We start from the raw sequence: 144,179 nt of genomic DNA, 5'->3' as shown, positions 1-144,179 counted from the left end.
GCTATTGTGTGGCTCCATATTTTAGCAAGTTTAAATATTTTTTGACCTTTTTGCTTTTCCTAACGTTTACCAAAAAAGCACAGATTTAAATTGGCCCCATCTATACTGTGGACTGTGCTAGTTACAGCCCCCCCCAAAAACATGCCTTAAATTGAGCTGCTAACCCACTTGTAAACTTCTTTTGGATTCTAACAGGGAATAAGATTTTTGGAAAAGTGAGAGCGGCCAAAGTTTGTGCCAAAGGGTAACAGCTATGATGACAACATGAAATGATGTTTAACATCAAGGTTGAGTAAAATGAGCCGGGTTATAATTTTCCTCTTAATTTGATTCCAACATCCCTATGTAACTGCTCAGGGAGGACAAAAGGCAATTTGATGTAACTTAAGATAACAGCTTTAATTTCTTTCTGATTATTTCTCTTTAATCATCTGCTTTGTCACTTGATTTTTATATGTTGTAGAGGCATAGTTGAGCAGTCAGCTAATGCCTGGGGTAGCTGTGTGCACCCTCTGCCTGTAATAGGATATTCTGGGACCGTTTACTAAAAGCAGCAAATCGGATGAGAACCTGATGTCCTCCCTCAAGACCCCTCTGTGATCTGGCGGCCACAGTTCAAGATCAAGGCGTTTCCTTGATAGTGCTCTGTCCAACCCACACATTATTTTACCCATCAGTTTGTCATGCTCCTGGGAACCTCTAGTTCTGGGTTGGTTTTCTTAATGGGATGTTTCAAGTTCATTAAGTCAGTGGGTCATAGTTGCAGGCTGAGGTTTTGAATCCTGATTGTGTTATAATCCAAGGGCGTGGGTAACTCCCGATTTCAGTTTGCGTTGATTTCAGACAGTGTAACTTCAACACAATCACACAATGCTCAAAAAAGAAATGCAAGAGTAAACGCAAATACCTCAATTTCACACTTAATTAAAATGACTAGGAAGTACTTAACAAGGAGCACTACAGCTAACTTTAGTTTGATTTTTCTCACTGATCTGCAGCCAGGGCAGCACCGTACAGAGTCCGCGTGATTTGGGGCTCACCCTGCTAGCGGGGCTCTGTGAAGGCGATGTTGGCTCAGAGAAGCAAAGCGACCGAGGGTGAGTCGATACCATCTTCATCAGAACCGCCTACGCAGCCCCAGGGGAGGGCAGCCTCTCTGCTGGGGTGGTCTGAAGAGCCCTGCTCGTTTTTAAAAAAAGAAAAACACACACAAAAAAAACCCAACCGAGCAAACAAACAAACAAAAAAAAGCACAAAAAAGTGAGGACTGGCCTTTCTGAAACTGCTACCTGGTTTTGTAGCAGTGGTGAGAGCGTAGCGGCTCATGGTGTTATGAGCCGCATCTATGGTGCAGTTTTGGACATTTCAAATAAGGGAAGATTCCTGGAGGATGATGCTGCTGTCTTCAAAACAGACAATCCCTCTAGCCAGGTGATATTTAAACACAGGGCCGTTGGTGTATTGCACGATCAGATGTGCATTCCTCTCTGTTTAATCTTTGAGCTTGCAAGACCTTTCTCCAAAGGTCACAAAGCATTAATCTAAATGTGACTAAGCAGCTCACAAAGGTTTGAGCAACAGGGAATCTTGTCTTGGTCAGTATTTGTATGATGCCTGAAATAGCTGGGTCTCTTCCACTCCGTATTACCACCAAAAAAAAAAATATCAAATTAGTGAATAAGTTTAAAAGCCTGTATGGTTACAAATGTTTTTTCACTGCTCAGATCTTTGCTGTCTTGGTATGACAGACTTTGGAAGAAAAACAAGCTGTGCTGTAAATTGCACGATGTACGTGCATTCTGGTTTTAGCCAGAAATCTGTGCTGAAGTCCCAGATTCTCTATCTCGATATTGAGATGGTGAAAAGTGGGTGGGACAAAAGGCCCTGCAGGTCTGAACCCCTCCTGGCCAAGATCAGGACTTAAAAAATATATCTATCTCGTTATTGTTTGGTTCGTTCCATCTTCACTGAGTACAGAAACCATAACTGTAATCTTCTGGCAAGAACCACAATCTAATCTACAGTTTATGCTCTGGTCTGAAAATAAGGAAAAGGAACAGCAAGATTTAGGATTGCTGCAGCTTGGCGCTTACGGGGTTTGCCCACCTCCTTTCTACTGCAGTTTGTCATGGCCAATACTGAATGGCAGATCTTAAGAGCGGATTCCAGCTGAGATTTCTAAGTATAATTTAGTAACATATCACTACCTGCTGGGCAGCCCTTTGAAAGTCATTGAGACCTTACTGCCTTTGCAGGTATCTTCAGATGTCTTCAGCAAGCCCTAACAGACCTTCTCAGCTCACAGGTCTCTCCTAGAAGCCTTGAAACTTAATTACGTCTTAATTTCAAAAATCACTAGTGAAAAGATATTCTCTCATCCAAGTAAAGCTGTATAAGGCTGTATAGTGAGTGTAGTACATCTGCATAACTGGTTGGCATTGGAAGTTTCTTTCGGAGAAAGGCACTCGTGTTCTGGCTGGGTACGTGTGTCCTGAATTTCTCTTTCATCAGGTTATTGTTGGTAGGTACAAATGGTAGACCGGTTTATTCTAAATGTCCGTGTTCAAAAGCGGTCAAGAAGAGCGTGAAGGGATTGGGTGTTGAGCGCGTCTCTCTCTTCCTCTCCTCTCCTCTCCTCTCCATTTGTCATCTCAAGCACAAGTGCCGTTGGGCAAAGGCTTCTCCGTATGGAGGGAGCATGAACCGTTGGCTGCGATGGTGACAAAGAGTTTGTCAGGAAACTACAAACCAGGGTTTCCAAAACTGCTTTCTGTTTCTGATGAAATGAAAGCTTCACTGGGTACGGGCTGTCGCTCTGTCTTAAAGCCTCGTGCTCCATCATAGCGTTACAAATTGTACTCGACTCTACCCGTATTTAAATACGTGCTTGCATGCTGCTCATCTTGGTGATGTTCTGGAGAGATTCTATAAAGATACGGAGTTATTCATGGCACGGGATATTTGGTAACTGCTTTGTTCTTTTGCGTTTTAAGGTTTGTGCTGGTTTGTCGTTCTTCATTGTTGCCTTGCTTTATTGTGTTCATTTATTCCAAAGGTAAAACAGCCTTTCCTGGGGACAGAGTTAATATTAGGTGAAACGCTATTAAGCAGCGATTAATGGAAGCTTAGGTGCAGTTAGCAATTACTGAAAATGGGCTGGATTTCCTAATGATTACGTTGTTCTGGACAAATTTATTTTGCAGACAACTTAGTGTACTGAATTCTGCTTGGATAATGAATTTGTGAAACGTTTTCAGCATCACCCTGAGGCACTAGCGGAAATTGCCTCCTCACTGACCGCATATGACAAATAACTAAAATGGATAAGATGTTGCACATATCCTGCACACTTGAAAGGCCTGAACAACTCATAGGGGTTTTTTTTTGGGCAGGGGGAGAAGTGACCGTGTAACTGAGAACTGCACTGGGGAATTTAAGTATTATTGTCATGGTGCACTGTTAAAGTCATGGAATACATCTTTAGGTAAGAGGCATGAACAAATGATATGTGAAAACCAAATTGGAGTAGCTGTAAGCTCTCTTAATGTTTCCCTTTCTGCTTTATTAGTGCTTGTGAACCTCCTGCTACCCGGGTTATAACCTTGGGATTATTCTTTATACGATGAGAACAGAGTGAAATTTTGTGTCCCATAACTTTAACTGTAGCATACGTTATTAAAAATTAATTTAATGGTCCTCTAGGATCCGACTCTGGAGGTAGCAAACAAGTGTCTCAGTTATATATTGTCTTCAATTATTCATTAAGAACTATGGGGATTTTCTAGAACATATCTCTAGCGGAGCTCAAAGCTGTTCTCCTAATGCCAGCAACAAAGCTCTGCTACTTAGTTTAACAGAAACAGACATGATTTCCCTGTTGGGTTTCTCTGTTTGAACTGTGTAATATTTTATCGCATTTAATAAAGTTTATTACAAACATGACTTGGTGTAAGAAAAACCCTAGCGGTGAGGCTGAAGCATAATTTAATTTTGAATGGACATTTTGCCAACGTGAATTTTAATATATCACCATGTGTCTGAGCATAATAAATAGTTTAACACACAAATTACACAGCATCATTCTGGATAATTTTCTTGTACACTAGAGCCGTTTTGTCAGCTCTTTGCACTCCCGGTTACATTTCTTCCATCTTTGGTGTTATTCTGGTTTGGACCTTGCAGTTGTTGCCAGTTATTTTTATAAAGCGAACCTGTTTTCTTCAAAGAAACTGTTTAATATGGAGCTGCCAGGGCTACGTCCTCACCCTGGGAAAGCGTCTCGTTCCACCTGGTGCATCAGAGGCACAGTTGCACAAATGCATACAGGCCTGGGAAAAGTGCATCTGGGGAAAGGTCACCAGTTTGAGAGCCAGAGTTGAATTCAGGATAGTTAAAACAGTGTAACTTCTTGCGTGGATACTTGTTCCAGTATTTCATTTTCCTTTTGGTTGTTGAATTTCCTTAAACATATACTCTTAGCCATAAGTAAACTTTAAAAAGTATATTAACTGTTCCAGAAGTGAGTTCCCAGTGGAGAACTACACCAGAGTTACGGTAAGTTAAATGTATGCTTATAATCCTATCGCTTTTGTGATGACAAGCCTTTGCGTGGCTTCAGTGAAGCTGTTTCTGATTTACACCATCGCTTATGTTTTTTAAAATATTTTCCCATTCCTAAAGGATTGCCTTGGAGTTCAGTGTTTCTGTAATCCCTGGTGGATGCTTTGCATCCAGCAATCACTGTTCAAACAATAGCGCACCAAGTGTCCTGGATTTCTTTTTGTGGATTTTTAATTCCTGCTATGAACAGGTCAAATGCATAGATTTTGTGAAGGATATTTTTCCCTCTCCCCCCCTTTTCCTTTTTAACCTCGTATTTTGAAGGGTAGAGCTTGCGCTCTCCTGCGATTTTACTGCCCTAACAGGAGGGCAGAGCACAGGGAGAGGTATGTAGGAAGAAGACAGGTTGGTACCATTTCCAACAAAATTATAACTGAACTTGTAACAAAAGCAATGTGACTTTTCCCTCCCACTGTAAGAAGGTTCAGAAGAGAATACCGTACCACAAACTTCTCACTGGCGAGCTCCCTCTGCGAAGGCAGGCGCTGGTGTTGGAAACCGTGGCAGTCACTTGACTCGGCTTTTTCGTCGTGCAGAGATGTGGCTTTCCCGCAGGATTCCTCTTGGAGAAAGGTCCTGGTCACTCGCCTTCCCAGTGATGTGCTGCTTCCGTGGCAGAAGAGCTCGCAATGGCCCAACACTGAACTGGGCCCTTTCCCTTTGTGTCTGCTCTGGGTATTTGCTCGCCGGTACCTCCAAAACCAGCTCAGCTGCAGCCCTGCTGGTATGTGCCAGCACCTACTCCTTTCCCAGTGGCATGTGTGTGACCTGGAGGGTGAGTGATCGGTGACACTGTGTTGCAGGCTCAAGGGGAGATGATCAACCGCTGTTTCCATCGATGCAAAGGTAGGAGGGCTGGGTCGATGGCAGGGTGCAGCCTCCCCCAGCAGCAGGGGGGGGGGGGGAACCTGAGCTGCTAGAGGTAATGTTGGTGCCGTTCCCGGTTAATTTGCTGGGAGAAGCTTTGGATTTCTGGAGCCATATTTTCTTTGATAACCCAGATTTGTATTTGACATTGGTATGATGCAAAACAACCCCCTGCCACCGCCCATGTGCATCTTTTTAAGTTGGGAAGGAGTTCTTAATCTTCCTGGGCAGATTCTGTCCCTTCCAGCTTTGGAAACACTCCAGCCTTTAAGATACTATCACCTGTCGGGATGGCAAATGTCCTGCGAATGATAGTTCCTGTGCTTGCCTCTCTTGTGACTAATTCATTAACCCATTTTGAGACAAACCCATCATTTTTAGACCAACTGGAGCACCCAAAGCACTGCTTTTACGCACGCACATTTTCCAGGTATGCCTTTATATTCCAGGCAGGCACGAGTATGTGTGTATTTATTTGCTGCTGGCACCTTACAAAGCCGCGCAAGTGGGGCAATGCATGCACGCAGTGTGTCATGATCACTTGAGGTGAGGAGAGCTGCTAGGTTAAGTGAAGGCCTCAGCAGGTCCCCGGGCGTACCCTGCTGATGATTCGTTTCCAGACCTTCTGGTTTTTAAATAACTGAATCCTCTGCTAAACTTCCAGCGAGCTGAAGATGAGTGATGGCATTATGTGATACGACAGCTCACAACAGTTCAGGAGGCTCCAGCCCCGAGCTGGAGGGAAGGCTGTGAGTGCACAGGCCACATTGGGGACCCCCAGTCCTCATTCCCTGGTATCACCTCCGTTCTTGCTACAAGGAGAAGGTTTTGATGATCCTTCAGTCTGGTCCTTTCAGGAGGAGCTTCATGCGTATTATTGGGTTTCCCAGTCTCCATCATTTCTGTGACCCCTGAGAACAGCATGCACTACCATCTGGAGGACCTGTTGATCTACACAAAAAGATCATGAAATCAAGGGCATTGCTGAGGGTTTCTGACCATCATTCAGGTCGTGAGCTCTAGGGAGAAACAGTGCTTGGTCCTGTGATGTACATATGGTGGAGACCAGGTGAGGATCAGAGTCTGTCTGCAGGATTTGTGGAGCCCTCAGCAAGAGGAGAGTGTTTCAGCCATCCCTGCAGCGGTTTGTTTGCAGGTCCCCTTCAGACAGCCTGGCTCAGAGGGACAGTGCTCCTTGCTGGTCACGTTGGTTGCCTGCAATGAGGATGCTACATCTGATGGTACATCTGCTGCTGAGGTTCACGGGGACCCATGGGGAGCAGGTATGTCTCACTGGGGCGAGGAGCTGGCTGGTGCAAAACATCACCCAGAGGTGGGGCTTGCCCATGGGGGAAAACACTTGTCCTCTGTGGGGAGCCCAGCCAGGAGAGCTGGAGGCTGCCTGGAGATGGAGCAAGGGCCACCGTGGGCAGGGAGCGCAGCAGGGCTGCCGGTAGCTGCTGGCAGGAGGGCTGGAGATGGCTGCTTTGCACCGTGCTGTGTGGCCAGGAGAGCTGCAGCCCCAGTGAAGCTGAGGGCTGTGGACCAGCACCAGGGATGCCAGTGCCTGGCTAGGGTGATCCAGGGCACACGGGGTGGCCAGGCTCCTCCTGCTCACCTCTTGTAAAAGCCATATGTCGGTCTCCTGGAAATACTTTTTACAACGGAGATGCTTAGGTTTGATATGGGATAATTATACAAAATGTAGTCATCCCGGTATGGAGGGGTCACACCGGAAAATACCACACAATCCCCTTCATCCTGAGGCTGCCCCAAGTTCTGGGGACGGGGCTGCTTGTTGGGCAGAAGGGGGTGAGCAGCCTCCCCCTGTTTGCTCACACTTTATCTCCACAGGTTTGCCTTATCTCCAGGCCTTACAGGTTGCTTTTCCTTCCTTCCTGAAGGCAGTGATAGTCAGCAAGCAGCATCCCTCAGGGGTTACCAGACAAAAAGGTTTCAGAGAAAGCGTGCTGCAGCAGCAAAGCTGGCCGGGGAGACCCCGCCACGTTTCGCCGCTCATCAGGCACCTCTCAGGGTGGGCTGAATCCCCCACCTCTCCATCATTGCCACGCGCTGACCTCATCGAACACTCGCCTGGGCACAGCACCATTCTTCCAGCACCTTCCTGCACTGCCACCACTGCATGTCCCCCAGGAGCACAGTCGGGACCCTCAGCGCCAGCCCCCTCAGTGGCAGTGTAGGATGCACTGTTTAGGGCTCCATTAGCTGGTAAAATGAACTATATTCTGTCTTTTTTTTTTTTTTATAGCACATTCAAAGACAGAAATATCTAGGTTATTTGTATATCTTGAGGATTGCACTCAGTCTGCCTGTCCAGGTGAACTCTTTGGGTCTTCTTTTTAATACAAAACAGAAAATATCTATTTTAAACTTATGCATTTTAAAGCTAAATGTACTGCGAGGTGTGGTCTAATGCAGAATGAATCTCTTAAAATGTTTTAACAAAGGGGAGGAGGGCGCATGAGACCTGGAGCTCTGTCCTGCCGGAGGAGCAGCCCTGCCAGCGCGATGAAAGATATTCCACCGGGGGATTTCTGACACACGCTGCCCCTACATTTCTGGTTTTTATTATAGAGGGAAGGGAAGACAAAAGCTCAAGGGAAAACAAAAATCTAGGTCTGCCTCAGGTTATTATAAACTGAGAATTGATAGGCAGTCTCAATTGCCTGTTGCTAAGCAGCCAAGAGAATTGGTTGACCATACTCTGGGCCTTTTCAAAAAAAAAAAAAGGCAGAAAGCTCTGTGTGTGTGTTTTAGGGGTATATGAAATAATGTGTAAATATTGTATTAGCATACAGACCCTTAATATTTTGTTGTTGAATGTGTTTGTGAGGCTCTGCTGCATGGGTGGTGCGAAACAAGCCGGGCTTTGGGTGGACAGGGTAACCTTTGCTTTAAAATAAAAAGAGAGAGAGGGGAAAAAGAGGGTGATTCTGCCGTGTCAGCAAGGCCCAGCAGCACTTTCTTGGGTTTTGGATGGTCCCTTTAGGGCATGATCTTGTGTCCCCCCTGAAAAGCTGCGTGCTGATGGTTACAGGGACCGATTCCTGGGGATCCAAGCCCCTCCTCTCCCAGCCACTGTCACCGAGGTGGCCTTCAGCGTTTTTTCAACACGCCAACAGAAAGCACTGGAGAGCCCCCACACCTAATTCCCACCGCTGCTGGTCCCGGCTTGCTTTTAGCCAGAGCTGCAGGAAAGTCAGGATGCAAAACTCATACTGGGTCGAAGTAACACCCACTCACCAGGTCCCAGCAGCACCCAGGGAGCAAAGGGAGAGCTCAGCCCTGCCTGGGGACATCCCCATGGTGACCGGTCCTGCTCAGCTCCTGGCTTTTCCCCTTTGCACTCCCAGCAGTCGGGTAGCTGGACTGGGAGAACACTAGTGTATGCCTGGCAAAATATTCTACCAGAAGGTTATGGTTTGGGGTTTTTTTTTGTTATTTTCCTATTGCTCAGTTGAGCTAAAATGGTAAAATTAAATAGACATTATGCTTGGTGAAGTGGGTGTTGTTTTGGGAGCCAGCTTTGCTATCATGACCAGTGACAATTTCACCCCCTTTTCCTTGTTTCTGATTTTTCCCGTCTTAAATGGAAAAAGCCCAGAGCCTATGTTGGTTTGCAATAATCAGTCTCTAAATTGATGATTTCTGTGTTCTGCCCCTGACATCCCCAAGTCCCTCCTCCGCTCTGGTACCTTCCCAGCAGCCCCTCGCTCCCCAGCAGTGCACACAGGGTTATCTCACTGTGGAGCAAACATCTGGCAGCGGCTGCGCTCCTTTGCATCAAACCTCGTCTTTCCTCTCGCCACCCAGAGCACATCCCCTTGGAAGCTGCTTGCGGCTGAGTGCCACTCCCTATCCAAACCAGTCTGCAGGGGATTTGGGATGGTGAAAGCATCCCGGTACCAAACCCGTCTCGCTTGGCGACTGGGAGCGCGCACAGGCACATGGGGAGTGAAAGCAGTGGAGCTATCGGGCAGGGTCAGGCCACCCCGGCCTCCCTCCTTCCCCAAGCACCAGCCTAAAAATAGAGGTAATCAGGTTTCAAAGAGGAAAAGAAATGAAAAGGTCGAGTGTCACGACCTTAGACATGCTCTGAGGCTGCTTTTCTCCCCACGTGGCTTGCCTTCGCTGGGCCTCCCCCCGGTGTTTCCGGACCAGAAGCGGCTGGGGTGCGCGCCCTGGGCATGGCCATCAGCCGTGGCCTCTGGTCGGGGGGGGGGTTCTTCCTTTTTATCCCTCCCCGTTTGCCTTCCTGCTGCCTGCGACCGGCTCCTTCCTCACCTAAGGAAAAGCACGGGTGGGTGCCTGGGGCTCCGTCCCTGGCTCCTCGCCACAATCTCCTTGTGGGGCTGACCTGCTCTGAAATCCCTCTGTCCTCCTCATCTTTTCCCCTTCCTAAATAACTTCTGAAAATTTTGGATAATTATTTTTAATACGTATGCATTCTGTGCAGACATGAGTCAGGACTTTGCCTTCTCTTCGCTTTTGAAGCGGTGCAGCGAGGAGCACGCAGTCCACCATCCGGGTCCAACCACAGAGCCACGCAGACCATCCTCTGCCTGCGCCAGCAGCGAGTCTGCCCCGGCAGTCTGCCTTTATGAAAGTAGCAGCAGAAGACACCATATTTCATGGTTCATCAGCGGGTACCGAGCCGGCATGGTAACAAAAACCCACTCTGTGTTCTTCATTTGCAGATCTCCGTGTTTCCTATTGGGAGCATTTTACTCAATGACTTGATTTTCTTGCAGCAGGAGAATGTAATAGGGTAGCAAACCCAATTCTTGGGTGCTTTCAGCTCAGTGCATCCTGTGGGCTGAGAAAATCTGCAACGAGTCCTGGCCGGTGCCTGCATACGCAGGAGCTGGCGAAGCGCGATGGCCGCAGGCAAAGCTCTGATAACATGTTTCTTCTGTGGAGGGGAGAGGGGGGTCTGGGTTTCTGGGGATGCCACACAGCACCGGCATGGGAGGAGAGCCCCTTGCAAACCGCCCCTGCTCCCTCCCCTCCGGGGCTGTGGGCAAGAGGGGAAAAAAATGACATATTTAGTAAACCTCGACATTTCTGAGGTGTAAATGGTTATTCGAACCACTCGAAATGTTCAGCACTATAGCACTCCGTCTTCGGTGCTTTCCTGTCCCCTCGCTTTGTCCTTGCCCCCTGCTTTTATCCTAAAAAGCTCCAGCCGCCACATTCCCAGCGCTTCCCTCTTGCTTGCCTGCGCCTCCTGCATACCTGGGATCCTTCCTCACAAAGCCCAGCGGAGGATTTCAAAGCCGGTCGTCTCCATATCAGTCCACCCATCCTTGCCCAAAATAACCGCAGCACACGGGGAGGTGGTGGCTGTCAAACAGAAAATATAACTCTTTTCCAGGCGCAGCGCGTAGCCACGTGCACACTTTGCATGAGCCATCCTGCCGGCAGCTAGTGTCCCTGATGGACACACGGAGGTCTCACTGAATTTCCCCTTTTGCTTGCTCCTGCCAGGGCTCAGCGCCCTGCGGAGACCCCTTTCCCCTCACCGAGGCCTCAGCTCCATTTTTACATCTGCAGGTGGCCAACGCCGTCCTACACAGCTGCCCCCGTCCTCTCCCGCTGTTGTGCTAAAGCTGAATGAAGTTCTGCATGAGTTTATCAAGAAAATTAGTAAATAAACCAGTAACCTCGTATACGAAAAGGCAGCAGAAAAAAAAATTAAAACGGTGAAGAAGCTGGTCAGTTAGAACTGAATTTGTGGCTGGTGAACACAGAATCGATTTGTTCTACTTTGCAACTAAATATTTTTATCATATTGATACACTAGATCAATATATCAATATACTGATATACAGATCATATACTATATATCAGCAATATAGTTGATACTTGTTTAAAACCCAAAATGTTAGTTCTAGAAAATCACTTTGAAAGGGTATATTCAGAATAATACAGCTTTTTCTTTACACAGGAAGAAATATCTACTGACCAGGCATATTCTCTGCTTTAAAATGCTCATTACTTCTGCATTTTTTCTGCTTCTGTACATTTTAAATCTATTCTGGGCACACCCCTTCCTTGGTAATGATGTGTGGAAAACCTGGTACATGTTATTTTACTGGTTATTTGCTTCATCTGCAGAACCAGGATCTGCCATCCAAGGCGGGATTTGCCTCAGGATCCTTAAAAAACTTCAGGTCAGCAAATAAATCGAAGAGCTGCTTTAAAAAAAAATAAAACCAACCCCTTAGAGTAGGAAGTTTCCCTGTCCCAGATGGGATCTGCCATGCAAATTGATGAAAAAGTTTCAGTAGAAGACTGTCTCAGCCCAGCTGGTGGTGCCAAGTGTTACCTGGAGGCATCAGGTGTTGCACGAGCTCTTGGCAATCCCAGCACAAGGAAGTTCATGGCCGTGGACATCCTCAGACCTGTAAGGTGTCTCCAGGCAGCAGGTGGCCCTGTTCAGGGTCCAGAAGGATGTGTGTCTGCCATCATTTCCGAAACTTCCTACGTGACGCGGTGGAGGAAAGGCAAGGCAGTGTTATGAGACCGCAGGTTTAATGCACGTGCACCCTCTTGACCTGAGGTTTGTAAAATGGGATCCATTGATTATTTTTTTTATTCTTCATACCAATCAATCCTTGCTAGAACTATAGATGCCAATGTTCTTTTCCCTCGCTCCCCCACATCCACTTCTGGGACATCGGAAATAAAACCGCTCAGTGCCTGCACGTGTAGCCCCAGGGAAGGACGCGGGAGCTTGGGAGGAGCCATTCCCATGAGGCTCATGCAGACTGTGCCTCAGCCGATGGGGACATCACCAGCAAGACCCCTGAGGGCTTCTGGGGCACCCCAAAGACAACAGTACCCCAAAGACTTTGACGACTGGTTTTATGGTCTTGAGCACCATGTGTACTGGCTTAGCACACCCTGGCACAGCAGCCCTACACCCCTGATGAGTGCGGAATGCTATTTTGGTGACCAAATCTTGCTCTTACCAAGCTGGGGAGGCTGTCACAGGCTCGTTCTTCCCACCGGAGTCAGCAGAGGAGTCATCCACCAAACTGTGTCTTGTCAACCACATGACTGCCAAGGTGTGTGGGGCCATGTCAGCGCTGGGAGTCACAGCATTACCTTGTGTCTAGTCCCAAAAAGATCTATGGATTTTTATGAGCATAGATTGCAACTTCTCCTGAAAGTTGATGAAAACGTTTCCCAAAAATTGGCTTGCTCACACAAGGAAAACTTCCCTCTACATCCATCTTACCTAAACATCTTGAGCAGCTTGAACACGGGCACTGAGCCTGCCTAAGGAGGTTGGAACCAAACCTCGTGACGCATGGCGTGACCTCTCCAGGCAGATGAAGAGCTGTGCTTGTGAGCTGAGCTCTGGATGTTTTTCTGAAGGTTTTTTTTCCACAGCGTTGCCTGACTGTGGCCAGATCCTCAGGCATTTACCTGCAAGCAGCAGCAGCAGCACTGCAGAGCACGTGGCAGGGGAACAAGAACATGGCAGCATGCGGTGCAGTGGGTTCTGATAGGTGGAGCACGTGCTCATGGTGTGCACTGGTGTAAATCCTGTGTTGGGGCTTCTGGCACGTTCAACAGAAGCCCAACATGCTTGTGTCCCATCTGCTTCAAATTTCTGCTCCAAGTGGCCAATTACATGCAGACAGAGTCTGTGGCCTGAGCTACGAAGTGACTCTGTGGGGCCCATACCATGAGATTGTCCAGCCTCCTCTTATTCATCCTATGAAGCAAAATGTGTACTGGAAATGAAAACTTCCTGACAGAAGCCTGGTTTAGACAAGACTGAAAATACTGAGGGATAAATCGCACTGGCTAAAGGAGAATCGGGCTCACTTCAAAATACTTCTTGTGAAAAACCCTGATTACTCATGCCTTTTTGGCAAGAACTCCTTAAGCTCCACCGGCTTCCCAAGCTTTGAGTTTTGCATCAGCTGTCCCTGAGAAACTTCATATCCCAGCAGCCGAGTGGTGCTGCACAGAGTACAGCCATTGCTGAATTCAATTAGTTGACGCGTTGCAACCAGGATTTGCAAGCTCCTGCTGCCTCTTTTGGTGTACTTAGTTCCTCATGTTGGACCACTGGTCAGAGGCTGGAAAGGATCTGGTAGTGAACTGTGCTTAAAAGAGGAACCAGGGAGAAATAATCTGGTTTGCATGGGTGACTCTTCCTAAGGCTTGATAGGAGGAGTGTGATACCTCTGAAACATGGAGCTCATGTTTCTTTCTGCCGCTTTGCCGTTTGGCTTACAACAAGGGGGCTTTCTTCCAGTCTGCAGAAGTGGGACTCTCTCTGCTAATGTCAGGCACCCAGAGAACAGTGCTGGTTACCTGAGACTGTATAATCAGTGGAGGGATCTGCTCTTTTGAGGTATGATGCCTCAGGACCTGACACCTTTGTTAAAATTGAGACCTGAAGCAGGGTCATCATGCTCTGGCTTTTTCACGCAGACACACTTGTAATCCACAATGCAGCAAACTGATGCCTCCAAGGTGTGTTCATTGCAGCGAGACAGACCCGTCATATTTTAACAGAAGCTTTTTAATTACCCATTGGGGAATGCTGATGAATTATCAGAAGGAAAACTTCTCAGCTGGGTGTTCTCAGAAGGTGGAGAGCAGCACCCAAGGAGGGTGACAGACAAGACTTGCTGAGCCGTTCAAAGTGAACTGGGGTTAAAAAATGAACACTGCATAGCTGAAAGTAAAAGAATGGCAACAGTGGGTCAGATCTGGTGTGTCTCCTCACCCCAGACCTCCCTCTAGCAACAACGAGTAGCAGATGTTCAAGGAAAGATGAGAAACAGGGTAAATGCAAAGTGATCTTCTCCTTATACGTCCTCCCGACTTTCAGCACACAGTGGTTTTGACAAATCTGTAAGTCCCAGGGAAAAATCATACATGAGATCTTTTTTAGTTATTGTTTCTGTGATGCATGACTATGGGATTTTTGTCTTGAAGCCACATTAGCTCACTCAGCCACTGAACAGGCAATAGCCAGATCTTCAGCACGGCTTTCCATGTGACCGCTGTGGAAGGGCAGCCTGCCAGGCTATCTAAATCCAGCCAGGAAGTCTACCAAATACCACTCAACAAGTCGTGTCAATGCCAGTTTCCTAGTGGTTACACTGCTGGTTGCAACTCTGACCACAGGGGGAATGGTGCACGCTTCTCTGCAGCATGAAAGCAAGGCCACAACCTTGTGTTGCTCTGTTCTCCGGGGCTAAAGGGCCATTAAGGTCTGCCAGAATGGCTGCAGATTTCTCTGCAGCTTGGTGGAACATCCCAAAGGTTTTGTGGAGATGGGAAATGCCTAAAAACACATGGGAGAATATTTTGTCTGCACAGGGGGCTCTACCCATGGTCTGGTGGGCAGGTTTTGAATGAGATGGGCTCCTGGGAGTCAGTTAATGTTCACCCTGCACATGGAGCAGGGAGGACCCCTTTGCAAAATGCTCCGTTTCAGCCCCAGGCTTTTCACAGCAGAGGACAGGGCAGGTTGTGAGTGGTAACCCCAAGGAGGTCCCGTCCCCATGCCCTCAGGGCGTCCTGGGGTGCGCAGCCCCATGCATCAGCCACCTTGGGCTGCTTGGAGAGGCAGCAGGGCTGCAGGTCAAGGAGAGGACATGGCCACCCTGAGGGACAGTCCCAGGCTGTAACCCACACCGGAGACCGCCTGCTCACTTCCACGGGCTGAGCTGGTGGTAGGAGAGACAGGGAAAACTTGGAGCACCCTAATCCAGCATTAAAGTCCTCACTAATTCTCTCCTTCCTGAGGACACCTGAGCCATGGGGCTGGTGCGTGGGTGCTGGTGGCTGCCATCCCAGCTGCCTTGAGCAGCTGCGGCCATCTGCAGTACTTGTCTCCAGCAAGGTACGATTTCTGCGGGATGGATGGCCCAGGGTTGGATTTCTGCTCCTCAGGAGCCACCACAAACCCAGGGAGGGAGGGATGTGGCTTTCTGGACAAAAGGAGAGGGGATATGTCACATCAACACCTCTGGTGCCAGGTGGAAGATGCTAAACCGCTGTGTCCCTCCAATAGCGTTGTTTGGGAGGAGGGAGAAGTGGTTGCATGGAGCAGAGCTCTCCCCTTACCCCAGTAGTTTCACCTGCTGGGAGCCAGGAGTAACATGGATGCTGTAATGAAAACTCTGCAAAGGGCAGGTAGAAAGAAGGCAGGGAAGTCCTATCCCACGGGGGGAACAAGGCAGGTTGTGTTGTAAGCAGTTCATCTAGAGGTTTTATCCCCAGCTGCTGCCAACAACAAGGGAAAGTGTGGAGGTTGTGAAAAGGTGGGATGAAAAAAACTCAGTCGTTCTTAAAGGTATGCTTATAAAGTAGCAGTGATTTGTGAAGCAAAGCTTTCCGGCTTTGGATCTTTATAGTGGAGTGATGCACACACCCAGGTCCAAACTAACAGTAATATAAACTGACCTGAAAAAAATTCAGACTGATGCAAAACCTAAAAAGGAAAAAAAGATACAAGACCAATGTGCTTTGCGTTTCCCTGTCCTCTTGGGTTGTTAGACCCACTGAGGCTGAAGCAACTTTCAAAGTGCATAAACAAATCAAAGAACCAAAAATAACACCAAATGATTAACTCGTACAGCTGTATATTCACAAGTCATGCTTACTTTTAAAATAAAAGGATCAAGACCGGATTTTTAAAATCCTTGCTATGTTGTTCAAGTACACCATAGACTGTGGTGAGTATGCATACCTATATCCTTCATTGGATTTGCTTTCTACCCTTCGCACTGATTTTTATTTTTTCTCCTTATCATAGAATCACTGAATGGTTTAGGTTGGAAGGGACTACAAAGGTCATCTAGTTCCAACCCCTCTGCCATGGGCAGGGACACCTTCCAGTAGAGCAGGTTGCTCAAAGCCTCATCTTTATTTTCTGCTGCTTGGAGAATGAAATCAGCCTGGCCAGAGAAGTTTTCTGGTGGTTCTGTCTTTGCACAAAGCTGCTGGGCCAATCTTCACCAGGGGATGAATGTCCATCTAGGGGCTTTCATCAGCCCAAGGGGTAGGGAGTGAGGTCCAGCCTGGAGGACGCTGGTGTAGGGCAAGGAAGGTGAGCAGGGCATGGGAGTGACTCCCATGAGTTTTAGTACTGGCTCAACTGCAGGATTGCTGAGTGCCCTCAGGGAGGTCCTGGGCCGAGTCCTGGGCCACAGTCCCACATCTGTAAAATGGGGATAATGTTTTCAAAGCTTACATGGCTTTCAGGAGGGTCGTGACTATTAATGGTCATGAGAATCTCCACCACGGCAGAGATGTGGACCTTATAAGGGCTGCTATCTCTCTCTTGAGAGAAAAGGCTTAACTCAAATCAGCTGTCTCCTCCGGTATTAAAATTGTTATCACCGTTCGTCTTTTGGCTGCCTTGGTGCAATCTTTCTCCTTTTAGAACTAAAACTGCATTTTAAAGCTTTAAACTGCAATTTGACCTCCACAGCTTGGCCAGATTCCTTGAAAACAGGGGTTGGAGCTTGCTTTTGATTTTCTTCTCACACTCCTGGCCACAACTAGGCTTGAAAACATAAATACCAGCCATCAGCATTCAAATAAAAATGGCTCTGGAGTCCAAGAAAAAATGGTGCCATTATTTGGACGCTGTACTGCAAACTGCCAGATACCCTCCTTCAGAGCGATAAAACACGGATAGTTTTAGTGAAGGAGTAAAATCAGTTCCTGAGTTTCTGGCCCAAGTTTCCTACCCCTGACTGCTATTCCAGACTGCAGTTTAATTCAGCTGTTTATGTGAAGATGCCCTATTGGGATGAGGCAGTGAATCTAGCCAATGCTGCGGAGATGAATGCCTTTATTCTTCTTGAAATAAAAACAGTGTCATGGGATCTTTCATGCCTCCCCACAGACAGAACCTTGATTTAAAACGTCATCTGAGAGATCACATCACTAGAAGCACATATTACTTCCTATCTTGGTGCTAGAGTGTTGACAGAAAACAATAAAGTGCCCTCAGCCATGAAGTGCAGTTAGGTGTTGTGCACCAAAGCGCGGCTCAGCACCCGGGCACCTGCACTGCGGTGAGGGACAACCGGGCTCTTCGATCGCTGGACCACGATGGCAGGATTGCGCCCATTCACCTGGAGATGTTTTTCTGTTTGATTCGGCATAAATATGGCTTTGTAAAGAGCTAATGAACTTGAAACATCCCCACTGCAGCATTTACTCAGTTCGGCTTTTGACAGCGTAATTTACTTTTCCCAATCCACACTGCTATTTTCAGACATCGTTAGTACTAATATTTCAAGTGTAAAGATCCTTGCTGAGCAGAAACTTCCCCTTAGTTGATCTATTATTTAAGCCATACCTTGAAGTGTTTTTGCTTCATGGTGTCTGCAACCTCCAGCTGACATCACTGGACATCATGGACCCCCATCACACCCCCGAGGAGGACTGGAGCCTGGGGTACCATGAAACTCCTGCCATCAACTGGGAAAGGTGGAGAGCAGGCACCACCACACCTTCATCCACCCACCGCTGCAGGACCATCTCTCAGTCCAAGCCTCCTGACCCAGCAAAGAGCTACAAAATCTCTAGGGGGCATTTGTTTTTCCCATGGTCCCCACAGAGTTTCTTGATGGGGGAAAGAACGGAAGCATTTCGTAGTTAGGAAAAAGGTAAAGGGGGGAGCGTGTGGAGGAGCGAGTCTTCGCTGGCTGGAGTGGCATTGCCCTGCAGAGAGCAGGTCTGCAACAGGTGTCCCGACTGTGCCCAGAGGTGGAGGGCATCCGAGATGTGGCCTGCTTGGAGAAGCACTTTGAGATGAAAAGTGCTGCTGTTAGCAGTTTGTGACTCCCCAGGCTTTGGAAAAGAGCCAGCTTGGGGGAATGGAGTTCATTGTGTGGCCAGAAGGAGTGAAATTTTCACTGAAGTTGCTAAAACACGATTTTTGAGCCTGGCTTGACATCCTGCCCCTCCCGTCGCCTGGTGTGTTTAGGAGAGGCAGGCAACAGGCAGCCAGGGCAGTGCTTAACAAACATGTGGCCATGAGGAAAAAAAAAAGACTTTGGCCACAACATGGAAATCATGACTGTACTGAAGTTACTCCCAGGAGTAGAGCTGTCTCACCACCACGCAGCATGCTTGGCTTTCTGCCCCAGGAGTCCGTGTCCTCTGGAGCAAGCCCATTCTCTGCTCCTGCATCAATCTGCAATTTCCTCATGGGAATTTGCTGTGCTGAACACCCATCTGAGACTAATTTTTTGGACCAGGGCCTCAGGATCAGCTCTGGTCTGTGATGGCTTCCTCAGGTGTCCTCCAGAGATGTTTTCAAAAGAGTAAGTGAGCTGAATAGGTAAATTGTCCTGGGGGAAAAAAAAAAGTATTCTTTGGTGATTTGCTGTCTTTACAACAAAGGCAAGAAGTAAATAAAATAAGCGAATAGGCATATTTCTGAGGCCGTTAATCTGAGAGGGAAGAAGTTGAGCTGAGGGGGGAATGACGATGCCACAAGCGTTTATCATGTGGAAGGGTTTAATGGCACGGCACTAGCTCCTCAGTACATGAAATCTGTTCAGTTCTTGCACTGCGCAAATCACCGTGTTGGTAGGCACGGGCCTGCATCACTGCTGACCATTTCTGCCAGCAGGGAAAACTGCTGGGCAACAAACTCACATGTTCGTCTGCAGCCAGGCTAAGGGACACCTTTCGCGCCTCTGCACAGCATCGCTCGCTCCTCAGGAGTGAAAGGGCAGCTTTTCCTTTGGGTCTAGTCCCAGAAACAGCTTCTGAGTCCAGTCCCAGAAACAACTCTGTGCGAAGCGTGCCGACAGAGGCCAAGGAGACAAGCTCCCCTCTTACACTCCTACAGCCGCTGCTGCTGAAACACAACCCTCGTTTTAAATCAGCGGCAGTGAAACGGAAGGCTTTGAGAAAACAAACTCCTTCCAAACATATCCTTAACTTCATTTCCTCTGGTGGCCCTCCTTCTTTCTGGGCTAGGTTTCATGGGTCACTTTGTATTTTTTTTTTTCTTCTTCTAATTTTAATTCTTGTCCCACCAGGGGTTGTTCTTTCATAGGATCCCAACCACAAATTCTCAGATGGCAATGAGAGCCGAGACAGGGACTCGCCTGTGTTCTCCCTGGTTTTTTTCTTTTCTCTTTTTTTCTAGGTTTTAAGCTGAGCTCTAACATATCCCATATTTTATTCATTTAGGAGGATTGTTTTACACCACAAGAAAAGTAGATTGTCTGCCCCGACTGTAATCACGCTAAAAAGATTAAAAACAATAAGTACAGTTTTTTTCTTAAAATATTTTTTCCACCAAACTCCACTTCTATTGAAATGCAGCCATTTGAGCACCATTTATTTATCACATTTCCAAAACCATGGCTGGATCATCCTTATCAACAGTCTCTTCTTACAAAGACAGCAACGTTCAACCCCCCAAACAGGGGTAGGGTTAAGATCCGCTCACCCTAGGAGTTCAGCCGGAGTAAACCAGTTTCTGTTGGAGCTGTCTTCTGGATCAGACCTGGAGGAGGAAAGATGAGTGACAGTCTGGCTCCCGCTCTCCAGTTTGCTCTCTCCTGGATGGGCTTGGTGGCCTGCGGGCTCCCACAGCTACATTGCTCTGACTGCTTTCCCCACCTCCAGCTCTCACCCAGCAGACACCAGCTGTGCTTGCTGTGGGCTTTGGGGCTGGTTCACTCGCTAGGCATGATTCATGTTACTCTAAGGCAATGAATTAAATGATTTTTTGCCCCAAATCTGTTCTTAAGTGCAGTACTCCCAACCCAGGCACTCTGGCAGCCTCAGCAGCTCCACCAAAATGCCACTGGTTGGGGTTGGGGTTAAGTCGGACAGATTTTCATCTCCTCTTCCGTTTCTCTTGTTGGCACAGAAAATTGAGGTTTGCCTCATGCAATCCAGCCCCAGACCACCGCTGTCTCCATCCTGGGAGGATTCCCTCAGGGCAAAACTGAGGGGTGGAGAAGCCTTGCTCTCTGATACTTGGAATAATAGCAGGAGAAAGGTCCCAAAGTGTGTAGCTCCCTTTCTCCCCTCTCAGCACAGCAGCAGCAAGCCCAGACCTCCTCTCCACCTTCCTCAGGCCTTTGCCACTCCTTCGTGTGTGGGGTTTTTTTTGTTTGTTTTTTATTAAAAAAAAAAAAAAGGCAGTTTCCAAGTCTTTCCCAAGGCTGGGAGCCCTGGGATGGCGACCCACCCGCAGCCCGGTGGTGTCCCCGGCGGCGTCCCGCTCCCCGCCGCGCCGAGCCCGGGCAGCGCTGGCCGCCGGTCCCTCTCCGCAGCCGGGGCACCGGGACGAGGGGAGCATCCTTGTGATGGAGTCACCAGCCGCTGGGTGCCACTCTTGTCCTGCCAAACCCGCCGCCGAAGCCGCCGCCGAGGAGGGAGCCGCCAGCAGCCGCCGCTGCCGGGGCCGCCCGGACTGCGGGAGCCGATCTCGCCCGGCCGCCATCCGGCCGCCCGCCTGCCTCCGCCCCAGCAAGCAAACCCGTGAAAAATGGGCAAAACAAAGCAGCCTTTCCTCTCCCGAGAGGCGGCTTGCCATGCGGGTTGGTCTTGCCGCTCGCCGTCCAGCGAAGCGGCGAGCATCGGCACGCTGCCCGAGAGCATCACTCCGTTCACACCTTGGGTTTTCTCTGTGCGACAGCACTGGTTTGTACGTCTGATTTCTACCTCCTAAACAAGCCCAAGCGTTCTGCAGCCACTGACCTGCACCGCTGTGGGGAGCGGGATCTGGACCAGGCTGCCCAGGGAAGTTGTGGATGCTCCGTCCCTGGAAGTGTTCAAGGTCAGGTTGGATGGAGCTTTGAGCAACCTGGTCTAGTGGGAGGTGTCCCTACCCATGGCAGGGAAGTTGGAACTAGATGGTCCCTAAGGTCCCTTCCAAATCTAACCATTCTATGATATTCCAGCCCCACCACCAGGGAACGGTACAAGTGGCGCTGACCAAAGACCTGCAGCAGTGGTTCCCGTTTCCCCATTTATTCCCCACCAAAAATGCAGACTATGGCACCAGGTGATGCTGACCAGGCCTTAGAGTCAAACCACGTGCTGAAGCCCTGTCAGGGTTATGCAGAATGAAAAGCTGGAGACCCTTAGACCAAGCTTTTATAATAGTATTTAGGTGCGTTACTCCCATTGGATTCAATGGCAGTTTGACCCTCAAGTATCTTTGTGGATCCGACTGTTAGATTATGCTACAAAAAGGTAAAAGAGCAGGACGAGTAGGCTCACACAGGTTTTGAAGCTCTTGATTTGGCAGCATCACTTTACAGCATATTTTCATGAAGTTTGTTTTGTCCCTCTGGTAACACTAGCTACTGCGGTTTTTCATGGTTTTTATTGAATGGAATGAACTTTTAGATGGAAAACACTGAATTCTGTAGCATCAGGATAATACTCTCAAATATCATCTTTTCATATTACTTGTGGTTTATTTTTAAGCTGGCAAAGAGCAGATGGGCAAATATTGACAAACACAGGATAGCGGCAAGAGCAGCAGGACAATACATTAGCTCGTCTCTATTAAAAATATGTAATTGGGACTTCAATATCAGAATTCACCTAAAAATGGGAAGCAAGTTCTTACTACAGACATCAAACAAATTTTCCTGTGTTCATTATTGGTGAGGTTCAGCAACCAGCTGTACTCATGGACATTTCAGTCTATTTAGATTACTTACACTGACAGTTTCCAAAGAGAAGAAGAAACAGGACATGGGAGCGACTCAGTAAGTACAGATTTTAGATGTAATATCTACTGAATAATTCATTAAGTACCTACCTATCTGTTTGACCCCAGGCCCATTAATTCCAGAGTGAAAGCTCTGAAAACCACCTCTTGGTGTAGGCTTTCAGGGAGATCTTTCTTCTTGGTCCACATGGTCCCCCCACAAAGGAAGCCCCCCATCCCTCATGTGCGCAGCAGCAATGTCCCTGTGTGACTTTTATATCAACTGGAGATTGACAGCCCTAGATCTCCACTGACTCCTGGCTGTTAAGCTCTGAGATACCTTTCTGTGTGGCTGCCAACTATGCTCAGTCAGAAGAATTCCTCCTGGAAATGTGCATATTGAGGGAGTGTGGATGATATAGAATTTTATACGCTGTAGGATTAACCTTTACTCAGCCCCTATACTGGGGAGGAGGATTTAAGTGATGTGCTAGAAAATGTCCCCTTAAGATATTAATCTTATTCCCTTCTTTCTTATTTCACTTTAAGCCTTCTTCAGGAAATTGCTTGTGGTTTAAAGGTGCGATCTCTGATCTACCAGCAAATACATTTCCCAGGGTCCCAAATCTGCATTTCACACACAAAAACCGCTTTAGCCAGATCAGGTGTCTGTCAAAGCACCCATGCGTAAACCAAGGTAAAGAAGAAGTGCAGAGAATGGAGAGTGCTCCTGGAGCCACAGCAGAGGAAAGAGCCCACCTCCAGGACTCAGCAGGGAACTCTGAAAACCGGGATACGGCACTAGAAAAACAGTTTGAAAGGCCAAAGAAGCAATGTTTTACCTGAATGAAAAATTGTTGAATGTTAGGTGCGTCTCTTCTTGAGCAAAACTGTATGTTACTGTTTGGGTGGTTTGGATTTCTGAAGGTTGGATTTCCCATGTAGTCCAAATATAGCGTGAGTGGGAGTTTGGCCATTTATCACCCTGGGAATATAAATCAGAGCACAGACGACCCCCAAACTGCTCATTCTTGTAGCGTAACCATGAACGTGAAACAGGTTTATGTGCTTCAGAACTGAGCAGCCGGTACTTAGCACGGCAGACCAAAGAGCATTTATTATCCCAAATCCTGCAATGAGCTGTAAAGATTTCATTTGTATCCAAAACATATCATTAGGTCTTTTCTTGATTTTTGGTAATTAGAATCTTCCCAAATATCTCTGAGCGTTTTCATTACTTCGTAAATTTTCCCCAAATAGTTTAGACAAATTATTTTCAGCAGATGGCTTGTTATGAATAGCTTGTGAATTTTTCACTTTGACATCTGTACTGTGTTTACTGGGTGGTTTAATCAGTTCCTGGGCTGAATGACTGAAATGTTTGCAAGGGAGGAAAAATGAACACAGGATACTAAATAAGAAACAGTGCATTTCAAGGACAAACATATTCAGCTGACTGTATTCACAAACACTTGCAGAGATATCCAGTGATCGCTGACTACCCCGCGGATGCTGGATGCCATGATGTTCGTATGCCCGCAAATCGCACTCGTCTCGCTCAGTCAAAAGCGCAATTGTGAACCTCTTCTCAATTTTTAGCAGCCATGTTATGTAGTCAGAACTCATTAGCAGAATTTTTGCTCCAACGAGTTGTATTTTAACCACATGCCCAATCCTGACTATCACGACACTGACGTGGAAGTATTGTTAAGCAGAGCTGCATGTCTAAACGGGCTGCTTTTATCTCCTTGCTTTGTCTTTCTCAAAATAACATTGGAAGATAAGGTACACTCTTTCTTTGATCACTAATCTCCGACTCTTGAATGGTGACCACAAAGGATAAGCATGCATTGAACAGGAGTCCTAATGATCAGCACATGATTACAGTTTCAAGGAACTGGAAAATTAAAACAGAAAGCAAAAACTCCAAACATGGGGGAGGCTGGAAAGGAGGGAGAAAGGGCCGGTATGAAAAACTTCAAATATCTTCAGCAGAGCAAAACCATAAAAGAAACATATGCATCTGCTCATGAGAATTGGCATATTCTTGCTTTAGTAGCATCTTCTCCTACCTAAAGAAAGTTTCATTAATAACAAAATCACATTAATAGGGAGCAAACCATTAGGATCAAGGACTGTCTTTGTGGTATGTTCATACGGTGCATGATACAAAGGGGTCCTGGCTCCTAGCACTGCCATCATGCGAATATTAAATAAAAATAGCGTTGGGGGGAGTGGCAGGAGGTTGTGAGACTGCAGCACCAGTGGCAAAGCCATCTGCAGCAGCGCAGGCTGCAACACGCTCCAGGCTCCAGCCGTGCCTTTTCTCACGCCAGATGCTGCTGCGCCCCATCACCGCGGCTCACCCCCGAGTCCCCAGCAACGTCTGGCGAGCCACGGCCGGCCTCGGGTTTCTCGAAGGCTTCTGATTTTCTGTGCTGAGTCGCCATCCAAATGGTAAGTAATAAACACTTTAATAATTCATAACCAGTCGGTAATATCTTAAATAATTCAACAAACAATTTGTCATCTTTCCTCCTGGTAGAAGATGCTGGCCGAAAAGCGGCTGAGAAAGGTTTCGTGGCCACCTCACCCCTTCCCAGGAGCAGGTTTTGCCCCAGCCCGAGCTCAGCCAGGTGGATGCAGCCTGCAGGGGAGCAACGGGAGCCCACCCCAACCTCGGGGGGTGCAAGCGCAGACCCGCCAGTCAGGGGAACACAGGGACACACGTTCAGCAGTCTTCTGTAAATGTTGGGTATGCTCAGAGATGTATTTCTGGAGCTGTTCTACCCACTGGCCTCGGTGATGAGGCACTGAATTCCTTTCTCCCTTGTCCCTGTTTTCTCTCTGTGGAGCAGCGCAGACCCTGGAAGCCACCGTTCCTGCTTTGTCACCCAAGCTGCTAAAGGATGGCAGCAGCTCTGAGGCAAGCTGGTGAGACAAACGACCCTTCATTCCCATGCAGCTTAAGCAGCAAGTCCCAACAAGATGGATGTTATCTTCCAAAGGCATGGAGAAGACCTTGGAGCAACACTTAGTTCAGAGAACCACCTCAGAAGATAAAACCCCAAGAGAAATAACAGACCAAACACGCTTGAGTCAAAAACAGTAGTTTTACCTGATTAGAGTGTAGCATATACCTGCAGCATAACCCCGGCACCACATTAAACACAACCAGCATCCAGTGAAGCCAGCCAAGCTCTCCAAGTGCCTAAAATCATACAAGTGCTTCAGATTGGATATTAGGATATCAATACAAGTGCTTCAGATCAGACATTAGGAAATTTTTTTTCACTGAAAGGGTTACTAAACATTGGAACAGGCTGACCAGAAAGGCGGCAGATTCGCCACCCCTGGAGGTGTTTTAAAAAAGGGTAGACTGTACCTGGGGACATGGTTGAGAAGTGGTTTTGTCAGGTTAGGTTAATGGTTGGACTTGGTGATCTTGAAGGTCCCTTCCAACCTTAACAATACTATGATTCTATGATTGTAATTCAGCAAAACACGTAAGGAGCACAAGTGCTGTCATCTTGGGCATAAGGAATACGTAGTAAGTCATAGAGAAGCACTCTTTTTATTATGTTTTAAAAGAAGTCTCTGCTCTTATTTCCAAGTAGTTTCAAAGCTGCTGATGGATATGATCCCCTAAACACAAGCTTTTTTAGGAGAAAATGTTGCATTGGCCGCAGTGAAGCTTTGCTGGCAGAAAACATGGTTCCGTGCAGCTCGGCTGTTCCCCAAAAGTACCTTTAACTAAGCATTTGCCATATCTAAGTATGTATTTTCACTTAAGAAGTGTATTCTCATTTAATAGTGGCCACCGCACTATTACAAGTGTTTTAAGATGACCCAAACCTGGCTGCAAGGACCGGGCTGGAGCAAACAGGCAGACAGCCCACTGGAGGGCTGGCAAGGACCGAGAAGGATGACAAGGGGAGCAGGACAGAGTATTAAAGAGCTGCACTGCCCAAAAACCTCACCAGAAGGAAGTGTGGCCCATTCCTGCCACCACAACATCCATGCGAGAGCCCAGGCGTTTTGCAGAGCTTGCTCCCAAGAAAATGGCGTAGCCCAGAAAAGCAGGGGAAACTCGATCAGCGTCATTCTTACCCTGCAAACACGTCTGTAGCTAATTGGCATGGCACGGCATTTTCAAAAGCACCAAAGCAAGGCTTAGGAGCTTTACCCTCCCCAAACAGGTGTAAACTTCTAAGCATTACATCACTCTTAAAATTCTCTCTGGGCTTAAAAGTCACTTTGGTGACTCATGACAGGAGGCTGCTTTCCCTGGACCTTTTTAATGGTAACCCCAGGAGAAAGGAGAGCAGATGGAGAAAAGCCTGTCCTTGCACGGGAGGGTGCTGGTCCACAACCTGCGGGGGAGTTCCCTCACACGGAGATGCTTTTGCCAAGACCCAGCTGGTCCTGGGGACCCCTGGGCTCCTGGGGACAGCCAAGGCCCAGCAAGAAACAGCTGGAGATGGCAAACATCTAGGCTGAAGTGGTCCTGGAGATTTCTTTGAACCAAAGGGCTTTGATTTTGTTTGGTAATGCTTTTTCTGTAACAAGTGACATCTAAATTAGCTCTCAGAGCAGCTAGTATGTGTGTCAGTGCTGGCTTAATGCTGCTATTTGCCCGTGAAAAGAGCTTCTTTGGAAGTTTCTAAATGATCTCATAAATATATGCCCTTGCTTACAGGTCTTCTCACCCACAAACAACAACGCAACACTAATTAACTCCTTGGAAGTGCCCTCATAGCCTTCAGTTCCTGCTGTCTCTCTGCAGCCCTGCTGATGTTTCTTCTTCGATGGATTTTATTGTGCTCAGGAGAATCCCTACATTGCGGGCACTGTGTGACGGCAGGGCTGTCCCAAGGTTCCCTCCTGTTTGATGGTTACAATAGTTTTTGACTTCTTTTTGAAGCGGTCATTCCTCCTCCTTACAGGTTTTTTCCCTCAATAACCCCAGAACATTTTTTAAAAAGATACAAGCTGACACAGTTGGTTGATGTCAGGAAAACTGTCAGTTACTGTATGGGCAGAAATCGGCCTTCTGGGAGCTGCAATGCATTATTCATCCTCTTCCGAAGATCATCTAAAGGTCAGGCTATTTTGGCCTCAAGGTGGATAAGATATGCATTCAGCCTTATGGGCTGGCTGCGGTTCCTGTACCTGGAAGCCTGAGGTATTACGCAAGGCGCTTGCATCAGAAACCTGAAAAGCAGAGACGGCTTCATAGCTTTGCAGATCTCTGTTGCCGGGATCAGATAGCTATTTACTGGTTTTTGGAGACACCCTTGGTCTACCACAGCGGGAGAGAATCACCACTTCAGGCTTCGCGAAAAGGTAGAGCTTTTCTGTTTCGCTGCCGAGGAACTACAGTTTTTACCAGTTTTTCTCCTAACTTTTGGATCCCTGCAGTCAGAGAATAAAAGCCCAACAATACTTCATCTTAAAAGACAAAAATATGAATTCAATTCAGAGCAGCTACGGTCCAGGGCCAATGTGGCAAGGTGCCCAAGGATAGTCAGGGCAGGGCAGATGCTGCCCCAACTCTCAGCTCCTGCTGTCGGGGTTTGGTATTTTAATTTTCCTGAGATTTCCAGGGGTGCTCAGTGCTCTGGGTTTTTTGTTTTGACAGTCATGTAGTCAATCTTTCCCCAGCTATGCTCTTGGCCAATATTCAAAGTATCTTTGTAAGGTGTTCAACATTACAGGAAATTTAAAACATTCCCATCTCAAAAAAAAAAAAAAAAAAAGATAATTCCCCAGTTAGGTGGTAGTTTTTAGGGTGCTGTGTCAAGAAATATCAAGACAAAATACAAAGCCAATTTAAAAAATGTAAATTTCCCATATCTGGGATTTAAAAAGACAATGACTGAAAGAAGATCTGTTCCGGTATAGCTGTTACTGAGTAGAAATACAGTTTGCATTCAGGAAATACAACGCATTTCCTGGTACCTCCAAGAAATATCACTGAATGCCTCTGCATTCAGTCTGCAATATACATGCAATTAAAAGGACTAGCAAGGAGAAGCAGAAACAGAAACACATAAGGCTGCCAACTGTAGCAAAGGTGTAGGACAACGTGTCTTCTTCCACTTGAGGAATATCTGTAAATGAAATACGATGATTTTCTCAAATTCTTGAGAAATAGACTCTAACACTGTGGATTGGTCATTGGTCAAACCACAAAAGTTCTGCAATTTTAATTGCGGTCATTAACTGTCACTGTCCTGTGTTGTCCCCCATAAGCTGTATTTGGGGCTTTGCAGGGTTGCTGTTTTCCAGGCTGCGCAATGCTCACTGCGACGCCGTGAGTGGTGGCTTCTGCAGTCACAGCTATCGCACCGCACAGGGATCTTCATTTGCTCCTTTTATCTTACTTGGAGACCGCTTTGTACATCTGCCAGCTTCAAACAGGCCTGTGTTTGATCTGTCGATCGATGCTCCATTTGAGGTCTGCCATTAGCATCAGCCCATGCACTGTCCTGTGTGGGTTTGGTTGGTGAGACATAGAACATGATATTGTTTGGCTCTCTGATTGGGTAAGGGCAAAGCACACCTGGACATGATAGAAAATGCAATACATATGTACAAACACCACTGCTGGTGAAGGACATTATGTCCCAAATCCAGACTTAGAAACATGTTGAATAGCTTGGGGTTATGCCGGGGACCACTCTGCTGTCCCCCATCATCAAGTGCAGACAGTAAGAGGGGGCTGGGTGCCAGGGGGCAACCCAAGTAATGAATTACCTGGTGCAGAGTTCATCTGGTCAGGCAAGAACTGTAAAGACCTGCTCTGTATTTTAAATGATGCCTAATTTTCTGGCTTGCATGTGGGGCAGGCACCAACCCCACCAAGCTGTGATGCGTCCTGGCATGCAGCGTCCTGCCTAGCTGACACTTGGCAATGGACTTGGAAAAGCCTCTTTCAGTGCCTTCTTTGCCTCACTTTTACTGGCAAGGTCTCAGCCCAGTTCCACAACCTGGTGGAGAGAGGCACTCCCCACACTACAGGAGGGTCAAGCTAGGGACCACAGAGACAAGCTGCATACACGCAAGTCCGTGGGACCAGAGGGGATGCACCTGAGGGTTCTGGGGTGACAGCCAATGTCACTGTGAGGTCACAATCTCTCATCTCTGGAAGGTCATAGCAACCAGGAGTGGTCCCTGACAACTGAAGAAAGGTTCTTGCCTTCAAAAAAAGAAGGGAGAATCTGGGAAAGGACCAGCTGGTCAGACTCAACCCAGTGCCTGGCAAAATTATGAAGCAAATCCTGAGGGACTCTTTGTTCATGCCATGAAGGACGAGAGAGTGACTGAGAATAGCCAGCATGGCTTCTCCAAGGGCAAAGCATGCCTGACCAGCCTGCCTTCCCTCATGATGGAATAAGTGACCCACTCTGCAGGGGCAAGGAAAGCAGTGGATATTGCTTTCCTCAGCTTTAGCAAGGCTTGTGCCATGGTCTTCCATAATAACATCCTTGTAGCTAAACCGAGGTGGTAAGGGCTGCATGGGTGGACTAAAAGGTGGGTGAAAAACTGTCTGGATGCTTAGGCTCCAGAGGGAGCAGTCATGGATTCAGTTATGAGTAGCGAGCTTTGGGGTCAATACTGGGGCCAGAATTTGTTTACACCAATATCACCCGCAACCTGTACAATGGGAGATGCCATCCTCAGCAAGTTCACACCCAGTATCCAACCAGGAGGAGGTCATTACCCTGGTGGGCAGGGCTGCTGTTCAGGGGGACCTGGACAAGCTAGAGAAATGGGGCAACAGGGACCTCGTGAAGTTCAACAAGGACAAATGTAAAGTCCTGCACCTCCTGGAATAAGTCCCTGCAACAGTGGGGACCTACTAGCCAAGCAGCTGCTCTGCAGAAAAGGACCTGAGGGTCTCAGCAAGCAATGGGTTGAACACGAGCCAGCAGTGTGCTCCCACAGAGATAAAGGCTAACCCCAGTCTGGGTTGGATCAGCAAGTGCGTAACCAGCAGGTCAAGGGAAGTGGTCCTCCTCCTGTTTTCAGCACTAGTGAGGCCACCTGAGGTATTGTGTCCAGTTTGGGCTTCCCAGTGCAAGACAGGTATGGACATATTGAAGCAAGTGCAGCAGAGAGTCACTAAGGTGGTCAGAGGACTGGAGCGCAATGTGTGAAGAAAAGCTAAGGCAACCAGGTTTATTTAGCCTGAGAAGACTTGGAGGACAAGAGGAAGCAGTCATGAGTTGCAGGAAGGGAAATCCTACCTGGACGTAAGGAAAAACCTCTTTGCTGTAGGTCAGACACGGGAGCAGGGGGCACAGAGAGGCCGGGGAACCTTCACCTCTGAAGATTTTCAAAACCACCTGCCTGCTACCAATGCAACAGCTGCTCTTGCAGGGACTACAAGAAACAAACATTTTTTACTTGGCTTTTTCTTAAATGCCTAGCAGGAGCCAGAGCAACAAAGAGTACCATTTACTGAGTAAAGACCTGAACACCTCTTAGGAACAGAGACGCTGTGACTGGCCCAAGGGAATCGTAAGGGCAAGAAAGTGAGTGCCTGGGGCTGCGGCAACACTGGGTCTCATCACCTTGGTATGGGACTTCATGAAATGATTGAGAAAGCTGCTGGTGGCTACAGTTTAGTTGGAATTTGGCCTGGAGTGCAGTCAACAAGGAAGAAAAAAGCCTCTAACATCAAAGCTTTCTTTTCAGGGTCAATTTACACCCTCAAATTGTGCATTCTCTGAGTCAATCTAACAGCTCCTGCTGAACAGGGAGGGTTTGCTTACCTCCAAGGACCCCAACCCTCTCCTGCTCCTCCAGCTCCCTGGCCCCATCACCTCCTCTGCTCGAGCACTCATCAACCCCTGCTGTCAGCTGCTCGGGGCGTCCAAAGACAGGCAGCAAAGAGCAGGAGCTTGAGGGAAGGAGCAGGACTTGCCCCTTTCTGAAGTGTTGAGCTGTTAGATTGGCTCAGCCACCTCCTGCCGAAGGGCTGGGTGGGAGGGAGAAGGCACTAACAGAGCTGCCTTGCTGTAAAAGAAAATCCTGCCGCTGGAAATGCACAAGACCAAATTTCCCTAACCTAGCGCTGGCAAGATCACTTGAACAGGTTCAGCATGGAAGAGATTCCCTGGTGTGTGGTGGGCACAGATGCAGCAGTGGTCCTCTCCAAACCCTCACCCTGTCACGCCACTGGCAGTGCCAAGACAGGCACTGGCTGCTCTGCTTGGTCTCTGCAGAGCTGATTGCGGGGTCCGTTTACCACCCACAGAGGGGAAGTCACTTACGCTGTCCCCTCAAATGCCCAGAAGGGCAAAACTACAATTCTCAGATGGATGTTTTTCCTCCATCTACCAAAGGCCAAGCAAGCAGAATCTGCAGCTGTTTAACATTGCCATGTATAGAGACCGGAGATTACTGACTAAACATTTATTTTTATGTAAAAGAAGCTAGCAACGTGCACGGGTCAAATTGTCTTCATCACAACCTAGAAGGCTGCTTTCCTACCACTGCTGCAAATCAATCTTTCAAAAGTTTCCTGGCTTGGTCTCCAAATCACTTATCTTTGATTATTTCTAGTTCCACTGTATAGTCCATCGTGTCTCAAGGCCACGGGACAAAAGCCAGGAGTCCTACAGTGCAACTGCTCCCTTAATTCCTTGGGTGTCTTCCCTGCTGATACATAGCAGAGATTGGCAACTAATCTATATATAGTACAGCACCGCAGCCGAGACACAATGGCTGCATTCAGCATGCATACATGATGATGTCAGCAATGGCTGTTTAATTGCATCATGGGAAGTGAGGGGAGAAAAGAATTGGAAGGGGAAAAAAAAAAAAAAAAAGAAAGGGGGCCCCTTGCCCCTCCACTTTACATAATTTCCTTCACCACCAGATGGGAACGCATGGGAATGCTGGCCCCGCATCTCGGGAGCTCCCTCCCCGAAGCCTGGCACGGCCACATCTGTTTCCCTGATTTCCTACACTTCTGATCTTCTTCACCTGCCCTGCACCCCACCACCTTGGGCGAGCTTCCTGAGATGCTGCTACCGCCATTTGATTTGGCTTCCTGAGGCTCGCTCCCTCCTTCCTTATTTTTCCTTCTCCTGCTTGCAGTAGCATCCAAAGGCCGGGAGCTGTGAAACACTGAGGAAGGGTAGGGTCTGCACTGCGGAGACCACACAAGCCCCTTGGCTGCTTTTATTTAAACAAATGAGCATCTGTACTGCCAGGCAGTGCTTCACAAAAGGGGCTGTCAGGCTCGACGCAACTCCACCGCTCTGCGGCTAGCAAACAGAAGATACACAAACTTCTCTTCCCAGCAGCCATCCATCATCGTAAATGTACGTGGGTTTTATTTGAAAGGAGAGGCAACACCCTGCTTTAGTAAAGCGGAAAAGGGGAAAAAGATCCTCAGAGCGACAGCGTTCCCCTCTTTGAGACCTACAGCATCAGCCAGGCTCGACAGCTTTAAAATTTCCCCCAATCCCTGCCTTCCTTTTAAACTTCCCACTCCTGCAAACAGGACCCGTGGTATCCTCCATTTTAAGAAAGCTTCCCTTTGTCTTATCCCCCAGCCTATTTATAGCTCCCGTGGCGGAGGTATACTGGGGAGGATTTACACCAGCAGGCGCAGAGCCCTTCTGCACACAGAGAGGACTCACGCCGCAAAGGGACGTTGAATGGCCTCCAAGGCACACACGGCTCCTTGGGGCGCGTTTTCTGGGAGGAGGCTCTCGCCCAAAGGGTTTCAGCCATGTGTTTTCCCAGCGACACATGAGAGGGGCTTTGGACTGTGATGTGAGTGATGGGCTGCTTTTGTAAGTCCACTTTTAGGAAGGACTGCAGGGATGCCAGCAGGGTCCCATGTAGGAGAGGAGACAGCCGCCCACTCCCACTGCCAGGGAAAGTTGCCCAGGCAAGAGCTTCTCCCTCCTTGGCTCCTCCATGGACCAGTGAGGAGTGGAAAGGCCTCTTCATGGGTCACTTCATGTTCCCAGAGACTTTGTAGAGAAGCTGGGATCTGAGACTCCAACCTCTTGCACATCCCACAAGCGCGCAACAGCCTCGTCCTGTAACCTGAGTCTGAAGGAACCGCATGATACAAGGTAGCAAAAGCTTCCTCTGAGTCCATCTTACAGCTTTCCCTGCAGGAAATGCCAATTATAACCACAATAAATACTCAAATGAACCAGAAACTTTGATTATCACCCTGCATGGCTGCTGACTTTTTCATTCACTCTCGTAAAGGAGCGTATTCCCTTTGCATGTATCATCCCTGACCTGTGTTGGTTTCAACGTACAAAACCCTATGTTTTTTCAGGCCCAGATTAGCTCAAAGACTTTCCTGCTGAGGACAATACCTCCACTTTTCTCTCTCAGTGTTCAATTTATACCTCTGGAACTGACCTGCCTTGGTCAGAGCAGCTGTGGGGGAGAGCAGCACCTGAATGCGGGTCAGGATTAGTGCTACACACATTCACACGTGACACGAAACCATCTGAGGATGCGTGCGGCTTTCTGAGGGTCACGGTTTGCTGATGCTCAGGGAATTGCATTGCAGGGCCCTGAGGGAGAAGCAGTCTGTCCAGGTCCCCCAGGGAATGATGAGGAGGCAGAAGGGGATGGGCAGCACTTGGATGCAGATAGCCTTAAGACGTAGATGATGCCTCTTTGCAAACAGGTGAAGAGATGGAAGATACTAGCGTCCCTCCGAACAGGCTACACGGGCGCCTCACCCTTCCCAGCACAAGGTCAGCCATCACGGTGCTGCAGCGTGTTAGGGGACACTCACACGTCCCAGTTTATGGGCTGAACTGGGGGCTGGTAATGAATAGCTGTGGGTGCCAGGCTTCCCAGCTCCCGCAGCCAGATCTGGAGGGGAACAGCTGCCCGCGCCCGGAGTTTACACAGCTGTGGAGAAGCATTAGCAGCTGACAAGCCATTCTCCCTTCAGCGCGTACCACCTCTTGCAGTTAAAAGCACTCCCCCAGCTGAGAAAAAGGATCTCGTGGATGTGAACGAGAAGGAAGGTAAGGGCGGAGTTTTGAGTTACAGCCAAGTTAACTGTGCGGAGAGGATAAATGCGAAGTGAGGTATCGGAGAAGCAGCAGTGTCAGGAAACAGGAGGCTGATAACAAAACATTTGCAATTATTAGCCCATAATGTTGGCACCTGCTTTCTACCTCCAGCTGCTCAGAGCTTGCATTTCTTGACCTGCAGAGCATGGTTACAAGACACGGCTATTCGGCCGAGCTTTTCCTGAAGGGGAAAGTGATCCGATGGGAGATTTCACTGGAGGTGAGTTTGAGAGCCTTTAATACTACTCCAGCATCGGTTTTTGCATAAGTCCAACATCCAAACAGTGAAGTCACTTCTTTGTGTGCCAAAGTCCAGATTTAGACCATTTTTAATGGCAGGCATCACATTTGAAAGCTGTGACAGGGTAAGGGTAGAGTCAGGGGGAGAACAGACATTTGCATCTTCTGGCCTCGAGCCCATCCTGCAGGGCAATAGTCTCCCTGTCACCATCAGAGACTAAAGCCAACGCAGGTACTTAGTCTAACAAGAAATCTGATTGAACAGATGGTGAATAGAGAGAGATTTGAGAAGTCTGGAAGAGGAAACTAGTTTTAGAGATGCAGTCATTGGGAGGTAAAGGCGCTAAAAGTCCTTGAGAAATGGATGATTTTCAGCCAGAATTTCTGAACGGAAGAGGGAATGAATCAGGATGTACAAGAAAAAAAAAAAAAAAAAGAAAAGAAAGGTCATTCAGTTTCCTCTCAGACACATACCAAGTAGTAGGAGAGCTAGAGCAGAGAAGACGCTCTGGGAGACTCTATCAATACAAACAAAAACCACTCTTTCTTTAGCACATCCCAAAACGACACCTTTGCACCAGTTGCCTGCAGAGCTCTGTGCTGTAAGGCAAGGCAATAGGTGTTTAATTCTCTCTGGGAATGGAGAGTAGAGGATCGATTCCGAAACCTGGTCATGTCTCGGGGATTAAAAGTAATGTCAGCTGCTTGAGTGCAAGATCCCTGCTTCCCAAAGCCAGCCCTTGAAGGGTGTAGAGGTGCAAAGATGCACACCAACAAGATCTATAGATTTGACTTGCACATGTGTATAGGACAGGCTATCTATGTTCCCCTCTGGATCCCATCACATCCTAACAAGCACATCTTTAAACTCAAGGTGACCCTGCTGTAGGGGAGATGGATGGGTGGAGGAGGGGGTGTCAAAAGCTTGAATTAATATGCTGAGCAAGCCAGTTCCCAATGATTTATACCATGGGGACAACACTTACTGCTTCTTCGCTCCCCAACCTTCCACCCTGCTCAAGATCCAGCGTACCATACAGGAAGCTCAGCAACACATGCAGAAAGTTGAACTTACTACTGTACTTACTAATGGATCCAATGACAGATATACGGTTGAGCCAGAGTCAGTATGCAAGAGCAGGCATGGCAAATTTGGAATCTGAGGCAAATTTAGAAGTTTGTGCTCGCAAGAGGAAAAATGAGGAAAGGAAAAAAAAAAAAGCACAAATCAGCGCTAAAGTGGCTGGACTTAAGCGGCACAGTTGTCCGTGGAGTACAGTTGTACTGAAAGCCAAAAAAAAGATGGATAGTCCTCCGAGTGTAATGAATAAGTTGCTAACAGCGAGCTAAAAAACAACAGCAAAACCTTCCAATTTCATTTATCGGGGACTATTTGACAAATGTGAAATCCCCAAAGACCACACCAGCATCAAGGTCTTGCTGAAGCCCTTCCCTGTGGATAGACCTGTTGGAAGTGCTCCCTTTGCACACTGATTTGCTAGTCAAATTCTTGAGCGTGGGAGGTAAAGATCCAAGCAGGATGCAATGCTGTATCTCTTGCCTCTTTGTAACTGTTAAGAGATGAAGAAGGAAAAGGATTCTCAGGTGCACCAGGACAGGGACAGTTTTAAGTCTTTATAATCCCTGGAAAATATTATGCAGAACTTGAAGCGATGAACCACTGTCGCAGCCTTTTATGTCTGTGGACCTCTTTGGTATAGCAGTACTGGAGATGGAAATGTTTTCCAGGTCCTTAGGTGCAAAACAGTAACAATGACAACAGAAGTTCCGCCCTAGACATTTAATATTAGCTGTGCACATTCAGAGACTTGCACCATCTACTTGGCTACTTCTGTTCATGAGCCCTGCTGAGCTTCGAGCTTGCACGCTGTTCAACGTAGCACGGCAAACAGTATCCGGCTGCTGGACCATTTCACACAGGTGGTAGAGGGGAGAGCTCCTTATGTGAATGTTTGCCTCTAAAATTACAGTAAAATATCCCCAAACCCACAATTACTGTACCTGGTTCTATTTAACAAAGCTTTTAACCTCCAGACCCCTGGCTTTTCCAGCTGTATTGCTTTTGGCAGGAACACCGTTCTGTTTGTCCCGTGCTGCTGCTGGCGGAAAGCAGATGCTTTCCTTCAAGCAAACGAAGCTTCCAAGTACGGACAGTGGAAAGCACATCCCGACACTGGAAGCAGATGCTAGAGAATGACTCAGGTGCAGTCTTCTGCCCCGGTGTCCTATTTTCCACCTAAACAAATGGGGAAAAGTAAAAAAATAAGGATTTTTAATGCCTAGTTCAGCTGCAGTGGCTGGGCAAGTTAGTCAAGGACAGACAAATGTTGCCAAATAGAGATTTTCCAACTAGGTAGAAGTTGGCCCGTATCTTCAGAGCTATTTTGAGGCTCTCTAAGTGTCTCTGAAGATCTGGCCAGTCGTGCCCAGATTATAGCATTGTTAGAATGTTTTAATGGTTAATGTTTTAACACAGTTCTGATGTGATCTTGACACAGTTATGATTTCAACACAGTTTAAATGATGGGCTCGCCTTTAATACAAACTACACCATTTCAAAATCAGACCAGCAACACTGTATGAATGGAGGACAAAAGAAAGATGAGAGAAACGGGTGTGAAAAAATACTGGAGAGAAGGGCATAAATGCGAGCAACCTCAGCAGAGCGACACAAAGGAGAAGGAGCAGAATGCAGAGAAATGCCTCAGACGCTCACGTAAGCAGTGAGATTTCATTTATTTGGCACAGAGGGACAATAGCCCCGCTAACCAGGATAGCTATTGTTCTTTTGTTTTTAAGAAACAAAAAGGGTAAATGTGAAGCACTAGCTTCCCAGGGAAAAATCATAAAAATAAGTTCTCATCCTGCTGTCTACCAAGGAACGAGAAGCCTCTCATACTTCACCTATCGCCCTCACGCTGTTATTCACCCACGTGTTTGTCGGCTTAGAAAACAAATGAAATATATTGAGGCCTTGCTCTATCTGAGGAGAGCTGAGGTTTTTTTTTTTTTATAGCAGAACAAGTTAATTGGATCGAAAACCATTGAGTCAATGCACTAAGCAGAAAAATGCACGGTGCTATCTGCTGTGTAGTTGAGCACACAAGTACTCCAGCAGCTAATGTTTCAGAACGGAGCATAATATTGGCGTATTCCCTTTAGCTTTATTTCAGCATTTTTCATAATGAAGACAGAAAGCCATCCATAATCAGAGGAAGCTTCAAAACGTTGCATTCCTTCGGCAGTGGTGGAAGGAGAAGAAAAGGAAGACTTGATTTAGAGAAACAGAGGTGCTCAAATACAAGGATGACAGCTAGGGAAGAAGGACCCACTGTTCAGGGACAGTGAATTGCTTATAGCCTTTTACAAGCTCAGGGAGGGTATAAGCTGTAAACGAGGTTCGGGAGCTTTGGCACAAATACAGTAGATCCTGTCAGCGAAAAGGACCTTCTGCGGCATATAGGTAGCCTCGTGAACTCGTTAGAGCCATTTGAAGCATGGACGCGCAGAATTCCCTTCTTCAGCCAGTTAGCTGGCAAGCAAACAGCTGTCACTGAGGAAGGCAGGGGTGTCAGATATGCCTGGAGACATGCATCTGGGAATTTCTGCCCAATTAAAATATCTCTGAACGCACAAGATGATGGTTTCTACCGAGGGAGCTAGTGGAAAGAGTTATCCGGGAAACCCAAACAGACCAACCACGCGTTTGTTGTTTGGGGAGTTACCGTTCTTCACAACTAACTGGCTTCATCTGGAAAAGGACAAGCTCCGCAGCATCATAACCCTCTGCGGCAACCACAGGACAAACAAACGGAGCTGAGGCAAGGCTCAATGATTTTTTAACCCCTGCTGGTCAAAGCTGTGGTGGGTTTCACCTGCATTCTCAAATGTGAACATATGGATGCGTAATATAAAGAACACAGCCCCCAAGCCAAATCCTTTAGTGATCCATAAGGCAAGTTCCCAGCTGAATATACTACTGAGGGGCATAATAAATATTCATGCTCGTTTACATCTTAATACACGTTAGTTGCTCCGTGGACTTCATCAGCGATTCCCATTGCTTGGTCTTGCATAAGGACGTTAGTACTGCTGAGTTTCTCAGTTCTCCGAAGGGCTTTTGGCGGGAGATCCTCATAGGCACGGCTCATCGCTGTGTTTAGTACCTGTCAGCAAACGACAAAAGACATTTTTATTTTTAAGTAGACAATTTAAGTCAGTGTTATTTGTGTGTCTAAGGCCTAAACAGAGGAGGACCATCATTCAATATATTTTAATAGCCAGTTTTCCTTTCCTGTGGCGCTTTCAAGGATTTATTATCATTACTTACCACTAATTTGTTTTGAGTTTATTTTGCTTATTTACAGATGCTTTAATTCACAAATCTGTCTTTATCTTTTCCTATTTGTATTCCTTTGGCTATTTTTTCTTTTTTTTTTTTTTTTTTTTTGGCTTTCCAATTCCTAAGCCCGTTTCATCTTTTAGAACTTCTCAGCATTTCCAGTTTCCTTTTAAAGGGCAAAACGCCACGCGTCCCCCCTTGCCTAGGACAAGCCCCACTGAAACAAGAGGGTGACTGCTCAGCCCTGCTGCAGCTGAAACTTTCCCTTTCAGCAGCTGCGGGTTACGGAGCGCGTTTCGTTAAAACATAATAATTGTTGCGGTTTTATTTAGGTTCGGTCCCGCCGCGGTGCATAAGGGGCATCGCCGCTAATTTTTGGTTTGTTTTTTTTTTTTTTTTTTTTTTTGCTAACTTCACCGCGTCGGTTTAAAGGAGAAGGAAACGTCTGCCCCTGGCGAGCAGCAAAACCTCGGGCTCGCCCTCCCGGGCACGGCAGAACCGGCAGCGACCGCAACGGCACTGAAAAGGAGCCAGAGATGGCCCCGAGACCGGGCGGCAGAAAACAATTAACCGAGCGACTTTCCCGTTTAAAGCTGCATCAACGCCCCGATGCTTTCAAAGAACGGCCCCGGAGCCCCTCTCGCATCTCAAACCGAAAAAAAAAAAAAAAAAAAAAAGGGCGAGGAAATCGCCCGAGCCGCGGCCGAAGCGCGTTAAACCAAAGGGGGGCGGGATGGGGGGGTCGTCCCCGGTGCCGAAACCGGCGATATTATCAACTGGCGGGGGGGTGGGGGGGGGTGGATGCGGGGGGATGGGGAAGGGGGTGGCGGGGGGGGGGGGGGGGAGTGTGGGCCAGGTCGGGCGGGCGGAGGGTGAATGTTTCCTGCTCCGCCGCCGCCGCCCCCCGGCCGCCCCCCGCAGCCGGGCGGAAGTTCAGCCCGCGCCGTCGGAGCTTAAAAGGCTCCCGCACGCCGCGCCGCCCTAGTGCCGGCGGCCGCAGCGGGGCCGGAGCCAGCGCCGCCGCCAGCCCTGCCGGCCACGCCGAGGCGGGCCATGCGCTGCCCCGCGACCTGAGCTCTGTGTCCCGTTCTCCCCCTCTCCCCCCCCCCACCCCCCTTTACCCGCCCCTTCGACCCCCCCTCCCCGCTCCCCCCCCCCCTCCCCCCCCCGGCTCTGCCCCCTCCGCACCCCGCCAAGCAGGGGGAAGGCGCCCGGCGCGATGGCTCTCCCCGGATCCCACGCCGCCTGGGACGGTGCCGCCGCATCAGTGAGTAATTCCTGCTAATTCACACCCCCCTCCCCGGGGCTGGGGGGGCTCTGGCTCGGTAGATCGCGGGGGAGGCGGGCGTTTTGTTTTTTGCTGCTTTTTTTTTTTTTACCCTCCTCCTCCCTCCCTCTCTTCGGGTTTTATATTATTTTTGTTTTCTCAATAAAACACCACGCGAAGAGGCGAGATGACAAAGGAAATGTGATCCTAGGCGCTGCAGGGGCTCAGAGCGAACGAGAACCGGAGAGGAGGAGGAGGAGGGGGCGAGCGTAGCGCTCTCGGATAGCATTGCACAGCGGCTCCAATTTGTGCGAGCGAATATAATACACCCCCCATGAATAATTCAGGGCGGCCGGCGGGGACCTGCCGCTGCTCCTCTGCCCGGCCGCGGCCGCCGCGGCGTGTGCGAGCCGCGCCGAGCCCCCGGCGCTGACCGGTCCGCCGCCGCCGCCGGCCGGGAGAGCCACCGGAGCCCAACCGAGTTCCGTGCACCGCGTGTGGCGGGGTCGCTGCGGGCTCCGCGCTGCCCACCGCGGGGGGAGCCCCGTTTAAAGGAGGGCGTGCGGCGGGAGCTGAGGGGTCTGAGAGGCGAGAGGGGATCGCCGCTCTTCCCCGGCGTCCTCGGAGCCCTTTTCTTCTTGCCTTCCCATCTCCTCCTCCTCCTCTGTGTCCCGCCAGCGTGAGTCTCTGCCGGTGGGGTGGGCACCAACGCCGCCCTCCATCCCCACCCCCAGTCATGCGGTGGTGGAGCAGGCGTCGGCGGGGGAGGACTGGAGCCGGAGAAGTCTGCCTGGCCACTGTGTTTCAGTGCCTCTCTCTCTCCTAGAGCTGCTCTGGATTGCAAAAGTGGAGGGGGGAACTGAAACGAAATTTCCCCTTCCCCCCCGACAAGCACAGGTTTAAAGGAAAAGAGGAAAAAACCCAACGCCCCAAGAAGAAAGAGCGAAACTTGAGTTAAACCCCTGCTGTCCCCGCCCGGCCAAGAGGGACTTGCACTGCCGCCCCGGCGCCCCCACCCCGTCCTGCGGCCGTGGGAACCGGAGCCGAGCCCCGTCGGACGGAGGTCCGGTCCCCGCTGGATGCGGAGGGGATCCGGGCGATCGGCGCCCATGCACTTTCTGTTTAGGAAGAAGACAAGTAACCAAACCACGTTGTCAAATTGCTGACCCAAGGGGGAAATGAGAAGACTGTGTGAGGTATTGACCGATCTGGGAATCGATACAATTTGTCTAATGCAGCGGGGGATCGGGGGTTAAGTACATGTGAGGGAAGAGAGAGGATCCATTTGCTGAGAGAGAACGGGACAGCTACACCTTGATACCAAAAAAAATACCCACCCACCCCCCTTCCATAGCAGCAAGCCGGGCCGCGGCAGCAGCGAGGTACGAGGCGAGGACCCAGCTCCCTGCGCACCGCCGGATCGATGACACCGTATTTGCAAAACCGGCCCATCGATCCCATTTGGCAAAACGACTGATCGATGCCAGCTTGCCCGTAAGCCGCTTGCAGAACTACCTTCTCCCAACGCCCCCCGCCTCCTGTGCTTCCCCCCTCAACTTTTTTTTTTGGGGGGGTGAGGGAGGGGAGATACTTTTTTTTTTTTTTTTTTTTTTTTTTTTTTTTTTTTTTTTACCCCCCCAGCCCCCCATCGGGGAGTCAGGTCCATCGCAAATGGCTTCGTTTCCCGAGTCCGACTTCCAGATCTGCCCGCTGTGCAAGGAGATGTGCGGCTCGCCGGCTCCCCTCTCCTCCAACTCTTCCACCTCCTCGTCCTCCTCGCAGACCTCCAGCTCCTCCGGGGGCGGCGGCGGCGGCGGTGGTGGCGGCGGCGGCTCCTCCTGCGGGGGCCCGCCGCGACGGCTCCACGTCCTGCCCTGCCTGCACGCCTTCTGCCGCCAGTGCCTGGAGGCGCAGCGGCACCCCGGCGCGGGGGACGCGCTCAAGCTGCGCTGCCCCATCTGCGACCAGAAGGTGGTGATCTCGGAGCCCTCGGGCATGGACGCGCTGCCCTCCTCCAACTTCCTCCTCAGCAACCTGCTGGACGTCGTCGTCGTGGCCGCCGCCGCCGAGGAGCAGAAGAACGGCCGCGCCGCCGGGGCCGGCCCCGCCGCCGGCCCGGGTTCGGGAGGGGGGAGCGGCGGCGGCGGCAACAACCGCCACCACGGCCGCCCGCCTCCGCCGCCTCACCGCGCCGCCGGCTCCTCGCCCGCCGCCGCCGCCTCGGCCGCGCCCTCCTCGACGTCCTCCTCCTCCTCCTCCTCGGGCGGCGGCGGCTCGGCGGCGCTCCTGCTGCGGCGCCCCCACAGCCGGCAGGGCGAGCCCCGCTGCAGCTCCTGCGACGAGGGCAACGCCGCCAGCTCCCGCTGCCTCGACTGCCAGGAGCACCTGTGCGACAACTGCGTGCGGGCGCACCAGCGCGTCCGCCTCACCAAGGACCACTTCATCGAGCGCTTCGTCGTCGCCGCCGCCGCTCCCGGCCCCGCCGCCGCCGGCCCTGCCGCGCCGCTCGCCCTCAGCCCCCCTTACCCCGCTTCGCCCTACAACATCCTCTCCGTCTTCCCCGACCGGGCCAGCTACTGCCAGCACCACGACGACGAGGTGAGAGGGTGCGCGGGCGCGACGACATGACCGGGGGCGGCGGCCGCGGCCCCGCCGCTGGCCGGCGCCAGAGGGCCCTCGCACCATCGCCGCGGCCCTGAGGGGCGGGCGGTGGCGGGGGGGGGTTACACCGGCCGCGGCCTTTCTCCCTCCCGCTGAGGCGCTGGGGTCTTGCCGCCCCGCGGGGCTTGGGGCTGAGCCGCCCCCTCTAATCGGGGGGGGGGGGGGGGGGGAGGGGGGCGGGAGCCGCGAACGGGCCGGGGGAGGGCGGACGGCGGCCCCGGGGCCACGCTTCCTCCGCGCCGCCCGGGAGGAGGAGGAGGTGAGCCCAGGTGGGGGTGAAGGCCCGTTGAGAGGTGTGGGAGCCGCTGTCCCGGGAGGCGGTCGTCGGTGTCCGGGGCCGCCCGTGCGCGGCGGGGAGCCGCCAACGCGGCGGCGGCACCGGGCTGCTGCTGCGGGAGCTGCCTTTCTGACGGGGGGGGGGGGGGGGCTTGTCGAGGGGAGTACCCCAGAGGTGGGGAGACACCCCACCCCCGGAGGTGCAAGGGAAAAGTCGGGGGGTCCCCCGAGCCCCGAAGGTTTCTCATGCGAAGTTAAATTACTTCGTGGGGGTCTGCTTTGTACCGAGCGCGGCGTGTAAGCCAGCCAAGAAAGAGAAAACGAATAAATGGGGAGGGAAGATAAATGTAACGAGGAAAAGACTCCTTATATATATAAACATATATATATTGAAGGTAGTCAGAAAATTAGCAAAGATGTTCACCCTCGCCTGTACCATCTCCTGCCCGTGGCTAACGTTTTAGCTGACTCTGTGGTGCAAACGAGAACTCTCACGGATGTAAAAATGGGAACTTGCTTAACGTGGTCTTCATTTAAAACGCTCTGCTTACAAGTTTTGTTTCTGATGGTCCCCTACGCATTGTTTCACGGGTCTAAAAGAGGCTGCGGCTTCTTCAAAATGCGCTGAAAGTGTCTCAAGTTTCATTGGGACATAGCTTCTTGCTGTGATAGTTTGAAACTTGATTTTTCTTCTGAAACTGGAAAATGGCGGTCTGTTGTCCCCCCCTTCTGCTCTGGGGGTCAACGCGGGGGATTTCGCTGGAATTTTCCAGTAACTTCAGTGTTGGAGGTAGTTTCCTCCCGGTATTAAATCGGACAGCACAACAAGCCGCTTCAGGGCGAAAACCCGCCTGAGGACAGAGTAGTACAAGAGTTTTCTGTGGGATGCTTGCTTAACTGATACATGAAGGCGTTTAGCCTGGTGAAATGTGGTGGTGATGCCTTTGTCTTCAGTTTGCAAGGATGCTTTTTTGATCTCCTCTAATGCCCCTGTACCTCTGAGATTTCCAGAAAGCTCTGGAAGAGCTTTACTTGGTTCTTAAATTTGCTAGTGTCAGAGGACAGAACGTATGAATTTGGTGGAAAAAGAAAAACCTAAAAATGACATTGGGGGGCGGGGTGCGTGCTTGAGGGGCAAGGAGGTTTGGGGGGGGGGGGGGGGGGGAATCAAACCCTCAAATCGTACTAGCAATTGGGCTGCTTACAGCTTTTTTGTGGTAGCTAAGTATCTTCCTGCTAGCAGGCTTCCTAAAGAACGTATGTAATACCGAATGTCAGAATTAAATGAAGCATGGTGTTCTTAATAAGCTAAAAAAGCTATGTTTCTGCCTTCGTTTTGGAGTATAACTTTAGACTTGTGATGTGGGCTAAAAAGCTACTAGTTCTTGTGCTTACTGTGACAAAACTTCTTGTTGAAGTGTGTAAAATGAGACAATGGAGGGCTGTTGGCCATAACGTAGAATGTCTAGCTTATAAAGCAGATGTATTCTCTACCACTTGGTGAAGAGTAGCTGGGACAGGGGTTCCAAAGTATTTTATAGACTTAGAAGCTTAAATTGCAAAGGGAAGAAATATATTCTAGCTGTGCTTAAACTGTACAGTTAATTTATTTATTATACAAGTAATTGATCGTTAATTTATTTTACATAACTAAATTTTATTTTCAACAGTGTGATTTGAAAACAGTATATGTCTCATAGGATTGGTTTTGGGTGTCCTTGTGTCCTGTAGACTTAGAAATTGTTTTAAAACAAGTGAGCATTTTCAAGCCTTCAGCTCCTGTTGAGAAAAGCTTTTACTCTGCAAATTAATGATCTGCTACTGTTCTTGATTAGTGAGTTTTGGTGGTTCCTTAATGTGGGTGTGCCTGATCAGTATTTGCCAGTATTTATTATTCACTCAAGGGGAAACATTATGGAGACACTATGACTGTTGGGAACAGTTTATACTGTGTAAGTCTTTCTCACTTTGGGTAAAAACGTGGGCGAGGTGTACAGGTTTTTTTTTTTTTTTTTTTGAGAAAGGGTGGCTGCAAAACTGTGAGGGTTATTGCTTGTTTAATTCTAAGAATGCTATTTACAGCCTCATAAACGGAACGATAATAGAAAGGCAGCCTTCCAAGAGAGTGCTTAAGTGATGCACTAAGTACTTTGTTTGGCTGTCTAATAGTGTAAAAACAAACCTAAAATACAAGGCTGGAATGGTAGCTTGAAACCTTAATATTAGTAGCTACAAACTCCAGTTCTGCTTAGTATGTAAGTGGGGAAAAACTGGTGACAGAGTAGGATATGCCCTCAGACTAATGTCATGCAGGTAAGTTTTGAGCACAGGCAGATCTCATCTGTAAGCTGCTAGAATAATAGTTCTCTCGGATGCGGAGTTCTCCTTCCTCAGGATGTATCCTCCTCACCCTGAGATGAGTTATAGGGAGTTTGACCCTATCCCCGAGGCTTTTCTGGGCCAAAGCAGCTGCCTCCTTTATTTTTTCTACTTCCTCGCCTAGAACATGATACTCCTGTTCTTCCAACTTCACCGCTTCACTTGTTACCTTTGGTTCTGTTCCTCTCTGGTCTTTCTACCCCTCCTCCTGGGAAGCACTGTCCTATTCCCCATAATTTTCCCTCCTCCCACCCCCGCGTTGAGACTCCCTGAAGTGAGGAGGGAAATAGCACTGTGGGTGGTTACTGACTGGGTGTTCCAAATATCAAAACAAGACCGCAGATACGCATTTGCGTGACAAGATCAATGTAGTTGCTCATCCTTTCGGTGCAGAGAAATGCAGATTTCAGCTCTTTACCAGGATGTCTGGAGCATTCTCTTTTGAGTTGGTTCTGCTCTCAGTTGAGCTGTTGACTCGCGTAAAAAACAGTAACCTGTTCTGCGCTATGAGTATATGCGGTCACTGACAACTTGATGTTGGCTGTTACTGTAGTGGTATACATTAAAGAAAGTGGAACTCTGGGCACTACTTTCAGGGTGGCTAGCGCCTGCGAATATTACAACGATGCATGAAAGGAAAGTAAGTAAACTATTTCTGGGGAGAGAAAAAAAAAAAAAGGCAAAAAACAGTCTTTGTCATAGCTGCTGTAGGAACCCAGTCTGGTTGCTTACCACTTGGAACTCCACTGTCTGAGGTAAAATTATATCAGGGCAGCAAGGGAAATGCTTAATCTCAGGCAGATGCTTCAAAGCATTCTACAAATGTAGCAATATTTGTATGGCAACCCTGAAAACTTTCTTCTGTCTGACTGACCATGTTTGTTGTATGGATAGAATTATCAACATTACAGTAGTAACAAGATGTTATTGTTATAAAAGCCACTAGAACAGGACTTAAAACTTGAAAAAGGTTAGAGAGACCTTAGTCTCATCTGTAATTATATCAAATATGCCAAATAATGTCAAAAGTGTGCTTGATTCTTTCACTCAGAGAGATGAGACAGCAAGTCTATTTTTCTTCTCACAGAATACTCAATAGTAGACTGCAAATCAAACCAGGTGCTCAGAAAAATGTTGGAACAGCTGTAGGATACTTGGCTTGTACAGATGAACTACCTGGATTCAAACGATGTTGCCGTTGCAGAAAGTGGAAAAGTCTGCAAGCCTCGAATTAAATGATGTAGGGTTTCCTTTATGCCAACTCTCAGCTGTTACATGCTTTAGTATCACCTGGTGATAACAGTGGCGGATGGTCAAAACACTTCAATAGCAGACTTCTGACACTTTCTAGGGAAAGTGCAGAGTTGCCAAATTCAGTCAACTTAATGGTCTGTGACCCCTTACTTCTCATATTGCTTCACAGATTCCATTTTAGAAGTGGTTCACAGACTACAAGGCAAAACCCTGTAGCACCACGGCTCTCCCGTACTCACTGCAAGAAGGGATTATAAAGTTTTCTCCCCCTGTGATTAGCCATGCTGTTCCTTCCTTTAGCTTGCATCATTTCTGGCTTTGGTCAGATTCTTCATTGATCAGATTAATTCACAAACTCACAAGTTTCTTGCCGGATCAGTGAGTTGAAATGGCTCATGGGGGTATCAATGTATGTGGACAAGACTGGCTAAAATTAGATTGCTGTATCGAATTCCAGAGTTGCATATATTCCTGAATTTATTGTCTTTTTAGACTACCCAAAAAATACTCTTTATTTTGTCTTACAGACTGTAAAAGATGAACTTCTGGAGGCTTGTGTAGGCATAGGGGAAGGCTTTCAACCACTTTAAACTGTCAGCTGAGCTGAAAGCTACTTATCTGGTACCTTGGCTAAATTTGCTGATTGTAGGGTAAAGCTCTGGTTTCACAATAGGGAGTGAACTGTCTTAACATCTTATGGCTACTCATAGAAGGGGATTTCACTTCCTCCTCAGTTCTCACCAGCCTTGGTTGTGTGCGCTGAGGAGATGCTTGTGTGAGCCAATTTAACTTGCTTAACATAGTGGAAAACTTTTTTCCCTTCCTTCTTTTAAGCATTGGTATAAGTTTATTTGAATTGCAGAGGAATCTGGCCCAAACTGAACTGGTACGAGGGAGGAGGAATAGCGTGGCTAAGAAGGAAGAGTAAGTTAGATACAGTCCCTTTTGTGTAATGGTTTGCCATCCCTGCCAAACACTGAGCTTTCCTCCATGGTGTTCCTAACACTGTCCGCCAACAAGTCTCATCAAAACAGTTGGCTAACACTAAGGGAAGATGCCTGTGTCCCCACCTCTGTGTCTCTTGCTCACAGGCTATTTACATGAAACAGCAGTATGTGATAACAAATATGATGCAGGCTCTTGCTGTTCCTGTTTCTAATGGTTAGGGTTTAACCTCATAACAAAATGATTAAAACTTTTAGGAGTGCATCCCAGAGGCACTGGTCTTAATATGTAATACTTTATTAGTGTTGCAGCTGTTGTGGCTGCTATAAAGCTGAAGCTATAGGAGAATGTGCACATGAGCTAGAGAAATGCATACTTCAGTATATGTAAGATGCTGTGCATATACTTCTTTATACTGATGCACCCTTCATTTATTGTACTTACTGTGTCTTTTCGGATAGTAAATGCACATGCAGGTGCCCAATCTGAAGACAATACATTGGATTCAGTTATTGACATTTGTGTTTTCCTTTTTAATTTTTTCCTGGTGAAGGAAGCGGGGCAGTCACTTATCTTGTTAAGTCCACATTACCATGTATGAACATCTTTGGAATGATGAAGGGTTTTAATAATCCCTAACTTCACACTTTTTTAAATTACAAATAATGTTCAGATATATGTTGCTAAACAGGTCACCTCTTGGATTACTCTGTCTTACTTTCCTTTCAGCTGCCCCTTCCCCACCATACCTTTTAGCTTAGTAAAAGTATTTTTACTTACCTGCTTCTCTTTTGTAAAAGAATGAAAACTTCAGGCGTGAAACAGCTTTAATACCATAACGGACAGAATCAAAGCCTCTTCTCCTTTCCCCTGCTTTGGTGTAACTGATGTTCAAACACTCTCAACATTTTAGGTTAAATACAGCTAAGTTGTTTGGGTTTTCTTGTTTCGTTTTGTTTTTTTTTCCTTGGTGATAATCTGATATAATTACATTACTGGTCTAATTAAACATAACTTCAGATAGTTTCCATTGAATAAAAATTGGAAGAAACAGAAATGCCTTGTCTGTTCAGGCAACTTTCATGGACTGTTTTTACTTTGTGAACATCTTTGAAAAACCAATGGTATCAATACAGTAGAAACTTGGAGGCTGCAGCATAGACTTCTGAGGGTATAATAACTTGAGAAAATAGGACTGGAGATGTGCATACAATAGTCTATTGTGTACTGAGAACTTAATTTTCTTTAACTTCAGTTTTGCTAAAACCAGTGTCTTGAAGTTTATCTTATAACTTGGAGAGAGAGTCTGACTGACTTGTGCTTCGATTTAGTGAAGAAATCTTGCATCATGTGTAGGAGTTTCTCCTTTCAGCTAAATCTTCTGAGCCTGTAAACACGCTTGCTAGACCTTGCTTCCTTAGAGGAAAACTACCTAGTTCCTCTGTTTTAAAGTTAAGAAGGTATCATTCTTCTTTCGATACTGTCTTGACCTTGTCTCTTCCTAGTTCTCCTCCCATACTCCCTTCCTTCCTGCAAAGTTGTTGGTGTCTTTCCATCAGACAAAGAATCATGATGTGTTGAGAGCACAGATCTTAAGCTGTACGAACAACGCACCGAATGCAAGACTAATGTTACTACAGATAAGATTTCACAGAAGGGGTTTATTGTCTTTAGCTGTAATCCACATTCAATAGAGCAGTTACAAATATAATCTTGGATTGTAATTATGTAGTATGTAACTTTTACCCTATCATTCCAAGTCTTAATTAAAGTGTAGAAATACTGGATGGGACTGGGACTACTACCTGGCAATGCAAGTATTGGTTAATGTAATGAATGGATATCCCTGATCCTAAAATATATTAGGCATATGTCTTCGTTTTAGCCATTCGTGTCACAGGCTCAGCTGCAGCTCCTTCCATGGGCTGTTTTCTGCTTTCCCTGGCTGTGGTTGTTCAAGGGCTATGTGGGTGGGATGGTTTTGGTCCTCTTATCTGACAAAATATGCTTGTGCATCCAAATCAACTTTAAAAGTCACAGGAACAGAACAAAAACATGTTAAAGAATTGGAGCAATACTATTTGTTAACTGTTTTCTAACTTGAGTTCAAAAGCTTCTTCACTATGCAGTATCACTTTGGACAACTTTTTCTTCCTCTTCTCCTTTCCCCCTCCCATCTTAAAGAAGGGAAATTGTATGTGGCTAATGAAGTAGTACTTCTTTCCTAAAGTTCTTCTGACTCTAAGCTACTTCTTTATCAACACTCAACAAAATAACAAAATTTTCAGCTATGGAGTCCATAGCTAATAATGGACTAAAAAGCTAATAAGGAACTAAAAATGCTGACCAGCTTTGAATGCTCTAGCTGTTAAATATGAAAAGCAGTAAGACTTAGTAACCACAGATGAGGCTCACGAATATATGTTCTGTGTTGTCCTACTGTGCTGCCTCTTGGATATGTGTGCAATACTGACACTTCCTCACAAGAATTAATTCATAGTTACATGTTCAGCTGTAAGAAATAAGAGCTCCAGTCCTGTTATTTCACTTGAGTGTGTAACATGCATTTCTAAAACCTCAGATGGAGAGCTTGTTGGATAGAATGATGTCTGGTCAGCAGTTTTCCTACATATGTAGGTGAAATATTTTTGAAGTGACTAAGACTTGAATTGTAAGCTGTAAATGAGAAGCTTTTATGATTCTGCATACTTTGTGCTATGTCTCTGCACTGGTGCTGACTTGGAGAAAGTGGCTTACCTTCCAGCAGTAGGTGGGCAACTTGAGGCAGTCTTTAAACTAGCGATAGGTAAAAGTAACTTTTCAGAGTTGAATATTTCAAATTTTGGGGATGGTGAGGTATGTCTTGAATGCTGTAGTAGAAATGGTCTCTAATGAACAAAGAAATGTGAAATATCTTAAACTTGTTTGTGAAACAGATTAATCCAATCAGAGGCTGCTTCCTCCTGTTATCTCGGTAGTTATGTCTTACTCCTGTTGGTTACCATGGTATGATCTTCGCTAAGATCACAGAAGTAATCATCAAGGCTGCTCTTAGTACCATTACTTTCCAGGACTGTCAAAATAGTGACTGCCCTTGGATCTCTGTGCTTTGGGGGGAGTAGGGTCCTTTAGTGAGCTAAAGGTAGTAGCTAAACTTGTGTTGCATTGTTTTCCCTTTTATGCTGGTTTCCACCTATAACCAAAATATTTAAAGGTATTTTGTCAAGTTTGCTAAACCTTATCTTTTCTAATTGTTTGCTTGTATTACATCCCAATCACACTTTGTGGATAGTCAATGTTGTTAAAAACTACCATCTACTGTAAATGTTTCCTCTTCCTAGTGAAGGTATTATAAATGTACAGAACTACCAAATGCTGTGTTTGGCTGGATTAGAAGGCTGGTTGGGACCTGAGATTCAGAAATCAAATTTCAACAGGATTCTTGGATGGTAATGTTAGAGCTTATTGCTGTATCTTCCACTTCTCCTGTATTGTCTTGGGTTTTGTGGGTTCTGTTTGCATATTTAGGTACTTGCTGTCCAGAGTGGCAGGCATATGCTAGAAGACTAATGTTATACAGCCTTTTGTTCAGCTGCTCTTGGTTAACAAAAGGCAAACTATTATTTAGGGGAAAATGTCAGCTATCAAACTTCAAATCCTCCCCTTTTCCCTCCCCCTTCACTTCAGTGGGTCTTACTACTCACACCATTCACGCTGTCAGACAGTTAAGTGTACAATATGAAAATCCCTAGTCTTAAATCTTTGGTGCAAGCAAAGCTTGAAAGCTGTCTGCATTATGGATGCCTTTAAGCTTTGTAATCCAACCTAGTGCTAGAGAATGCTGCTCTCCTATGTGAGGGTTGGTAGCATGGTCTGCGAATCCCCGTCAGTGGACTAGTCGGTACTGGTCCCTGTTGCCTGACAAGGTTACTATTCCTGATCTTCTGTAACCTTGAGTAGTGCCATGGGAGGTGATTGAGGGTGTAAGAGATAAAGATCAGGTAGCTTCTAGGGGCTTGCTGTTGTTGTCTTTTCAGTGGTTTGGAAGTCCACTATATAGTTCTAAAATGTAAATGCATGTATACGTGAGGCAGAGCGAGTCTGTTACTCTGAGGAAAAACTTGTTAGAGAATGGAAAGAATCATCGTGCCTCTGAGCTTTCATTTTTCCTTTAAAAGCAATGCGGGTAAAGAGTTAAATTTCACCCCCCTGCAACACACCCCGCCCCCACTGCTATATATGGTGTGCCCAAAGGCGCTGGAGATTTAATACATTGAAGTTGGAGCGTGAAGGGGGTCTGCAGGCTGCTAGACAAAGTCACTCAAATTTCAAGAATACTTGATCCATACAAGGATGTTACTTGAGAAAGGCATGACTTCTCTGTAAGAAACTGGTTGCCAAATGAGTCGGCTGAGCGTGTCCTAAACACAAGTTTTTGTGGCAGATGAGCAAATTGGAAACCAGATTTTTTTTTTTAATTGGCTGGCTTACTTATCAGTCATCAAAGTTGTGTGAACCATCTCCCTTCAGAGAACAATGATTATTTGTAGGGGAAAACTAAAATTGTGGTTCTCCCACTGAAGTGCTTGCAAGTTATAGAAACTATTGTGCAGATAACTGAATTCTGTATTGTATCATATTGAATTGACTGAGCAAATGCCAAATATAACTTTCCCCCCTCTAGTTACTCTAGAAGCAGCTGTAATGTCGTAATGGTGTTCCAACACAATGCGTTTGGTATCAACTTCTGTTAAAGGTTTTTAAATGGATGGCCAAATATTTTGGGAAGAGAGGATGGATGGTTTATGAAAAAAACAAGAACTAAAATAAGAATTAGAAGTGTCGACAGCGATCAGGAGTGGATTCTACCCTGAAAGAAACAACAACCAAACTAACAACAACAGAATGTTAGGGAATTGGAGAGGATGAAGTACAAAAGAATTCCTGGAACACTGAGGTCCCTGTCTTCCCAGTGCTGCTCTTTTAATTAGTTAAATGGTAATGGGGGGAAGATGTAATACTCTTCTTGCTTCTTTCCCTCTTGTATGTAACACAATTGTATTAAGTAATAAGCAAAGTAATAAGCCCCCCCAATATCATGGAAGCATTGATAAGATTAGAATTAGGAATTAGATTTGGGACACTGTCAACAGCCATCATCATAACCCTAAATGTAACAGCATGCCCTCTCTTAGAGTGAAGGTGTCATCTACTTTCTCCATTCTAGACCACGTGTATCCTAATGGACAGTACTGTTTCATAGTAGCTCTTACTCTCTTCTAGGATTACTTATTTTCTCAAGGACTCTGAGCCTCTTGCTAGAGCAGAGATAACTAATGTATGACCTTGAGCTTTCTGTTACCAAAGCATGGCTCCCTTACTCAAGTTACCCTGTATGGTTTTCGGTGGGATGGTTAGTATGGAGGTTAGTGGGCAGTCTAAGCTGGCTGGTGTGGGTGGAATTAAGTCTGGAGGGTTCCGAGTGGACTTCTGCCTAGCTGGTGTGCTGTTGGAGGGCCGTCTACTCTAAACCTCAGGCCGTGCTCCAGAGGTGCTCTTCCCAATGACAGGCTGCATACAAATGCATGCAAATTTGATGTATTTGATGAGATAAGTTTTAGAAAATTGTGACTTAGAATCATAGAATGGTTTAGGTTGGAAAGGACCTTGAAGATCATTGAGTTCCAACCCCCATGCCATAGGACTTGTCAAAACAAACGTGATTTTGTCTTCATGTTATTGCCTTTCTAGCAAAGGTAATGTTATTCCACCTTTGCATCTTGTCAAAAAGTAGTTCAGTAAGTCCCTCTAAATCTGAACTGTTACTCTCTGAAGAATAGCAGCTATGTCAAGCCAGCCTAACTTCTTTGTCTCTGTAGCAATGACAAGTGGAAAACCTCTTGGGCAATGTTCATGTGAGCCTGAAGGGATGGGAAGACTTCCATTCAGAGTGGCTTACTCCCGAAAGAGTATTTTCAGGGAGCCAATTGTAGGCTTTGATTGCATGTGATGCTGCTAGGTATAATTAAGATTTCTTTATGATCCAGGGAGGTTCTGCTAGAAGTTTTGAAGGACTGATTGAAATTAACATAATGTACACATTCATTTCCCCTTGCATGAGCCTTTGGCGTTGACTGGATACAGGCAAGGTCAGCATGTCTGCAAAGACTGGAGCAGTTGGGGTCTGTGGCTGGCTACTTAAGCTTGTAGTGACATACTATACGCTCAGGCTTGGATTAGGTCCAAAGGCCAAAACTGGTTGCTCTTTTACCTGCATGCTTCCTTCTTGGTTCTTCCATTACTTTTCCTACATCTGAGTCAGTGAAGTGAGTTCAAGTAGTACGTTACTGACATTTACTGGCATTCCCATCTTGGTCTCTTGGCAACAATGCCAGAAAAACTTTCTACATTGAGAGTATAAATGGGAGAACCTTAAATTAAAAGTACAGATGTTAACATGAAGCTTAATTTTACAAACTGGAGCAAAAAGTCAGCTTGAACCATTCCTTCAGTTAATAGCTTCATTTTGATATCCCAGTCCTTAGATGCCGTATAGCAATTGAACTGTATTTATCTACAGAAAGTACTATAACTCTTATAGCTACGGTAGAAGTAATTTAGAGTAAGCTACTCATTAGCTTTATTTTCATTGGTTTCCAATTGGCTCATATAGCCACAGAACCTTTGTGTGGAGGACTTCCTCAGCATGGCTCACTTGTCACTTGTCTGTTAGAAACTGGTTGCTGCCTTTCTCAAGTTAACATCCTTAACATCCTCTTAAATACAATTCAAGGTTAGCATTTTCATTCTGTATATGATGTTACTTCTGAAACCTATTCTTAATGCCAGCCTATGCCATTCAGCAAAGAACAAGGCTGCCAAGGAGCTCAGGCTGATGAAACCCCTCAATGTTGTGGACTCCAAGCTGGGTCCAGGCATGAAAAGCTGCATTCCTTGTGTGGGGAGGGAAGGGATATAGTGTTTGATATGCAGGCAAAGCAAGGTGGCTTAAACATAACCCAGCCTTACTAGCCTTGGCACAGGTATCTGTTGTCATCTAAATCTGTGTTTCTGTTCTGCCTCAGCCTCCATCAGACAGTCTGTGTTCTGTATCTGATCTCTTTGCATGTTGATTAGCAACAAGTAGCAGGGTGAACTGGCTCAAATCTAAGGGGAAGGAAGCCAGTGCCAGACTGCCTGAAATCTTTGGACAATGGAGGAAGCAAAACCCTGCAGCTGAAGATGCTGTAGGGAAGAAGGAGGAAAAAGTACTGAAGTTCCCTTACTCTTCACCAAACCTGTTCATCTCTTCTCCTTCCCCAGCCTGTGCCTTAAGTCTAACAACCCAAACTTTGAAAGGGAATTAAACAACTTGGATGCTTTGAGTGTGTGTGTGTGTTTTTGGTTTTTTTTTTTTTTTGTTAAAGCCATAGTTCTGCTTTTCATTATAAAGCATTCTTGTGACTAAACATCTCACTTAAGTCATCTTTTTTTTTTGCTACTGCAAGTCACTGTCTAAACATGGAGCACACGTTCATGGAGCTGTTTAGTAATATGCTTTTTCTGTTGCCGTTCATTTGTCTTCATTATATATTGTCAGTATACTTAAACATTTTTATATAGTATTTATGAGGGTTTGGCTAGCATAGAAGACTGACTTATTTTTTCTAAATGAAAGATAAATCTTGACATTTAATCAATCTAGGAATAATGTATTGAACCAGTATTTTGTCAGAACTGCTGGTTTGTCTTCACCAATATTCAATACAGCGGTTTCAGAAAAAAATATGGAAAGCTGTATAGTATATAGTTCTAGAGTAACTGGTCCACAAGGTGTCCTTCCGTTTTAATTTATATCTAAAATTATCATGGGGAAGCATTGAAGATGCTCATATTAGAAAACTAATATTAAAGAGTATAAGACTGGACAACAGGAAAAAGTCTCAACTGAAAGTATTATATAATGCATGAAACTTAATATCATCAATGTGTTTGTTTGAAGCTTAAACTCATTTTAATGCCATCCAAGGTGGAAACATAAAAGGAAACGCTTCTCATAAGCTAGTGGACAGATTGGGAAGAAGTGTTGCATGTTAAAACAAACACAAAACCAAAAAAGCAGATACCTCCCAGCAGAAATTACTATGTGCTGTCCAAATATGCTATCAGCAGGTGAGAGACTTGCTGAAATGCTATGCTGTCTTGGACATCTTGTTTATTCTTCCAGGTGTTCCTCAGCATATGAGAGAACAGTGTTACCTTCTTGCAGAATTCAAGTGTGTTTGTATATGGCTTACCTTGGGATGGAAATCTGACAAGGTACTTATGATAATGAGTATATTCTCATAACTATTCTAGTTGTCTGTTCTTGGAGAACTAACAGAATTTGATTTATTACTTTGAGAACAATCATCTCACTCTATGTTGTGATTTATGATTCTACTACAGAGCTTGCTGGTGTGAATTTTCCTAAGGTGTCTGTAAAGAAATAGTTGCCACCTGTATTAGTGGATTCTCATTTTGGAAATAGATTGGCAATTTTCCATTTGGCTCCTGTGGCAGAGATATTTTGACAGACAGCTACATAGTCCCTTGCCCTAAGGAGGGAAGTAGGGGGAAACAATCCAAAGTGACTTCCCCAGCTGTAAATCTAGTAACTTGTTTTGGATGCATGTATTCTACTGAAGTAGGATATGTTTTTGAGCAGTATGATGCGAAAAGATATAAGACACTATACTTGTGATCTAAGAAAGGAAACTCCTCTTCAGAGACCCCTGTCTGACCCAGGCAAACTGCTGCCAGCAGTTCACTAAGGAGCAAATGGCTGTTGTTGAAAGATACTCTCCTAAATCAGTGAGAGTCAGAATATCGTGGTGGGTGGGTTGTTTTTCCCCATTTCATGTATCTGTTTTTCTCCAGGCAGGGGAGACATTCCTGCCAAATATGTATGCGATGGCTCTTTTTCTGCTACAACTAGGTAGAAATGCTTTCAGAATGAAAGATCTTTATAAATCAAAGTTTAAACAAAAAAGAAACAAAACCAGCCAAACAAATTCTCAAAACACCCAGCTCTCATGTGGTCAAAGAAGCCACTTCTTGGAGTAAGCGGACTTGTTTCATGTTTGATCCCATATGGAGTTACAGAGGGAAACCATTCCTTGAGTGCTTTTGTTAAATAAAGCTGTTGCCATGAATTAAGCAACACTGCCCTGGAATGTTTCTGATCATGGTCTTGCAGAGCTTATGACCTTTGCACTGAACATGTGAACTGAAACTTCATCTTCCAGTGTTCAATAACCATGTTAAAAATTCAGAGGTGAGGCAGTCTTGGGATTTCCTTAGGCTAGCTTAAATGCCAAGTGAAATTTAAGTACTGATTTATACAGTTACTCTTCCTTTTTTGTAAATCTAAGTCAAATTGGAAAAGCTAAAATCTGTCAGTATTCTAAAGCTTAGAATTCTTTGTCAAGTTAAAAAAAAATGCAAGACATTGTCTTTGTAATGCTCTCATTTACTGGAGCCTACTAAACCACTAAAATATTGCAACCTTCTTGTCTAGAAGTATCCAATTACTGTTAGTCTGGATGTTTGTAGTTGTATACTAGTCCTGCTACTTAAAGCAATTGTTTTGACCATGAACTGGATGTAGCACCTGAAGAGGCTATTTGGTTTAGCTGGACTGCAGCTGAAAGAGTGAGAAGAGCAGTTTAAAATCTGTGACTCTTGCAGTATATCACTGTTTGCCACTGGACTTCCTACCCTACTAGAATGTTATAAACAATTAGTATTTTTCTTGTTTACTAGATAGAAACACTGCCATCTCTTGGTGATTCATTGTCCTGACCATTCAAAAAATACTTTTTCTAGTTTCTTGTGATGTTTCCTGATGCTGTGTTTTTGAATAATCAGGTGGTTGTGTGGTGATAATGAGTCTTAATATCACATACTATAGACTTGAGACTTTGTATGGAATTCTTAATCATTTACTGATTCTACCCTGGAAGAAAAGGAAGAGGGGGTACTATTTGGTTCTAGCGACTCTCAACTCTTTCTGATCAGCTTCTGTGTATACCGCCCTTAAAAATAAACTAGGCTAAGATGGGTGTCTGTCCTTGCTAGGCTAGCTGACCAGGCAATTTGGCAACAGTACTGGCATCTAAAAGTAACATCTGGCACAAGGGTATTCAGCCTTTATGCCCTAAAAAGGGATTGACAAAATATTTCCCACTGATCTCAGTTTTGACCAAATTCAAATAATGTTGATCAAATACTGAGTTCTGCAGAGTTGGGGAAGAGGGTCGTGTTGGGTTCTGACCATGTTTCTGATAGCAGCTTTAATGATGCTGGCTTGAGGACTTGTTTAAAATATGCAGCTTCAGTATTGCCCATATTGTGTGGGGTTGTAATAATTAACCCTTAATTCCAGAAGACTTCCCAGTTGAGAAGGGAGGTTATGCTTCTACTCAAATGCCTTTTTTTTTTTTTTTTTTTTTTTCTGTGAGCAGCTATGTTTTTTCCTATAAACATCTAGTGTTGTGTTGACCAAGTGTTTGGTTGCATGGTGAAGTCTGTTCCTGGGTGACGTGTTCAGCCCAGTTAACCTGCTAAATGTGAAACCAGTCCTGAGGGGCACCCCGATGCTGGTTCTTACTCTAACAAGCCAATCCAATGGGCTGGAAAGACTTCCTGCTTAAAACCTGCCCAAGTGAGAGAGGACTCTGACTTGCCATTTCTTGGAGGACTTTTTCCATTGAATAACTCTGGTGCAAAGCAGTAACACCCATATATCCCAAAGGGCTGTAATACCAGTTAGTGCAATCCTCACCCCAAGCAGCAAGTTTTAGTGGAATGCAGAAACTTGAGACAGAGACAAGGTGCTTGTAGAACATGAGAGGACTTCAGTGGTTGAGTGGGATTGTCAGGATGCTAACAACATCCTGACTTCTATATTAGCAACTGGAATTAATTTCTTGATGTGTAACTTAATCTCCATGATGGGGATAGAGGATCTGGGTATTCAGCATCTGTTCAGAGCTTGCAGCTCAAAACTCTTTCCCCCAAAGGTAGTCTCCTTCTTACAGCCTCTTCAAGTGGGAGGTCATGGTAGAAAAATGACTTTGCTCTGTTGCATTATTATTGTATGCATCTCTCAAAGATGAGACAGGTGTAAATCCAGTTTCCTGCGAATGAACTTTCAGAGTCTCTTGTGGGAACTGTTCAACTTCATGGAGCAGAAACTGACTGGCCCAAGAGAGAACACGGATGAGCCTGGCTTCCTCATCAGTGTGTGTGTGGGGGGGGGTGGGGTGTCTGGGGTGCCAATTTGTGCTCCAGTGGCTCTTATTTCATAGCACTCAACTCTTTATCCCAAGTTAAAAAAATGAGGACTCAGACTCTTGTATGACTGCAGTAAACTAGAAAATAAGCTGGATTTGCTTAAAGATGTATTGTAGCCATGGCAAATAAGGTTTTACTGTGCAAGCTGTATGCTTCCTTTTTGCAGATTTTTAGAGTGAGGAAATAGAAAAGGATTAAAGATACTATACAACATATACTAAGCCTTCTCTCACATCTTGACTTTTTGAAAGCACCATTAGGTGTTTAGCTTTGTGAATCATAAGGTTTAGAAGAGCTCTGAAACTTCATTCTTGGATTTAAATGGCAAGTAATATGACAGTCCCAGAGGTTCCTAAAATAGTTTAGTTTAGCAGCAAAAAACCCACAACCCTATGTTGTGTTTAGCTTTGATTAATTGTGCAGCGTGCCAGTGCTGTGTCATTAATAAAACTGCTATTTAGTGTCTATTTTCCAGCATCCTTCTTACTCTATAAGCAGTAATGACTGATTTTTTTAAAATGGAGGTTTGCTGAAGGGGGGAAGGATTCATAAATAATAATGTGCATCTGAAAATGACTGGAAAAAGAGTAATTTTGTAGTGGCAGATTCATTAGGATTTTACTTCTGAGAAAAGTGACCAGATAATGGAAATTTCAGAATTGCTTGCAGCTATTATGATTAAGTATTTTGAAAGGAAGAACAAAAACCTACCTTAAGATTTTTTTTTCAGTCTTTTTGGCAAAGCTTAAGAGTTTTTAACATCTCAAAACATGTTTGACCTCCCCACCCTTAAGCCATTTTGACACTCTTTACCATTGCATTTCAACAGGAAAGAAAGATCCTTTTTATAGCCAAATGGCTTCCTCTTCTCTTCTCCCTCTTTTCCCTTCCATCCCCCACCCCAGAGTGCCTTTCTAGTGCTCAGGCTTCAGCTGCTGCCTGGATACTGGCTACATCTGTCTTGTTTAGATGGTCCTAAGGAAAAACAGCACAGAATGTGACCGGAGGGCCAACAACAAGATATGTTTCTTTTCAAATTTGAAAGGAAGCCCTGCACTTGCTTCTGCCTGTTTCTCTAAACTGTTTTTAAATCAATCACGACTTGGGCTGGTGAATGCTTTCTCTTCCCTCCCTCCCTGAAATGGTCAAACTCCAAAACATTTGAAAAGTCTAAAGAGTTAAATATGATGGTGTTCACAGGACTGTTTCCCCTTGTACAACTTCCAGTTTGATGAAATAAACTCTTTTTATGGGCTCTTGCTTTGAGACAGCCATTGGGAAAAGTTTCAAAGAGGATAGTGTTGCTCTGGGTGGAATTTGGAGGTTTGCAACTCCATAAAATGCTTGCATTGACAGCAGACTGGGCTTTTATACTTGCATTAAAAGGGACAGCTTTAAAAGCTGATTTCTGGGTCTGAGCAATGCTTGATGTTTTGTGGGGACTGTGGTGTAAAAGATGGTGACTGTCAAGGAAAGAATAATTACGTGGGGCAGATAGAGGACAGTGTAGTTCCTATTTTGAGGGGAATTTTCTGATATTTTTGTAAGTGCAGGATGAAGGCTGGGACAATGATGATGCCAGTCAAGAATGGTGTTATAATCTTTGTGGGGGTGGTGGTTCTGGTTTTTAAAGGTTCGTCAGCTTGGGGGGGGGAGCAATGCGACTTGATCCTTTTTGTAAAATTCAACTATAGTTGAATTTTACATTTGCCCTTGCGACAGTATCTTGTTACACACAAAATGAGGAGACTGTCTTAAAACATGAGCATGTTCTCATGCATTTCCATCACAACCTGTGTGTGTCTGGCTGTTCTGAGGTGCTGCTAGCTTTTGGTTAGCAGTCCCTTTGCCACCCCCACCCTGGATAGTGTGTATTACAATAAACTGCAGGGAACAGAGGAAAAACAAATAGCAGCAGATGAAATAGCTCTTGTAAGAACTCGTGGTTACCCCTTGAAAATGGTTGCTACTACTTTTATCTATTCAAGAATGTATTGGCCATTTCACTTTTTTAATTGGCTTATACTGCAGCAACTGGCTATAGATGTGTGAGCTATATAGTTTATTGTTCATTGTGATGTTTTAATGAGTCATGGAATATGGACAAAAGTATGTAGGCTTAGGAGATGCAGCCTAAATAGTTTGCGTGTTACTGGTGTGACAGAGGTGCCCAAGAACTTGGTCCTTTAAATTTTGTGGAAATGTTGCTAGAGTGAGACTCAAGGTTTCATTTCAGCATTTCCTCTGTAGTAACAGTGCTTGAACTTTGGAATCCACTTTCCTGGCTTTTGTGTGGGGAGGCAGAGCAAAATGGATGTTTGCACTGAACTCAGCACGTGCACTGAGCTTCAGATAACAATTATTTGGCTTTTTAACATCCTTGTATTTGCTGTGTTGAACCAGCCACACAAGGTTCTCCCATGTATTGGTGCATGAGGGGCAGAAAGTAATAACCCAGTCAGCTCCTGGGAGCTTCAGCTTTTGTTAACCTTGTGTTGCTGAAAACTGGCTTGTGATTCTGTGCAGAGATGCATAACCTAACCCAGCTCTGAGGCTGCTCTAGCTTGTGTTGGGGAATGAAGATTCTGAAGCTGAAGTGTCTAGGATGCGCTATAAGAACAGTCTCTACCTCAAGGGAGTCTCTTTTAATACGTGTTGCAGAACTTGCTGTAGAATGGGTAGCCCAGGTCGACAACGAAATGAATGCTTTAAAAATGTGTTTACCTATAAAAATGTGGATTAAATAGGGAAATGGATTTGCAAAAAGTGAATTTAATAACTCTGACTCGATTTCCTCCAGACTTAAAGGGGTAAATTTCAATTTCATTCACTGATTAAATAAAAATTAGTGGCCTAACATCTGTTGGTTTTCAGCAGACCTGAAAGAAGTCACAAACTGGAATAAGCTATGCCTGCTTAACTGTGCCTGTATGGATGGGATTTAAGTACTGGCATAACCTGACACGTACACTAGCTGGATTTTTGCCTTAACCAGAAGAGCTGTGGAGCCCTCTGACTCCAAACACCCGTGTAAATAAACTGTAGCTTTGTCTTCAGACTGCTTCTGAGAGAGGTGTGGATTTCCCTAGCTGAAATGACCTGCTAATGCCAAAGACCCTATTTTGAAACCTGTGTACTGTTTTACAGACTGTGCATTTCCTCCCTAGAAAAATGGGTGTGTGTGTGCAGATTGATATATTAAAATGATTAGCCCTTGCTATTATTTTCAATTTAGTAAAACTTGAGAGATCTTCTTGAGCTTCTGACTTCTCAAGATCATGCTGTGAAGACTTGGTCTTGCTGCCAAAATCTTGTGCTTGGCCTGTAGCTCTGCGTGGAGCCTTCTTGCTCTGGGATGGGGGGGCCTCAATGCCCAGGTTACTGGGGAGGTGGGCCTGAGGGCTAAATATTCACTATACACAGAAGTAGCATACAACTCAGAGGGGGGAACACTGTGGGCATTAACCATAGCCTGGCTCAGTGCTAATAACCTGCCACTTTTTTTTTTTTTTTAAATTCTTAGCCATGGGAAGCTGATGTTTGGTCTCTCCTGAGCTCCTCCAGCTCCTCAAAATGGAGGCTGTTTGCCGATACAAAGGCAATCGGCAATGCTGCCGGAGGGCGTTCCCTCCCCACCACTTTGCTCCCTTCAGGCTGTGGCTCTCTCTGCTGTGGCTCCGGCGAGCGAAGGGCACACTGCTGCGGGGAGGAGGGGCACCCCGGCCCCTCTTGCTCTCCCGCTGCCTCTTCCCACCACTTGCTTTTACATGGGCACGTTCTCTTACACCTGTAGGTCTATTCCTGTTACTTCCCCAACATCGGTACAACAAGCTGTAGCAGGGAACTGAGCTGACTTGCCCATAATCTATAAAGATGCACAAAATCTGTAAAGACTTAAACTTCAGGGTAGTCTTCAGCCAGATCGGTTTTCTGATGGCACTACGAGGTGCTAATTGAGGGAGCTGACTAAACTGGGGGGGAGTGGGGGGGTGGTGCTGATGGGGTGGGTCGTTCTTTAATAGGAGGGTTTGCTTGGGTCAGGCTTGAAGCAGTCATGAAGCCCCCGCTGTGTATTTGCAAACACAAATCTGTGGGGTCGTGCTGCATCACAGAATAAATAAATGCTTTTACATAAGTTTGCAATCTCTTTGGAAGTAGAGCTGACTTACCCTGACTGCTTCCACAGTGCAGCCCTGGGGAATTGTAATGCTGACTGAACTAGAGGGGAGAAACAGCATTGGGATTGGGATAATTACCCGAAGCTGAGAATCTCTCAGTATTGCATTGCTTCTGTTTGACACCATGAAACCATAGTACTAAACAGCTATCTTACAGTAAACCTTGAACCACATGTGCCTTCAAGTCCAAAGTATTACCTGCAGTGCACTTGCTTGCTCCTCTTTCTTCAGCACATTGAACTGTGCCGCTAACAGAAGAGCAGTCTTTATCAAGAAGACGTGTTGGTCCACTGCAGGAGCTGAACACAAAGTCAGTGTTACAACTGAAATCTGTAGTGGTGGGTTCTTCTCTCATTCCTCAATTTACTGAAGCCTTCTGCAAATACGGTCTTGGAATGGAGCTCTTAACACTTACAGAGTTGTTAAGTTGCAATCCTTTATCTTTCAGATTTGCTGCTTGCGTCTGGCACCACAACTTTTCACCTGTCTTCCAATTCAACACTTGTTTTTTTGAGTCTGGCTTTAATGAACAAATGTAACTTTGGGTTAAGAGAAGAATATTAATGTACAGTATAACTGGGGCTTCTGTTCACTGTAAGGGTCTTTTGACCTGCTTATTAGTGGGGGCATTGTTCTGGTAAGCCATTCCAGGACCCATCCTGCCAGTCTTCTGCACAGGATTAATCATTTCCTCTTGACCTCCTGCTCTCTTTTCCTAACATGTTGCATTGATCAGAATCCTTAACTCACAAGTTTGCTCCTGTTTTTTAAAAATGGGAGGAAAAGGAGGGGGGGGGGGGGAAGGAATGCAAAGAAATTAGATATAATGTCTGCTGTTAACATTCTTAGTAAGCTTTTTTTCCTTTTTTCCTTCTTGACTCCTCCCTTCTCCCAAGAAAAGAAATCCCTTCCTGGTATGTATTAGCTCCAGATCTCAAGCATCTTGAGTGCCTCTGTTTCACTGGAATTACTTTTTTTTTGAGCATGCAACTTCCTGCAAGATCAGCTTTGCTTATAAAGGTCACATTTAAAGCTTTACCTAGCTGAGGCTTTCAGCTACTGATCTACCAGATTAGAGCACTATATTAATCTTCTTGATCTGCAGTATTTCGATCATAGGTAAGGCAGTGTCAAGAATAATACACGTGACTCTTAATTTTACTCTTTTTTTTTATGCCAGCAGAGGAAGGTATGTATGAGATCATACAGGGTACCTCCTAATAGAGAAAATTCTGTGTTTATTGTTACTGACATCTTTGTTATGCATTTAAGGTAGCTGTTGACTTTAAGGTACAAGGGTCTGCTGCCAGCCAGTCCCAGATCGTCTCAGCAGCAAAAGAAATACTTGTTCTGTCCAAATAGCCCACAGGTCCCTGTATTCCCCTACTGCCTGTGGCTGGCAGCTGAACCAAACTTCTCAGGAGCTGATCTCTCTAGACTTCAAATTTCACTGCTGCCTGAGCTAGTTGTTCTGACCCACTGTGTCCAAGTGTGATCTGGCTTTTGAGAAGGCTGCTGTGACTTGTACTTCCTTTTCTGAGGGTGTTAATGGCAGCTCCAAAGACCTGAACACACATTTCTGAGTAGCAGAAGTGACAAAGCTAGAAGTAGACCACGAGCTGGAAAGTAAAACTGGATATGGTTCTAGCAAAAGCAAATGGATTGGAAGCTCTGCCTTTAGTGAAACTCATTGTCCCATGGAGTGAGAGCTGACTAGAAAGCCCATCCACTAAGCCCATGGAGTCTGAGATTGAGACACAATAGCCCTTTGTTCTTGAAGCTGCAGGGTTTATTAGCTTTTAACTAATCATTTTGGAGGAATCTCCAAATTCCATTTTGTTTCCTGCCCTGAGGTAGGGTTATGGGATCATCTTCCCAGTAAGAAAACTGCTATGGCTGGTGATGTCTTCTCACTTCCCAGAGTAGCATGTTAGGACCAAGCAAAAAGACCACATCGCAAAAAACACCTTTTTGTTGCTTTGTGTGCATCACAAAGGATTTGGAGACGAGAGACTTTCACAAGACCACCTCTGTGGAGGTGGACGTGGGCCTGTTGGTAATAAACAAAGTAAAACAAACCACCTGCACTGAAGGAGTGTTCAGGTTGATGGTCGTGGCAGTATGCACAGGAGGTGTGGGGCTAGGTGAAGGGAGCCGTACATCTTTTCTGCTTCTCCTCTCTGAAGGTACTGTGAAGTATGTGTGGGGTGGGGATGCTTTCAGCTGTGCCCAAGACTCTGCTTCAAGTAGTTGTTTTTAGCTGCTGTTAGCCACCACACCCGAACATCCAGGCTATTGTCTCTGGCTTCTGCTGCTGGCTGTTGTGCTCTCCACTGGCCCCCCTAGCATCTGGCTCTAGTGATAAGAGGCATAGTAGCAAAGATGAGGAGGAACGTGCATGAAGTCACAGAATGGGGGCCTCTTGTTGCTCCTGGTGTAACTCCCAAAGGTCTGTCTTCCTTCTCCTTAACCTTCATAGTAGAAGGCTAAAAGGTCCCTTACTGGCATTAGGTGATATCAAATGGGGCCCCTTCAGTTGGCGTGTGGAGTTGGATAGTTGCATAACACTCTACCCTTTTCATGTGTTATCTTGATGGACTGTACTGGCAGTTATTACCCTGTTCAATCAAAAAAAAATGGCCTAGTAGCTTCTGTCAAACTTCCTCTGTGTGGGTGTACATAGGGTTGTTTTCACCATTGAGACTGGATGCCTGCAAAAATCACTACATTAGTGATTCTCTGGGAGTTTCTTGTGAATGGTTTCAAGTTTTAGGCTGTTTTTCTTCTGCTATAAACCTGAAGGCCTGGCTCTAGTCTATTTAGAGAGATAACGGAGCTCTAATGGAAAATCATTTTTTCTATAAGCAGAGAAGATACTCGTGTAGCAGCCAGAAAAGGGCTGAGGCAAGATCAGGGCTAGTCAGTCAACTGGATGATTCCCATCTTTTTCTACTCCCAAGTCATGTTCTGTTTAAGAGTAAATGACTACATGTAGTGCTGGTCCAGCATTCAGCTGCTGGTTATGGTCCAGAGAGTATACTTGAACTCCTGAAGAACTGTAGGGCATAGTCTTGTCTTAGTTCTGTTTATTGCTTGAGGAGACAAGAGGGTATCCAAGTAGCTGGATTTCTTAGGGTTTTATGGCAGAAGTTGTGTCACAGTGGAGTAACTAATTCCAGAATACCAATTGCAGAAATAGCCTTATTGTCCACTCCTAAACCAATATAATTTGGTGACTGGCCTGCTTATGAGAATGAGGTTTTTAAACTGGAAATGTGGGGAATAGCTATTTTTTTTAACAAGGCCTCTTTCTAGCTTTACCATCTTGCACCCCTCTCAGTCCCATGGAAGGTATTGCAGCAACTAAGAGTTAACTCAAGCTGTAGCTTGCAGACCTGATGCAAGCTCTTTGGTCTTTCTCTCTTAGGTTCTACCACTGCAAATTTCCCTCTATCCTCTACCAAGGAAACAATGGGCATGTGCAGGCTGCGTGAAGGGAGGGTAATACTTCCATGGTGTCTCAGTAGTGAATGTGAGCTTGTGCTAGTGTGAGTAAGCCAGAATGCTAACCAAGCAAAAATCAGTTGTGTGTTTGTGTGTGTGGTTTTTTTTTTTTGTTTAAATCTGAAAAGTCTTGATGAGGAAGTATGTATCTTCCAAGTTTCTGTAATAGGAGGCTTCTGGTGTCTTGTTTTGCTCCTTCAATGGTACCAGCAGAAAGGATTACAATCAACTGCCCATCTTTATCTTAATTTGCCAACTGGATGAATTTTTAAGTTACTTCCTCGAAGAGATTACCAGTATGGTCTTTCAGTGTTCTGTTTTGGTAGTGTTTGTTGTTAAAGCAGACTTAAATGTTCTTTCACTGGTTTGAGCATTATAACATTAGGCTCTTTAGAGAGAGAAGTCTTGCTTCCTGTGGTTAGCTCTGTGACCTGTATATAACAGTCTGTGTGTTCAGAATGTGTTATGTTTATATTGGCTGTGTGATCTTGAACCTTTCCTAGAAAGAAAGGGTGTGGGAGGAGAGGTTGTTCTGCCCATCCTTATTCATGAAGATATTTGTTAAGGGTGGTGTGCTTTTTCACCTTGCCAGTGAAAATACTGATTGTATTTAAAAAAAAAAAAACAACAAACAACACACCTGGGTGGCTAGCAGGACACGGATGTATTTTTACTCAAGTCGTTAATGACTAATTGCAATTTTCTGAAAATACCATTAGGGATTGTGGATATACGACTCAATGTGTAAGTTGCTTCTGTGACTCCTAGTCTGAGTCTCTCACGTGGAGAGCTGGTAGTGACTAACCCTTGATCACTGGGCATAGTATGGGGAGGGGGCTGTCTGTGTTCTGTTTGGACAATGTGCTGCTCCCTAAAACACAAAAGGAAACAATAGCTTTTAATTTTTTTATGGCCCTTACAATAAAGCGTGGGCTGGGTGACCTCTTTTAGACTAAGGAAATTGCTTGAAATAGCTCAAAAATACACATAAAATGTCTTAAATACACATACAAATCTCTTAACAGCTGACTGCATGCAAACTGTTTTTGCATGTGTGTGCATGTGCTCAGCTTCTAATGGAGGGTCAAACACGCTCTTCAAATGTATCTTGGTTTTGTCTGAAACCTGTTTGATACCTGTGCTGCTCTTTGCAAAGCAGCAGTAAAACCAGCCCCTTTCTAGGAAGTTGGAAGCAGCCAGACCAGAACTCTGCATGTACAACGCAGACATTCAGCAGGGCAGTTTATAAGGACCAGTTGGGAAGTATTACCAGAGGGCAGTAGCAGATGAAATTTAAGATCATGGAGGCTAGAGAAAGATGAAAGAAACTGGCCTTTGCTTTCTGTCTTTGCTACATCAGCTACGTAAAAAAAGTTATTAATGGGGATACAGATAGAGATCATGCTTCTTCAGACTAAAAAGGACCAGCACGCTGCATTTAGTCTATCTCAGATGTACTGTTTTAAAAAGATGCAACTATGTAAACAGCTTTCAATTGTAATTTCTGAAACCTAACAATTTCAGGAAAGAAAGACAACATCCTAGTATTCTCTCCAGTGCATCCATTATGTTCCTAAATTCCACTGGCTCTCCCCGCTAGATAAATAAAAGCTACTTCAGTGATTCAAATGCTCGAGTGTCTTTGCTTTAAAGTTTGATAATTTTATATTCATTATTTGCACTTGCAGCTTCACAGTGCAAATTTGGTCTGGAGAGATTAAGGAGTTACATTTAATCTTTGTCTGCAAGATCTTAAACTCCTTCCCTCCCATCATACCCTTCCAAGGATAATATTCCACTGTGCCAGATTGCCCACATTGCCACGAGAAAATTGCTTGGACCACTTCTTACAAAATCAAAGGTCAACTCCATGCCTTGGTGGCAGCTGGGAAACTAATGATTTAATGCTGCTTTGACCTTTGGCTTCCTAGTCCGTTTGAGTCTGACCCAATGTTTTAATTTTCCAATACTGCTGGGCAGTTGGCTTTTGTCTGTTTCCAGATGTAACTTGCATATTGAGGCCTGTTACTGAAGTGAGAACAAAACAACAAAACATCTCAGCCTGCAAGGGAAAGGAAAAATAACAGCACCTACAGGGTTTTTTTTTTTATGCTACAAAATACAGCTCTCCAGTGAGACTGACTCTTCTACAGCTAACAAGGTCAGGTTTAGAACAACAAAATGTGAACATTTGTCTAGCATTTACATCTAGACTTTTTAATGTATTTTAACGGCAGTCTTGCTGAAATGCTGCTCTTTTACAGACCTGTAAAAAGTAACAGAGTAAAACCAGTAGCTCTTTCTCCCTCTGCCCTCAGTCTCCAAATCAGTGGGTTTTTTTTATGGGAAGAAAATTCAGTGTTTGATCTGAAACTCGGAAACATTGGAAAAAATGACCAGTTGGTTCTTGAAAGTATATGTGCTTGCTGTTGTAGGGGAATAGAAGTGTAAAGTGAGATGGAAAGCAGTGGTGACTTTTAGTAGCTTTTAGTGTGTTTAGGAAGTTCCTTTTCCCCCCCCCAAAGCACTGCAACATTTGATTAAGAGTACTTTGTCACGGGTTTTTGATGTACATACAAGGTGACTATTGCATTAGGCTTTTGCAATACCAGTGATCTTGCAGTCATTGTCGGTACAGTTTTTGAATTTGCTATTAATGATGTGATAATGGTGGGGAAAGCACCCTAAGGTGGCTAGCCTTTTGATGAAAAGACTGCTGATTGTTTGGAAAGATTCCCCTTGAGTACTGATGCATATGGAAACTCCCCCTTGAGTACTGATGCATATGGAAACTCCTCTTTGCCTGAAAGTGCAAATCTCTTGTTTTGTCTGGTCCGACTGCCCATCGTAAGTACCAATCTTGATTCCTGCCTGAACTACCCTGCTGCTCTCAAAGGTCAGCTCATACCCGGGCTTGTGTGTGAGAGGTTAGTTTTGCAGAGCAGATGGGCTCCTAAAACTTTTATGGTCTCCAGTCAAATCACCTCAAGCTGTAATCTCATTAAATCTTAAGTGAATCAGTGGGTCTGGTTATTACTTGAAAGCAGCGTTACAGGAAGCGATGTTCCTGATGCAGTAGGTCTGTCTTGGTAGTAAGCTACCAGAAGTACTTGCCTGTGTGTGGCTCTTAAAGCTGCTTCCTTACTTTGATAGCAAAGGTGGTATGCGGTGCAGCAAGTTAGGGGACAAAGGTAAGAGATGCAGCTTTCCCCCAAATCTTTGTGTTAACTTATGGCGTTTTGGTTCTTCCCTGCACTTTTGATCATACACCTATTCGATAGTCCCAATAAGCTATTTGTGTCTTAGTATAAATTAACCTAATAACTTAGTGGTCTGCACTGTGTGTGCAGTTGCTGAAAGAACCACGTGGTAGCACTCTCCGAAAGCCTGTCCTTCCTCTTGTTTAATTCAGCATATTGTCTTTGGGAGTTCCTGTGCTAGAAGACACTACACAAAAGAATATTCTGGAGGCAGGCAGTCCTTCCTTGAAAGTCTCTTGACCAAGCAGACTTGACTCAATAGGTTAATTGTCTTGTGCTTGGAAATCTGGTTAAACATGTTTTGTTCTTCTGCCTGGATTTCAGAAAGTCTTTTTCTTTTTTAGAGAGAATGGATCTGATCTATGACCTCCTCAAACTTTCTTCTCGGCAGGTAGGGGACGTGTAGGACTAGTTTGGCAATACATAAAAAATTAATGATCATGGCTTAACATGCAAAACTTGTGTGTACACAAGAGTGTTCATAAAACTTTCCTGCTGATTGTGCAGAGATAATATTTCCTCTGCCTTGCCTACCTGCTGCCTCCCTTGGGGGTGGAGGGGAGGGACACCACACATGACACAGACCATACCTTGTCTTGTAAACCCAGCCTTTTGGTGAATTGGTGTACCTAAACTGCAGTCAAACTTCTGCTGGTGCTTGTCTGAAATAGTGTATTTCTAATGTAGATGTTCATGGCGCACTTTCACATGCCTTCACTGTAAGACTGGTCTCTTCCTTGGAATGGTATACAAGACTGTGGATTTTATGGTAAAATAGCTTTTTTTTGTTTGTAGTAAGACTAGTGCCTATTTGTCTCTTCAGGAAACGGGCAAAGATTTAGCCGCCTTAGCCATCCCTTCTTCCTTTGAAGTGAGTCACATTTGACTCTTCCCCTCTACTTCAGCCTGGATAGCTTTTCTTCCTTTCACTGATGATTGAGCAAGCCTTCTATATTTCATTTATCCTGATTTAAAGCTCAAACAAGGCTACAGTTAAAGTTTAGGGTAAGGCTAACTTGCCTGCACAACACAGAAGCAATCTAAAGCTACTGTTGTATGGAATGGTTGATGCTGCTATTGAAAAGGCTGATGTTTTCCCTGAAAGATTCAAAGTGTTTAAGCATTTTAAAAATTCAAAATGCTTTCAAATTCTTAATGTCCTTGAAATATATCACTGAACCATGGCAGGGTGGCACTAAGCCACTGTAAGTTTGAAAACCATAATGTTCTTCAACAGAATTTATTTAGCAGTGTGAAGACATGCTACATACTTGACTGATGGGAACCCCATGGAATGGTTTAAATATAGTGTGTATCAACCAGGACTTAAACCTTGGCCGGGATGGAAGATTGTCCTCACTCTACCAAAACTGAACCTACTACTCAATAATGGTGTCTATGGCAAGATGACAAAGTGCCATCTTTAGTGTTTCTTACTCATTGTCCATAAGCGCCTCAAATCTACCCTGCGGTTTGGAGGAGTAGTAATTCTGCTCTCCTTCAGATTTCACTTAACTGAATATTCAATCTGGAATACTTGTCTCTTCCCACCTCTCCCAAATTCAGAAGGATAGTAATCTTAAATTCGCTCCATGAGCAAAAGGTCTGTTACAGTAGGACACTGTGCAGCACTTAACTTTCTGCCTTTGTCATGGATTTTTGTTTGGTTTTCTTTTTTTTGGGGGGGGTGCGAAGGGGGGGCAGTTAAAATAAAAAACGCCACCACTTTGTCAGAGAGGGGGAAAAATAGCCTTTAAACTTGCTTGTACCTGTATATCACCAATTTGGAAATAAGTGGGTGGGGCAGGGAAGTGATTAATTCAGAGTTCTAATACTTCTGAGGTCTTGCTTCTGCTTTGTTGCTAGAGATAAGTACGTCTTCATATAAATTGTCCATCAGGATTTGTCTTAAATCTTCAGATAGAAATAAAGTCTCTAGTTTTGTGTTAATGGCTTGTAAACAAAGGTTTATTTGTTGTTCTTACTGTTCTGCAGTGATGGGAGAAAAACTTATTCTGAATAAACAGTTCTGAATTCCCAAAACAGATCTCCTTATTCTTAGGTATCTTTCTTTTATGATTTACAGTACCTTTTTGGCACTAACTGCAGAGCTGTGTCATTATATGATAGATGGACAAGAATTTACTCATTCACTCGCAAAGGATTAAAGAGTAACCTGCGGTAATGTTTGTTATATGATTATTGAAATGCCCTGTGGCTGTTAAGACAGCTAGGTCTTCCAAAACAAACATTAAATACTAGAGTTCAGTTGGAAGTAATAGCGCACTAGCACCCATAGGATAACACTTGCATGAGGAGTCTTTCATAAAACGCGATTGTATAATCCTCCTTAAAATTAAGAGGAATTGTAACAAGCGTATTAATCTGACAAATTCGGTCTGGCATTCTACTACAAGCAGCAAAGCTTTGATCCTCAAGGACAACATTGTTTCTCTGAATAAGATACTCTAGTGCATGTGCCAAGTCCTATGCTGGGAGCAGACAATGATTATTTTTGACATGGGTGGTACAATTTGATGTTAGCTGAGGAACCCTGATACAGCATATATATAATACGCTCTTAAAAACTACTGCCTGGGTCTGGAGCAAAACAATTTTTTTTCCTTTCAATGCAATCCCAAATTTGTTTTTGCTTAATTAAGATTCCTCATTTATGAGGAATCCCAACTGAAACCTCAATATGTCATAATTTTTCTTCCTGCTTTGAAACATGTGTACTTAAGCTAGTAAAAATTTTACACTTGCATATTTTTAGTGTGTGAGTGAGAAGATGATGGTAGAGAAGGAAAGCTTGAATGGTTTTTGAAAAGATAGCCTTCCAAACATTCATGTTAGCCATTTTTGGTTTTCAGTGAAGGTCCTTCAAAGACCTTCTTCTGTAAGGACTTGATATGTGGATATGTAGTTGTTTTAAAAATAGGGTTTGGGACAGAGTTAAGGCAAGAGGAGCAGGGAAGACAAAAAACAGAGCGGGCCAACTCAGTGCTGCCTTTGTGCTTTCCACAAAACCTGTTCCACATAAGCAGTAACTAAAAACATTGCAGTATAAAACACTTGGAATGGATTTATATGTCAATTTTCCCAGACAACCGTCTTGCCTGTATTTCCTAATAAAAGGCTATAGTTGGTCATATTCACTTTGACCTGAGTTTGATGTGCATATGGCACTGGTGGTAACTGGACTTGTTTAATAGGCATGGATTGTTGCACAATTAAAGAAGGGAAAAAAATTAACAGCTCCTGCTGTGGGGGTTCAGTACCATGGCTGTTCCTGTTACAGCTTTCCTCTGAAGACAGAAGAGGTGAAAGGCAGGAGTGGGAGGAACAGCAGAACTGCACTTTTGCCGTCAGACATCCAGGCTGCAGTAGCAGCCAGTGCCTAATGCTGGGGTGGTGGGGGGAGAAGGAAGGATGACACTTTCTTCTTCCTCCTTGTCTGCCTCACACTTGGCCAACTGGGTGGTTTTTCACCAAGAAAGTGTGTGAGGAAGGAGGAATCCCTTCCTATAATATCCCATGTGATCAGCATATGCTCTCGTGCATAAATTTTTATTACTACTGTTTGGTTTTACTCTACGTAGTTGAAACTGCTATAGGATCACTATGGTTCTGTTTTTAAATTGAAACTGATAGAGGTATTTTAAATTTTTTTTTGCATATGCAAGAGTCTAAGTCTTACCACAAGGAGTCATTGCAAGCAGCCTAATCCCTTCAGTAATTGCTATCTCTGTAGTGATGTTAGCTTGCATAATACTATGTAAATCTCTGTTGAAGAGCTAATACTGGAAATGGTGGGTGTGTGCATGTGTGACAGACTGTGTCTTGTAAAGTATGTGTACTGATTTGCCTACCAGGCTATTACACAAACTGGAATTAGTCTAGTAGTGGTGGTTAAAAATCTGAATTGCTTCATTTTGCTAAATGTACGTTAGCAACCCTCTGTTAAAAGGGCTTTGAGATTCATTAGTCCAAAGGTTGATCTATTTTTTTTTTTTCCCAACACAAATCCTCCTTTTTAAAAAAGGTATAGAGACATGCCTTTTTAATTCTGTAGAGATTATGTTACGTTACTAAAATGATTTTAAACAAATAATTGGTACAGAGATGAACCTTACCCAAATAGAGTATGCACTTGAAGACAGAAATTAAAGATGTTGACCTACCTCATACTTCTGGATTTATATTAATGGCACTTCCGTATAAAAATGGCTTTGTCTGAAACATTACTTTTGAGCACTGTTATCTACTAGTTGATTATGCTATGTGAAAGAATAAGCGCAAACTCATGTTGTAAAGAATATTTTTCTGAACCAAGATTTCTAGTACTGCTTAAAACAAAATAAGGGAGGGAAAAAAAAAAAAACCAAACAAAAAAACCCCAAAACAAACAAACCAAAAACTACCACCCCACTAACCCAAAAACCCCATGCGAAACAAAAAACTGAGGTAGAACCTATCACAGAGCTAATATAGGTAATGCCACAGTTTCTCTGGATGAATGTGTTTTTCTCCTCATACACAGTTTTTCCCCAACAACTGAGCATTATGAATTTAAGATGTCTAGCCTGATAAGCTTTCTGACCCCCCAGAGAAGCCCTCTAAAAACATTTAATGGGAATGTGTTGCACCAAAGTAAATTTTCTAAGGTAGTGGTGGTCTGACTACAGGCTAGCACTATAAGAAAATGAATCCTACAGAAGGCCTGTTTGTGCTGGGATCAGGAAACTGCACTGGCAAACTGCAGGCAGCCCATCAGCTTAAGGTGGTGTTTGACAATTGGCTTGTCTCTGGCATGAGGACTAGCTGGCTCTTGATTGAAATCTGGGAACTTCAGGGTTTGTTTCTTGTCCGACTCCCTTACCTCATCAAATCAAAAACTAATAAGGTTTGTTGCTAGTATGTGGAGACAAATGTTTTCTGGCTATTTGTTTGCAAGGCATATTATAGTGTCCTTGCCGTCAACCTTCCATGTGAAGGTCAACAGTTGCCAAGGACCTGAATGGAGGTAGTGTTCTCCACAGTGGTGTAGGAACAGCGCGGAGTTGAGGAATATAGATTTTTGAGAGGCGAGGCCTGTGCTGATGTTAGTCACAGAGCAGGACGCAGGAGCCCTGAGTGTACCCTGACTCCTACTCTAACCCTTCTTGTGCATAGAAGGAAAAATTTCAAAGCTCTAGTGCTGAGCTGTGCAGGAAAAGGGAAAATGTGTTATGTAGAGATGTTGAAGTTCATTAGTTCTCTCTAAGAAACAAAACACCATGTAGGATAGCAAAGCAATTGTTAACCCATTGCAATTTACAGCATCACTGAAATCATGGCCAAGCTTTGGCTGAGAACCGTAAGACACTCTAGCTTTTCAGAGAGCTGAAGAGTTAGGGAGGCTCACTGAAGGATTTGTAGGGACTTGGAGCAGTGACTCGGACAGATGGGTTTGAAAGTGGAACTGGGTCCTGACCCACTCTAATGTCTGCTTCCACAGCAGGCTATTAGCTTGCTTGCTTGAGCTGTTGAATATTTAGATCCTCCCACTGTCCCCTGTGCCAAGACCACCCTGCTGCTACTCGTGTCATGTAGATTTGGCACAGAAGCTGCATTTAAACAGCTAATGAGTTGCATGTTGAAGCACAGGCTGGTCTCCCCTATTGAAATCTGTAAAAGAGCTGACTTATCACTGGCTAAGTAATCTACTAGCTACTGATACTATTGCGTCTTTCTGTAGACTGGCTACTTTACCTGCTTGAGTGCTGAAGCAGATGCTGTGGCTTTTTTAGAACAAATGCAGATTTGCTTACCCCAAACAACTTCTTGAAAAGACAATTGCAGAATGTAGATTTACTGCTATGCAGTAATTAAATGATAGCCCACTGTGGGATAATTACACCCGTGCCACCTCAGTATTAACATTAGAATACTATTAAGCCTTGCTTATCCTTATTTAGGAAGAATTGGAGTGATGAGTTAAGGTGGATATGAGCTGTTCTTTCAAGTCCATCAATAAAGGGAACCTCGGCAGTACGTTAGATCAGCTGGCCAAGTTACCTTGCGCCCAAGAGCTTTTAGAAAGCTAGCTGGTGAGATGTTAATCTTCAAATGCTGGGCAAATTCCAGGTGAGTGGTGTAGTGCTCCCTCCGTATTTAGGATGGATGAACAGGAGCTGCAGCTGGCAGAAGTGCTGCTGTGAGAAATGCTTGGGACGCTGCAGTTCCGGGGCTTCAGGTGAGTGGCTATAACCAGGAGCTACAGTTATCACATACAGTTTTACTTGCAAGATTTTAACTCAAAACACGGAGGGTGCAATTTTGCAGTATGCTGGAGCCAGCAGAACCTTAAACCAGCTTTGTCAGAGGTGTGACTTCCTGTCTTCTAGCCCCAGTTTGTAGCCTGTTGTCACACCATTACAGTGATGATGTGGCCTTCAGAGCACAGTGGATCTCGATTGTCGCTTCTAACCCAAGTCCTTTTGAATTTGCAAATGCTGTTTGTGTTGGCAAAGAATACATAAATGAACTCTGTTTCAGTCCCATCTGACTGTTAATACTCATGGGATTTTCTAAACTTGGTTGATGGAACTATGTGTCTTCCAAAAAACCTTTGCTTTTAACCTAGGTGATTTGAATGACTCAAAGCTGTCATGTCACCACTCTAAAATATACAACTGTTTTTACTGGCTTCATGACATCACAGCAGGATTGAAGAAGGTAATCATCAATAATTTTCAGAGTATGGTAGTATGTTTAGTTTAGCAGCCTGTTTAGCTTCTTGGACTCAACTGTGATGAGGTAGTGTTCTTCCAGTTAGAACTTGAGATGAACACTACCAATGGGAAGATTTACACTGATTTCCAGCTGTGAGGTTGGTGAAGAACCAGCATTGAACCATGTGGCTTAGCACTGTAGTTCAGCTGATAGTTGTCATCATATGTCTCCCTGTCCTTAGTTGTGGGTTCTTCTTACCCTCTTATGCTGGCCATACTGCTATTCTGATCCCAGGGTCAGCTGATTGAATAAACTATTTCCTAAAATTAATTTTCTGCTGTTTGCAAAGATCCTCAAATCTCTTCACTGAGACTGGAGGAGTAGTGAAGGGGGAAGGAAAGGAGGAAGGCAGGAGGTATAGGGCTTCCTCTTAGAGTGGCTGGCAGTTTAATTGTGGATTGAAATGACAACCTTGCACCGTGTGGTTCACATTGGGAGCAGTGCTGGTTAGATTGGGGGGGTTTATAAGTGAGCTTGCTTCCCCCTCATGTGCTGGGCCAAGAGATATCTGTGTGGCTGAGAAACTGGAGCAAGGAGCAGAACCCACTGGAGTGTGGTGATGGGGGAGGAAAGTTATTAACACTAGCACTAGAGAAAATGCACGTGGAATTAGAGCTTTATTTCCTACAGACTTGCATGAGTCTTAGTCATCTGTTAGCTGGGCTTTTGTTATTCCGTGTGGGGTAAGGAAATCAAGCTGAATTGAACAGAAGGGCTGAATGATCCTCTTGCACTTGATGAACTTCCAAATGGACCAAACCCCATCTCTGTTCATCCAAGTGGCAAAGGAAAGTAATAAATAGAAAACTGGTTTCACTAATCCCACTTGGCACAACTTTCTGTGCATACTGCATGCCCTATGTAGTATGGGCTGTAATGCTTCAAGGAGCCTATATATATATTTGTTTGGGGGGGGGGGGGGGGGGGGGAATTATAACATTGACCTGAATTTGAGAATTAACTTTTTTAACTTGTGGAGACCTTCTGGAGTTGGTGTACCATTTTCCATTACCACTGGATGCAGCGAAGAAAATTGGTGTTAAGCCAGTCTCTTCTACGCCAGAGCACTAAGTCAAAATACAGATTCTAAGAGTAATTTGATCATTAATTGGTACACAGAAACATGAGGTTTTTAAGTATCTCTGAAAGCAAAATGTTTCAGGTGTACTGGGAAGTAGCCTGTAGTTCTGATATGTATCATAGGGCTTGCTTACATCTATTGAAATTTAAATACAAAATATAAAGACTAGAGTTATATCAGTGCAGAAGTTAAGGCTCCTAAAAGTCTGATCATGGTGTGAAGCAAGTTAATTGTCACAAATTGCTATTAAAATGGAAACTAAGCACTAGCTTCATATAGAGTAAAAATATTACCTCTTTCTACTTAAACTTGCAACAAATATCTGTACCAAACTCTGAACCAGTCATCCCAGCTGGTGCTGCATGCATGATGTGGGGAAGCAGCTTTTTCTCTGGTTCGGGGTGGGGGACAACCCAAAACAAACAAAACACAGTGCTGAGGGAGGAGGACCAAAATTAATTGGAAAATTAATTTATACTAAATTCATAGTCATCTAAGCTTTACACACTACCTAACAAAGCCACTGGTGTTTGAGTTATTGTCAAGGGAACTATATAATAAAACACTTTTAGTAATGAAAAGCTTTAGACTGGCTATGGCAAGTATGATTTTTTTTTTTTGTCATAAACTCAAACTGAATTAACCTACAAATGCCATACTGAAATTTTCCAAAAGCAGAAACCAATAAGCTACTGTTTTGTCTGTAGATATATTTTTTTTTTTTGTGTGTGTGTTGGTTAAGATTACAGGGTAGCTTTTAGAGCATCAGACATACATTTTAAAATAATGTGACCGTATGTGTTTCTGCCTTGTACAAATTCTTAACACTCTTAAGCTTAAATAAAATCATTGCAAGACACTGAAATGTCACGACAGAAAACAAATGCTTAAACATGGTTAGATTCCACATGCTTCATTGCCAACTGCACGCATATACGCTCTTAAATGTGCTCTGAAACGAGAGAAATCGAGTGTTTGTGAGCTGGGAGAAGGGCACTGTGAGTATTACTGAAGGAACGTTTATTTAAACACAGGTTAAGCGTAAGCCTCCTCGACTGCTGTTTCTGCTGAATTTTCCTCTGTCATGGTGCCTACTACATTCCATTGCTTTTGTCTGGGCTTGGTATTTGGGAAATTTTGGTGAGGGCTGGAAGGTGGGGGGGGGCACGCTGGAAGCCGGTCAGCAGTAAGGAGAGGAGCGCTGGTGTGGGAATTGTGGAGTGGGGTCAGGGTTTAACTTTAGTGGCCATTCATCAGATGATGATTGATTGCTGTGCAGTCCCAGGGGACGTTTAACAACATCTCCGCCCATCCCCCTGCCCCCTTTGAAAGCAGATGGACCAAAAAATGGGGAGAGCGACACCCAGGAATTCCTGCTGTTGTAAAATGTTTTTACGGTGCACTGTACAGCCTTTCCTGAAGCAATCACATTTATGGCCTTGCTGTTGTATTTCTTGGGCTGCTGTGGCTGTAAAAGATGAATAGCCCTGTAATATGGTTCACTGATTCTGTTTAAATTGAAGTAGGCTCCCTTTATTGTTTTGTGTCTAAAATTGTGTGCCACCAATTCAGGAAATATTTCCTGTTTGGGAAATAATCAACCCATAGCTGATTTATTTTAAAATAAATCACTTCTAACTATCTCAAACTATTCCCCTCTTGCTTCTGACTTTTTCCTCTACATTTATTTTTGGTGGAAATTCTAAAAATACTAATTAATGTAGTGAAGCAGTTCTTAAAAAAAAAAAAAAAAATCTACTAAACTTGCATATGAACCTTTTTCCCTCCCTCGCTAGTTAGTTACCGAAATGGGTGTTGGAAAGGCACCAATTTTTATCTTACAAAACAAACAATTGTATTTTTACTTAATTACTTAACAATTACTACAGAAAGAAACAACTCATTAAATGCAATTTACACAATTCTGAATTTCTTTGAAAGGCAAAATCTATCTCTGCTTTCTTAATTTTCTCTTTCCTTCTAGACTATCAGAATACTTGTGTGGTCTGCAAAAAGCAGCATGTTTGAAGGTGTTTGCTTATAAAATGGTTTTTCATACATTTGGGAAAATGGTGAAATTAACAGGACAATAGTTAATTTACAGCTTGATGGATCTTTTTGACTGTATCATCTCTACCTCTGGTGGAAGAGCAAAGTTTAGGGATTTTCTTAACTACTGTGTTTTGTGTTTTTTTTTGTTTGTGTTGTGTTGTTTTTTTTTTTTTTTTTAGTTTGGGTTTTCTCTTTTTTTAAGCTGAGTATCATAAGCTGAACTCTTACGGAAGACTTAGTATTACTCTTCCCTTCCTTCCCACTACCCCTGCCCATTGACATTTCAAGACTAGTCGTGTTATTTGTCATATAATGAGCATAGAAGGAGCTGTATGTTGCTATATTAACAGTGCAACTGAAATGTGGGGTGGCCTCCGCACACAGCTGAAATGGGAAGAAGGGGAGGCTCTGCCAACCTTTTTAGGTACACCACAAGTGCATTAAACCTGAATTGAGGACACACTTGTGTATTGTCCCACTTACATTGTTGGTATGAATTTTTTGCAGGGGGTCGCTTGTTGGAGGGGGTGTGGTGGATTTGGCTTGTTTGCTCCCCCTTCTATTTAGAAACAGGCATAGAAACTTAATCTAGTAGTACGTGACCTTTGTGGCCGTGACCTAGGGACTGGGATGTGAGCAGGCTTGAGTTTAACAATAAGTGCCTGGTTGTGGTTGGAAGTGCAGGCAAGCTGGATGCTGTGCTCCAAGCTCCGTTAGCCTGGCTGCCCCCCCCCCCCCCCCCCCCCCCCCCCCCCCGTTGTTGCACCCTGCTCATCTGGGTACTTTCCAGTTTAATTCTCTGGGAGTGTGGCCCCACTGCTGGCTAGAGCTGGTGTACAGCCCTGTTGGGTGCTGCTGACAGTGAGTGTGTGAGATTGACCACAAGAGGAGAATTGCCCTTCTTGTACCTCTGCCAAGTTTGGGGTTTCTGTTGTAGTCTTTGTGTCCAGAAAGGAGTTTCTGGGGGTTCCTGGTTCATCTTGAAGCTGGCTGACTCTTCCGGTTCTCTTCAGTGGCTTAGCTGCCTTCCGCACTGAGAGCAGTACGGGTTACGCACTTGTGCTTTCTCCTGTGTGTATTTAAGGTAACTATCTTAAGTAATGGTGTAACAGTGGAGATCAGTCCATCACTGTCTGCTGCTTTTCACAGTATCACAGTATGCTAGGGATTGGAAGGGACCTCAAAAGATCATCTAGTCCAATCCCCCTGTCGGAGCAGGAACACCTAGATGAGGTTGCACAGGAAGGCGTCCAGGCGAGTTTTGAATGTCTCCAGAGAAGGAGACTCCACAACCTCCCTGGGCAGCCTGTTCCAGTGCTCTGTCACCCTCACTGAGAAGAAGCTTCTTCTCAAATTTAAGTGGAACCTCTTGTGTTCCAGCTTGAATCCATTACCCCTTGTCCTTTTCTCCCAAGCCTGTTAACTGTTTTGCTCTCAGATTTAAATCTAGGTTGCTTTCACCATTTTGTTTACTAAGAAACAAATATGAGGCTTTATCAAGGGCTCTGTAGTATATAGCCAAAACCTTCCCCTGCCATGTCCTATGTAATCTGCATATTTCTGAAATGAGATTATGGCTCTTGTCTCTCTTCATTCTAAATTCAGGAGTGATGTTTTCCACCACGTTTTGGTGGGTGGCAAGAGGCAACTTGAACAGCTGAAATTTAGTTTCTTGTCGGTTTGAATGGCTGGATTACTCTATATACCACTGGATGCTGTTAGCTTGCAGCAGGAGTGCCTGGGTGACAGGACTGATCTGTGGTGTTTTACTGAGCTTTTGCTTCTAGTGTTGACTTATTTTGGAGGACTACTAACAGATTTAGCTTGCTTCTGGACTTCTGCTCATATGGTCACCATTTTCCTTTCAGCTGCTCCGCTTGATTGAGGCCCCAAATCCCTGCTGTATGTTTTTAAAGTATATCGGATTCATATGACTTAACTTGATACCCTGTCTTGGTTTTCATTCTCTCTCAGCTTCTCAGTTGTTTAAGTGGAGTCATTCAGCAACATGTAATAAACATTCTCTGTAATTTCAACAGCGAAATTACAGAACTGCATGAGCAAGTGAACATTGTCTACAGATTTAGACAACCGCAACGTAAAGACAAGGAACCCTTTAGTTGAGGAAGATGATGCTTTTGAATAACACATCTTGGAGCCAAGGCAGCTTTTTACTTACAAAAGGTGGAGGATCTGAGAACTGCTTGAGGGTTTAGTATTTGAACAGAAGCAAAGCATAACAGTCTGTTTCAGTTTCCCTAGAGCAAAATTTAACTTTCAAAAAAAAAAGGGGGGTGGGGTGGTAAAATCTGACATGTGTGCACAAACACACACATACCCCTTTGACAAATTAATCCATATACCACTTCAGCTGTTGCGCTTATAGAAGCTTAAAATGTCACTTTATGCAGCACAGGCAATCTGAGGGAATCACCTGTCCTGTCCTCCCCCTTCCTTTTGAGGAAGAAGGGAAAGGGGGATGTTATGCACCATATCATGAACTGTTAGCTGGAATCAGGAGTGGCTGGATGACAGCTGTGAGAAGACAGGCATATCAAACACTTGTCCAATCTTTGTTCTGCTCTTGCTCCTTTCTGTGAGGTAGGTTTCAAATAGCTGTTGACGGAAAAACTGTGTTGTATAAAACCTTGTTTGCCATTGTATTCGTGGATTTTTGACTACGGTAATCTAGACTTTCTAAATTTACACTCTAACAAAAAAATGAGTGACTTGCAATGCAGAACTTTGTGTTGAAGTGTTGTGCTCCTTTACTTGCATTGTTGAAAACAAAACAGCTGATTTCTGCTGCTTCGTTCTAAGAAAACACGCTTCCATGGGAGATGCTGTTTCTGTGTGCTGCTTCCCTCTACTGGGTGGAATGGGAACAGTTATGGCTGATGAATGGATCCAACTTCTTAAGCTAACATCTTGGTGTAAGACTTTCATTGTGATTTCAATATAGGGCGTTTAAGTGCTTTGTGAATAGAATGGGGTTTTAGTGGTTACCCATAGTTCACTGTAGCATTCAAATGCTCTGATGGGTGTGCTAATGTTCCAGCCTTGTTCTCCTTCAACTCCAGCATCTCTAAGAATCAACAGCGTAGAAACACTATGACAAAACAAATGTTTTGTGCTTTGCTGTTGGCAGTGGCAGAAGGTAATCTTGCCTAATATTGTCACTACCCTGAACATAAGGGATTTGCATGTTTTGAAAAACATAGAGGATGGTTCTCAGCCCTACATACTTTGTTTTCACCTTCTGGGAGGTGGGTGTGCTGGTACTGTGGTTCTTCAGTGCAGTGTTTATTAAATGACCCACTTAAGAGAATGTGGTGTTTGTGTATGCAGGAAAAGTCTTCACCTGAAGCTTGCCATAGATGACATCTCCAATCTGCAAGCGTTGGCAGATGGCTTCCGCTCTTAAGAGGAGCTGATGTGGACACTCTTCCTAGTATTGTATTGCAAAGAAAACAATGACACTTCCATCTAACTGTTAGAGTATGATTTGGAGCTTAGTGGGAGAGATAGCTCTTCCTCTGTAGAGAAACTATTGTGAAGTCTGTTTCTACTATTTCTACGGCCTCTAACCATCTCCTTTAGAGTTGAGCTGTTGGATTTTTTTTTTTTCATCCTGGCACAATTTTCTCTTCAATTCTTCATTAGATAGTGATACAGATTTTTTTTTTTTTTTCCCCTTCTAGGTACTGCATTTCTACTGTGATACCTGTTCTGTCCCCATATGTCGGGAATGTACCATGGGACGACATGTGGGTCACAGCTTTATCTACCTCCAAGATGCCCTCCAGGACTCCAGGACTCTCACCATTCAGCTCCTGGCAGATGCTCAGCAAGGACGACAGGCTATTCAAGTAAGATACTCCCAACTCGAGTACTTTATTTCCCCCCCTCTTCTTTCCCCCACAGCTTGTCTGTTACAGGGCAAGGTGTCAAGGCAAAAAGCTTTCTGCTTCTGCTGTCAGTCTTCTCACCCCTTCTGTTCTCTCAGATCTCTGACAGAAGTGGCTGTGGAGCTGAAAACAAAGTGCTGTTATATGAATTTTGCATTCTTGCAGCATAATTCTGTCATGTAAATCACAATATATATGAAGGTCTGTACAAACGCACTTGAGCATGAAGCATTTTGAAGAAAGTTCTGATCTTGTATAGCAGTGCCAAGCCTGGTTTTGTTTTTACAACTGACTTATTTTCATGCCTGTCTTTCATGCCTGTGCAGCATCTAGCACTGTAACTACCTATGACTCTGGTTATGTCTTCAGTGTTGCCACCAAATATATAAAATACTAATCAGCTGTTGGATTAGTGTGAAACTTCTAGTGTGCCTGTGTGAAGGATTTGAAGCTATCTCTATATAAGGATTATTCTGCACACACAGGTGCCTACTATAACTGCCTATTATTGCTTTCTGCCTCAGCTGAGTTTTATAATGCATGTATAAATACCAGGCAAAGACTGGAAGGAAGGTAGTACAAACTACAGAAGAAATTTACATAAGGAATTAATCTAATCTAATGTGTAGATAGCTATTTTTGCTGAGTAATATCAAGTAGTAAGTGGTATATGATACTAGCAGTAGTTTTGCCTGTATAGAGAGACTTTGGATGGGGAAAGCGTTTTGGGAAGCTACACTACTATTGTTTCGTTTTGTTAGCCTCAAATAAATGCTCTAGGTATGAGCTGGATATTCTGAAAGTCAGCACTTCTATGTGACTTAACTAAAATGATTTTTTTGAGTAAACATTGGTGGAATGCCATGTATAGGAAGTAAACTTTCTGAATTGGGTGTGCTTTCTTGGCACGTGTGGTACAAATAATAGTAATTAAAAAAAAACCAAACAACAACCTATTGGCTACCCATCACTGGTTTTTTCTAGTAGAGGATTTGAGTGTGTCTCTTAAATTTTCTTACTAACTAAAATCTGTGAAATCTCTTCTTCCATTGTTGCTGGCAGAGTCCTTCAGTCTCTCCTAGCCCACTTTACTGCAGTGCTACAGAATTCCTGTGTCATCTGTTCAGGTTACTAGATGTAGGGCTTGTGTGTCTTGGGGACTGGCTGTTTTGAAGTTGGATCCCTTTCTGTGATGTGATAATTTTTCTGCCTTATGGGTTAGTGAGAATAAGCCATAACTTCTAGCCTGTCAGATAGCTAGAACTCCTAAGCTTCTTCAGTGGGACAGGAGCAGCTAACTTTTCTCTCCTTATTGTTTCGTTCCACCAGTGCAAAGATTTAAGTGTTATGGTGTAGATATTAAACTGTTGATGTCTCCCTTTAGCTTGTGATGTTAACCTGTTAGAACAAAACAGCAAACACTAAGTTTTTGGAGTTGGATGGCTAATTTAAAACTCCCTGCAAACTTTAGCTTCTTCCGTGATTTGTTTTAAGTTGTATCTCCTAAGGCTCTTCAGCAGTATCCGTACCAAAACACTTACCACATCCCCAAAATGAGGAAGAAGAAAGGGAATATACTAGTTTAAAAAACCTCACTGGTGCAGTGTTCTGAATTTCTCCAGGCTGTCCTAGACAAGGGCTTGTCTGTTAGTAATTAAATCACTGCTTTTGACCTCCGGGGCTCTTAATCATCGAACTGGTGCGGATAAATCATCTAAGAAGGCACTGACTCTTAGAGTAGAAAGTAGCACAATATCATTCAGTGCCACTCTACTACTATTGCATGAATGCTTTTGTGCCTGCTAACTTCATACTGGGTTTACTTTGCTTATTCCTCCCCCATTTTCTTCTGGCTTTTACATTGGAGGCTCCTGCCATTGTGGTGGGCTGACTACTTTATGATGGTACAGATAAAGGGTGGGTGGTATTTGCTATGTAGCTCGAACAAGCAGCTCAACTGAACTTAGTTTGTGCTGTTTTGTCCTGGTCTAGCTACAGCCCATCCAGGTTAAGAGGCTGTCTTGGAAGTGTTAACTGGGCAGCTTGTGTAAAGATCCTGTAAAAGAAACCATGCTTTTCCAGAACTGAGTTGTCTTACTCATTTAGTGGGCTTTTTGATCTGGACTGCTGTACAGAAAAAGGGTGTAGTGAACAAGCAGACTGGTGATAAAGTTGAGGTGGTGGTTAATCTGTGTGTGCTCATGCAGGAATGGGAAGACTGTACAGCTCAAGACAACTGCTACCTAAGCAACATCAGCAACAACTAGAAGAGCATGTGATGCAGTTAAAAGCAGAGGTGCCTGATTCAAAGGTTGATGCAGTGAGTCTGCATGGAAAAGAGCTTTCCTTGCTCTTGGGATGGATAGGGCTGTGAAGCTGTATATTTATCCTAGGGAGGAGACAGCATGTCAGCATGAACTTTAAAACAAAGTCTAAAGTAACTAGACTCTAAATTAAAAGAAATTGGCTTGAGTGCTATTGTTAAAGTTAGAAAACAGTCAACAGGGAATTAAATGCCAGTACAAGCTGCAATGTGAAGAACATAGACTGGAGCTCTATGAGGCTTGAAAAGTAATATGGTGTAGTAACACTTTTTAGTGGGACTGATTCATACTGCTGCACTACTAACTTTTTTTTTTAAGAGTCTGTGAAAGTGATAGCTCTCTGACATGAGATGCTGAGGATGAATGAGGAAGAGTAGTTGAGAGTAAAGGGGAAAAGGTGGAATTTGAAGGGCGTTGCATGAGAGGAAATCAAGCCATGAGTCAACTGGCTGGAGAGTATCTGGTTAACCAAAGTTGAAGGCTTTTAGGAAGAAATGTTTATTTAAGCTCTTCCTGTGGCTTTGGAGGAAAGATTGTTTTTCAGACTTAAAAAAAAAAGAAAAATGCTGTGAGTTGGGATACATTTCAGCCTCTTGATCCACCAAAGCCTGATCTAGTCTGTCACTCCTGAAAAGTCCCAACCTCACTTTTCAAAGCAGTTGGAAGTCCTCTGTAAGAAATAGTAATCATAGCAGCAAGAGGCTTGTGTGGGTTTTTTGTTGTTTTTTGGTTTTTTTTTTTTTTCTCAGTGATGTTCTGCAGCAATGGAAAGCTTCCCTGTGCTGTGCTGGTCCTGGCCTGGATCATATGTTTCTAAGCTTGCCCCTAAGTTGAGAGGTGAGCTGATCCAGCTGAAAGGGTAACCTTCTGTGGTATTGCTTTTTGGCTGGGTCACTGCAGTGCTACAAGGACTGTCAATGGTGCCAGGGAATGGAGCAGAAACGCCCAACTCTTGCTTGTAGAACCTCTTTCTTGTCTCAGTGGAAAGCTATCCTCCTTGCTGAGGTACTTGATTTCTAGCCTTTTCAGAGATTTGAATTGATTCACAGGATGATATGTGAAAGTCAATGTTGACATTGGATTAATGGACTGGGGCGGGGGGGGGGGGGAACACGACAGGACTGCTGCCTTGCTATATGGGGAGCTTGTCCTGCTGCCTTGTTTTACCTCGCGAAAGTGCACTTAGCTGTCTTCTTTCAGATTTTTTTTCCAAGGACTGGGCCACAAACTGAACGTAAATCTGTTATGATGAAAGATAGATGGCTTTTTCAAAATGTCATGTTCTTAAAATACATCTATACATGTGTAATTGTATATATGTATGTATGTGTGTGTAATCTAATGCACTTGCGTAACAGTAAAGCACTGAGTGCTCATTCCCATTTAAGGTCAATTTCCAGGTGAACATGTTAAAATACAATTTGATCTGTTCATGTCAGTTGTCTTAAGTGGTTTTATTGGAAAACAAATTCTTTCCTAGCTGAGCCTATAGTTTGGTTTTGTTTTTTTTTTTTTTTCTGAAATGTTTGACAGTGTGTTAATTTAAATGTGGAAGCTTGCAGCGAGACTGGTCATGTGCAGAATACAGAGGGGAGTGACTCTTATCTACCAGCATGAAAGGCTTTAAGAGTTGGTGGTAAGGCAGGTCAGCTGTTAAGGCAATGCCATTTCTCTCCCAAATTGTGGGGAAGGTGGTGTGAAGTAGATTAACACCTTTATTCTAGGGAAGGGGTTGGGGGGGGGAGGTACTGTAAGAAACTTGGCCAGCTGGAGGAGGAAGCTGATCTATTGCCTACAGCCTCTGCCCTTGAGTGGAGGCTTCCCTGTGGGTTGCCATATGGATCTGTGCTGCCGGGAGGTCGATACCTGAGAAGGATGGCACCGCTGTGCTGCAAAGGATCGTTCTGGAGTTGTCACATCCAGTTAGCTCAGGCACCCTTCTGCGTGGCTTTGAAGTCAGGCTTGCAGGTTTTAGAACCTGAAGTGAAGCTTTGTAATCAAAATGGAGTCAATTGTGCTTTTTCCTAAATCTAGGATTTATATCAATAGAGGCTGGATTTCTTTGTAGTTCTAGTTATTGTTTTGTGTTGTGTTTTAGTGAGTTCCTTAGTGTAACATATGAGCAGATGGTTATCGGGAAAGATGGATTTGACATGTGTCACTGTCCAAACTACTGTTCTGCCTAAAACTTTAGGCAAAAAGTCTGTTCCTTCAGTATAAACCAAAGTGACTGTTTGTTGGCATCTGACATGAGTTAACCTGGCCTCTAGCCCTCCCTCCATCAAAGCTTCTTTTAAAATTCTCTTTATGTGAGAATTCTTCTTTAAGTGAGAATTTTTTTGTTACACTTCTTAGACTGAAACCTTTAAACTGGTCCAAGTACTGTGATTTGTGCTATAGCTGCACCAATATTACTGCAAAGCCACTGCTAAGCCTGTTAATCCTAGTGTCTTTAATGCAACTATATTTTGTATAGGATCTTCCAATTGATTCTTCTAGTGTAAGAACATTAGGAAGTTTATATCCAGTTCTTGATGCTGGAGAAAGCTGGCTGTTATGTCCTGGTTTTATCCTGTTCTGAAACAGTAATAAGTAATTGGAAAAGTTACATGCTCTCTGTATCTTTTTTGTTTACATAAGGAACTGAAAACAAACTATTTATGGATGGAACACCTTTAGCATTTGGTAGAAGAGGGACAACTTGAGATATATGGAAAGATTTCCTTCAGTTTTTTGTGTTTAATGTACTTTTAAAAGCTAGAGAGGGTTTGCCAGAGAATATGCATCTCAAAGCTTTTTTTCCCCTCTAAGTAGGATTAACTTCCTCTTAAATTCCTTAGTGTTTAAAGTGTAAATCCTCCATGTTGAGGTATTGAAGGCTCTTTAGCCATTACCTGGGGACCGCCCCCCCCAATACTGAAGGATTCCTCTAAAGAAATCAAAAATTTGCTTTCAAGTTAACTTTCTCTCCAGAGGTTTGCACCTTCATTGGAAAACTTAGACTAGCAAACTTAAATATTAGAATTAATACCTGAGAAATTATACCTCTCTCCAATCTTTAGATGGGTGAATGGAATTAAAAATCCTAAGGGCCTTCTCAAAAATGTGCATGCAAGCTAGCGTTGATGAGTTGCAGTACAGTTACCATAAGCAGCCTTTACGTATCTCATGGTGTTGCCACAGTGGCGTGTTGTGCCACAGTTTGTTCAAATGGATAATTTTCTGAACTGAATCGATATAATCTAACAGCATGGCTCAGGATCTGGATTTACAGACTCCACTGTTTCAGAGACCTAAGTTAGTATCTTTAAATAACTGTTCTGTGTGGGCATAACTGTGGCCATACTGATTTAATTTGGATATTGGACTGTGGAAACCATGCAGTGAGGGCATCAGCACCTTCACAGTCGCTCTGCAGTTCTTGTTTGTAGTCCATCAGAACGCATGCTTTGTAATGGTTTTTCTTTCTCCTGGAGTGTTGTATGCCGATCACAATTTTTCATTTAAAAAAGCAGCACTAGTGAAAACTTGGGAGTAGTGATATTTCTAGAACATTACATTTAAATATTCCATAAGAATATATATTAAAAAAACTTTCTACAATTTAATGTTTACTTAAATACTCCGTATTGTAGAAAGCTTTGTGTTAACTTGAGGCTCCAATTCCTAATGTCCAAAACAAGACAGGAGGTGTGAAAAATGGCTGAAAACTGCCGTTCTACAAAATGGCAAATCCTGATTAGGGCCCCTCTGTAGTCCGCACAGATATCCAGAAGTACAGCAAAGTTCTACGGTACTACTTTACTACTTCTGGTTCTTGCAGTTGCTTTCTTCATAGCTTTGTGATGTAGTGTCAGTTGTCATGTCAGAGCTGCTGTAGCAAGCTCATTACCAATTTTTCCCCCAGGTGGTTAAATATAGCTAAAGGGGGGGCTCGCAAAGGACTCTTGGGGTCCAGTACAACTTTACTTTTCAGCTTTAACTCAAAACCGGCTGGAGTGTGGAGGAACTGGCCAGGCATGCCTGGGTCTGCTGTCTTGTCCTGGAAAGGAGTGTTTAGCATGTTGTATGTAGGCACTGGTGCCCTGGGTGCCAGTGATACTTCATGTCGGGGTGTGTTTATGCAGAGCTAGGCCTAATAAGATGTAAAATGCTGTACGAATTACAGGAATAGCTTCTTTGAGGTGTTAACAAAGCAGGCTTTTCTGTTTGCTTCAAAATGTGCGGAGAATAAAAAAACTTTGAGACCTGCAAATTTAATAATCCTCATCAAATGCTTTGAAATCTGAAAGTACAGGTAACACTGCATGCCATTGTCCTTTTCTGCTGAAGTATGTGTTTTGAATGTTGTTTGTTGCTATTTAGGGTAGGCTTATAGAGAAGAGCAAGAAATTCTGAAATGTGCTGGTAGCAATAGCTTTCTGCATTGCTTTCATTCACGAAAACATGCTTGTGTGCCCCACTGGAAGCTCCATGTGCAAGGTTTCCTTTTGCTGTGGCCCTTGGCGGGGGAAGGGTGGCATTATAGGAGGAGAGGTATTAATTCCCTGTGGATGCTCTGATCTCTCATCTGTAGGAACCAGTTATGGTAGGCCAAGTAACTATAGCCAATAGCACAGGGCTGTCTACCAGCAACTCCTGTTATCATCTGAGTTTATTTTTACTTGCCTGAGTCTGAACAGCTCAGATCAGTGAAGGATGCCCAAAACGCTAAGGCTCTAATATTGCTCAGGATATTGGCAAAGTATTGGTAAAACTCACATGATCCTGCACTCTGCCAAACCAGGCTAGAACAGCTTAGGAAGGCTGACCAGCATCAAACACAGAAGCAGGCAGTGGTGTGGTGGTGGTGGGGAACAACAATAGGCAAGTTATCTATCTGAAGCAAAAGCCAACAGCTTTAAAGTACAACTTCTGGGAGCCTTCTTTACATGGAAATCCCTTGTTCTCTTAGATGACTCTAAGATATCACAGCTCTGCCATGATAACTCTCTCCTGCTGTTCTGCAGGCATTTCCTGTGCAGAACTTGTCTCAAAGAGGTCAGCTTTTTCAGAAACACGTTAAGCAGCAGCATTTCTTGTTCTGGTCAGACACCACACAATCTTTTTAACAACAAATTCTTTTAAAGAAAATCAGCTTTTGTGATGCGCTCTCCTCATGGTATGTTGTAATTATTCCAGTGCTAGTGAATGAGATGGTCAGCCTGTTCACATGCTTGGGAAACAGAAGACAAAGCCTGTGTTTAGCAAAGAATCACGTTGGGTTACTGAATTTGAGATGGAGAAAAACTATTTTGTTTCCTGGCGTTGGCCGATACAGTAAATAGCCCATTTGCAGCTGTACCTATTCACTTGTGACTTCTCAGGGCACCAAAGATGGCCAATATCACTCCCCATCCTATCAGAGATGTCACCAGTGCTTTGTGCAATATATCTTTATAAACTGTAGGGTTGAAACTGGTACTTCCAATTCCACGGCGTAAAACTCAAGTAACAGTGTTGGTGCAGGTGTTGCTGGGCATGAATGAAAAGATCCTGGCTCGGACCTCTTTGCACCTTCTCTACAGGTACTTATATACATTGATAAGATCCCCCTGAGCTTTCTGTTTTCTAGGCTAAATACCATCATTTTGTTCCATAATTTTCTAACTAATAAACTAGTATCTTTTTAACATCTTAGAGGTTCACTACCTCATCTGCAAATTAATGCTGATTCACTGTGTGACAAAGGTATTGAAAAGATTCAGTTAACTGATGCTATTGAACCTTTTTCATCGGGGACTGTGATCCTTCAGATTTGCCTGCTCTTTATCTTGTTTGGTTTTATGCCATTTTCTGTAACATTTTGTGAAATGGGGAGCAGTTGGAGAGGATTTTTCAAGGAAACATTTTTTTCTTTGAGGGGAGAAGACATGTTCCTTCCAGATGCATTCTGCATATTTGCAGGTTACTGCTACAGTATGTATTTAAAATACTGGTATTAAAAGGTTCTATTAGAAAGAATTTGGTCTCTATCCAAGGTGTGAGTAACCATGTGAATGGTTTTTAATGATAACCATGTAATCTTTGGGGTTTTTTCTTTTAAAATTGATTAACATCACATTCTGTTAGGGGTATTTCTGTGCAGCTCAGATGCATGGGTAAAACAGTCTGTTCCCTACTGTGCCATTTCTTACTAGAAGCAGAACAATCACACAACAGTCTGAAGCGTTTTGAGGGACAAGACAAACTGGGTTCTCTATACGTGGGAAAACATGAGTATGAATTTCTGTGTGAGTCTCTTGCTTGAGTTCATACTAGCTGCTTGCTGGAATTGCACAGGGGGTTTAGCCCTGTGGTGTTGGTGTGTGGTATAATGAAGGCATAAACTCCATGTAATAGATGTATTTTAAAAATTATGCCAGTTTTCAGTCTCTGTATGAAATGGGTGAAGGCCTGGTTTAAAAAAAAAAAAAAAAAAAAAACACAAAAAAACCCACAAGTGTTGTCACTTTATGCCTTTACCTGAAGTCATAGTAAAATGTAAGCAGTGGTCCTCTGATGTGTTTATAATTGGTTTGGTTGAGCCCTAAGCATGTTGTCTTTTTTTTTTTTTTTTTTCTCCACAGCTGAGTATTGAACAGGCCCAGGCTGTGGCAGAGCAGGTTGAGATGAAAGCAAAGGTGGTGCAGTCTGAAGTCAAAGCAGTGACTACTAGACATAAGAAGGCCTTGGAAGAGCGGGAGTGTGAGCTGCTCTGGAAGGTACGTGCCTTACATATGTGGTTTGAACTGCTTGACAAGTGCTTTTTCAAACTGAAAACATGCTTTTTAACTAGCATATGGCCAGATTCTGGTATCTTCCTGAGGAACACTGAATTGAAACACTATAGTTTACTGTGAACTCCATTGTTCTGTAGGTAGCAGGATGCTCGATTCTGGCCCTGGTTGGTTTTGTGCTGAAGGTATCTCTTAATCTGAGAAACTGGTTGAGTTTTTTATAGGGACTTAAGTTATCCTCACACAAGCTCAGCCCCACAAGTAGGGTGGGCACTCCCCCTGCTGGCTCAGCAGCTGTGCCTCACATCTCAGCACTGAACGGAGAAGAGATCGCCTTTAAACACCTTCTTTAAAGAATGTCTTTAAAACCTCTTTAATACATCGATGTAGTAGGTATGTAGCATATGGGTTTTCTGACATGACCCATTTGTCATAAACAAAGGAAAGGATCAAAGCTGTATATACTGTGTCCTTTTTTTAAGAAAGACTAGTAGAAATTCTGCAAGATTAACTTTCATTGTCCCTACATTAAAAACTTGCTTTACTGTCAGTCAAGGTAGTGTCCCTCTTTTTTTTTTTTTTTTTTAAGTAGCAGAAGAAAATAATACTCTGGGATTGTGCAGATACTCTTGCTGCAAACTCCTGCACTCGCTTCAGCCACAATACTTGTGTTGGTATTCTGAGAGGAGGAAAGGAAGTCACAGCAAAGTTTCTTATTCCAGAAAGGTGGTCGTGGCTCTTCTCTGCATGTTTAGCACAGATTAGTTTGGATTGGCCCTTTGTCCCGCTTGTAGAATTGAACAGAAACCCACGCTGCTGTTGGGTCAGGTCTTCTCGATCAGTTGAGTCAAACTGACTAGTCCTGTGACCGCATGATTTCTATTACTGGCATAGTGGAGCAAAAATGTATGGTCAAGATGGGAAAAGTTTAGGACTAAATTGGGAATGTTCCTATAATATGCGGTCACACCAGATAAACTGTGCCTTATACTAGGGGAGCCAGGCAAGATGGCATGTACATGAGGTTGTTGAGGCATGTGCTGCCAAGAAGCAGCGGCATCCTGCTAAATTACTTCTCCCCTGCCTCTTCTCCATCGATATTGATCAGAACAGTAGTTTTCTGTTTTAATATCTGTTGTCAGCAAAATGACCACTCTGGTAAGAGTTTATTGTACAGAACTACTCTAGCTACAGTGAGACTAATCTCCTAAGAGAAATGTGTTTTTCTGTAGTTCTTGTATAAGTGTCAGTGGCAAGATTAAAAATGTACTTTATATAGTTACTGCACTTCTAACGAAGTAGAAGTATTTGGTATTCTGAAGTAGAAGTATTCTGAGGTATTTGGATTGAGGGAGATGAGTTCATTTTCCTCTGTCAGCCTTCCCCAAGAAGCTTGGCAGCCTTCTTTTTTTGAGGTATTCCTAGTACAGGAGAAGTAAGAGCTGCCCCTAAGCTGTTCGTATATAGCAAGTTCTCTTCAGGTTACAAGACATTATTTTAAGAAGTAAACTTGGTGGTGGTGGTAATTCTAGTGCAAAAAAAAAAAGGCATCTAAGTGTAATAAGACCTCATGTAAAGTGAATAAATTTGGGTACCAAAGCTGAGGCCAAGGATTAAGATGAGACCTAAGATTAGTAATCTCTTCTGGAAGTCTTACTAGAAGCATCATCTCTGGCTATTTTTTTTAAACAGTCAGGTAAAACCCACATGCCTTAACTTTAAATGAAATAGCATATTTGTACATCTGTTATCTAGTCAGTGTATAACCAAGGAGTCCTGAGATAGTGAGTTGTCCCTCATTAAAATACATTGCTGTTATTGTTCTGCAGCCAAGCAGGTATTCAGACATAAGGAAATATATTTTTGCAACAAATAAAGCAATTACATGTTTCATTAGTTTTACAAGGCAGGTGTCTTTGCCAGATGGTCTAAAGTGATTTTTCACAAGTAAAGAGAAACACAGGCTTATATAAAGTAGTTACAAACAAACCATTTTTGCTTGAGCTTCAGTCTTCCAAGCAGGGACTGGCAGTAACCTTCTGTGTCATTTGAAGTGACATTACAAAGCATCTTGTTGTAAAGCACTAGCTCAGCATGTCTGCCAGTATTTGCAAGAAAATATTAAAATAATTGGACGTGAAAAATCCCTGGAGATAGATGTCTGGTATTATCCAGTCACATGAAAACAGTTCTGGCAGGCAGGGGAGTGACAAGAGCCCACATGCATTAGCGGATGCTGACTCCTAGCCTCAGCTTTGTGTGATAACAGCCTGCCTACCGAAATTGGTCTCAACTCTGGTCAGAGAAGCCTCAGCCTCTGCTCTTCCTTGAGAGCCTGCAGTAACCTCTGTCCTCCCTGGAGTCTAAATAAGATGTACCTTCAGATGACCTGTCAAGTACCTTGCAATAGAAAACAGAATAGCATTCGAGGAAGCAAATCATTATTAGTAAGCAAGTGACTCTGCCGCATCCAAGTGCCATCTGAAAGGAAGATCTGCAGAGTAAAAATGTATGATTTTGGCTGGAGGATGGGAGAGAATAATAATAATAATCCTGAATTTGGATAAATAATTACTTTTCCTCATTTTTGTTTCTCTATATCACAGCTTTTAGAGGCTTGTTCTGCAGTTCTGTGTCAACACGCTGCAACAACTGCACAACCAGTTTTTATGTAGAAGAGCAACATTAGGAAATGTTTCTGTATTATGGGTTGTCTTTTTTGATGTAAGTGTGCTTTTCTTTTTCCCTTGTCCCCCCCTCCCAAGGTGGAAAAGATACGTCAAGTCAAGGCTAAGTCACTCTACTTGCAAGTTGAAAAGTTACGTCAGAACCTAAATAAGCTGGACAACACCATTAGTGCTGTTCAGCAGGTCCTGGAGGAGGGTCGTACTATGGATATTCTTCTGGCTCGGGACCGCATGCTGGCTCAGGTGCAGGAGCTGAAGAACGTGAGAGGCCTTCTCCAGCCGCAGGAAGATGACAGGATCATGTTCACTCCCCCTGACCAGGCATTGTATATGGCCATTAAATCCATGGGCTTTGTCAGCAGTGGGGCTTTTGCTCCTCTGACCAAAGCCACCGGGGAAGGCCTCAAGCGTGCGCTGCAGGGCAAAGTGGCCTCTTTCACAGTGATAGGCTATGACCACGATGGTGAGCCTCGCCTTTCAGGAGGTGACATGATCTCTGCAGTGGTGATGGGCCCAGATGGAAACCTTTTTGGGGCAGATGTCAGTGATCAGCAGAACGGGACCTACCTGGTCAGCTACCGTCCACAGCTAGAGGGAGAGCATCTGGTATCCGTGATGATGTGCAACCAACACATTGAGAACAGCCCCTTCAAAGTTGTGGTGAAATCTGGGCGCAGCTACATAGGCATCGGGCTGCCGGGGCTCTCCTTTGGCAGTGAGGGAGACAGCGACGGCAAACTCTGCCGCCCCTGGGGGGTTAGCGTAGACAAAGAAGGCTACATCATTGTTGCTGACCGCAGTAATAACCGCATCCAGGTGTTCAAACCATGCGGGACCTTCCATCACAAGTTTGGCACGCTGGGCTCCCGGCCAGGCCAGTTCGATCGCCCAGCTGGCGTGGCCTGTGACATCTCGCGTAGGATCGTGGTGGCTGACAAGGACAATCATCGCATCCAGATCTTCACATTTGAGGGGCAGTTCATTCTGAAGTTCGGGGAGAAAGGAACAAAGAACGGGCAATTCAATTACCCGTGGGATGTGGCTGTCAACACAGAGGGCAAGATCCTGGTCTCTGACACGAGGAACCATCGCGTTCAGCTGTTTGGGCCCGACGGTGTGTTTCTTAACAAGTATGGCTTTGAAGGGGCACTCTGGAAGCACTTTGATTCCCCCAGAGGTGTGACTTTCAATCACGAGGGCCACTTGGTAGTGACTGACTTCAACAACCATCGCCTTCTGGTCATCCATCCAGATTGCCAGTCGGCACGCTTTCTGGGCTCGGAGGGCACTGGGAACGGCCAGTTCCTGCGCCCCCAGGGAGTGGCGGTGGATCAAGAGGGGCGCATCATTGTGGCTGATTCCAGGAACCACCGGGTGCAGATATTCGAGTCAAATGGTAGCTTTTTATGCAAGTTTGGCACTCAGGGAAGCGGCTTTGGTCAGATGGACCGTCCTTCAGGTATAGCTGTCACCCCTGATGGCATGATTGTTGTGGTCGACTTTGGAAACAATCGAATTCTCGTCTTCTAATCTGTGTTTGAATTAGGAAGAAACTGTCTCAGGGAAATTCTTCTAAGAGAAAACAAAAATACAACGTTAATTCAAACCTACCTCATCTTTAATTTTTTTACAGATGAATGTACTTATCTTTTCTGCAGGGAGTGAGCCTGTAAAGTTAAATTCTATCTACCTCATTGTTCTCCCTTCCCTCCCCGGTTTCTTGCCCCCTCTCCCCATCCCCACACACTCACAGTTCAGAACATTTTACCTCTCCCCCCGATGGGGTTTCATGCACAAACAAGTGTTGCTGTGCACATTAGGTGGTTTGTGTGGTGAGTTCTGTAGACTAAGCCAAAAAACGGCTCTATATAACTTTTTTAATGGAGAAAATGGTAGTAAGTGTTTGTAGAAAATTTGTGTTCTTGACCATACTGCAGTTCTGTGGGTGGGGACATGGGAGGGGGGACTCTTGTTTTTTGGTTGTGTTTTTTTTTTTTTTTTTAATTGCTGCTGCAGCAGAGAACTTTTTCCTGTTCTCCTTTTTATACCTCAGTGTGTTTGATTTACTGGTGAGCACAGCGTCTTGTTCCCAAACGACTTTGAACGTTTTGTGAAAGTGAGTGGGATTCACTCGCCGGGAAGAGCAAGTTTGCATCTTTTTGGCATTTCTGTGTATTTTTTTTCTGAAACACAGTAATCGAACAGCACAAAGTGAAGCTGATGAAAATGCACAAAAATTCTTTAAGTTTAAACCAAATTGTTCATTTTAGTGGCTTAGTGCAGTTGTTGTAAAATTTAGATAAAAAGCAAGGCTTCCTTTAATGTATCCTGTCATTGAGTATTTCTTTTTACCCTTTCACCTGAAAACTAAATTAGTTTTAAAAAAGTTACTGTTTCTTTTATCAGTATGCCTAATCTGGATAACAGAAGAGGTTACAAGGAGCATTGAAATGGGGAAAATCAAACCCTTTTGATTTACTTTCTTGTAAAATGACTAGCTTTTTTTGCCCCTCCCCATAGAGAGACTTTAAGGGAATAATATTTGATGGATTTGTTGGAACAGAAGTGGTACCTTTTTCCAAAAGTTAAGGAATAAGCACAGCTTTGGAGATTCAGGGTGCGTTTTGGAGAAGTCAACAGTCCTTTTGTGTTTAAAAAGGATTGCAATAACTCTATCAGTGACAAAATTTTTTTTTTTTTTTTTCCTTCTGGCTTCCCTAAAGAGCTGGACTGTAAAATTCAGGAAGATCTACTGTAGTTTTTAGGGCAGGATGGACCTGTAGCTCCAGGTACCTCTTGCTACAGATCCACGTGAAAAGTTACCAGTACCAGCATAAGGCAAACTGCATCAAGATGAAACTTTGCTGCTTTTTTCCAGGGCAGTACCAAAGAATTCTGTGTAAAATAAATGTATATGATCCTTAAAAGCTTGGAGGCAGGGGGAAGTTAGCCTTTTCAGGGATATAAAAAAAGCTTTTCTGAGAAGCAGAAACTTTTTAGGGGAATAGAGATCTCTTTAGCAAAATGTGACTTTGAGTCCCTGGAGGTATTTGGTTTTATTCTTCAATTTCTTGCTTTCCAGTTTAGCTGTTAATGCAGATACAGTCTCTACAGAGCTGTTACTTCACCCTCTGTCTGGATAAGGCCTTTGGTGGCAAACAAGAATGGTTAAAGCAGGGAACCAGAGGGCTTTTGTGTCTCTGATGGAAAAATTCATGTATCAGTACTCTTAGGCTTAGAAATGCCATGGGATTTACCTTACTGTTTGCAAGAGAAGATCTCCGAAACATAAACTTGGTTGTTATCAAAAAGCCTGAAGAGCCTTAACCATCCTTCAAGGAAAGGGTTCGTCTCTTTGCCAGCCACCGCGCACAAGAGTGACCTGAGATTGAAAGGCTCTTCACAAGTTTGTGAGAAATCACAAGGTGCACTTTCCTTCTTGCTGCTTTTCCCCTCCAAGGAGTGTTAACTTTCTGGGTTTTGTAGAAATCCTGACGATGTGTGCAGACAGATAGCTGCCACTTAGAGGAGGCTTAAACTAAAGGACCAGAAAGAGACAGATTCACGAGATGGCGAAACCTCTTTTGAGAGAAGGGTGAGGAAAAACACCTGAATTAAATAAGATAAAGTAACTGTGCTGCCTTTCAGCCAAAGCCTCAAGGAAGCAAACTCTTCAAAGCAGTATGTTTCAGTTAGGCTTAACCTTAGGATAGCATGGTTTAAAAATAATCTTTAAAGGATAATCTTTTATACAGATGTCTGTCATTAAATTTCTGTGGCCACTCAAACTACGGGTAGGAGAGAAAGCTAGTTTACCTTCAACTTCAAGTTCTGCTTGTGTACACGCCTCCCTTCTCAGGGGTGGCCTACAGTTGTGACAGATGTCCATGTTTGTCTTGTATTATTCAGTCCAAGAATTATTTGCAACTTGGGCTGGGAAAACTATTAGCCTGCAAGATCTAGATACCAAAGAAAACTGGTTTAAAAAGCTTTAATGTTTAGTTTGCAGTGTCCTGGGATTTATCCTATCATGTCTTAATAAAAATGCCAGGTCTCTTAATACCTTGACCGGAGTGGCTGACAGTGTTGGAGTATGCTAGAAATGCTCCTGTGCTTTAATGCTTGGTGGGTTCCCCCCTTCTCTGGGACTAGAAGGGAGTTGTTTTCCGGGCATTAAAAAAAAAAAGTGAAGTGTGCATTCAGGATTGTGTTGAACTGCAGAAACCTTTTTGCCCCTCTCCAGCCTGCACCGCATAGAAGGTGACAGATGCTGAAGTTGCCCTTTGCTGTTCTGCATGGAGCCATTGCACAAAGCCCCCAGTCCAGCTCTGTCAGGAAGAGGAATGACTTTAACTCTTTCGAAGTTGCTGTCTGTTTAATTCAGTGGGATTTGCTTACAAACCAAACCCCAAGCGTTTGACCTCACATGCTGGGGAGCTTTTTCGTTTTAAAAACACTACTATTTAGCTACCCAAAAATAATTCCTTACCTTTGTCATAGATAGTGCTAAGCACGCTTGGTCTCATTGAAAAGTGGTAGTGTAGCTTATAAAATGGAGTGGTTTATATGCAATGAAAATACAATATAATATACAATATACAATGCCAACATCAGATGCCCCATAGGGGCTTTTAAAACTAATACTTAAATGAGATTCAAACCTTGCTGGTGTTTCCATGCATGTTCTCAGGCTATGCATGTTCTCAGGTTAATGCCCCAGTATCATAATATACATGGCGCAGAGAGAAAAAGCGAGGCTTTGAAGCTGGATTGCAAACTGAAGAAGCATTCAGAGTAATCTTCTGAACTAGTGGAAACGGCCTGGAGAAGGGTGAGATGAGCTTGTGACTCTTTCTCTTAGCTGTGACACTGGGGAACAACAGATGTGGGTGACAGACCTGTCCACTAGAACTCCCAAAGGAATTTCTCTTCGCCAGGTTAAAGCAGTGGCTCTCGGTAGACTTTTTGCTTGACAAAATGTTATCAGCGGTCGATATGGCTGTTCTGGGTTCATCCTGTGAAGCAATCTTGTATGTTCTCAGAACTATTTGAGCAGGAACTGAAGCAGACTCAGTACTTGATAATGCAGATCCTTCAGATAATTCACTCCTTTTTATTTAGTACCTTATAAATACAACTCATTTAAGGAAGCCCATAAACCTTAAACTTGTAAAGAAAGCAAGGGAAGGATGGCAACACCTGAAAACGAACGCATATTGTGGCCAGACGTAACCAAGTTGGGAGAAAGAGGAGAAAGGCGCTTGGATGTGGCATTCCCTTGGAATTGCAGGAAAATGGGCCCAGTCTGTTAAGTTGCAGTTAAACCAAAAGTAATTTCTGAAGAGAGCAGGTTTATAGGCTTATCTTGCCATAACTTTGATCATAAGATTTCTTTGTTCAGTTCTGTTCAAAAAAAAAAAAAAAAAAAAAAATTGTGCCAAAGTGTTTGGGTTTTGGTGGTTTGTTTTGTTTTTTTTTTTTTCTTAAAGGAGTGTAAGCCAAATGGTGCCAAAAGGTAATAGGGTATTTAAAGATAGAGATATTTAGACAAACAGTTTGGAGCTGTATAAAAAATGAACACTGGTACTTGCGTTAGACAAATATTGTACCTTTGGTCTTTGAGTCCTTGGGAGTTTGAAACCCAGTTTGCCGTGGTACAAAAATGCACAACTAGAGATGCCACTATCTTTTTTTTTCTTGAAGGTCTACCTCACTTTGCTGAAGTAAATCATCTACCTCAATTTAGCATCAGACAGGTTTGAGAAATAGTTGAGAATCTGCCTGGGCAAAGGATTGATTCATCCTGCCTGTTGGACAAACAAATGGAGATATTGTGTACAACGTGGTGACTTCTTGCTTTTGTTTGCTTTTGTTTTTGCTACCTGCCCATGGAGATACTAAGCTGCCCTTGCTAGAGAAGCTGTAAATAAAACCAAATGTTCAGGCAAACTGGACCGAGATACCTGAAAAACACTTTTGAGTTTGTTCCGTTTTCACTACGAAATACAGAAGTGTAAACTTTTTTCAGTATTATGACACTACTAGCTGACATGACATACTTCATGTTCATTTGCAGTGTTCTTCTCTCCGTAAGACCTTTAGGTCTTCTCTCTACAAGAGAAAAACTTTTATGCATCCCTACAAATATGTCCTGTTTGGAAAGACTAATGTTAGGATTGCTGTAAACACAATGCTATACCAAATGCTTGAAGGGAATAAGATCCTGATTTTTTTTTTTTGACTTGGTGATTGTATTAGTAGCTTTCTTGACTCAATGGGATTTTTTCCACCATGACTAAGCAACCAAGTTCCTATTCCCAGAGGGCAGTTTAGCTTCAGACATTCTCAGGAGAGGCGGTTTAAAACCAGTATGTTGGGGTTTTATGCAACTTTTGTAGAGACATGCAACATGCCCCTTGTTTTACCTGCGGAGTAAAGTTGCAGAAGCACATTTTCAGATTACTAATTGAAAAAAAATCTTGTTTCCTTCCCTGCTCGTATTAGGGGGTGACAGAAGTGGGTACAGGAGACCCCTAATAACCTTAGACTGATTTGGGTTTGGTAAATGTTATGGTGGAAAATGTACATTGATGTCTCTAAGTGATCTTACGGGTTAACGAGCCAGACTGGCATCTTTTTCCATCATTGTTTAACCAATAATGGTTCTAAAAATGCTTTGTGTACCTGCATGGTCTTAGACCTTCTATTAATGATTGTATCAACTTACAAACTCAGGTAGATAATTTTTTAAGCTCTTTTCGTAGAGCCTTACTGACTGAATGTTAAGTGTCTGTGTAGTGATGTAGTTAAGTAACTTCCTTTTGAACTACCAGACTAGTTTAAAAAAAAAAAAAGTCCTTTTTATAGGTTTGTAGAGTACTTTTCTGACAATGTAGTGGTTTTTCCTTCAGAGGCAGAGATGTCTTTCTGGGTTTTGTTTTTAGTTTCTTTTCTAAAACAACTAAAAAGTTTTTAAATAGTTTGTAAGGTGTGCTTAGTCACCTGAGTTGGTGGGGGTTTCTTACTGTATGTGACTCTTGTTTGTACTGTGCATTACCTGTCATGCGCTGCTCGGTCCGTGCACAATGCATGAGGGTGGTGAACACATGCCCGTGATTTAAGCCAAGTGGAAATTGGAAGCCTCGAACAAAATGGAGGTCATCCATATGAAACCAATGTCACACACATGCGTGTTTTGCCCCTCATTTAATTGACTGTAGATAAAACTTAAACTTCATTACCACTGTATAAGTAACATTGCCTCAGTGTGGGTTTGCATCGGGATCCAGAATGATTTTGTCAGTCCTCGGATGTTGGACATCTTGAGTTGATTGGTTTTGTAGTTTCCTCTTCTGTTGCAGTTGTTTCTTTTCTACTTTTAGTGATTAATCATGCTGCTCTCATAATAATAATAATAAAAATGTCTCAGCAGGACAGATAGTGCTCTGACTTTAATGAGCTGCTCAGAGCTTTTATATCTAATTGATAATGAGACATGAGGCTGTGACAAGAACTTCCACATTCCCCCAAAGGGCATCACATTTCTACTTGGACAAAAAGTGAACATAATTTTTAAATGTCAGATGTTGAGTACCATCGAGAAGAAAGCATGACAGGTTATGTGCAAACTTTTACGTAGAATAAGTGAGCAAAATGTTAGAACCCTTGTGTTAATGGAGGCTTCTGAATGTATCTTTGTGGTCCATAGGGAAGGCTGAAGGATGTAGCAAGGAGATGATGTATCAGCTACTGGCAGCCTTAAAACAAAGTCAGTGTCTCTCTGGACTTTAAAATGTTCCTATGCAGTTTATTTTATTTTTGTTTAATCAAATAAACGTGAGGAGGTTTTTTCATGGCAAATCTGTGTATGTGTGTTTCTGTATTGCCTGGCTGAAGCCTTCTCTTCTGTCAGGATGTGAAAGAGGTGGGGGAGGGGAAAGCTCTTGCCTGAACTTTAACCTGGCTGCTTCCAGGTGATGACTACTGAAAACTTTAACCAGAGGCACCTGCTTTGAAAGGAGAAGAGAGGAGAAATGTTGGGGTGCTATGGAGAGAAGTGTGTTTTCAAAAAAAAAAAAAACCAAAAAAAAACCCAAACAAAAACAAACCCAAAACAACACACCCAAACAACCAAAAAAAAAACCCAGAGTTTTGATGCAGTGTCAAACTCTTAATTGTCTGGTCTATTAAAAAACCAGCCTCGCTGTAAAGCCTGGAGGAAATGGCTTTGATACTGAACTCACCAGCTTTACTCCATGCAGTTTTTCCAGTATTTTGCCAGAAAGTTCCTGGTTTAACCTTGTTAAGTCCATTTCTAGGTTTCCCTCTCTTCACCTTTGCAACTGTGAAAGCAATGCTTTTTCTGAGTGGTAGTGTAAAGCAAAGCCACCAGAACAGTCAGTAGTGTGTCTGTCATCTTGCAGAGCAGACTGCAAGCAGACTACATAAAAGCTGGGTAAGCAGAAAAGACGCTCTTTTTCCTTACTGCTTTAGGAAAGGCTTGAAAAGAAATGGTGAACATGGGAGGATGCTCTTCAAGTCAGGTTGAGACCTCTGACTGAGTTCCCAGCAGGGGTAGCAGTGGAGGTGGATTCCAGTTTCTGAAAGTGCTGATTGTGGGAGCTCTTCAAAGCTGAGATGCTTTCTAGCCCCAGCTGTGCGATACAACTGTAGGACTGCTCAGCACCATGCTGTGCTCTATCCATCAAAATCCTTGACCAAACCATTGTTTGCTCTTCCTGCTGGAGCAGCTGGCAACATGGCAGCAGTACAGAGACCACTTCAGGTTGAAAGGAGGGAGGGAGAAGACCCTGTGAAGGAGGTGGAAAAGGCTACCAACGCGGCCAGCTTTGTGTGGTCCTCTGTATGTATTCCCTTGGCTTCTCTGTGCTCTCTCTCCGAAGCCAACCGTAACCTGAAAGCTCATTAAGCACCATGAGTTGGCTCTGGACATTGACCATGGCCCACTTGTTCAGCACTGTTCTCCACCTCCAGCTCTGAGCCTGTGCCAGCATGTGGGCAAGGAGGCTGAGATAGCAATGGGGGGTTATGGTGCAACTCCTTTCTCCTGCTGTGGGGATGTGAACCAGTGCATGACTTGCAGGGTGACATCCTGGAGGCAAGGGGAGATCCAGGAGGAAGTGGCCCAAACCAAAATACTAAGCATCATTGACTTTACTAACTTAAATCACATCCCAGCCTGTGCTGCTCACTGCTTTTACACAGCTTATGGTTTTACTTTACCTTCGCTTTACTAGCAGAACCTAAAAGCAACGGAGGGGTAAAGGCAGAAGTGGACTGTGACACTCTGGCAATGGCAGAGAGGAGACAAGTCCTTCACTGCTCCCTTCCTAGATATGGTTGTTGTTGGTTCCCTCCTCTGTTACCCAACAGCTGAAAGTCACCACCCCATCACTCCCCTCTTCAAGTAGGGGGGAAAAAAAAAATGCCAGAGGTGCTCTGGTCACTGCAGCCGCTTTGGGGCAGAAGAGCAGTCAGTGTGAGGGGGAAGCTGGGGGCCGGACGCTGCTGCTGACATGCAAATATAATCGCGATAAGCTGCGCGGTGTCTGGGGACCCGCTGCCGCATCCCTCGCCCTCCCCCGGCGGGCAGCGCTGGGTGCCGCGGGCAGAGCTGCCGTAGCGCCTTTTGCATGTGAAAGCGCCGCATTCCTGGGGGGGGGGGCGCGGGGGAGGGCTGAGAAGAATCTCTATTGAGGGCCTTGCCGGACCACACAGCGAGCATCTTTAACCTCTTTTTTTTTTTTTTTTTTATATTTTTATTTAATCAGTCAATCCACTTTGACTTGACAAATGTATCAGCTCCCTTTCTCCCTTCTTGAAAAAAGGTGATCGCTACATACTTTTTCCTGATTTTTTTTTTTTTTTCTTTTATTCCTAATGTTTCTAATCCGCTTGCCCCTACCTGAGGACAGAGTGGGTGCCATCTCCTACAGCAATAGAAAAATTGAAAAAGAAAAAAAAAAAAAAATCAGCTACTTGGTCATTGGTCTGAAAGCCTTGAAGAGTAGCGAAGTCAGTTATCTAAGAGAAGCAGGAGCATAGCAGACCTGCAGGTTTCTGCTGTACAGCGTCATGATGGCTGGCTTCCTGCTATAGGGACACACTCTTGTACTCATTCTAGAACCTGCACATTGTTTAATAAAGTTACTAGACGCCTTCTGTCAGTTGTGGCTTGTTTGTTCCTGATCTCTCCTACACACATCTGTACTACCCCATGCTCTAGTTACCGAGTGCAGAAGTTGCAGGCCCTGCATCCCAGGTGGCCACTTGGAAAAGTGACCTTCGTGGTGGTGGCTGGAGGCAAAGTACAACAGCAGCAGCACAGGGAGATAAGGTGTTATCACAGCTCTGCCCTGGAGAGTAGCCTGAATAACTGAAATGGCACAAAACAGCCCAGGAGCGTAAGTGAAGAGCAATGTTATGCTCCATGCTGGGCTCTGATTAGCTATACCTGTGTTAAGTCCCAAGGCAAGATGGCTCAGCTCATCTCTTATGGTCACAATAAGTAACCAAAAAGGGTCCTTGCTTATACTGCTATCTATCTTACAGCCTCTTGGTTTGAACAAAAGGCAGAAAAGTTTTAGGAAGAAAGAGGTATTCCTCTAAAGGGGAAACTGCATTAAAAAAAAAAAGCAAAACAAAAAACAACTTAGGCACTCTTCCACTTCCCACCAAAGGAAAACAAAGGAGAAGAAAAAAAACCCAACGCAACAAACAAAAAAACCAAAACACAACCACCCCCCACTACAAACAACAACTATCCAGCTGCAGCATGTGCGATGCCCAGCACTGCTCCCTTCACAGCACCCACTCCCTGCTGCAACCATTGCCCAACCCTTCCCCCCCTCCTCCCATGTTGCACTGACCCAGGTTTAGCAGCTGTAGCAGGGTTTGGCCTTGCTGACCAGGCAGCACTCACACCATCCCCATGTTGGCAAACAGCCTTTTGGCTCTTGCCTCCCCCCGCCGCCCCCTACTGAGCCCCCGAGGCAGAAGCAGGCACAGCCCCTCTCCTCTCCTCTCCTGCAGCAGCAGGGGCCATTTACGACCCCGATCAGTCCCACACACCCCTCACCCCCCAGTGCAGCATCTTACAAGAACAGATGCACCTTGGCCACAGGACTCTGCACCAGTGCACACTCCTGCACACTAACACTCACCAGTTTGTGTGGTCAAGATGGCAAAGGGGCACAGACTCGTTTGGGTTGTTTTTGCAAGGGTAGCTTGCACTAATTATATACTAATTATATACAAACTAATGACAATGAAGTGCCTACTGCTTAGCATTGCCAAAAGGACCTTACACCACAACCTCAGAGCCTGTGACCTGCTAACCCTTTTGGGTTTCTATCCTAAGGAGGATAGAAAGACAATTAAAAGACAATTGCTACCACTGGGCACCAGGGCCTTGCACTGTTAATGTAATGCTGGAGCTGTGGTATTTGCACTTAAGCTTAATAAGGTAACCACAAGAAAGTCAGAGAGGCAGCAGAAGGGGCACAAACCTCTTCCACCATTAGCTATGACCTGCAGGAAAAAAAGCTCCTTTCCTTGCCCCTGAGGCCATTTACCTGCATATGCCCACCCATACACACACCTCCATGTCTGCTGGGGGGGGGGACGGGACACAACACACCAGCTTCAACTACAGCAAGGAACAAACTCCCAGCTGCCACAGGGCAGGGGACTGTAGCTACATCAACATAGCAAAGTTGGGCTGAAGCCTCTTCTTTGAGGAATACAAAAACCATCGCTCATGTGTCAACACACAGCAGCCAACACAGCATTTCAGTATGTAAATGGTATTCTCCTTCCAGTCACTTCCCTCCCACATATTCTCTTCAGAAAGAGTCGAATTACACACTTGGTTAATCGTTTCTTTTTGGTAAGTAAACTGCCACTCACATTAAAAAGAGATACCAACCTCTTTTCCTTCATGAAGTAACCTTTACAAACACCTCCAAGCATGCCTCTTCGTTTACAGGTTTTATTAAAAATTTACATAAATGAACACACTCCAGCAAGTGGGGTATGCAGGTGTCCTAGGTTAAAAAAATATACAAAATCCCAAGCCCTCCTGGGCCGGGCAGCAGCAGGTTGAAGCACCAGCTCACTTCCTTTGAACAGTGGTGAACGCTGGCATCTGAATGGGCTGGATTGAGTGGACTGGCTGAAAAACGGGCTTCTTCCGCATGTCGGAGAGTGTTTTCACAGAAGGGAGAAGCTGGTTTCTCTTGATGATCTGCAGTGCCAGCTGCGTGTTACCTACAAGACAGCTTTCAATCAAAAAAAAAAACCAAACCCAAACCAAAAGTACCTTCGTATGACTTACGAATCACTGTTCTCAGAACAGAGCGGTCAAGCCCACCCTGCGCCCCGGCCACGCACACTAGCGGTGTTCCTATTCAGCAAAACGCTGACACAGACATGAAAAGCATTAGACAAAAGAAAATTTGAAAACACAGGATTGCTTGATTCTACCTATTCTTAGCTGAAGACATCAAGCTTTTACCTCAGAGCTGGAAGATGCTAGAGCACCTTTTAAATTCCTGAAGGGCACCTCTTCTCTCTCCCAGCCACATAGCGAGACTGTAGATCAAATGCCCTCACAATGTGACATTACCAACAGTAATGCAAATACCAAGGGTCTATATAAAACATGCTTTTAAAAAGAAGAAATCTGATTTTCAACTGCATGTATGGCCCATCAAAAGAGCACCAACATAAATGGAAAATTTACTCTTCGTTAAAAAATAAACTGATAAAATTGTAGGAGAAAAAAACACTAAGATCTGAATAGAACATTTCTCCCTCTTATCAAATACTTTTCTTTCACTACAGTGTTAGTTTCAGAAGAGATGCACCATATTGTTGCCATTTATAGAACAAACAAACAAAAAGTCTTTCATTCCTTTTGGTTATATACTTTGAAGGGAGTGACAGATGTAAATCTCACTTTTTAACTCCCTCCTGCTCTGTACTACTTTTCATTACAGAAAGAAAAGTTTCCAAAATTCCAATTTAGAAACATCTTTATAAGAAAAGCTTTGTAGAAGTCTCCATTCTGAATGCAAATGCTCACATCCCCTGACATTGCCTGCAATGCAGACAACTGAAGGGGAAGTAGCACACTGAGTATTTCACAACACGAGGATATGAAGCCTCGAGGGGCACAGGTCTGCAACCATGACAGCTTCAGTGGTGCAGCTGTACCAGTCTGCTCACACTGCAGAATTAAAGTGCAATTTTTCCTGTTTCCCATTATGTAGCGTTCCCCCCCCATGCAAAGGCAGTGAACCTTCAAAATGAAGGATTTTGGAAGAGAGAGTTACCAGTATTACAAGCTCTGTTACAGTACTTGCTACATAGCCCTTGACATGGCTTCTTTGGGAAACTTGGATTGCAGGTGCCTTTTAATGAAAAGCCTCTCAAGCCCTTTTCATAGTATAAACCTCATCAAGGGTCTTACTGAGTCTATCCAAGACTGCTGGTTTCTGCACAAAATACAGACAAATTCAGCTCAGAAGATGAATGTTTAGGAAGTCTGGAGCGTGTAAGAACAGGACGGCAATAAACTAAGGAAATGAAGGTGCAGCTACATGGATCCACAGCAGTGTAGTACAGAGACAGGGCCTAAAGGGTGTCATTCAAAATACTGGCACAATGCTATAAAGACTAGGAATAATGACTACCGCCCTCTTCCCCTTGCATCCTAAATCTAGGTCGACAGAACATTTCAAGACTTACCGTTCTGCAATTCAAGATATACAGCCAGCAGAATAGCCTCTGGAGGGATCTCTTTAGGGTGGATCAGCGAAGCAGCCTTATTGAAAAAAAAGAATGTAGGGAGAAAAAGCGCTTAAGAGAAGAATCCAGCTCAAAGAAAGTGCCCCTTGACAAGACTGTTACCATCATCTTGGCTAACAGAAACAAATAACAACTCCTAAATTAAGATAAGACTTTTTTTCAAACTAATACACTTCATCAGGTTAATGCATGCAAGGAGAGCCTGAAAGATTATCTGCATTGCAAGACTGTTTCATGCTAATTAGCAGCACCATCTGCTGTATGCTTATGTTAATAAGAGTCTGTAATTCTTGGTCCAATCTACTGTAGTTTCCTGGTGAGATGACAAGTGAAAAAGGTAATTTCCACTGCTCCAAAGTTCAGACTACAAAGTTAACAAGGATCATTCATTAGCTTTCCAGATAAAAATATTTTTCAGCTATGAAGTCAATGAATTTATTGTAGATGCAGAGACATACTGTACTTTACATCCACAGGTGGCCTTACACTCCTTTGGGCTTTACACATGTGCTACAAAGCCCAAGTGTAGACACTGCCCAATCCTAAGAGGCCTCAGGAGGAACGGGAAAGCAAGACAACGGCCTTAAGCAGTTGAGAACTTCACAGAATTTTAACTTGTTCACCTATACAACTACTATGAAGTAATTTGGAAGACCGCTGTTTAAGTTTGCAGCTCAACAATGCATTTGAGTAGTCTTCCTGACAGACAGGAATGGCTATTTGAGTAGTCTTCCTGACAGACAGGAATGGCTGCAAAGACACAAAAACATAATTGAAAGATCAGTCCCAGCCATAAGAAAGACCAAATGACACAGGCTAAGTGAAGACAGTTTCAAAAGCAGTACTTGGGAATTCTTGGGACAAGAGGAAGGCAAGAAACATACCTCCAGCAGAACTGCAGTTTGTTCTCACAGCCTTGAAATTAATAACTTAAATGGTGTTATTAACTGATTAGAGAGAAGTAAACTCAAGAACTTTCTCCTCTGACATACAACAATTACTATTGGACCCCAAACCTTAGAAAAAGTCAAATGGATTTCTATTTATATTCCACTGTTTTGATATGATCTAAAAATCCCCATAAATGCTTCCCGCAGTGGTACTGAACTACTTACACAAGAAATTTGGAATTCCTTTATTTTATGTTACTAATAAAGATTGGTTCATAGAGTCAGAAGAGAGCTGCCATCTCAGCAAAATCAGCAAATAAACCTGAGCTATGAAATCACCAGGATTTGCTGTGATCTAAATGGCACTTTGAAGGAAGTACATTTGTTCCCAAAAGCTGTCTTGAGGTTTGTTTTCCATACCTGATGAAGACACTTTCGAGCTTTGTCATATTCACTCCTCAAGCAGTAAGCACTTCCAAGGTTAAACAACATCATTGTTCGTGCAGATGTGACTGAACTGGGGTAACACTGTGGGGTCTGCTTGCCAGCTGCAATTAAGAAAAAATTCTTTTTTTTTCCTTTACACTTTTCTTTTGAACTGGCCAAGTTCCTGTACTCTGCTGATTACGGTGGCTCATACTTACAAGATTCCATCGACTCATTCTCTCCTTTGTCAGACCCTGCAAAGAAAAAAAATCCATAAAACCCATTATGTTCTGTAAGCTTTTTTAAAACCTATTACAAAAATAATACAAAGATACAAATTTGCTTCTTTCTTCGTGGTCTGACATTAAAGAGGGAAAACTCTTGAGGATGCTGGTATGTTTATGCCACTTATGACTGCCTATCTTTAATATTTTGCTTCTCTAAGAGCTTTTAGCTTTGCAGATGAGTACAGTGAAGTTTAAAATGCAGACATGTCACTGAAATCAGAGCTGCTGGAGACTTAACTATACAGATGGGCTCTTAAGTATTTTTCTGTTATAGACGACACACTCCCAGCTGGAGGCAGAGCGAGAAGATACAGATTAACTAAGTTCTCCCTACTCCTATCACTAAACAGTTAGTAGACTTCACTGATACTCCAAAGCCTGGTTTAGAGACTAAAAAGCTGGAAGAGAAGGTATGAAGCCCAAACTTAACCATAATTGCATGTTTAACAAACGCTACTTTCAAATGTTATGTTCAAACAAGCTATAATGCTACAATATATAGTTCTATTTATGTTACCAAATTAGCCGCTTCAAAGGAATGACAAACATGCAAATGACAAACCAAACAAAAAGTAGGAACTAAAGCCAGGAAAACAAAACCAACAACAAAAAACCCACAAACATCCCCCCCACCCCATCCCCAACAGCCTATGGTCTTAAAACAAGAGGTCTTAATCGTCATTATATTTGTCTATAGAAATTTACAGCAGGAAGGCAGCTGAAAGCAAAATCAGTTCTAATGAAGTGCGGATTCATTAACCTTGATCCTGCTCATTTGAAGAGATCCCAAGGGAAACATCAGTGACGTTCTCGGGGTTCAAGTGAGTGATGGCATCAGATATTCTGTCTAGAGAGATGAGAGCTTCTGCTGCATACAAATGCCCAAGAAACCTACAACAGCAAAGGGTTAGGTACAAATGTCAGCATAACAACCTCCACAATTTGTTATATAAGACAAACCGAATGCAGTTTTTAACGCAAGCACACGAAAACTGTTACTCGAAGGACTTGCATGGAAGTTACCTTGCTTGTAAAGTATTGTTATAATGCCCAGTTCTCCCATTTACTGCTTTTAGGCACTAATGTGGTGAAAAAGTCCACACCTGAGTAATGATAATTCATTCATGCACAGGAATTGCCATTCCAAAAAGACAGTACCTTGGTATGGCTTTATCTCAGAGAACTGAAAAAGGAATTCTTACAAAAACACACCAGGATACAGATACATCTATAATTTAAGGTGTTAAGTGATTTTACATTCAATAAAATCAAACTAATCCTGTAAGATAGTTGCATTTCTAAGGACAGCAACTATACAGGCCTGTCCATGGGGCACAAACGTCTTCCCAACTGCAGGTTATGCAAAAGAATTAAGCAAGTCTGATGTTTGACACTCGTAGTTCAGCTCAGCTAATCAGCAGCTTTCCTTTTCAGCTTTAGTACAGAAGGAGTCCCGTCAATCAAGACTGTAGTTTAGTTTGCAAATATTTAATGTGAAACAAAAATTGAGCAACAAAGTTCACGCTCCTTCTATGCAGCCGTATACAGTACACTTCAAACTGACCGTACAGTTGGTTGTTGGTTGTAATGAATTACATAACATCAAGTAAAATGTCAGTCAATCACCCAAAATAACTTCTGCAATTTAGATCTAACACGGCAAACGTAACTTTCTACATGCAATTTATTTCATTTAAGAGAACAGGAACAGTTCAATATTCCCAATTTGCACAAAAAGCCTAGTTTCCTCGGACCAAGATAGAGAGTGCTCCGTCTTTGCAAAAAACTCTCATTTGCATTACATAATGGTAACATTGCCTTCACAAAATTATGTGTTACCTTGCAAACTCCTCTAAAATCTGGCTTATACAATGACAGTACAAAAGAGATGAGCTTCTGCAGTAGTTTGAAGCATGGGAGCCAAAGATTTTAATTGGCACAGACCATTTTAGAGTATGCTGCCAGCACATAAAAATAAGCACAAGTTAGCTTGTTTTCTGCAAGTACATTACCAGTTTTGAAAAATACCATTACTACCATAAAAACCTCTGCTATATTTTATCCTGTGTATGGCATAGGAACTAATGCACAAACAAGGTCAGAAGGATGGGGCTAAAGCTGCCTTTTTTGAATTTGCAGAGATGCAGGAGAACTGGTGGGTAGAAACAGAACAAGCTTTGAATATCTTTCCAAAAAATACAGTGCCAAATAAGAACTGAAGAAGAGAAATGGAAAAATGGAACCTATATAAGCAACAGCAGCAGGTAAAGTGATAGCCCTGCACACCCAAGATCCGTTACCCAAAAGACTGAGCAAACCTTCCCCTCAAAGGCTGTAGTTTCGTAAGCGAGCTTTCAGCAGCATGCTGGCTTGGGGCTGATGTTGTCTACCCCCAGCTGCTCATTCCTGCCCCTTGTGCTGTGCCAACACAAGCACGCACAGCCCCACAAAGAATCAGGACCTGACAGACTGGCCACTGCACATGGCTGGAGATTAGTAAATAGCAAAAAAAGCAGCAATAGATTCCAAATTACGTGGAATTTATCCACAAACAAGGGGACTCACGTTCCTGTGTGTCAATGAACATTTAGTCCGGGCTTCAACAAGAACAGGAGCGGGCCAAGCAATTCTTTGCATCAGATACAGAATTGGCAAGCAGCTACAGACATGGGAAGCTTCAACTCAGAACTCTCCAGCAAAAAGCAGGGCTGAGAAAGAAGAAATGACCACATCAGACTTACTTAAGAGACCCTGACAGCTTTGGTTGCTGAAGAAGTTTATCTGCATGATTCAATGCCATAAGGTTATCACCCAAAGCCAGAGCCACGTAAGCACTACACGCAAGTATTGAGCACCTGGAGGGGGAAAAAAAAAAAAAAAAGAAAAAAGAAAAAAGGGAGGGGGAAAAGTCAACATGTTAAATGGAAAATTCTGTGATTCCAAATGCAGCTGTAAGATGTATTTCTTGTTAAGTGCTGAAGAAATAAATCATAAACTTTCAATAATGTCTTTGCATCAAACCATGAAATAAAGGAGTTAGCATTTTGTTATCTATGGCCTCCATTGCATTCTCTGAATTAGGAGATATATACATTGCATTCTACCAGTATAAACCAAGGATCACCACTTTATGCTCAGTAAGATTTTGAAATTTTGACTATAAATAACAGATTAAAAAAAAAGATGGACCTCATCACACCTGTTATTTTTCTTATGGACAGTCCTTCTTTCCCACCCTTTTTTTTCCGTTTTGTGTTGCGCTCCGATTTGTACTTCCCTGCCCTCCCCTTCTACTACAGCAAAGGGTAAGAGATTTGTAGATTTCTCTAGCATACAATCTACAGACACATAGTAGCAATCAAATAAGTTGTAACACATTTCACTCATATTGTACAATGTTTGCACACAGGGAGATAATAAACGCTGGAGAATTTGGCGCTTCCAGTTTTGTGTTCAACTGAAAGCTGTAATCCGCTGCCAAGACGTGGCATTTTGTTGCTGTCACAGACTTTATCTTTCCAAAACCACAAAGTCTCTGACAGTTCCTGTAGTGAAATCCGAAGTACTCGTATTTCCCATCTTCAAACAATAACCCCACGTCAGGATGCCATCATTAGGCCAAGCTTCACACTTTGTAATAACTCCCTCCCATCCTCGAACACAGCACTCGGGCATATTTTCCACTTCGCAAGACATCATTCAGTGCAAGCTGCCTTGTCCTCAGGACACAAGCCTCTGCCCACCGCAGGCTGTGATGCCATGCTGCGAGCACGGACTCTATCCTTCTCCAGGGAGGAAGAGCAGACCCTCTTAGCGGGGGTTTCACGTTGGGAGCAATGGGAGAAGAGCCTTCGACTCTCCCGCCAGTAGGTGGGCTATTACCGTGCAACCTTCTGGCAACTGTCAAGCCCACTTTCGGTCCAGCAGTAAGTCATGTAATTCGTGGCAGGACCTGGGGTGCCTTTATTCCCCTTTCCCAGGAGGCATGCTCCTTAATTATGCACAAGCAGGATAAGAAACTTCTCCAGCGTTTCTCCCTACCCCCCACTTCCTCTCCACCGTGCCCAGATGTCACATCAAATCTGAACACATACAAAAGCTTGAGAGAGGGAGAGGAAAGCTTCCCCAACTCAAGTCCCAAACCTAAAATATTTCTGAAAGGTTGCGACTGGGGAGGGGGAGGGAATGGGGGGGGGGGGAAGTCTCTGTAATAACAGCCTGCTTCTAACTAGCCTCTTTTCATCTCTGCCTCAAGAAAGCACAGCTTTTAAACCAGCAGAGATGCTAAATGTCAGCAACTAAATATCCTTAGACGCAAGCCAAGGCCTGTAGAATTGGTTGCTACTACCTTTTACATCAATACGTATCTTCTATTCCCCACAACTTTTTCAAAGCCTGTATTTATTTCTGAAAATGTAAATTCAAACACGAGACACACTCCAATCACAAAACAGGTAAATCCAGCAAAACTGAAACCTACTACTCTGCTCTAAGGACTTGTCACTGTTTAAGCCACACAAGAGCTGAAAAGATTCTTCAGCAACAGCCATCTAAAGAAGAGGAAAATATTCAGGTTTTCTTCCCTGCAGTACTGTTCTTGTGCACTTGGATCCATTGTTGAGCCAGCTAAACCAAACGCTCAGGAGACCTGACAGCTAACCGGAGCAGAAGAATTGCACCACAAGGGAAAAGACAAACTAGTTTTTCACCTCGGTCAGGATTCTGACAAAACTCCACAGGTTGCCTTTGAGCACGGCAGACTTCCAGCATCACTGAGCCTCTGCATGCCCTAAATAAAACTGCCTTTGCACTAGGAAAAAGAAAAATGTTTTTTTAAACTGCCAGATTATGTCAAAGAGCCTCTTGTGTAGGTTTAGGCAACAAGATTTGTCAGCCCACACCGAACCCAAACTCCACATCTGACTTGGCTTATTTCTCAGGCAAAGGGTGAGCCAGAGCAAATCCAGTTCTTCAAAGCTTACTGTGAAGGCACTAAAAATGCCACTTCTGAACTGTTTAGAGAACATCACTAATCTGAAATAATTTCAAATAGCTAACTAAGCACAACAGTGGATATAAACTGCCTACTTTTTACGTTTCAATGCAGGCAAAACAATCCAAAACATTAAGAAATACAGAATGCAGATGGTGCTTACTCAATGGGGAAATTCAGCACCAGCAAAAGGGAAATGGGGAGAACTACTCAGTGGCTGAGAGTGAGGAAGAAGAGAGCAAAACAGCTACGGGTGATAATCATTGTAAGCTTCCAGCATTGTGACAGGGCCAAAGAGACCACTGCAAACTTTAAGGGGATAAATGAGGCAAAACTGGGTAGGTGTGGAGAAGAGACAAGGTATATTGGTGAGCAATGGCAGTCTTCACAGTATTACCTGTGAAATGATTAGCAATGTCAGTGATGCTCCTGTGATACCATATACAATACAAGGGTATGCACTTTTCAAAAATATTTAAGTAAATTAAATAAAGCATAAGATGGACTGGAGGTGGCCAACAGAATAGTCAAAAGAAATGGAAAAATAAAAGGGTAAAATTGGATCACGACTTACAGCACGGACTTACAGTCCAAATCTATTCAGGACAAAGCAGGTGATCAAACTATTCCTTTGTGTCTAGCTGCTTTAAAGGGGAAAAACGACAGTCTCACACAAAATTTGTTCAATCTAGGGAGAAAAAGGCTACAAGTCCGTTGCTATCCATCTCAACTTTTACAATAAAATCCACAAAATTTTCCAAATGTAGCACTGTGGTCTACCAGAACTCCTTTACTGTTGATGTATCCTAAAGTGTTGGGTTGTTGTGGTGCACTGAAACATACCACAGGCTGAGAGCAGAGCAGGGGAACTGTCGCCTTGGAGGATGAGCAGAGAGGAGCAGAATTGTTTAGAAGAAACTCAGAAGAAAAATCTGGAGCTTCCACTTCCTATGTATAAATTCTTAGCAACTTTTGGTATCCTCAGACTTCTGCTTGTTGCTTTTAAAACCTTGCAATTGAATTACTGATTATTATGAGAATAGTCTGCTCAACTAATTTGTACGCAAGTACCAAACAATACATATGACATAAGCCTTTTCTAGATGGTATTTTTAAGAACTATTTAGGGGCAAACTCAGTCGGTCATTTTAAACGGTTATTAGGATGTGCAACTGTATAAAATATGCAAAAAAAGCATTTAAGTTGCCCATTTCAGTTTTAGAAGCAATAGAGTTTTTTCAATCTCATGACTTAACAGAGAAAAACTGAATCGAATAGACACCTATTCCCCAGGATAATCCTTGACAACGTTCGGAATTTTTTTCTTAATTTTCCCTGACTAGACAAGAATTTTAATTTTCTCACTTAGCTTAGTAAGCAAGTCTACAGAAATATAGTAACATTTAAGTGCAACGTATTTTGCTTTTCACAGCTATTTGCAGAAACTTAAAAATAGTTTTAGCAGAATCACTCTCTAGGGATGTCTACTCTTCTGGATTTAACCACCAAACCAAGTACTGAAAAAAAAATAACCAATACTTTTCCTTTCCTTATATGATGTTTTTTACCAGAAGCAGTGTAATTCTTGCTAAACTGGTAAGATTTCCTGACATGTTGTCAGGTTTCATCAGTAGAAAATAACAGCTGATTGTGAAAGAAAAGACTATGTATTAAAAAAAAAAAATAAAAAAATCACAATGTGACACTATAATTTTGACATGTGGCAACCACATTTTCAACAGTCAGGAGGAAAAAAAAGAAACCACAACCAACCCACATCACTGTTTTCAATCCAATGCTTTTTATTTCAAGTAGTGTACTCTTGTAACAACACTTCAGAATAAATAATCAAGGTCTCAGTAATGTCTCCTCACAGATTCCTGCTAAATTGCTTTTAAACGAATACAAGTAGATTTGCTACACATAGTGGAGCGAAGTAAAGGTTAAGCTGGTCAACACAGGTTACCTGGGGCTTGGCTGGAACAGAGTGTTTACCCAAGAGTTTAAGTGGGAAATTACTGTATGCTTTATCCCCAATGGAAACTTAAAACAGATTTCTTTTTTCTAAACAGGTGCAAGGTTTATAGTAAGAGAGATTTTCAACAGGCTGGCAGCCACCTGAAATAATTAACATCGCCAGCAAATGATAATCTTGTTGGGGAAAAGTAAAGAGCTTCCAGATAACATGATACTTATTTAGGCACATAGGAGTTACTCTGTTTGGAGAGCACTCAGATGGCTGAACAAGTAGTTTAAGGATCTTTGAAAACATGAAAAAGCCTACAGCCAAATTTTAGCTATGTTCTTTCATGGTGAGGAAGTCAAATGCCTGGAACAGGGGCAATTTTTCTATTTTATGCAAATTATAGATTTACTTCTGCTGCAAGGAACACCGCTCTCATTTGAAAGCAGCATAGCTGCTTTTACCACTTTCTTTTTTTTTCCCATCCAAACATATAATGTTGTGGGGGCTGAATTACAAACTAGCCTTATCAAGGCTATAAAGGGAAAAGGTACCATACAGTAATCTCCACCCCTTCCGCCAATCACAATAGCTATTATCAGGTTTTTAGCTTTGTCAATTATGGGACTTGATTTTTTTTTTTTTTTTAGTTTTGCCCAATATATAATGCCAAGCCAATTATAGTGAGATCAAGCAAACTGATCTACCTTCTGAACTGAAATTCTGAGTCTGAACAAATAGAAACCATCCAAAGCCCAGAAGGAAGGAAGCACACGCATTTGAAAAAAGTTATCCTTAAATAAACAGTTAAAATTCAATGTTGCAATTGCCTTAAAAAAAAAAAGCCAACAATGACTCCAGAACTACAGCACAGTTTAAGAGGGGGCTCATTTAGTGGTGAATATTTTATATTATTTACTTGCCTTAAATTTTCTAATTCCTGTTTCTTCAAAGGCGAAGAAGGTGGAGCTGCAATGAACTTATCCCCTTCATGACTCTTATTGCTAGAATAAAAACAGTGTATTAATTACATGGAGTGACTATAAATAATGAATTTAAAAATTCCAGTGTAATAAGCATTGATGTTTATTCCGTCTATTTAAAAGGACAACAAGAATTCCATAGCCAGGGAATTCCAAACAGGGAAATGAAGCTATGCAAAAACTGAGACACATGCCCTTATCCCAACTATTCTATTTGAGAAGAAAGAAGGGGGACATTTGCTGGAAAGGATCTGACTGACAGACCAAACAACCCACGCCATTCTCCACAGCTATTTTTGAAGTTTGGTATAGGACAAGAACTTTAAACTGGAAAGATACAGAACTCGCTGCATTTGTAACCTCTCTTCATTTAGCTTGTAAGAAGAGCAGTAAACTAATTCTACCCCTAGATATCTTAAAAACTAATTACATAAATATACTCGAAAGATAATCCGCAAAGTGCTACAGCTTCCTTTAGACTTCTAGGTGCCTTTATTTTTATTTCAAAACGTCTTTAAAAAAAAAAGTCCACTTAAAGTCACGCTTGGCTTTTTTTGGGGGGAGCAAGTATTCACTCTATTTAAAGAGTCTGCAACTTTGCTCTCCAATAAGCTGAAAGACACCCTCCTTCTGGAATGAGGAATTGAAGACAAGGTTAACAGCAGCACCTTGGCAAAGAGAGACTGACTGTTAGAAACAACAGATAAAAAAAAAAAAAACAAAAAAAAAACAGGATTGAAACTGAGTTTGTCCACCTAACAAGAACTTTTTCATCGATGTAGTTTCACAACTATTTATTATTAACAAGCAAGATACCTCTAACTTAGACCTTCAAAACAGATAGCAACCGACTCCAAGGAAAACTTGTACTCAGCACTGCTGTAGTGTATAAACCTCATGCCTTTGCCAAAAATTAGATTAAAAAAATACCCTTAACCACTGAAAGTATCCACTGTTTTCTTCAGAATAACAGAATAATCTGTCTCAGAGTCAGCCTGCTCAATTAGTGGGATTTGCTTCAAAACCATCTTGTTCAATTAGTGTGATTTTCTTCAAATGCCTTATATCTTTTACTGTTCTCTCACAGAGGGTCCCGCATCAGAAGGAACAAACCCTTAGAGAACCTTTCAGAATGTGACACACAAATTCAAGAACAGCCTGCGCTGGACGTTTTGAAATTGGCAGTGACCACTGGCAGATATGAGGGAATTTTTTTAATTTTTTTTTTTAAGCTGAAGAATCTGGTTTTGAAAGCAGAAGGTAGTAAAGGATCTTCCCATACAGGGCGTATTTTCCTTTCCTCACTCCTACAAAACCAAACAAAAAACAAACCTCAAAACAAAACAAAAAAGGGTCTTGTCTGAATAAGGGCCACCACTTTTTTTTTTTTTAAATCACTGCCACTCAGTGGGCTCCATAAGCTTAAAACCAAAGTCTCACTTAAACCAGAACAGCTTTGCCTCAATGGGCTGCATACAGATTACCAGGGGAAGTTAGTTCACAACCTCCAACCTCGATAAGCAATAAAGAAACAGCCCCTCTCAGCCAAAGTTTAAGTGATTTGGTCACTTGACAGAAGACATTGTCATTGGGAAAAGAGTTACAGAGAACAGCCTTCAAATATTGTTGTAGCAGTAGCAGCCACCAACACCCAGCCCTAGTCTCTCCCCAGGCAACCTCAGAATACATGGAGATGCACCTTGTGCCTACCCAACGCAGCGCACGTGAGGTAAATCTTGCCATGTGACAAATGAATCTCATCTTCTTAGAATTTATCTGTACTTGGGTCTGACAGAAACATTGTGGGTTTTCATTCATCTAAGTAGTTGAAGTTCTAACATAGCCACTTTTTCTAGATTAGTTATTGTAACTCTTCCTTTCTCAAAATGGTCATTAATGAAAGTGCAGGCTATAGCCAAAGTTACTCTTCAAAAGGAAGTTCAGAACACATCAGGATCAATGCAAAAAATTAAAATACCTTCCTGCTATTGAACATTTGACATACGTGGTCTACAAGCTTTTCAGAAGCTTTGAGAAAAAAAAAAAAAAAAAAAAAAAAAAAGAGATTTTTCTTAAAATCTTTTTTGTAAAATGCAATTTATTAAGCAACAGCTCCGTGCTGCTTTCATATTTATCTTCTAAATCTAGTTTCCCATTTCTGGTCTAAAACAAACACAACAAAGCATACTAGGGCTGATGAATGTCAAGTCTGATCACGGGGAAATGTTTACAACTGAGTTGCTAGACATTTATATATTGATCAAGTACCTGGTGCACGTGCACACACACACACAGAATCACTGTAACATGTGAAACTTCACTTACAATTAGAGAAAAACTAATATGCACTGCAGGAGGGTGTGGGAAAACATAACATTTGCAGCACAGAAAAGAAGATGGCCAGTGAAAAAAAGAATTTCACTGTCTGATTTATTAAAGTTGTTAGGATTGGTAGGAATCAACTCAGTATTTTATTCTTAAATTACCAACTAAAACAACGAGCACCTAAACAATTTCTTTGCATATCCTAACACTTCTGAGAATTTACAAGTACATTGTTTTTTCTGCTGGCCAAACAGCATAGACAGCAGACACAGACTGTCAGCCCAGAGTTAATTTGGACATAAAGAAAGGTTTACATGCAATTCTCTTTACCTGCACGCTTCACTGGTTTCAGTGTTTTCTGTATTTCCCCCCAGTTGATTACTAGTTTTAGATCCATTTTCCTGCTTTGGCTCCTGCTGATCTTCTGGCAGTAGCAGCAAGGCATTTCTTAGACAAATCGCTGCAAATTCCATACTGGCTACAGGTATTGCTGAGGACTGCCCATCACTTAAAGAGACACAAAAATTAGCCAGTGAGTAGCAATCCTACTAAATTAAAAAATAAAAGCAGAGCTCCAGAAAGATCCAATTGCAGAAAAAAAAACTTTACCCTAAAAAAGTTAAATCATGTCTTAATATAACACATTTAATTTATGAAGACATACGTATCTCGCTATTCTTATATATGGAAAGTACACCATGATGCCCAAATAGAGTGAGCAGATTCAACTACATAATTACAAGAAGTTCTCTTGTTTTTCTTGACTTTGCTTCCTGAAGTTTTATGACAGAACAACTACATTTTTCAGCACTTTTCTAGAGTGGATTACTGAAAATATGTATTTTTAAGTGAGAAAGAGGACAGATTTAGCTAACTGGAAATATAAATTTCAGATAAATCAATTTTAAGCTTTAATGGCCTTCTTAGTTACAATGAATACACAGTTAAGCCCTCTGCTGGCCATCATAGAGGCGGCATCCAAATGATGTTTAAGTAAGACTCATCATTTTAGCATGCCTCTCTCCCCTCACATTAATAATTTCAAAATGAACAGTTATTCCATGAGTTTTTTTAAAACTCCTGATAAGCAAATACATATCTTTAACAAAGCTATGATAACAAAATAAAGAGGCAATGGAAAACATACTTACTTATAAACCACATTCTGTATTGACTGGGATGCTAGGACTATCTTACGGTGGTAGCCTTGACCTACTATAGATTGCACAATTCCCTTTTTGCTGGGAAGACCTTTCGTCTCTTGTTCTGATGTCTAAAAGGGAAAAAAAAAAAGTGTACTAAAATATCAAGGCTGTTGAATGAGAGCTTGATAAAATACGTGAAAGCTGGAAGAAGACTTTGAACCCTGCTAAAATGTAAGAATTAATAGTTTATATGGGCAGAGTTTTAAATCTTAAGTACCACAAAGGATCAGGCACCTTCTATTGTCTTTGTATTGCAAAGGGATTTTACTGCACACAGTGTAACCACAGATTAGTTCTGACAGCTTGTCTGATAGCCTACTGACCTAGTTTCTCCTCTGTTTTGAAAGCAAAAGAACAATGAACCAAGTCATATTAAAAGAACTGCTAGAATATCTAAAAAAAATAATCATAAGATGATCAGCCAGATAATATTCGGAATTGGCACTGTAACGCTTGCCATCTTCTCTCCCTGCTTACACAGCATTCAAAATGCTCTCTGAAAAAGCTACTCTCAAACTGTTACACGGGGAGCATGAAGCAGAACCACAACGTACACAAAGCTACATTAAATTAAACTTGTTTAACAGATTTTTGAGTATGCAGACATTCGGGGGGGTGAAATGAACTTAAAGCACCCTAACTGTCACTCCCAAGAATTCTCTACACCGTACTTACTGGGGTTTGTTTGTTTTACCAACAAAGTCGTTAAGATGGCTCATGGTAAGTAAAGTTAGTGATGAAGAGTTGTACTTGTAAGGAAAAACTTATTCTAAGTCTGTATTTTAAATAGCTATCACTTTTCAGAAAATTTATCAGAACGTATTGTGAAGAAGAACATTGACATTATAATGGCATTTACTGTCAAATGAAAAAATACATATGGGTTTGGATATAAAGCATATTTTGGAAAAGGTGTTAAAAATGCAGAAAGGGAATAGTCTTCCATCTATATTTTATAAGCTAAAACACTGAAGTGGGTGAAAATTAGCTTCATTTAAATTACTTTTCTGTATGGTGTTCAGAGCATAAATATGAATCCATACTTAGATAACAAGGAATATTATTGCAAATGGAGTTACAAGGTCAAATTAAACACGCTATTGATTTTAGGGCCTCACTTGTCATGTTGCAAATCTGTCTTATAATTTAAAGACACTTCCCCTTTGCCTTTAAGTTAACAGCATCCAAAGCTTATTTTTTTTCTTGTAAGTTTACAAATTTAGGAAACAGCAAGCTGGTTTTGTCACATGAATTCAAGGTCTCTGGTACACAACACAAGATCACAACTGCTGCAGGAAGAAAGCCAGGTTTCAGGAGCCTGCCATAATCTACTGCTTGGGCTAGTCTGCAGTAAATAAAGTGCCCCATAAGGGTCTGTATTTCCCCTTTCAAGACTGCTAAACACTGTCCTTGTAAACAGAATCCTAGCTTTGCTTTTTTGCCGCAAAACCTATGCTAATCCAGTCTCTCATACCCGGCTTTCCACTAGAGAGGATCAGTTCTGTCTTCCTTACTATGTGTGACTCGTAACCAGCAGGATAGAAACAGAAAATTGCAAAACGATTATGAAGAAAGCTGTTCTTCCTGCACTCACTGTGCTTTGTAAAACTAAGCACTCAGAACTATCTGACAACAGCTAGCACATACACAAAGTCAGTCCATTTTTGACCCAACACTCTTGAAGCTTCAATGCTGTGCCTTTAAAATGGGAACATGAGCAAACCTCTCCATAAAGCTGTGAATAACTTAAATTTTCTGAAATAGAGACACCAAAATAATGAGCACCATTGAAATTCCCAAGGGAAAAGTTGCTAAATATGTATTTGGAAGGATTTGGATAGTGCGCAGTAAATAAAGGCACAGAGGCCACCCAGAGAGGGAAAACAGAGAGAATTCAGAGGAGGGGGTGAATAGAGTGAATATAGCCATTTGTTCAATTAATCCCATCCATCCCATGCACTGAGTGAAATGGCCATACTGTGGAAATAACTGCATGGGATCATGCAACTATAGATTACATTATCACGCCCACACACACAAGGGGTGAATTACAGTTTCACAGGGAATCAAGTACAGTATCTATTAATTTCACAGATGTACCATTTTGGTGCCATTTTCTGTTCTAAGAACAAACGATCCCATCTCCAGCCCTCTGAATTTTAACATACAGGTTTACCCTAAACAGACACAGATCAACAAGTTGAAACCAAGATGCCTCAGAGGACATGCAATACGTCTGCTGTCAGCAGGTTTCCACAAACTTCAGCAGTTAGGGATTCAGTTCCCCAGAGGCTGTGATCGCCACAGCTCCAGGATGTGGAAGGCTGATCTCTGCTTCCTCAGCCTGTATCGCTTTTAGGTGAGCCCCACTACAGTCTCACCTCTCTCAAACACTAGGGGCAATTGTGTGAGGAAATAAACTTTGCATGAATTTTGGCTGCCAGAAGGGAAGGAAGATCATGTGCAAAGATTTCAGTGGAAATTAGAGCACGTCTTGTTATCTCATCAGTTTAGTCCTATAAAATGAAAACACATCTGAATTTGGACAGTGGATTTACAGTAGATAGAATTAAAAAAAAAAAAAAAAAAAGACGTTTAAGGAGTTTATTACTTGTACATCAAGAAAACTGTAAATAATTATTAAGAATATCCCAGGAAGGAAGCTTCTCTTTAACCAAATACTTTTCGTAGTCCTCTACGAGAGTCTTTGTAGATACATTGTTTTTAAACAAGATTATTCACCAGCCTGATCCAATAACCATATTCATCAAAACATCAAAAAACTAACCTTACTGTCTGCTAAAACAGTAGCAACATACTTTCAGTCATACCTTTTACTCCGTAGTATCTAGCCTTGAAGTAGAGACAAAGGATCTCTACTGGGTAGATGTGTTTTCTCCCACTACTCCAGCTAAAATTCAAGCTAGAACCCCATGGTTTCAGAAGCGGTAATGCAATTCCTATAGTCTACACATAAAAATTCAAGATGTTTCAGCCAAAAATTTTCCAAAAAAAGAACAACCCTGCCATCTCCAAGTATCAGTTACAGCAACAAAAGTTATCAAAGTTGTTTCTGGGTAATAAGCCTCAAGGTAAGTACCAAACCTCCAAGAGCAGAGACAAAAATTTTCCTTCCTTGGATACTACAAATGGTCACTGACTTCAATCTCACCTTGCTATTTCTGCAAGCTAGGAACAGAAATCCTTTGAAGTATAGAACTTAGTACAGAGAAAAGATCTCAAGCAAGTTTAATTCTTCCATTCTCACAAAAAGAGACAGAATTACCTGTGGGGTTGTTTTGTTGTTGTTGTTTGTTTTCAATATATACCATTATTATTTTATATAGGTTTTACATATATGTAAAAATAAATAAACCCAAAGATTTTGCAACCAATATGAAGTGAGTGCAAGAAGCTGAGGCATCACAAATTATCCATAAATAGCAAGTCAAGCTATTAATGTTAGTATGTTACATTTGAAGTAGAGAGTATTCACTACAAAAAGAACATATTGCTTCTTGTTATAAAATGATGCCTCATCAGAGAATAATACAAAAAATATAAAAATAATTCCAAAAAATATCTTTACGTTTATTTCTAAAATTATTTTAAGACAATGTAAGGTAAATCATCAGATGACTTGAAGAAATCTAATGTGCTTCAAACTAATTAAGGATTACCCATTCAGATTATGAGTTGGAGTGCCAAAGGGGTGTGATGGTAAATTGCCAAAACAAAATCATGCTTAACCAGTCTCTCCAGCAAAAAACTTGTAACTTTACTGAAGAGCAGCTATAACAGCCACTTATGTGCTTTTGTTTCATCTCATGCCAATCTTTCAAATAGCCTACTCAATTTCTTCTGAACTTAGAAAAGTCAATTAAAGACTGGGTCTCAAGACACTGTTTCTCTGGTGGTTTTCCTCCACCTGTTGCTGCTTTGGATTAGAGATGCAAACACACATATACACAAAAATAATTAATCAGGACTTACACAGAGGTGTTGCAACATTAGGCCTTTAAAATGCATAGTTCAACTCAAGGTATTATTACTTTCTTCCCGTGATCACATGTATTTCATAACTACAATCAAAATAAGGAATTTGCAAATCTACTTACCCCTTTATTGGCAGCGATGCAGCATTCTGCTATTCTCAGCCAAAGACGAGGGTTTGAGTGATAAACCTGGACTGCCTCAATCAGGCATTCAAAGGCAGCTAGGGGCCTCCCAATATGCAAGAGCTGAATTCCACAATTGTAGAGCAACTCATACCGTTTGTTAGTCAGTAGCGTACACATGGGTCTCCCTGAAAATTTTTTACCTGCAGAAAAGTATTACATCATATTGGATGTGCAGCTCAGGAGAGCAGAAAACATAACTCTGGGAGGAGGGGGGGAAGCTGTGGGAAACACCCAAAAACTATCAAAACCCCCCTTTCATTGCAGAAATTCACTAACCCCCCTCTGTAAATAAATTCCTTCCACATTGTCCTAGTTTGATGCTACAACACAGCCACCCCTCCATCCTTCAAGTCCTGATGATTATACCTACTGTCAGCAGGACTATAAATAACATCTATTAATGATGCAGTAGTTCACAGAAACTTTATTTTGTCATACCTCCCCGACTGATGGTCAAAGACTATAAACAAAAGAGAAGTAACTGCCCCAGCCCCATGGCACATCAAAGAAAACAGCAAAAAAGGAACATATTTAGTCATCATCTGTTTCTGGCAACAGCAATTATACTCTGAAATCAAGTTACAATCAAAATTCTCACCCTCCTTATCCTGTCCCATGCCAAGAGTTGGAAATGGAATTTTGCCGATGTAATTACTGAAAGCTTCTAGCCTTTATTTTCTTGATTTGCCCACCCCTCTTCCACCATCTATTTTCATCTCTTAAAAGTCTTACCTGGATCTGAGCTGCCCGTTCCTAGCTGTGCACATGCATTATCGTTTTCTTGCAAGGCTTTTTTAAAGTAAAAAATTCCTAAATTGTGCTTTCCCATTGCAAAGTGGATGCAGCCAAGATTGTTCCAGAACATACACCTTAAGCATTCACCTGAGAGAACAGCAAAAGACCAATAAACTGAAAAATGTCACTGAGCCCATAAAATGCTCCCACCACTCTCTCATGGGCCAGTGTATTATGGTAGTTTATTAAACGTGTTCTTCAGCAAGATGTTAATGGATTATGCAGATATGTCCCTGCCTCACAAACATTTTAATAACCTACATTTCTGTATACCATTCTAGTTCTCTTGGACAGTTGACCTGAAATGACCTATGTATAAATAGCTGGAGGTTTCCAGATCTTGTGCACCGTATTCTAGGAGAGCCAGGTCTAAAGCCAATTTGACGAATTGCAAGTTGAAGTAAGTTCACCTGGAGGTTTCCATAGAACTTAGCATGCAAGCACTTCAAGTTTTCTAACAGGTGGCTCTTGTAAAAAGCCAATTCTCAACTGATGATACCTGCCAAAGCTTTATAAAATAAACAAATACGTCAACCTAACCATACAAGCAGGAAATGTGTTCTCCTTCCTAAATATATTATGTTCAGGTAACAATGTAAGAAGTTCCTTCCAAATAGTAAAGAACAGAAAATTAACCGTTTGACTTATCTGCTGGTCACTGAAGCTTTACAGGGTTATCATTGATAAAAAAAAAAAAAAAAAAAAAACACCACCCTAAAAATCCAAACAACCAAGTAACAGATCATTAACAAATTAACCAGATGATACTTTAATAATAAGCTAGGAAGACTAATAAGTGAACATTCTACTGTGCAGAAAGGTTATATGAAAATAAAACTCTCCAGAAAATCTTAAATTATAAAGAGAACTTTAAGCATAAAAACTGTCACAAAGATCAGTTACAGTAAATCCTAAAAGAAGTGTCAAAATATGCCAGAATAGGCATTATTGCAAATATTTTGTATGAAACTTATCTGTAAATACAGAAGTTTAAAAAATTTACTCAGGGGGCCAACTCTGTGACTTCTATCACCTAACTGCAGTCTATATACAGCAATATCTACTAGATAAAAGATCTTACAGCACAAGAAATTAAGAGTACTATCACAACAACAGCACTGAACATAGTGAAAAAATTAAGTAGTTTTACAGTACAAGTGTTTTTTGAAATTCTAACTCTCTACTGATACAAGACACAGTTTTATCTTTGTATTTTTCAACGTACATTTTAAATAGTCAACTAAAATATCAAAGATATTTAAATATCATATACAGCCAGTGTATATATACACTGTACATAGATAGTTTTAAAGTGACTTTATATCTAAAAATTATACACATTTATGTGCTGTTACATTTCTGTGCTTGTCTACACATACATACTTTCTAGATATAAAAGTAACTTAAAACGGCATACAATAGAAGTCACACAGAATCACAGAATTATCAGAGTTGGAAGGGACCTCTAGAGATCATCTAGTCCAACTCTCCTGCTAAAGCAGGATTGCCTAGAGCACATTACTCAGGACTGCATCCAGGCGGGTCTTGAAAATCTCCAGGGAAGGGGACTCCACAACCTCCCTGGGCAGCCTGTGCCAGTGCTCTGTCACCCTCACCGTAAAGAACTGTTTCCGTGTATTTGAACGGAACTTCCTGTGTTCTAACTTGTGCCCATTGCCCCTCGTCCTGTCACTTGGAACCAATGAAAAGAGCCTGGCTCCATCCTTCTTCAGGATCAAATCTTAGCACTTCATGAAACATTTGCTCTTCCCTCACAATTGTCATTACAACTGCTATAGTCTCCTCTCTCAGTACAATCTGAAATCTCATTTCTAGATCTAGTACGTTGCCTTTTGTTTCATGTCTTGATTTAGAGACCCAAATATGAGTATTGCAAACATTATATTTACATTTCACAAATCCATTTTCAAAAACAACCACTGCATTGTTTAGAAGAACATTCAATGAAAAACACAGTGTTATGTGAAGAAGGACAAGAAAGACAAAAACTTATCCAGCGTATAAACCCATAACATTCATGGCCTACTCCCTTAAGCAATCATTAATACGTTTAAAATTAATATCAACGAGTAGTCCTACTATACTACATATTTAAGTACTTGCAGGATGAAGCTTTTCTATTTTACCTGTTTTCATGAAGCCTGGATGTTCAGCAATGTTTGCACTGTTTAAAAGTTTGACTGCTTTACGATAATTGCCCCTCAGATATTCAAAATTGCTCTTAAGAAAGAGAGAAGGAGCTGACTGTGAAGGAGAAAACAACAGTTAATTATCTCTTGTTTTATGATTTCTACTGCTAGTATTAAATCACTCCACAAAACGGCTTGCCTCTGCTGCTCTTTTAAAAATACATGGGCTTAGGCCCTAATACTTTCAAGAAGTAGTGTTTCTTTGTTGAGCACATGATTAACACTCACCTCCTCTGAACTAGAAAACTATGGATATTCTTTGTTACTGCTCTAAAACCCAGCGTTACTCTAGAGAACACTGTCATGGCAATGGCTAAGTGCAGAGGATCTCCTTTCTGTTTAAGAGGATCTTTCTCCAACCTGTCTTCTAGCACACTCCTCCCCACGCTTCCCTCCCTGCAGAGTTCAACAACTTCCTCCTGGGCTGTGATCTTCCTGGTCTGCCAGAGACCTCATGATCCAGAGGATTTCTGTCAAGCTAGCAGCTGTTAAGACTGGCAAAAAAAGGGAAGCACTCTCCTCCCAGTCCCTGCTCCTCAGTTAATGTAGAATTTATCTGGGATGGTGGACATAATTCTGAGTTGAGAACTCCTATATAAAAAAAAAACAAACTGCTTTCGAGCAAGAGGTAAGCCTCCACAAAATTTCAACAAAAAAGAAAAAAAAAAACTGCGTATCCCAGAATTAATCTTTTATGAACTGGTTTAAACCACTAATGACATCAGAAGTTTGTAATACCTGCAACATTTATAGTAAACTGAAAATTCTACATTAATTACACTTGCAGAAAAAAGATTAAACCCAACTGACTACATAAAGCATTATTTCAGACATCCATCCTCAATAAGACCTTTCTTTGTAAAGAAAGTTAGCAAATTATATTTTAAGATAGAGCAGATTTAGATTAGAAAAACAATAGCCTTAAGAATACTTACATTCCCAGCTGTATTCATAACAGACTTGATCTCCCTTTTGCACGCTTTTAGTGACTTCATCTGGATATAGGCTCTCACCTTATACTGTTAAAAAATTACATTTGTTAAAAAACAATAGCTTGTGCGGGTTTGCAAGATGAACCATATCTAGAGATTTATTACAGAATATTTTGTATACATCTTAAAAATAGGTAGTAAAAAGCTGTTCAAAAAGCCTTCCTAAAAAATAAATCCTACTCAGACTTTCAACAACAGGTTTATAGGCTTCATATTTATAGTACGCAGATGCACATTTTGCTCAATGTTCAACATCTACTCTACATTCAAACACAGATACTAGCACTTAAAATGACAAACTAATTAAAATAATCTAACCTCTTAATTCCAGACATTTATCTACTAAACTGAAAACAGCAATAACTGAATGCTGATAGAGAAGCATTTTGTTTCTTCACATATCTTTCCACAGAACAATACAGTGAAATAAAACCTCAGCTGATTTAGACTGTTGGAGGTCTAACAGACAAAGTCAGTGCAGCTAACTGCCATTTAAAAAAATTATGACAAACTGCAGGGACTAAAATAGGCGGGGTTTTGTGTTAGGTCAGTTTTTCCTGTACGTGGATCTTACAAAAAGAAAGAGTTAGATAAATTAATTCAAGGAGAGACAGAGTATCATAATCCACGCTGAACTAGATTTGCGCAGATGGGACTCAGTTTTAAGAAAAACTTGAACTTGTATAAATAACATGCAGACACTTACCTGATGTATCTTAGATTTAGCAACTTCTATTAAAGCTCCACTCTCAGCTTTTTGATTCGAGGAATCTTTACTTGTATTATTACCTGACTGAGTGTCAAACAAACAAAAAAAAGAGAAGCGTTACTATTAGTCATCTTTTATATTCCGTTTACAGATTCTTTCATAAGGTATTTTTATCATTCTCACATGAAGAAGAAAAATAAGTATCTTAATAGTTAAAAAAAAACACACATCCCGCCAAATACTGTAACTTGAGCTTAACAGTCAAAATCTACCAACAATCGCACCAGCCTATGGAGAGCAGAATTCTATATTAACATTAGTGGTACACTATGTTGCTCTGCAGTTGAGGTATTTTAAGAATTCCCTTACCCAGAAGGATGACATACACATTCTGGAGTCTCTCTTTAATATTTTCTTCAGCAGAATTACTATGTACTTAAAGTCTTTTATCTTAAAAGTGACATTCCATTAACAGGAAAAGACTGAAATGTCCTCTTTTCACTTCCAAGCCACTACTCATTCTACTGATTTTTCCAACAGACACATAAAGAAAGATTTAATTGGAAAGTATGTCTCATACTTTCAGATACTATGTAAAAAAGATGCTTGATTTCCCATATTATAGTATGCAATTGCAATTCCTCTCTGACACTGACTTTCTTTTCAAATTTAGGGTGTCATATGGTCATAATCCAAGACAAGCAAGGAATATATTTGTATATTTGACCCTGAAGAAGACAAGTGTCTTTCCAGTGCAAGTCTTGGACTTAAGAAACACTTCTTAGCTCCCTGGGAGTAGGAGAAAAGGGTGAAAGAGAGGGAATAAACAGCTGCTGTATACAGTTAACTCAGCTACTAACATGTATAAGTTGCTGTCTGAAGTTACAGGTGATCTAACATAGTTTCATAACTCAAAAGTATTTTGAAAGAGTAATTTTGGATTGAGTTAAAGCATACGTTAAAGCATACTTCTGGTAAAGACTTAGTGGCATTCATATGATTTTAAGCTTACCTCATTTTTTCCATTCTTGTTGTTATTGTTGCCCTGTGAAATCATTTTTTCCAGAACTGCAAGCAGATGCAAGGCCTTCTCAGCTTGGTAAGTTAGCAGGTATAAGTCCACAAGCAAGAAGCACACAGCCTGGGCAAACTTCTCTTCTGTACGCAAATAAATAAAAATGATTTTACAGCTCTAATACCTATCCTTCCAAACATGACTGGAGAAAAAAAAAATTACTATAAGTGCTTCTATGCAACATTATGAGAAAAAATAATATTTTACATAAGAAAAGAAATAGACATCTACACAATGTAGTATATATACTGGGGAAGTTGGACTAGATGATCTCTAGAGGTCCCTTCCAACTCTGAAAATTCCGTGATTCCGTGAAAAAAAAAAAAAGGTAACTTATTCAAACAGTATCAGCATAAAAGCATAGACTAAAGACAGCTTAATGTGTATTTCATGTTTATCGATTTTAGAATTGGTCTAAGCAGGTCAGCCCCAAAGATACAGTGTCTAAATAGACAGATGGAGCCATATGCATACATAAAAACCCACAGAACTTGAAAGGATTCCGTACAAACACATCTCTGCTTGACTGGCTTCACAGACTAAGTCCCAAATAGGCATATTGAAAACTGGAAGGAATTGAAGGAGAAACACGGTAGTATTTACTTAATGTATTGAGACACACACACATACATCCTTCAGCCTTGTCATCTCTAAAATTCAACGAGGATTATTAAGTTCTCATACAAGTATGGCGATTCTACTACATAGGGTGCCATAGCTCATAAAAGCTAGAGACTTTTTACTCAGATATAAGCACATACAATTATGTATGACTTAATGCAGTTACTTAAAAATGTGAGTGCCCTGACAAATACACACCCACCCATGAAGTTGTATGATGACTCAAAATACAAGATTTTAAATTATTTAATTAGCTTGTGGATATTGTTTACATAAATACCTTTTAAAGTTGTCACAAATCCATTTCAGTTTCATTATACTTTCCTGATAAATGCTGCTGAAGTACCTTCCCCCCAATTCAATTGTTGTCCTTCATTATGAAGCTTACCTTCTTTTTAAGAACCATGTTAAGCAAATTACAAATCACTTGTCTGATAGTGAGGAAGACTGAATGATCTTTCTGTAGTTATTGCATGAACAAAACTCTTCTTTTTGTCTACCTACCAAAAGGCTCTATAAACTGGTACAGCTTCTCCCCAACTGATATAGCTTCAGTATACTGACGCAGATGATACAAAATAACAGCTTGATTGTAGTACAGCATACTATTTTCAACATCATCTAAACCATCCATTTCTTCAACAACAGAGTGAACCTGAAAAAAACCCCACCCGTTCCATTAAACTTTCAATATCTATGATTTTTAAAATATTTCAAATATTTTAAGATATAATCCAAAGGTATTAATCTGTCTAAAGATAGGTCAGTAAGAGTTATAAGCTAATGAACTTTATTGTTGTTCCACATAAATCCAGCAAAAAATTTACAGTGAAATAGAAAGCTGTCAATTGAGTAGTAAACTAACATTTTCATTTCTTTATTATTTCACAAACTATTTTAGGTTAAGGAACTTTCTATTGAAAGAATATAGAAGGTCTTTCTATGGTTACAATCTCCGAAATGTTTCAGCTTCAGATCCGTTTCAACAATAACTAAAAACAGAACTATAAAACCAGTGTCCTAAGCAATTAAACAGACTCCAAGGTTTAAAAATAATCTTACTTTCTTATTCCTTTATTAAATCTAGGGGAGAAGGGGCAGAAGTTTTATTCCCATTTTACTGGAAGATTTCACCACCGTTAATGGCACTCAAAATCAAGTACCATCTCAATACATTTGCATTACCTGGTTCTTCAGCTGGTTAAGGGTTTGTCTCAAATTGTCCGTTGTTGTCTGGTTACTTTTACAGAACTCCGCAACAGCAGTATTCAAAGTTATTTTGTAGTCATCTTTGTTTATGTCTTGAAGGGTATTTAGGTGTTGTAAACAAGTATCATAGTTTCCAGCCTGGAAATTGCACATATACCAGAAACATGCATTAGAAGATACAAAGTTTAAACTATAAGGCTACTAAGTTTTAATGAAAGTATCCTCTGTAAGTTCAAGAGAGCAAAGTAGTATTTCCTTTATCAACAGCAAGTGAAGCGAACTAAACTTCTACACACATACTTCATTATTTATGCAGATTAATATGTATAAGAAGCAAGTGTAGAAGTTGCGGTCATATCCAAACTTCAAAAAGAATTTTGTGGAGGATGGACAAATGGAGTCATCGACTATTACAAACAGATGTTTCCATAGAAAGTGTTATTCCAATTTTTCTTCATCGTATCATTTTGAGTTTCACGATTCTTCATTTCCTCAGTTTTCATACTCTTTCCCCATCACATGTACATTGAGCGGCTGCAGTTGCTTATGGAAGTCCCAGCCCATCATTTTAGGTTCATTCTTCACTTCATGTGAAAAGACTGCAAGTTACAATTTAGTCTGTGGAAGTCAGCTCAAGACAGGTTGGAAAAAGAGAGTGTCACTCTCCCAGTACAGGTTTAAATAATATTTTTACAAGTTTTAGCTGTTGAATGAAGTATTCAGTCATCTAGGCATGCCTAAACAGAAACTAAGACCCAAGCATGATGCTCCACTGAGGGGTGATTTAATCAAGACCTCCGGAATAGGCAAGGATCTTTTCCGTGTTTGTGCAGGGGGAATTTAGTGACACCAAGGAATGAAAGAGAACTGCAGTCTCTTTCAACTATGTTAAACCTAAACAATTCTTCACTCTCCACTGTTCAATTCCTATACAGGAATAATCACCTTCACCCCTTCCGTATCAGGGTTTCTTCCAATCTGGTCAGTCAGATAAGTAGGTTTGTTTCCACCTCTGTCAGTGCTTCACAATCAAAAGCTATGCTCCTGAGTACCACGACCACTCTCCACTTCGTCCTCCTTTTTAAATGCTGTTCCATGGAGCTTCTCCTGTGCTCCTGCCTAACTTCCTCTATTAAGGGAACAATTACAACAGAGAAAAGCTCTGTGGTCCTTCTGCTCTTCCCAAGGAAGTTGCCATTCTGCAGCTACTCTCAACAGAATCATCCCAGTTCCTTCAGTCTCCTGTGAAAGCACAGTTATACAATTTACAGACAGATGTAGCAGGACATTGACATGCGGTATTTCCACGACTCTAAGCATCAACAGCATGGATTGCCTAGTGATCATGTGCATAAACACAGGGACTTGCAATTCAGCTGCTGGCATACTCTTTCAGACAGTTCATCTCCCAGTAATTTTCTTCACGTGTTCACGCTCAGAGCCTCTCTTCACCAGTATTAGCTTTCAGATCACAGCAACAAGACTTCTAACCACTGTTGGACTAAAAATCTTGAACTCTTAAATGCTCAGTTTATTTTGTGATTTTTTTTCCTCAGCTAACAGTCCTTTACTTCACTCTATAAAATTTTATATTATATTCTAGGTCCTGTTTAGTAGTTATTCTATCAAGGCTGAAATTCGAAGCGCAATATGATAATGCAGCATGTAAGGCAGTCCACAAAGCTATTTACAGCAACTCAATAGCAAGCAAAATTGGCAAACAAGGCACCAGATTAATTCTGCTCACATCTGTCACCACCTCACAACTCCATGAAATTAGGGAGTTCTTAAAGCAAGAAAAAAAGTAATGAGATAAACAAGATACACTGGACCAGTATAAAAGTAAAGATGAAGGCATCAGCAGATCAAAAGTATTTTAGGCAAATAGACCTGTGGGCAAGGTGGAAAACAGACAACCCTTTCATGTGCCTTCAGTTGTCAGGATCAAATGCCAATGAGCAAAAAGTTATTTAAAAAAAGTAATTGAGCTAGAAAACACTCAAGAAGACGTCAGTGAACAACATCAGCTGCAGTCAGTTTAAGGATCAATTACATGCACTTCATGTAACAACATTCCAGACAAAATAAAAGTAATCAGTGAAACATACAAACAGGAATCTCAAAAGACAGTATTTAAATTATTCCCCTGATCTATTTAATACATCCAAAACTGAATTATGCAAGGGATTGTGGAGATATAGATACAACAATTGAAAGCAAAATCAATTATACTTTCTGTCACTTCCTACACTAAAAAAAATTAAGAGACAGTACAAAGAAGTAAATTGAAAGACCTGGTACCTGAATTTCTACACACACTCAAAAAAATCTTCCAAGAAACACAAAACAGGTAGTAAATACTGCCTGTAGGAGTTATGAGTTGAAGAATATGTTTTAACATGAAGTGACAGAACAGCATACAACACTTTTTGTGAAAGACTATCGCAAGATGCTAAAACAAAAAGGTTTGTTTGGTTGCTGTTTTTTAAGCACATGTGGTTCCTTTAAACCCTTTAACACAATATTTTTAGCTTGAAGTGCTGGATTCTTCAGAGAGATCACACTGATACAGAATAGCTGCCTGCTTCTTCTAATTAACTCATCATATAGCTTTTAAGGCTACTAAGTTTTGAGAATCAAAATTAAATGTGCTCCTGTGCACTCTGTTCCAGTATTCCCTTCAGTCTTCTCACATTATAGCAGACAGAAAATGCATGTGCTGGCTTGACACACAACTAGTGCTACTTTTAAAATAATATCCTGCTAACAGATTTGCAACTGTGCTAAGAAAACAGGAAAAATAATTATATAAGGCCATTTAGCAGTTATGTGGTAAATTAGAAGTCTCAGAGTTTGGCTTTGTCTTACCAAAAAAGCTTGTAATGCACTGTTTGACAATTCCTTTTCCTGATCAGTAATCCCAGAAGTACCCGCTCCTTCATGTTTCTCAGTACCTTGATCTGTAAAGTGGACAGAAGATTACAAGAGAGTTTGCAAATATGATGACAACTATTCATCTTAAAATTTTTGTTTCTTCCCGTTCTCAAGATTCTCCTACCAGTACAAGTAATTTTCCAGAAAACTGCAGCACCGTCTCCCTAGCACACTAAAATATCTCAAGTTAAATGTATACTCCTAGTGAATTCCTCTCCATAAATGTAAATGTAGTAACCCCAGCTAAATTACTGTGCTCAATCAATAACTAAAGTCCTGCAAGATAACTGACAATGCATACATTTTAGATATCTCTTTAAAGCTGCAACCATACACTAGGATTGTCTTAATTTGCACAAAAGTTAGCAGTGAAGGCCACATATCATAAAATAAATACCACACTGGGTTAGATGAAAAACCCATGCATCCTGTATGGTGCCTCCTAAACAGCAAACAAGGGATGCTTTAGGGAACAACACAAAAAACAGAGTAAACACTAGAACTCCCCCAGTTCCCTGCCTTGGAAGAATAAGTCTCCCTAAATAAGGAGTTGCACTTGAACCATCATCACTGACAGACCTGATTTTTTTTTTTTAAACTGTCTATACTTTTGTACTCTTCAATATACTCCATCAAATGCTATCTAAATAGCAAGACATGAGCAAGTGCTGCCTATTCACTTTTTCAGCCTCACTCCTGATCTTACAGATCTTTCTTTGAACCATCTCTTTTCTGAGGTGAGCAGGCACAGTTTACTCTGCATCTTCCTCAAATGATTTTTCCCAGAATCTTCTCTAGTTCTACTATATCCTTTTCCAGATTAAGACAAGAACAGCATGTAGCAATTATGATGGTGGCCCCTTTGAGTATTTATATAGCAATATAATAAGGTTTTAATTGTCTTCAATTTCTTTGACATAGAATTCCTAATGTTTTACCTTTTAGTCACTATTGAGCATATTTTTCAGAAAGCAGCCTACCAAACCATTTTGTCATCATGCAATTATGAATTCAGTGAAGTTGCATTAAAAGCCACAGTACAGACATTCCATGTCAAAGCTGAAAAAAAAACCCACCAAACCCTTCCTTGTGCTAAACACAAACTATCAGAGGAAAAAAAAAACAACCCAAAACACCACACAGCCACCAGACCAGACAGCTTATTTCTAGAAGCATTTACTCATGTGCCAGAACACACAAAATTATTTAATGGTTTTGAAACAAAAACTTTATAAACCAGCAGCAGTTTCAACTTTTGCAGAAAATTATTTCTTTAATTTCACAGTGGAAGCTTTGATCTAACCTACCTTTTGGAATCTTAATAGGCTAGGTAGGCTTTGTAAATTCCACATCTTCTTTCTCTCCCCTGGAATTCACAGATGTAATGAAAACTCTGCCAATTTTATTTTCACTTCGAACAGATGAAAACACACTTATCTGTGAGCTCCACTGCAAAATCCATTCCCCATCATTGCCAATATATCTGGATTGTCTGCTACTGACTATGAAAATTTACAAATATAAGACAAGCAACAAAAGCAAAGGGCAACCAAACCTCGGAAGATTCATCAGTTAACAGCCACAGCACAAATAATGCAGATTTACTGATCTATTCAGAGTTTGTGCTTGTTCCTGGGAAGATCGCAAAATCCCTTCCATTGCCCTATACAATAACACATTTGAGCAAGAGCTGTAAATATTTGGCTGTGACTTTCATCCTGCATCAAGATGCCAACAAAGTTGAGATTTTAAAATCTCAACAATCTTACACCCGTGAGTTACAAAGTAACCCACTGTGATTTAGGTAAAATCCAGGATTCGGCAATTTCAGTACTCTGGAGGAATGGATCCTCAGCGGGCTGCAGAACTGCCTACACCTGCTATAAGATCTGACTGTGCACAAGGCATTGATCAACACCACTTGTACTTCCTTTCCTTGAAAGGGAAAGGCAGGAGAGAGAATTAAAACACAAAAAAAGCTCAGAAAATTTTTGATGCGCTGAGGTTTTCCACAGCAAAAGAGGAAAGGAATGAGAAGCACCTCTCCTTCAAGCTAAATATAGACTAGAACTGATTCTTGCTCTGTATCTTGTGGTTGTACAGCTGAACAGAAAGATACCACCTTCCAAGGATCTCTAGAACAGCAGCAAATAAGCAAACGCATCTTGCCTCAAACTTTCACGCTGTTACATTACCTGCTTTACTTGCTCAGCATGCCTTTCAGATTCTGCTAGTAAAAGTAACCATAGTGTAGAGACTTGAGACTCTAAAACTTTTGAAGTTGATAATGCTCGGTCTGGTCTAGAGGTTCCTCACATACAGATTTACCGAGCAGAGTGCCATCAACTACCAAGTGCATTAGTGATTACTGCCACTGTATGCAAGTCTGTAAAACAAGCATCTCAAATGAAGGTGCGCTTATGGAAGTCTCAATCCTGAAGGAAAATGTCTTCAATTAAGTGAAAAATAAACCAAACAGACTGTCCAACTTGTGTAATAAAAGCACCACTTATACAGTTGTTTGATGTATTTCCTACGGAAAAATTAGGACAGGTCTACAGATTTCACTACGTCTCTAAGTCTGCTGGTACATTAAAAAAAAAACCACCAGAATGAAACTGGGGACTACTTTAAGCAAAAACAGAACTGTCCCTTCTCCTATAAAGTCAGTTTTATGGCTGTAATCTGATCAACTGTACCTACTGCGACTCAGTAAACAAAGCAGGTTTGTGAAACTTGAACTGGAAGCTTATCAAGAAAGAATAAAACTAAAGGCCAGCTGGTGTAGTTCACAGCATAGCTCTTTCCTTTGAAAAAGCAACATTTTGGTGACTTTCTACCCTTTTTTTCCACAAACACACTTGAAAGCTGTTAAAGAGCTAAATGTCCTTCTAATCTACTATAATCCTGCCACTTGTTTAAACCAGGATCTGCTGCTTCAGTTGATCTTTATTATCAAGACATCTCACAGACAGGAGTCACCCAAAAGCTGGCTGGTGCAAGATACTGAAAAGAACCCTCCAATTCCACTTAAATGGGGGGAGAAAAAAGTAGTCTTTCTCTCTTGGCTGCAAATGGCTATCAAGTGCTTACAAATAAAACTATTACTTCCATATTTCTTGAGGCATTTGAAAATGAAAGAGGTAGGTGCATTGTTCCCTGGCAAAACATAAAGCATGCCCCTTGCTCACTCAGATCTAGTCACGTTCGGCATTCTTGCAGAAGCACGTGGTGTGGGTAACACATGGCACACCAGGCATTACCAATACGCTCCTATCCATACAGTAGCTACAATTATCAGCTGAAATATCTGAAACTGTGCAGATTCTCTGCTTCACAAATGACAGGACTCTGTAAATTAAAAAAAACGTATCTCTATAAATTGTATTTCCATATGGACCTGTTTGCTTAAATTTTCCTTTTGTCAAACCTTCATAACTACAGAGCAACTCCAAACCTAATACTTGTCAGGCAAGTGATGAGAAGCAAAAGAGGCAACCTGGGAAAGGATGTAAAATTCAACTGCTCAGATTTTGATCTGGAGGAAGCTGCTGCACTGAGCCAAAAGTCAAAGAAGCAAGTCAGGAAAGTGTCTTCCTAGTTAGCAGTCCTGGGGCTGAGCAGCAGAAACACTGCATCGCAGATGCTTGATTGCTTTGCACAAGCAGACAGTTGTTCCTACTGGAGAAGTTACATCATGGTGGACAACAGAACTTTGAGAAAACTGGCTGTGTGAGAGGAGAACAAGGAAAAGCATAAGACTGCCACCTGAAAAGGGAGCTCGCTCTCCTCAACAGCTTGCTGCGACAACATCATATAAGCAACGAGAAGCCCCATTTCCCACATACACATAGGCGAAGACACCTGGAGAGCGATTGCAATCATTATCCTTCTCATACCTGCTCTCCATATCTCCAAGGACTCCTGTTCCTGAGCTCTCTTGTTCCTAGGCCCTGTAAATTACATATTGCATGAACTGTGCTGAATCTTTTTTTTTTTTATTTCCAAACTCTACAGGCAGAGGGATAATCTCTTCCTTGGAAGGGAAGGAATCTATTACATGGCTCTTGCTCCAAAAGCATTTTGAAAGGTATTAAGATCATCCAGAGTGTTCTACCTTTATGAGATAATGACAGTTTGTGGCATCAAGACTACATTTTTCTATGAAGCACTGCTCTACTAGTATAAATATAACAGATTTCTTCAACACTGTACAATGAAATGCAAACACTTCTCAGTGGAAAGTTATTTGTGACTCACTGCTATGAACAAGCACAGTATGTAGAACACCTTGCCATAGCTCGTGTCCTAGATTCATTTGGGCATATGTCCTTCAAGAAAGCATAACTGAAAAGTTCCTTCAACACTTCCAAGAACAACAACAACAAAAATATAACAAACTTAATATTTTTTGTGTCATTTAGGAGACACAGTGCTTATAAATAAACACAGGATAGTTTAGTACATGTCACTCAGTACAGTACACCAATTTTTCCTACTATCTTTTTCAGATAGTGAGGAGTTTCCTATTTAGCATCCAGAGAAAAAATGCTTGAGGCCATTTTACATAGTGTTCCCACCACATAAAACCAACTGAAAGAAACCCAAAGAACACTAGTAGATCCCTTTAGCTTTCCTCCACATCGCCATCTTCTCCGTCCCCGCTGAGCTGCCATCTGAGGGAAGGACCTTTCCTGCAAAGAGGACTTCTTGCATGAAGGGTATTCTTACAGGAGATGGAGGAGCAATAGCTTATCAATGCTAATGAGTTACACAGCAACTGTACTTGAGATTTATTTTGTGTGTTTACCAGAAGGTGATTTACTTTTTAATTTCGGTGATTTTGCTCTACAGTGTCCTTTCAGGCCCGAGGGTAGGAAAGACCCACTCATCCCCTGAAGCCAAAGCGGCAACTCACAGGGAACTGGATCAAACTCCAGAGGTTAAGTGGCAACACGAAGCGCTCAAATCTCCCCAGCACCTCCCGACTGCCCCAGTTTAACAAATCAACACAGAAACTCAACTTTTGTAGCGATTATTGAGCTCTGGGTGACACCCTCCACCGCCAACAGGTCCATAGCGCCCTCCCCAACGACCCCTTCCAGCCCAGGAGGGTGCAACAGCTCAGCCCCCCTCGCCGAGAGAACGGAGGGCCTCAGCCCCACACGGTCCAGCCGCTGACCCGCCAGCACACAGGCAGCGGGCCTCGCCGGCACCTCACACCGGCCACCTCGGCCGCCGGCGGTAGCCCGCAGTCCTGCCGCCACAGGGGGCACTACTTCCTCGGCGGAAGGAAACAGAGCTGAGCAGGCCAATCCGCACTTTCTCCTTCCGCCCGGGACGTACCGGCACTCACCGCCCCCCGCGCGGGAGCGTATCCCTCCGCTCCAGGCGGCCCAGGCCCGAGACGGACACGGCGGACCGCGGCGGCTCCCCTCGCACTCACCCGCAACCTTGTCCGCCGCCATCTCCCCCGCCGACGCGGTGCCGCCGCGCAGCCCGAGCGTGCCGACAGGCCCGAGGCTCCCCCCCGCTGCGCCAAGCGCTGACCGCACTACCTCCAACCGGTCGCTGTCCCCCCCCCCGGGACTACTTTTCCGCCGCCGCTGCCCTCCGCGCGCCGAGCCCGCCCCGCTGACTGCGCCACTGGCTCCTATTCGCCCGCCGCTTCCGGGTTCCCGGCGGCCTCGCGACGTCCGGCCGTTGCCGGGGGACCGCGCATATGACGTCAGGACGCCACGGCGCTTCCTGCTGTCGGGGGGGAGGGGGTGGGGGCGCGCAGTGGTGAGGCGCATGCGCGTCGCGTCCCCACACGCCCTGTTGGCGGCCGTGGGGCGGCTATGGGGGAGCGGTCTGGGTCGTGACTGTTTGGGTGCTTTTCGGTTCTTCCGCTGCGCTGAATAGATCGGCGAGTGTGGGCCGCTGCCCCGAACTTATTTTGTCTTTTTTGGCCGTGTTCAGACGTGCTGGAATCGCCTCTGGAGCAGCCGGTGCTGGTAGTGGTGACCCGGGGGCTTCCTTCAGGTGTCACCAGCTGGTGACAAGAAAACCTTAAAAATAGTCACTAGTGTACGTAGCTTTATGTGGATTATCAGCCTGACTGTCTTAAGTGTTGTTATGGTGCTCATCACCACAGGAATGAAGGCCGATGAGGCAGGCTGGTGCCCCCATCTGGCATTCCTTCCAAAATGGATGTTCAAGCACCAGTTCCAGCCCCAGGAGACCTGGGGAAGTCCGGCTGCACACCACAATTCAGCGCTCATCTGAGTGAAGGCTCCAATTAGCATTGCTTACTGTTGTCACTATCTTTTGTCATTAAAGTACCAGACATGGGATAAATGACATTGGCGGCGTCATAAATACTAAAGATTCTTAAATGTTTACCGTGACTTGGATATACTATATAGTGTTTAAGCTACAAGGTACCTTTGTAGGCTCAGCAGCCATATGTTGTCCTGACCGTTGGGTAGGGGCTCTGTGGATGAGCCCGGAGGAGGCACCTTGTCCGGTGACTCCCCCTTGATCTATCCAGTGGGAGGTGGGATGAGGTTAGGAGAAAGGGCCCCAGGGGTGTCCCATCTCAGGCACCAAAAGGTTCCCTTGTGTTTCTGCCCCTTGGAGTCAAGCTTCTGAGACACGGGGACAGTCACCCTTCCTTGCCATTCTGTGAATGTGGGTTTCCATTACTGTGCTCTTCTCTGTGCTTCCTCTGTGTCACAGTGGGGTTCCTGTAAGACACTGCTTCCATAATTTTGTCATCTGTTAACATGGGAACAGTTTCTGGTATAATTTCTCCAGATGTGGTTCTGCAAGACTTGCCCCCTTCCTCATTTATTCCTGTTAAACTTGGTTTTCTACTTGTGACAGTAGGTGTGGATACACCCAATTCTGATTAACAGATTCTGCATGATATGATTTTGACCTTGTTGCCAGGTGGACAACATTTGTCAAGAAAGACCAAATTTGAGGATGAAATTTGTCCTTGGGGAAGTTGATGGCAAAAGTGATTTAGTGGAAGCAGGATTTCTTCT

General features: G+C 43.2%; 2 protein-coding genes across 2 annotated transcripts; one reads left to right on the top strand and one right to left on the bottom strand.

The window, feature by feature from the left end:
* Positions 1-41,804: 41,804 nt before the first annotated feature.
* TRIM71 (tripartite motif containing 71) lies at positions 41,805-97,050 on the top strand (the record flags this gene model as incomplete). Its single annotated transcript, XM_082479060.1, has 4 exons — positions 41,805-42,737; positions 83,545-83,712; positions 92,684-92,818; positions 95,599-97,050. The coding sequence occupies exons 1-4, from the start codon at positions 41,811-41,813 to the stop codon at positions 97,048-97,050; spliced, it is 2,682 nt and encodes an 893-aa protein (XP_082335186.1). The 5' UTR covers positions 41,805-41,810.
* Positions 97,051-107,522: 10,472 nt separating this feature from the next.
* CNOT10 (CCR4-NOT transcription complex subunit 10) lies at positions 107,523-142,720 on the bottom strand. The gene is made up of 19 exons (XM_082479175.1): positions 142,595-142,720; positions 137,083-137,174; positions 134,191-134,352; positions 133,510-133,660; positions 132,322-132,467; positions 131,307-131,393; positions 130,544-130,627; positions 129,546-129,663; positions 127,336-127,485; positions 126,541-126,743; positions 122,369-122,490; positions 121,548-121,724; positions 118,833-118,913; positions 113,695-113,808; positions 111,714-111,844; positions 110,885-110,920; positions 110,661-110,788; positions 109,291-109,366; positions 107,523-107,808 (listed from the first exon to the last, which is right to left on the bottom strand). The coding sequence occupies exons 1-19, from the start codon at positions 142,614-142,616 to the stop codon at positions 107,654-107,656; spliced, it is 2,235 nt and encodes a 744-aa protein (XP_082335301.1). The 5' UTR covers positions 142,617-142,720; the 3' UTR covers positions 107,523-107,653.
* Positions 142,721-144,179: the final 1,459 nt, after the last annotated feature.

This window comes from Vanellus vanellus, assembly GCF_965231255.1.
Source record: "Vanellus vanellus genome assembly, chromosome: 2".
Lineage (NCBI taxonomy): Eukaryota > Metazoa > Chordata > Aves > Charadriiformes > Charadriidae > Vanellus > Vanellus vanellus.
The sequence above is the reverse complement of the archived record's forward strand: the minus strand, read 5'-3'. Positions and strand labels throughout refer to the sequence as shown.

What these genes read in the sequence shown, in the direction of transcription:
- CNOT10 (XM_082479175.1), bottom strand. Translation starts at nt 142,616, where the DNA reads ATGGCGGCGGACAAGGTTGCGG. An exon ending in GGCGGCGGACAAGGTTGCGG is followed by an intron (nt 137,175 to 142,594) that starts GTGAGTGCGAGG and finishes TCCACTTTACAG; the next exon opens with ATCAAGGTACTGAGAAACAT. An exon ending in AACGGGCAGCTCAGATCCAG is followed by an intron (nt 126,744 to 127,335) that starts GTAAGACTTTTA and finishes ACTTTTCTGCAG; the next exon opens with GTAAAAAATTTTCAGGGAGA.